Raw genomic sequence first — 118,082 nt, forward strand, 5'->3', positions numbered from 1 at the left:
TAAGCACTGACAGCAGATGGTTAGAGGAACTATCACATTTTCCCAATTCCGCTGGGATTTTACCATCCTCGTGGCTCCAAAATGACAGATTTTAATGAAGATGATGATCACCCAACTTTCCCTCTTGCTACACGGACCACAAGGCTGTCATTTTGTTTTGAGTTGTAAATCTCATACCTACCAAACAAAGCAGCACACAGATGTTGCAAGCACTGGCAGTTTGCCTAGTCCAGCTGCATTACAGCATGTTACCATGAAATCTGGTATATGGCAGGTCTGTTTTTACAAGTAAGCATGAAATACATGCTGCTGTTTATCTGGGTGTCTGTGTATTATGCAATATGTAGGAAATATTTTATCATGTGCAAGTCTGAAATGCTGACAGGCCTCCTTGGTCTGTTTTATCCTTTTATCTTCCAGCATGGTTAGACGGAACCTGGGTCAGTCCACTCGCTCCATCTATCTGGGACTGGCTTGTCTGTCCCTCAGTCTCCATGTCCTTCTGGCATTTTTTTGCCTTTCAGTCCTCCAGACTGCCTGTGTTTTTCCCACTTCTTCCTCTTCCTCCTCCATTCCCAGAACAGATACTCAACATCACGAGTCTGTCTCCCAGTCTCCTGCTTCTGATGCTGCCTCCTCAAACAAACTGCAGAGGCGCCCCCATGATGAAGTGCGTCACAAACCGACTGCAAACATGTTACACCATAAAGTCCGAGGCTCATTAAATGAGGTCGCTGAGAAGTCAAAGAAACTGATTGGAGTTGGAAAAATAATTCAGAAAGTCGATGGTCCTTCTAAGCTTGGGGCACTGTTCAAGCATCCGCTTTACAATCTGCCACAGCCAGAGCTGCAGCAAGATGATTGGCTAATGAGGCTGAAAACAGAAGAAGATGCAAAGGATACAGAAAGTCACGAAGAAGAGAACGAAGACATCTTCCCTGATGATAGTGAGTGGTGAGTAAAAAAGATGTCAAAAACACTTTAATAACATAGAAACATGAAGGGCTTTGAAAATAACCTGCCCTACGTTCTGCATCATTGTGAAGCTCCCCTAGAATAATTAACACTGGTTTCTAAAAGATTAGCTCTTCTTTAAGCTGCCCTAATTACAGTAGCCCGCTTTTCATTTGGTAACATTCAAAGGTTACTTTACTTTACTTTCTTTACTGATGTAGCTATGAAATATTAGTCCCATCCAGCAGACCTTTATGCTCACCAGCTAGCGACACCGTGCATGTCTTTAGTGTAAAATGACGATTTGATAGTAAATTAGGTTTTTGTAGATCTGTAAATTTTGTAAACTAAATTAAAAAACAATATTCTGTTTTTCTAGCTAGATAGTCAAAACTAAACTGCTAATACAAACTGATTAAAAGTAAACAATTAATGTTTTAAAATCATGTGAAATAGAAAGTACATTTTCTTTCAGTTCTAAGGTTTTACACACAGGACACCATAAAAATAATCTGGTTCTTAGTGAGCTTAAAATGCAGTAAATACAACCTCAAACACCATGCCACATATGACACCATGTCATTATTTTTTAACAAAAAAATTAATTTACACTTGCTGCTACTTTAAGAATTAAGAGGGTAAATAGCAGCCCGGTGCTGCTACTTATCCTCTACCATCAAATGCATTTTATTAACTGGTCATCAGCAAGTTGAGGCGCCTCTATAAATGCAGAGGTTTGCAGGTCTGACGCAAAACATCAATGTAGGAAAGGTTGTAATGCTGGGTACTTCCAACCACGTTGCTGTCCATTATTCTACAGCGAGAAAGATTATTCACAAGTGGAAAACATTCAAAACAATCTTGTTAATTGACAAACGTCTTGACAATATAAGACTCTACAAGCATCAGTTAGCTATTAAATGTTAAAGGTCATGATGAGAAAAAGAGTGAACAAGAATATCTTCTTTGAAAGGATTACCATGCAGCACAGCTTAGGTTTGCAAAGTTATAGCTGAACTAACTGCAAGACTTCTGGAACAACATCCTTTGGACAGACACAAGAGGAGATGTTTGGCTATAATGCACAACGCCATGTTTGGAGAAAACCAAACACAACATATCAGCATGAACTCCTCATACCAACTGTCAAGCATGGTGATGGAGGGGTGATAATTCTGGGCTTGTTTTGCAGTCTGTTTTGATCATGAACCCTTCTGTATACCAAAGTATTCAAGAGTCAAACATCAGGTTATCTGTCCAACAGCTAAAGCTTGGCTAAAACTGGGTCATGCAACAGGACAATGATCCCAAGCACAAATTACTTAAAGTTATTACAGCTGAAGGTGATTCTCGAGGCTGTTAATGAATAATCACATGGTTTAATGCAGGGGTGTCAAACTCAAATACACAGTGGGCCAAAATTCAAAACTGGAACAAAGTCACGGGCTAACATTAATATTTATTGGAAAAAAGATCTTCCTCTAGATATAAGAATGAATCTTTTCTTATGGACTCAAACAAGTTTTGCTGAAAAACTGAATATGGAACAAGCAAAGCTTAATACTAAACAATATATATATTAGCTGTATAATACCAGTAGGCCAGCTCTAATAATAATTTGGTATGGCTTCGCGGGCCAAATGTAATTAGGCTGCGGGCCAAATTTGGCCCGCGGGCCAGAGTTTGACACCTATGGTGTGTCGCATGATGTTGTTGTTAATGTCAAGTTTAAATAGTTGTAGAACCTGGTAAGGAATTCATGTTTATTCAATAAATCCTGATATGTAAAACCTTAGAATTGAAAGAGGATGTACTTTTCTATTTCACATGATTTTGTTCTATAAGCATGTTAGCATACCGTGGGTATATAGTTTCACTCTGCCACAGAAACATGACTGTCTTTAAATTGGAATAGACTATACAACAAATTACTTTTGAAACACACTTTCATGCTTAGAAATAACTATTAAAGGAATGCAGCATCCCATTATTTCCTCGCCATGAGGCTTGTGTCACTTCATGCTGCCAAATGAATATTATGCAATGGAAGCTCTTTTTTTTTATATCACTGTGTTGCTCAACTTTCCACAGAATTGGTGTGTTTAGACTTTTAACTTATTTTAAAACTGCAGTTTGTTTCATATCTGAATTTCTGTTCATGACTAAACAGTTCTGCAGGTGTTATAGTATTATGTCTACATACTCTCCTGAAGGCAAAGCAACAGTCACGAGGAAGGCTATGACAAAGTCACATGGACAACTGATGTGGAGACCCACCCTCCCTGGCTGCGGTTCCACCTGGGCATCTCTCGCTGGGAGCTGTACAACAGGAAAGACCCCAACCTAGCTCAGCTGACTCACTATTTGGCAACACAGCGTATCCTTGGCTCAGGTGAGCACATAAGGGAGGTAGGCAGGATTAAAAGGCCAAAGAGACTGGAAGGAAAGAACAAGGCCTGGGAAATGTGCCAGAAAGATCAGAGGAAGGGGGGCAGGTACAATTTTCTTAATGAACCTCCTTTTTATCTTGCTACTCCCACAAACTACATCCTGAAATGAGACTTAGGTTGTTTTGCAATGCCACGATGAGGACAGTCAATTAGGAAACCTGCTCAGGCCATAGTCCTTCATAAATATTCTGCCAAAACATCCGTCTGTAATCTGTACTGCTTTTAGGGTGACCAAAAGAGGGACTTCTAAGGACTGCATAGTTTGATACAGCAAGTTTTCTTTACTTAAAAAATGAGCTTTTCATTACCTTGCGTTTTGAACTTGTGGTAAATTCTTCTTTATGTTCATTTGGATTCCTCTTAGCAGCTACAAAGTCACAACCCTGCTGCTTTCTCATTTTAACTGATCCGTTATTACAAACAAGCTAATCTGTAAGAGAGCCGTAGGCAAGACTGAGTATTCACTGAGTGAATAGAATAAAGTGTGCCAAAGCTCATATTTACAGCAGTGAGCATTGTCTTTGGGGAAACAAGACACATATATGGGATGATAAAGGCACAAACTGATGTATGCAAATAAAACGACAAAACACATTTAGAGAGAATGAAAGCGCAAACCCAGGAGGATTAGGTATACTGTTATATAACTCACAACACAAAGTGAGAGGATGAGGAAGGTGGATGTGTGAAGGTATATAGATTTCTTACAGCCCCCAGAAGAACTGCATACATGCTCTGGAACAAACAAACTATGGAATAACATGCAAGTAGAATTAAAAACAGAAGGCCAGTGTATAGAAGCTATTCAGATATTCAGACATCTCAACCTGTCAGTATAGGTTTCCTATACACCACAGATTATGGTCAAAAGTTTATACCCAATCAACATGACCATAAACGTCATGGTAATTTGGGGTTTTTAACGACTTCTTTCAACTATTCTTTTTCCAGGGTCTAATATTTGTACAGCATACATCTTTAATAACTTTAAAAAACAAGAATTTGAATTTAATTAGGATTTCAAATATAAAATTATACATGCAGTACAGGCTCGGAGTTGTGTATACACCCTCACTGTTTGGTTAAATGTCCCTTCCTGACTTGCACCTCAACCAGAAGCTTTTGTCAGTGATCAACAAACTTCTGGCATAAATCTGGCTGGATATTTGACCACTTTCTCAGCAGGATTGGTGGAGGTGGTTTCATTTAAATTGGTTGGTTTCCTGGCATGGACCAGGCTTTTAAACATAGTCCACAAATTTTCAATAGAGTTGAGATCAGGGCTTTAAGAAAGCCATTCCATGTGTGTTTGGGATCACTGTCATGTTGGAACACCCAGTTGTGTCCAAGTTTCAACCATCAGACGTTGATTTAAGTTGAAGCTGAAGATTTTGGAGGTAGTCCTTCATGATTCTGTCCACTAAAATGCCCCAAAGCTTGATGCTACCACCACCATGCTTGATAATTGCTACAGTGGCCTTATGTTTGAAAGCCTCAAATTTACTCCTCCAAACACACCTCTTTTACAGCCAAGTAATCGACTATTTCTTGAGATGATAAAACTGGACAATTTCCAAACAGCTTTGCCATTGTCTTAGTAAGGACTCATACATGACTACAAAAACTAATTTAGGGAAATCTTTTTTCTGTTTTGTGTGTCTGAAAGTAAAATAAATCACTGAATATATCAGATTTATAAGCCACCACATATTGGTCTTAGTATCAGTCTTGAAAATCCTTTATCGATATAACTGTGGTTTCCCTGTTGATGCTTCGTGTATTTTCTTTTCAATTTCACTTGCTGTTTATTGGCTTTAGACATCAAACCCAAAACAGATAATGGATTAAAACCTTTTTCATATCATTAGCGGGGTATACACTGCATGCTGAAAAATGATGCTAAAAAGGGACTAGCATGTTCAAATATGAAACCAAGCATCATTAAACTTGGGAGGGACCAACAGGATCTTTGTGTGTGTGTGGCTGTATGATGCACCGCCTCACATATAGCAAAATGCACTGTGGATTGCTGTCTTAATTTTATTACAAACGAGAAGCAGAATTGAGATACAGTATGTAGATATTCAGACATTCATAAAAACAAAACAGCAAACTGTGCAGCTCACATGTACATGAGAGACATAGACTGTTATATTCTCTCGCATGCTTCTCCATAAATGTAACTGCAGGCATTCAGACTTGTGCCACTTTAAAAGAGATGTTTTTAGATCCTACCTACTATTAATATCTGTTGAGAAACTCTTAGACAAATGGAAAGGGTGCATAACCGAACAAGGCTATAAAATCACATGCAAGCTGGCCCACCACTATGCACAAGTGCCTACATAAAGACTGGATGTACTATCCATAAGCAAAAAATATAAGCATAAAATATTCATGCACCTTCCTTTGCATCAACATATGCTTATGTCTACATGTTCATTTTGTGGTTGGTTCTCTTAGACAGGCAAACCCATGCTCAGCATGCTGCAGAATGAATAATGCATTGAGATTTGTGTTATATGGTGCAGATTAAGCACTAATCTCGGCTACAGGCTAATTTTCTCACTGTGTCATCCCTTTTCCCCCACATTTAGCTCTCATTCCTGCATGTACCTATATCTTGTGTAAATTTGGGTACATATTCAGAATCAGAAATACGAATTATGGATCAAAATGTGGCACAGCTTGGTTTATATTAACAATTTCTTTCTATTCATTTACAGGATTTGCTCACAGAGCCGTGGTCTGCAGCAAATAAAAGCTGTTTCTTTTTCTGAAACCTTGATTTGAACTAGTTCACTTGAAAGAGAATAAACACATGCTTCACATTGCCCAGTTGACTGAAGTGTGGATAAAGTGGGTCAGGTTTGATGGGATGAAAGAATAGGGGAGAAAAAAAAATCTAAACCGTCCGATGCAGACCTCTGTGAAGGTAAAACGGGGTGACGTTACTGGCAAAGCATGTAAATGATACTCTAATCTGCTTGTTTAGAAGCAGCAGGGAATATTTTAAGGTATCATAAATATGCAAAGGCTTTACAAGAATAACATAAGCATTAGTATTAAAAATAATGATGCATAATATTGGGCCTCAGCACTAAGATAAATCGATTTTATACATGTTTTGTTGGAGTAATGCTCAAAATGGAGGTGGCAGTTGGTGCTCTGACTATAAAACAGGCCACCATGTGGAGGAACTGATGTAATGCACTGCAGTGAATCTAAATTGTATGCATCTCTGTGATGCGTTTCTTATCAGTGGCTGATCAATATGATAAAGAGTGCTTGTGTAAGCAATGATGTGCCTTTGTATTATTGCTGTGCTCCCGATATCTACCCTCTTTGTATCTTTTAGTTCAAAAGAAAGGAGGCACCCAACTGAAACTGCTCATATCGTTCCCAAATTATGGACAAGCTCTGCTCAAACCCATGAAGTAAGACACCGGTGCAATGCAGCGATCTGAGAAACATTCATCCTGTTGCGTTTTGTGATGCTGACTAGTAAATGACAAGATGCGCTTACAGCAGCATGTTTATGTGCTCGCTTTTGTTTGTTGCACAGGCAAACCAGACATGCAGAGACTGATGTAAACCTCTTTTACTTCTCTGACTTTGAAAGACACAACGCCGAGATCGCTGCCTTTCACCTTGACAGGTACGCGTCATTACACATCCGATCGGCAGGTAGCAGGCGTCCTTGAGGGCAGGCGCACAACAGGTGACACTTCAGGCACTTGAGTATTTTGTTCATGAAGATGTCGCAGAGTGTAGAAGTGTGAAAAGGTTTTAATAGCAGTCAGTGGTAGCTGAAGAATAAAACCTGACCAAGTGTTTCATTCTTGCACTTTGCTGGATAAGTAAAGAGAAAAAGCAGCACTTCTTCTGTGGTTACTAACCCCGCTGTCGTGCCCTTGAGCAAGGTCTTGATCCTGGTGTACATGTGGAGTTTCCAGGAGGTCAGAGGATCGTAGCACTGGGCAGCTTTCTGGTGTGACAGTGCAATGCGTGAATATGATGATGGTGTTCCAGTAAACAGGACGTTAATGCTGCACACAAATAAAGATTAAAAAAAGAAAACACTTCCTGTGCTCTTGTTGACACATTGTGTTCCCTTTTTAAATGTATTTTCTTTGTACTCGCTCCATCTCTTCATCTCGCTCTGTATCTTCCTCCTTCTCAGATTGCTGGGCTTTAACAGAATCCCTCCAGTGGTTGGACGGCTCATCAATGTTACCACAGAGATCAAAGAGATTACCACCGACCGCAGGCTGTCTAAGACCTTCTTCACTTCCCCTGGTATGTGTGCAGGTGCATGTGGGTAAGTGTTGGCTCATGCCAGCACTCAGTTTATTTAACAAAAACGAACTATTGGACTGAATTCTGCTAAAATCTTTATTTTTAATATATGGCTGTCTCTCTAGCTGGGAACGTGTGTTTCTATGGGCAGTGTGAATACTACTGCTCAGTGGAGCACCCGGTGTGCGGTCAGCCACATATGCTGGAGGTTTCCCTGGCTACCATGCTGCCTGACCTCACCATTGCCCCTCGCAGGTCCTGGAGGTCCCCATGGAGGCGATCTTACAGCCGCACCAAGCTTGCACAGTGGGTTCACTGATCATACCTCAGTCTGACTAACATACAGAATGTAGTTTAATACAACTGAACAGAGTACATGTTTAGAAACGTCCTAACTGTGAGTGGGAAACTGCCTGAATGGAATTATATATTTAGTGATATTAGGTTAATTGGTGATTGTAAATTGTCCATAGCTGTGAATGTGAGAAAGGCTGTCTGTCTCTCTGTGGGTGTACACCACCTCTCACCTTATTGCAGCTGGGCTAGCATCCAGTCCCCCCATGACCCTGAATTGTTTAAATGGGGATGGATGGATGGACTGATGACATTATATTGAGTGGCCTGTTTTGAAACAAGACTTTTAGGAGTCTAGGAGTTTCGTTGGATGTCGTCTGTTAATGGTTTTTCTTTTTAAAGGTAAAAATATTGGAATGCTTTGTTAATGAGTCACTTCTAATGATCACAGTGTCTTTCTTTTAAACAATCTGAACCCCAGCTCAATAGAAGGATGATTACTAACCCTGTAGTAATATTGCCTACAATCTAATACAGCCAGTACAAGATAATAGAAACAGTTCCTGCGTGTATTTTAGGTATTAGTAAAATACTGTCTATTAAGCAGCTCTGATGGAACTTTTGATAAATGTGTGCATAGAGTGTAAATAAAGATCTAGATTTAGACCAGGGGTGTGAAACATAAGGCCCTTGGGCCAGAACTGGCCCTGCAAACATTTTGGACTTTTAATGGTATTTTCATAAATTTTATAGCTTGTCCTGCTGATAAACATCTCATACTACAAAAATAATGTAACAGATAAAAAAGTTAAGAAACATGAGAAGAAAGTTACTGTTTTTTCACTATTGCTATAGAATTTTTTTTTTCCAATGTAACCACATTAAAAAACAAAAATAAAAGTAAAAAAAAAAATTGACATTTTCTGTTAATTAACAAATCTGTCCACTTTATAATTACAGGACAGTCTGGCCGATTAGTTACCAGAATGTTGTTGAATTTTACACTTTTTTTTTTTTTACAATTTCGGCCCAAAGAGTTGTGCTGACTTGTTTCTTTCATTAACGGCAGCAGCAGCATTTCTTTATCACGTAGAAATACTGAGACATTGCACTTCTTTTTCTTATATTGAGATGTCTCAGGGATTAAATGTGCAGTTAAGCTACTTTGCACTGGGGAGTTTCACTGGTCCAGCTTACTTAAGATCAAAGTGGGCTGTATGTGGCCCATGATGTTAAACGAGTTTGACGTTCCTGGTCTAAAGCGTTTAGAGAATCGTGGGTGTTTGCCGCCCTCTAGTGGTATCTGTAAAGACTTGCAAGATGTAAACAATCTTAAAACAAATAGGCACTATATCCAGAATCTGCATTCTTTTTAATGATAAAGTTTTGAATTCAAACATCTGAGTTAACCTAAACTACAAAATGAGGTGACAGCAAAGGTGAACTGCACTAACTCGAACCCCAAAAGCAGAAAAATGTGAAGGGAAGCAATAAAAACTGTTAACAGGGAGGCCATGATCTGTTTTCCTTTGTCTGTCTGAGTGTCTCTGTTCTTTTGTTCCCAGGTGGGAAAAAGACCCAGCTTACTGTGATACAGTGAAGCAGACACCTCCTTACAATCAAGGAACCAGACTGGTGGATCTCATAGATATGGCTGTCCTGGACTTCCTCATGAGTCAGTTAGGCCCATTTGTTTGTTGGTTGATAGGAGTCACTCATCTGTATAACGCTCCTTATTTTCTTTTTTTCCTAAGGAATTTTAACAAACTGAATCAGTAAAGTAGCAGTGTGATGCTCCCTACAGTTGCATTAAGAGCTTTTTAAAGAATATTTTTAACAGTGTCATGAACCTTAAATGATATTTGATTGTTTTCCATCTGAAGGCAACATGGACAGACATCACTATGAGACGTTTGAGCAATTTGGCAACAACACTTTTCTTCTGCACCTTGATAATGGACGGGCGTGAGTACCAAAACTTTGATCCTTCTTATCTCGTGTTACACTTGATTTCTCCCTCAGGTGTCAGGTTAGTTTTTCGTCATTAAATGTTTTTGATCCTGTTTTTTGTTTTTTTAGGTTTGGGCGTCACTCTCAAGATGAGCCATCCATTCTAGCTCCATTGCAGCAGTGTTGCAGGTAAAACAAGAAAAAAGATGTGTGCTTACTGATCTGTGCGCTGAAAAATGATGGACGGGGGGACAGGTGTAAGAAAAGAGTCAGTGTCAAGTTTTCAAATGTGTATAAACCCACAAGGTGTGATAGAAATTCTCAACTCTAGCGAAGAAGTGCATCAAATTAGTAACATTTCTGCATTAAGATATCTAAAAACAACTAAGCTAATGCCACTTGTTGCCTGATGGATTTATATTATCCTCACATCACACCATTCTCATGATCTCGATACCTCAGAAACAGCTTGAGCGACTATTTTCAAATTTAAGATGACATGATTGGATTTTGGTCCCCAAAGGTAAAGTTATTATGAGTCAACCTCTCATACGTCAAATTCTCATCAATCTAATATGTCCTTTATGCCTCAGCTTAAGGAAATTCTTCAAGCCTGTAACGTCACAAAATGTGCCTCATGAATGTTTAATAGAAGAAGATGACAATGCAGAGGTCAAAGGTCACTTTGGCATGATGAGATTATGCTAAAACGTATTTTCTGGCCACAAGATATCATGCAGTGGAAGAGTATTGTGTAATGAAACTACGGGCTGCTAATGTTGGAGACCCACCTTGAAATGAAAGCAGGTGTACAGCACTCAGAGGCTGCGAGCTTAAAGCAGCAGCTTCTGTTTCTGAGGCTTTGTCTGCTGTTATGGCTGTGACTTTAGTTGCCAAACATACGTACACCCTATATTTGTATTAAATTCCTACAAGGCCTTTAAGATGTGATATTCATGGTAAAATCTCATAGTTGTTTATGGCATTTCCCAAGCTGTTTTATACAGAAATACTACAACAACATTCAAAAAACTCATAAAGGAATTTTAATGTGATTGCTTTGACCACAGTAATAATGTTAGCTGCTGTAGCTCTATGGGTAATCAAGCTATTAAATGGTAAGTGGGCAATTAACATTACATTAGCAAGTGTTCATTTTATCTAGTTTGTTAGAATACATTTACATAATCTCAGTGTAACACGGCTAAAAGGTTAAAACAACATATTGTTTGGGAACAGGATTTGTACCTGAGTCAGCAGAGGTGTAAATAATATTACATGATCCCACAACATAGCATCAAACTACTTCTTTTATTAATAAATTATCAAAAGACGACCAAAGGTGGAAACGATATGGTGCATATGGTTAAAAGATTTTAAAATTACATGCTTTAGTTTAAATATATTTCTTTCCCAGTTTCTTTTTTCCTTTTCCAAAATCTTCTCGATCCCCTTACACGACTTATCTCCACAGGATCCGTCGCTCCACCTTCCTCCGCTTGCGTCTGCTGTCTCTTCCTGATTTCCGACTGAGCGACATCATGCGGGAATCGCTGACTCGGGATCCTTTGTCACGAGTGGCCCCTCTCCTCTCAGAACCACATCTGTCCGCGTTGGACCGGCGCCTTGCAAAAGTTCTGCAAGTAGTGCAGACGTGTCAGGAAAAGCATGATGACGTCATTTACAATGACATAGAGGGACACGATCAAGGACCACGATCAGCTGTTACAGCCTGACTGAATATAGAAAAACATTCAATTACACCTGACATATAGATTATTGTCCCACTGTTACCTTACCAATACTCTTTTTCATATTTTTGACAAACTACAACAAAACATCAAACCAACAAACATATGCAAAAATACAAATACACAAATCAAAATGTTCAAATTTACATGAAAAAAACAAAACATGCAGCAAACTACACACTTGATGTTTACTTAAAGTTTTTTTTTTTTTAATATCTATGTCTTTTACAAAGTTTTAAATAAAGGAGTCCTCAAACCATCTCATTGTAGACATTATTCATTCTTTAAGGTCTGACACCATTTTTCTTCTCCAGCGTACAACTTTCTATCCAATGGGGTGTTTTCCCCTCCCAAAACAATGCTTAAGTAATGAGGAATAATAATGTTTGCTTATTTTTATTACACGCAATTAAGTTTTTCTGGATATAAGAACCAATAACTTTGGAGTTCTATGGAATTTCTTTTGAAATCATTTTCTAGCATCGCTGTGATCTCTTCATTGCTCTGCACTCTCAAACATAATGAAACTGCTCCTTTAGCCTCTGTGCATTTAGTGCACATGTCAGTTATATTTTTATTTTAACCGTTTGGTGTTAAAAGTGTTTGCATAGCCGAATATTAATATTAGGCCTGTATTCTATGGTTGAGTGTACGTTACAGCTGATCTCTAAATCTCTGTTTAGATTATTAATGTCATATTTTTCATCAAATTATTTATTTCAACTTTGCAAATGAGTTAGATTGAATATTACAGACACATGTGCAATGTCGCTCAAGAGGAACACACTATAGACTATAGCATAATTAGTATCTCATCTATTTTCTTGTTATGACATCAACATAAAAAGTAAATGACCTGCACATACGGATATTTGTATGTTTGCTTTGGGCGACACAATAAGTGAGTCTGGGAAGGTATGCAGTGGTTCGCATGTAGGTGTTTATGAAGACAATGACAAAAGGTGACAACATGGAGAGGTGTGACAGAGAGTTTATCATGAGGTACAAGAGCAGATGGTCGACACTCTAGGGAACAAACACCAGACATATAAATTAAAACCCCTAAAAAGCATCAGTATGAAAGAGGACATGTATTCTTAATCAAAACGCCAACCACACCGTGAAAAAATCCATCCATCCATTCGCTTCCGCTTCCCATTTTCAGGGTCGCGGGAGCCTATCCCAGCTGTCATAGGGCAAGAGGCAGGGTACACCCTGGACAGGTCACCAGTCTGTCGCAGGGCCAACACACAGGGACAGACAACCATTCGCACTCACATTCACTCGCACATTCACACCTAGTGACAAGGTCCTGTCACATCAACACCCTGGTTAAGAAAGCCCGTCAGCGTCTCTTCTTCCTCAGAAGACTTAGAGACTTCCATTTGCCACTGAAGGTGCTCAAGAACTTCTACTCCTGCACCATCGAGAGCGTCCTGACGGCAAACATCTGCACCTGGTTTGGGAACAGCACCAAGCAGGACAGACGAGATCTGCAAAGGGTGGTGAGCTCGGCCGAACGCATCATTCAATCAGAGCTCCCTGACCTGCTGTCCATCTACACCAAGCGGTGCAAGTCCAAAGCTAGGAAGATTATGATGGACCTCTCCCATCGCAACAATGGACTCTTCTCACTGTTGGCCAAAACAGAGAGAATGAGGAGGAGCTTCTTCCCCCAGGCTATTCGGGGCCTGAACCAGGTGTAGGACTGGACTCTACCAACACGTCACTATAAGACTGGACTCTCACACACGTCACCACACGCACCACCACACATTTCCTATAATCCTATAATTCCTATAATTTATAATCCTTATCTTTATAATCTCTTCTGCTATTTGCACATTCTTTACTGTAAATTCCTAAGTTAATTTGTAAATTTTTTTAGTAAACTGTAAATTGTAAATATTGTAAAACTTTTCTTCTGTCATTTAATGGTCGGGCATTGTACAGCTACAAGCATTTCACCCCCATGTCATACTGTGTATGGTTGTGTGTGACAAATAAAATTTGAATTTGGATTATCCAATTAACCTATCCCCACAAGTTGCATGTCTTTGGACAGTGGGAGGAAGCCGGAGTACCCGGAGGGAACCCACGCAAACACGGGGAGAACATGCAAACTCCACACAGAAAGACCCCGGCCTGATGGTGGAATTGAACTCAGGACCTTCTTGTTCTTGCTGTGCGGCAACAGTGCTAACCACCGTGCCACCAGGCTGTGAAAAAATAAAAACATTAATTCAATCAGTGCCTGCTATTGATAAGCTGGCGTTTATCTCATTAGGCAGAAATATTTACAAAACTAAAAGACTTGAATTACTTCATAAACAAATAGAGCTGAGTGCTGTGGTCATGCTGTGGTTAGCTTTGTCCAAGCACTGTGAAAACCTGTTCCTATATCTCCAAAGGGATTATCAACCAGCTTGTACTCGTTTTCTCGTGTTGACTCACTTGACAAAAAAACAAAACAAAACAAAACAAAAAACGTTATTCTTTGAAGTGCTTGTGTATCAATAATCACAAAAACTAAAGTTATACATGCAGGAATTATTTTCATATACAAATACAAACCAACTATGAAATTATTGATTTATTTTATGTTGTTGTTACTGGAAAAGAAAAAATGTGACATATCTCTATGACGTTATACTCATTTCTGTCTCCCTGCTGAAATAATGCCCCAAGCGGGAGCGCGCATAGCGCAGAAAGCACTGAAAATATTTGGGCCGAGCTGTTTCCAACCACGACATGAATGCTCATTGTTTTATCAAAGAGGCTGTTGAATTTCGCACTGTTACTCACTGTGGGCGACCTTAATGAATCCCCCTTTTGTCTCTTCGTGTCAGACGCTCAGGAATGAGTTTGATTTGTTTCGCCCACAGACTGTTAGTCTCGGGTCTACTTTAAAAATAAGCATGGCTATAATTTAAAGGGGGGATAATAAATCTCAGAAATGCGCACGGTCTGCAGTTTTTGGTGAGCCGACAGAAGAGCGCTAGAAAAAGGTTTCACTTTCCAAACGTCACTGAGAGGAGGAACCGAGAAACCAGTATTTCCCAGATCAGACACTTTGACCCGTAGAGGGAAAACTTCCGCTTATGTCTGCATCTACTCAACATTGTGATTTTTTGTTTTACATAAACTTGGATTGAGTTTCACTGTGCGCGCATGTAAACGGTGGAGCAGGGTGACGAGACCTGTGAGGAGTTTATTGTTACCTGTTAAACGGCACAAGGTCCACGAATGCAGCGCTTTATTTCTGTGCTGCAGCTCTAATATCACATCGGGGTGATAAGTGAGTGCGATCTCTTGGGAACTGGCACAGTTTTGTAGAAGAGTAGGGAGAACAGACCATCGATGGATCCGCTGGATTTCCTGGAGTTGGAGGAAATGCTGCGCTTTTTACACTGCAATAAAACAGAAATTTCTTGCATGGAAAGCCCGGTCATCTTCCTCTGCAAGCTCAAGGATTACAACCTGATCTCGGAAGACCGTTTCAAGGTGAGGAGCTCAAGTGGAAAGGTTACGCATTTGTTATCAACCTCGTTACAGTCATTTCAGGCGAGTGCTATTTGAATAGGACGTTAATGAGAGAGCGGGAAGTGAACAGCGGAAGTGATACATGATTACGTCAGAGTTGTTGGTACACATGAAGCGTCGATTTCAAACAAGGGAAATACGGCGAACTGACCCCAAAAAGCTGATTCTGTTTATCTGAACTTCTTCAGTCTCAGCTGACTGCAGGTTTTCTCAGCCTTAGCCTACCTTTGCCTGACTGAGACTAGCAACACGGAATGAACAGAATCAACTTTTTGGGATTTACTTACCGGATCATCAAGACACTGCGAATTGACATTCGCCTGTAACTCACACTGCTATTTACTAAAAAAGAAGGCATTTTCACAACCAGAGCCAGTTATTAAAAACAGATTAAAATGAAATAAAATCTGTAGTCTGGAAAAGTCTTAAGTCACGCGTCGTTTTTCCAAATTTTGCGGAGAAAATGGGAAATAAGTTTGTAGATTTATTTGAATGTGCAAACATAAAAGGAAATACACCGAGTATAACGGTCAAGATGATCAATAATATTGACGTCCAGGGTCTGGGGAGGCCAATCCACGACTAACAGTGTTCCACTGTGTGTTTTTCTATCCAGGTACGCTTTTACTGCACTGACAGTGTGTTCGGGATCATTATCATCCTGAAAAATGAAGCCATAGTAACTCCATCAATTTTGGCAAGATTGCAAACACCACTAACTGAAATGTTTTTTCCAAACTACAGTTTTTCAGGTTCATCTGCTGTAGATAGTTCTTTAGACCTACTGCTTCCTTAATTTTCTTCCACTTGGTCAGTTTTGTCAAATCTTTTAAGGACATATTGCACAGCACAATTTAAAATGAGTTCTTTGCTAAGTTTTCTGTTGTGTACAGACATAACTCTGCTTCATCCCTTGAGTTAGGTGGATTTTTTTATGCTTGAATGATTCATGGGTCAGTGTTAAGTGGCTTAACAAATAATAAAAGCATTCCTCTGAAAAAGGTCAGATGCAAGGACTGGAATGAAAATTGGCAAGAAAGGAGGCAATGTCCAAAGTAAAACTTTATAATTTTTGAAACTATTGATCAAGGCCGGTTAAAAAAAAAACAAAAAAGACTGTCTCCTTGGAAATAAAATATAAAGTAATGAAAGGTGGGTCACGATTTTTGCACAGTACTCCACCTTACGTAAATATAGGTCCCCATTGTGACGCAAAAAACAGCAGCTTATTCAGAGAAGGAAACGCCCTCTCCTAAATAATCACATATAATCAATCCAATCACCATTATTGGAGTGGCAAACATAAACATCATACTTTTTTCATAGGGGCAGTTTTTTCTAAATCTACTATCATAGACACTTTGTGAAAACGACAGTATGTTGGTATTTACTTACTGAATCCTAGGCTAAACAGCTCAATAATAATTTTCTCGATACTGTGTGTGCAGAAGGTGAGTCGAATGAAGAAAAAAGAGAAGGGCCTTTATGATATCCTGGACTGGTTCGAGGAAAAAAAGTCAGAGCACATCAAACTGTTCTGGAAGTGTGCCTTCAAGGAAACTGTCCTGAGCCACAACCCCAAACTGCAAATGCTGCGCAAAAGCCTCATGGACGGTAAGATATTTCTATTTCATGATGCTCTTAATGACTTTATAATAAGTATGTTTGTGTCTCTGACAAGTTAATTGATAAAGCAAAGAATTGGCCAAAGAAATCTGAAAGGAATAATATGTCATCTACTTTAAGATGAGAGTTTTGTGGTGGCATTAATGCCTTTGCAGGACTAAAAATAATTTGATAGGCTTGTAACCAGTCAAAGAGAACCTCTGTCTATGTGAAGACTCATCTTGTAACAGCTAATATGTTGTAATTTAGACTATATAAAACCTTGTTAGCAAGTGGGCATGCTATGTACTGAGACTTTGAAATTGACCTGTAGAAGTTGTTTGGCCTCTATTAGATATTTATTATGTTCTTGGACTTCAATGTAATTTCAGGGTCTTACCATTTTGACACACAATTGCCTGAGAAAGTTGAAACGGAAGACAACGGTGAAAAGGAAAAAACTGAACATTCAGAAGAAGAGGTGAGGAAAGAAAACTCAGTGAAAAAGAAGAGGAAGTATAGCAAGAGCATATGTGATGAGGAGGATGAGCAGCCTGGCCCATCAGGCCTGTCTACCTCGGCTCAGAAGAAGTCCAAGAAAATATGTTTCAGTAAGTTACTCCTCACTTATGCTTTACTGTTCTCAGCGTGACTATATGCCAACAGGAGTTATACAGTTAAAAAGACATCTCTCATCCTCTAACCTTTAGCAGCTCTCACTGGGGTAAAGTACCCTGGTTCTACCCCAGGCTAGACCCAACCAAAAACAAAGCCTCTTCTCTTGAAAAAGAACATGGCAACATGACTTAGGTTCGAAAGGTTACAAATACATGACTTCTGGAACAATGTCATTTGGACAAATCAGACCAAATGGAGATGTTTGACCATAATGCACATTTAGAGAAAACCAAAATTCACCTCAGCTGTCAATCACAGTTGGTATGTGGTGAAGGGATGATCATTTGGTGGACCTGGGCCTGGACTTTGCCATTATTGAGTCGACCATGAACTCCTTCGTATACCAAAGTGTCCTCGAGTCAAATGTGAGACCATCTGTCTGACAGTTAAAGCTTGGCTGAAACTGGGTCATGCAATATGACAATGATCCCAACCACAGCAGCAAATATACAACAGAATGGCTAAACTAGCAGAGCATGAAGGTGTTGCGACGGACTGGTCAAAGTCCAGACCTCAACGTGATTGAAATGTTGGTGTGGTGGGAAATTAAGACAGCTGTGCATAAACAAATGTCCGCAAACCTCAATGAACTGTGGGCTCGAGTTATTCACAGGACTGCATAGAGTTGTCATATGTTCATTACTTTCTCTTTATGTTGGAAGTGGAATTGTCTCTTCTCTGATGTTTTGTACAAAGTTACACCATTACAGCTCCTCTACTCCATCTGAGTAAATAGTGTTATAGCAGGTGGAGAATACCACAATAATCAAGCTCTACATTAACCTTCAGTTGACCAACTTCAAAAAAGGAACTCTGGTTCTTCCAATCATTCTCCTGAATCCGTGGAAAGGTACCTCCCAAGTGGTCAGTATGAACCGGAACATGTTTGACTCCCTGCCAAGATGGATACAGGCCTCACTCAGTTCTATAAAACTGGAGCATAGCCACAGCCCTTCTTGCTTCTACACCTGCAGCGTTCACTGCAAGATGTCTGAGGGAATGTGGTCATGTCTTTTCCAAAGCCACAACATGTATATTGACTACACTGCAGCATGTTTGAATCGGCATTTATAACATTTTGTATTTCTCAGCTCCTCCCATGAAGAAGGGAGAGAAGGGTGAAATTTGGACCTGGCCCCTCTACAAGTCCCAGCTGCCTGTGACGTGCGGACAGATGTCGGGAACGCTACAACGTGACAAACTGGCTAAAGGTCAGATAAGCAAAGTCTTTTCATTGTTGCATTGCAGTCTACTGCAGCTGCATGTTCTTTGTTCAACAGCTGTGAAATAATAGAAAAATGTACAAGCTAGAAAAAGCGGCAGTTGGGAGATAACAAGAGATCATTTATGACTGAGATTTAAACTCTGCGTGTGTAAAACATTTCTTTGAATTCCTCCTCCTCTGCATCTCTTAGGAGAGAAGTGCATTCTGGCTAATAAGCAGTGGTTTGCTCCAGGTGAGTTTGAGAGGTTTGCAGGAAAGCAGAGCTGCAAGAACTGGAAGCTGAGCATTCGATGTGGGGGGACGCCGCTGGGAAAGCTTATAAAGGTTTGTCAAAAAGAAAATCTGAACTTATTTGATCAATGTTCCAGCAGTTTCCAGTGTGAATTTCACTTATTTTGTTTTTGTCATTTTTCACAGGAGGGTCACCTGAAAACAGTGGCCTACAAAGGAGGAAATAAAAAAGTAAAAACAGATGTATATACTACCACTCAAAAGTTTGAACACACGTTCTCATTTAATGTTTTTCTTTATTTTCATGACTATTTACATTGCAGATTCTCACTGAAGGCATGAAAACTATGAATGAACACGTGAAATTATGTAGTAAACAAAAAAGTGTGAAATTACTCAAAGCTTGTTTTATAATTTATTTTAATCTTTGTGCTTTGCACACTCTTGGCATTCTCTCTATGAGCTTCATGAGGTCGTCACCTGAAATGGTCTTCCAACAGTCTTGAAGGAGTTCCCAGAGATGCTGAGTGCTTGTTGGCCCTTTTGCCTTCACTCTGCGCTCCATCTCATCCCAAACCATCTGGATTGGGTTTAGGTCAGGTGACTGTGGAGACCAGGCCATCTGGTGCAGCACTCCATCATTCTTGTCAAATTGCCCTTACACATCCTGGAGGTGTGTTTGGGGTCATTGTCCAGTTAAAGAAAAAGTTATGGTCCAACTAAACGCAAACCAGATGGGATGGCATGTCGCTGTATGATGCTGTAGCAGCTATGCGGGTTCAGTGTGTCTTAAATTTTGAATAAATCCTCAACAGCGTCACCAGCAAAGCCCCCCCACACCATCACACCTCCTCCATGTTTCAAGGTGGGAACCATGCATGTAGAGACCATCCGTTCACCTTTTCTGCATCGCACAAAGACATGGCGGGTGGAATCAAAGATCCCAAAATTGGACTCATCGGACCAAAGCACAGATTTCCACTGGTTAATGTCCACTCCTTGTGTTTCTTGGCCCAAACAATCTCTTCTGCTTGTTGATTTTCCTCAGTAGTGGTTTCTTAGCAGCTATTTGACCATAAAGGCCTGATTAATGCAGTCTCTGAACAGCTGATGTAGAGATGTCTCTGCTACTGGAACTCTGTGTGGCATTAATCTGCGCTCTAATTTGTGATGCTGGTGACTCGGATGAATTTATCCTCAGCAGCAGAGGTGACTCTTGGGCATCCTTTCCTGCGGCGGTCCTCATGTGAGCAACTTTCATCGTAGCACTTGATGGTTTTTGTGACTGCTTTTGGGGACACTGCCATAATATCAATTCTAACAGTTGTCAAAGAGGGCTGTCAGCTGTGTACCAACCTGACTTCTGCACAACACAACTGATCCACAAATGAACCCTGACAAGTCACACCTGTGAAATGAAAACCATTTCAGGTGATTCGATCATGAAGCTCATTGAGAGAAGGCCAAAGGTTTGCAATCCTGTCAACAAAGCAAAGGGTGGCTACTTTGAGGAATCTAAAATAGAAATCATATTTAGAGTTATATATCTTTTTTTTCTTTGCTACATAATCCCATTGATCTTGGTTCATATATTTGATGTCTTCAGTTTGTATCTATGATGTAGAAAGTAGTAAAAGTAAAGAAAAACCATTACATGAAAATTGTGTGTCCAGATTTTGACTGGTAGGGTATTTCTTACTCAGAAGTAAATTAGTTTGTTTTATTTTTTTCTAATCTAAGCCACGTGCTTCTTTTTTTGCTGCTAGGCCAAGAAAATATTGTTCTCACTCGAAGAAGCAACCACAGGTTTGTTCTATTACTGCAAAAACACCGATTTTTATCAAACGTGAGTGTTCTTAACAGCATATAAGCCCACTTTCCCACTGGCTGCTACAAGAGCTTCTGTTATCTCACATTAAATATTAAAGCATTTAAAACTAATGGCATCAATTGAGGCAGGCAGGCACTGCAGACATTTATAACCCCCCCCCCCCCCCCCCCCTTTATGCTCCAGTATAATAGAAACAGAGCAGAACTGGAAAAGCCCAACGAACTGAAGTCAAAACAATTTTATTTTTGTATCCTTATATCAGAAAACTGAAATTTGCCTCAAGGAGCTTCCAATCTGTACAGAAAACAACATTGTTTCTCCTTAGACCCTCAACTTGGATGAGGAACAGCTACCATTAAGATCCAAAATGAAAAACAAGAATATTAATGGGTGAAGGCATACAGCCGCGAGGCAGTGATTCTAGTTTCTCTCTGAGCATAATGATTGTCACTAAAATCTTTTCTGGCATTCTATTAATATCGTGCACATATTTATATTCATAAAACTCTGAATTTAAAATATACATGTGTAAGACAAACATGCACAGGCAAGGCAAGCTTCTTTCCCGCTTGTTTTCATGGATAAAATCCTCTTTTTTAGAGTCGGAGAAAGAAGAAGATGACGAGGAAGACCAGGATTCATCAAGTGATGAACCCACCACAGGTGCTGGTTTCTACAGTGTAATATTTATGATGGAAGCTCTTTTAGATACGCATGGTTGTGTTACATATTATCTTCATAACGTGTCTGTTTTAGATGAAGAAGAGGCAGAAGAGCAGACGGTGCAGCAGCCAGAGGCTGGTCTTTCCAACACCAAAGTGTTCAAAGTTACATGTGGTGGTTTAGCTGGGACGTTACACAAAAAACGTTTTGCATCAGGTATCTTAAAAAAAGAATGTACTGTGATACAGATACAGTCATTTGAAAAAGTTTAAACAGTTCTTTAAAAAAACAAAGTACACTCTGATTACATCCATTGGAATTAAGAGGATAAGTAGCATCCAGGTGCTGCTAAATGCTACTTTGAATTGAATTAAATGGAAAGATTTAGTATTTGGTATTTATTTATTTATTGTCATTGTCAGAGAACAATGAAATTGCATTTGGGGCTTCCGTACAAGATTTTAGTTAAGCTGTAGGAACTTTCTTCTCAAAATGTTTTTCTCCCTCTAGGGACACTTGGCAAGAGTATTCGTACTGAGACAAGCTGGATGACCCCAGTGGACTTTTGTAAGGAATCTGGTCCGACAAATGTTTCCTGGAAGAAAGACATCAGATGGGATGGAAAACCTCTGAGTGCTCTCATGGAGGTGTGTTTACACTGCAGGTTCCTAGTTCACCGCAATTTATCTCTACGCCTTTGGGTACTTTTGTGAGGTACTCTGTGAGAATGAGGGAGGAAAATTACACTTCAAGATTACAATCTTTACATTTTGACTCATATTTATTTGCGGTCATCAATCTTCAAGCAGCTAATATGGTAAAAATATATATCCAAATGTAGGGATGGGTACCGGTGTCCGGTGCCATGATGGCACCGGTTCTGACATAAACGGTAGTAACCAGACCGAAAAGCAGCGCACATTTCGGTGCTTTATTTCGGTGCTTTTTTTTCCTGAGCTGTGATACACTTTAGATTCTAGCCAATCATTTTACGTTTCCGAGGATAGTAGGCGGGGCCAGGTACGTACGTTCTGTTAGAGCAGAGCTACAGATTAAAAATGTCCAAGGCGAAGCGGTCAAAAGTCTGGCTGTACTTCATAGCAAAATATGCAAACTCAGCAGCCTGCAACAAGTGCTTTAAGCTGATACTGTGATACTGTCAAAGGAGGTAACACCTCAAATCCGATGAAACACCTGGCGACGCATAGCGTTTTTTTTAAAAGCCCAGAAATGCGCCGTATTTGATAGCTTGCTGCGAGACCTCACACCGAGCACATCTACTGCGGGTGGGTTGCCTGTTATGCAACATCCCCCAAAAACACGAAGAGGAGAGTCCTGGCCCCTAGCCCTGCCAGTGTAGCAGAAATGATGACGGATGATGAAGGCAGCAGCAGCCGTTCTTCTCTGCGTGAGTAGCTAATTTACGTTGAGTAGGCTCACCACGTTATTACATTAATGCATGTAAGGTGAACTAGCAAACATCATCATAGCTACATGCGGCTGTCTTCTTGTTTAATGGCAGATAGTCCCTTCACCCTGGCTAAAAAGGCTAAAATGACCAAAGAAAAAGTGGAAAACAGTTAAACATGAGAGGTTTTTGGACAAAGTTTGTGTTTTTTCCATTGTTTAAGCACTGCTTCCAGCCAAGAGTGATACCATATATGCCCCATAGCTGCAGAAAAGGCTAACATTGTTATATTTTTACAAAAAACAGCTGAACATGAGAGGTTTTTGGACCAATTTTGTGTTCTCCATTCTTTAAGCACCGGTTTGAGCACCGGCACCGTTTCAAAAGTACCGATTTGGCACCGGTATCGGATAAAACCTAAACGATACCCATCCCTATCCAAATGCAGAAAGCTAACATGTGGTGGCATTTTGATGAACAACCACAGTTAGCCCTAAGCACACACCAAATGCACATCAATGTTTCAGCACCGTACAGCAGAACCAAAGACTCTTCTGTTACTATTAACACCAGCTATAGAGAATGAACAAATAATAAAGAATATAAAGACAATTAGGGGCTAATTCAGGAAAAATGAATTGGGTCAGTGCCAGTTTGGTTTTGTAGGATCTTTTTGAATTATAATTTTGAAGTTGCCACTCGTGCCCAAAAAATTACAGGACTTAACAATTTTTTTTGCATGAAACTGTGTCTCACCTGTAAACCCAAGAGCAACTTTAGTCAATATGAGCGTTACAAGCTTTGTTAAACCAAAAGTGAGAACTTATGATTGAAAAATGAATACATTGTTACTTTGTCTCTTTCAGGCAGAGATCTTGAAGATTCATTCCCTTCTGTGTGCTTGCCCTCTGTGTAAACCAGATCCTGAAGACCTGGTAAGTTTCAGACAAGTGGCATTTCCTCATGCTACACTGGTTTGAAAAATACTTTCTTGCACAATGCTGTTTTTTCTAAATAGTACAAAATCTGTCTCTAAATCTGTAGTATAATTCGACAAACAAGAAACTTTTTTCCTCTCTCAGTTATCTTGTTCTGGTGCAGAAATATGCGATTCCAACCCCAATTTAGAGTTTAGTTGTATTTGTAGCCTAACATCACATACAGGAGTGGGACTCCTTCTCTTTCTGACAGCAACTTAATGGATATTCTCTGCCCTCGGTCACTTTACTGTACATTCAGTGGGTCAGACCAGACATTTACTTGTTGCTTTTAACAGAGCACAACTTTGTAAAAAAATGCTTGCAAATGGATTAAAGTCTAAAAATTAAGACCTTTCTACATTTCCGCACCAACGCTGACCAGAGGAGCACGCGGACATCTCCAAAATACCTTTGGATTTTTCATTATTCACTCTGCTGTGCAATTTCACATCCATCAGACACTGAAGGGCCTTAAAAATGGACTTTACGTGGCAAAGCCTTTACCGCATTAAACGAAAAATCTGTGACAGGTCAGATTAATGAGTCTGACCAATAGAGCTGGGCGATAGAACGATAACGATATGTATCGCGATATAACTTTTACTCGATAGAGAAATTAAGCTATCGCGATAGACCTCGCCGCTCTTGTCCTCTTAAAAAAAAGAAAAAAAAAAAAAAAGGTCAGCCGATCCAAATTCAGTAGCGCAGAGCCGAACCAATCACAGCCGCAGCGTCACGTCGCGTGACTTGTTACGTACAGCACAAGTGCCAAGCCGCACGTGTGTTTGTTTGGGAAGCAGCCAGCGGGTAATGGAGCCAGCGCATAATGGAGGAAATGAGTGTGCCGACTAGAAAAATCAACCGAGCGTGACCGAAGAGAAAACAGATGATGGTTCCAATGCCGGAGAGATTGTCGAACGGAAGAGCCATAGAAGTTCCGTAGTGTGAAGGTATTTCGGCTATTTCAAGTCTGACAAAAAACAGAGTAGCGTGCACTGTAAATTGTGCCGAAAGCAAGTCTGGAAATACAATAAACTGGTGCATGCGTCACACTGTGCGCCACGTTATTGTTTCGGTGAAATGAATTTCTACAATACTGTTACTGTTAATTCTACTCTCTGCAGTGTTTAAATGCTTACATATACACACAGTTACTGTCCCTCCACACATACGACTCGGTTCTGCTTCTATGCCCCAGCTTTGTTTACTTTTTCCCACCGAGGCTTCTAGACTTCTGATTGGCCAACATTTCTGCACGGTTAGGAATCTAGCGCCACCTGCTGCTTTGGCATGTTCATAGCAGCGTTTTCCTTCATTTCTGCCTTTATGTGTGGACGGGATTATTTTTCAAAACGAAAACGGAAAATCTCCGTTTTCAAAAACACCCGTGTACGTGTGGACGTAGCCTCAGTCTCTGACTGGAAGCGCTAATTCGTCATTCGGCTTTTGTCAGACTAAAGTAACTGTTAAAGCTGTTTGAAAAGCTCAGCTATACAACAAGGAGAGATTGAGAATTTCCTTTTAGTTCTCAGTTTATTTGATATTGACAAAAGTTAGTCAGTTTTGTCTGTTCTTCTGTAAAACAAACTAAGATTTATTTTTAGAATTAATATTTTGTTTCTAAGTGGAATTGACAGTTTAGTCTGTTTCATTTGTTCTATTTTGAAACTTAAACGCTTTAGCGGCTGCCTTTTGTGTAGTTTGCAATATTTGCCTTTATTTAGCTGAAAAAGTCTCATGTTCCTTAAGTACATCTACCCTGTTGAACTTATTATGGGAAATAAATATTTAAAAACAAGCTGCTGATTATTTCACATTTTACTTGTGAGCAACGGCACATTTAAATCTTACAAATATAGTTATTTGGCTTATATCGTGATAGATATCGTTATCGCCTGAAATGAAAAAAACATATCGTGATATGAAAAAATCTCATATCGCCCAGCTCTACTGACCAATAATGGATTCAGCCTAATCCTGGTTTTGACAAAACTTTAATAGGAGCTGAAGCTTGATGCAGCCGATTGCAGTAGTCCCTTCCTCTGAGTTTTTATATACCTACAGATCAATCCATGAGTGCTTCCAAAGAAAGAGAGCTCATTTACCAACAAGGCACAGCAGAGGTGGATTAAATTCTACAGGATTAATAAAAAAGTAAAAGACAGTGAGTCTCATCTTCACTTCAGATAGATCTGCAGTTACACTGTCACTACGCAGATGAAAAATAATTTGTTATGAAGCCATCACTCTCCATTACAGTACTTAAGCTATTTCATTTAGCTATAAGTAAAAGTCTGGTCTCACCTACTGGCTGAAATCTACTAAAGTGTTTATGATTATGCATTACTGTAACCACACGTGAGATGTGGCCTCTCAAAAGTAACAGTAATAACATGGCCTCATGCATGGCCGATTACCTATTGTGAATGTGTGCTGTGGCGGTGCTGTGTTCTTAATTTATAGATGGCAGTTATAAGTTACCGTTTGATGAAGTCAGCAATTTTACATCTCCTGGGTCTGAAAGGCGCTTTGGAGCAGTTTTGTGTACAAACAGATTTTCTGTGATTTATTGTCTGTGTTGCCAGGAGAATGAGAAAAACGATGACGACTGTTGCATCTGTAAAAACGAAGAAGAAGACCAAGAGCTGGTAGTGTGCGAGGAATGCCCACGATCCTTCCACCAGAAATGCCACCTGCCACATGTGGACGACATCATTCTGAAGTGAGCCTTACTGGGAGAGCAGCCATTTAAAAAATATTTTTCAAATCAGCTGTTTCTCTTTTGTCCTTTTGTATGTTTTGTTTGAGTCTCTTATATTTTAAACCTGCATGAATTTGTCGTATCAACACAGAATGCATTGGCAGGAAAGAAACCTAATCAGCTTTAACAGGGTGAAAGAAATGCTCCCATTATACAGTCCTGCAACTGAACTGAACTCAGCATTTTAAAGCAGCACTAATGAATATCCCTACAGCTCTGTGCAAAAGTCTCGAGCCACTTCTCATTTCTGTATGATTTTCTTTCAATGAACCAGACTTTCTTGTAATGTTTTAAATTGGCCTGGAGCAACAGTTTTCCAGGTTTACTGAAGAATCCACACTAAACAAAGGGAAAATGGGGGGAAAGGCTGAGGTATGCCAGTTTACACAAGAACTGGATTGAAATTTAGTGGCAAAAGGTCTTATATAATAATGTCATTGATATTTTTGGTCCAAATCGTTGTCTTATTTATGGAGGAGAATGAGAGGGTCCAACACTGAACATCTACAGCTAAATGTAAAACATGGTGGAGGCTCTGGGGATGCAGTTCATCCAGTGGTGCTGGGAGTCTTGTGAAAATGAGGAATTATAAACACAAAAAAGTACGGTCAGATGGAATCTGGAAAGCATCTCATCAGGAGCAGCATCATTTTTCAGCATGACAGTGATCACAAACACACTGCCAATGCAGTAAAAGCATACCTGAATAAAAAACATAAAACAAAACCACCACACACAGTCTTGGCCTCCCCAGAGCTCGGACTTCAACATTAGTGAAGCAGTGTGTGATCAGCTTGACAGAAAACCGAATTAAAGACAGTCAAAAATTATTCTCCAAATCTCTGCATCTGTTTCCCTTTATCCATCCATCCATCCATCCATTCGCTTCCGCTTATCCTTTTCAGGGTCGCAGAGGGTGCTGGAGACTATCCCAGCTGTCATAGGGCAAGAGGTGGGGTACACCCTGGACAGGTCGCCAGTCTGTCGCAGGGCCAACACACAGGGACAGACAACCATTCACACTCACATTCACACCTAGTGGCAATTTGGATTATCCAATTAACCTATCCCCACAAGCTGCATGTCTTTGGACGGTGGGAGGAAGCCGGAGTACCCGAAGTGATCCCACGCAAACACGGGGAGAACATGCAAACTCCACACAGAAAGACTCCGGCCTGATGGTGGAATTGAACTCAGGACCTTCTTGCTGTGCGGCAACAGTGCTAACCACCGTGCCCTATTTCCCTTTATTTCCCAGAAAAATATTTTTTTTAAATGAGGGGTGGCTGAAGACTTTTGCACAGTGCTGTCTGTGAACTTCTTAACAATTAAGCAAGTGTAAAATAGCACACTTGCTTAATTGTTTTTCCGTCGTTTAAGTAGAAGTACTTTTTCCCAAACAAACTGACAGTCTTATGATGAAAAGACAAAGTTAGGTGCCAGCTGGCAAAGAGAGTGAAGGAGCTAAGGATATTTCCTTCTGGACCTGGTAGATAACAAAACAGGACATTTGCAAATTGACCTGTACCATGAGTCCAAATAAGTGGAGTGTTACTCCAGATCTTCTAGTTCTGTAAACTAAATTCTTGCTCAGCGTTAAATTTTAACATCATTTCCTTTGATTTTTGTTTTAATGTTTTTCACCTTCACATTAAAACTGGTACTAGCTGAAGTCAGGTGGACAGTTTCTACTAAAACAACATTTGTGCTGCTATTATCCATGTATATTGTATTGAATTACACACTACTGTATATGATCCTGGCATACGTTCTGCTTTTTTAAAATGTACCTGTTTTATGTGATAACATGAAGCTAAGACATTCAGCTGATAAAAATAAAAAGGATATAGCTGATTGAAACAACAATCAAAAGGGTTTATATTTTTAAGACTGATATATATCTGTGTGTGTATGTGTGTGCAGCGACGACAGCCCCTGGTTGTGCACATTCTGCGTTTTTAGAGCCAATCACGTTTGCCTTGACCAGCTGGACGTGAACGCAGTGATGTCTCAGCAAATATCTCAACACATGATGGTGAGAATTTTCTCTGTCTACAACTTTGTCCATGTAACCATCTAACTACCCGTCTCCCTGTGACATTGCTGTGACCTGCCCCTCTGTTGTTTCATCTACAGCAATGCCAGTATCTCCTCCTGAGTCTGCGCAGTGCTGACGAGGAGCAAATGTTTTCTCCAGACCCAATGGGCTATGTAAGTATTTTTTAAGCAAGCAATTTTTATTCATTAGAATCAAGTTTTAAAACATTCATAGAAAATAAAGTGCAGTGCACTGAAAACGTGAGCTATCTTAGCCTTTGCATATTGGTCACACTTCAGATCATCAGTTAGAGTTTCATATTAGACAACAATAAGCTCAGTAAACGCAAAATGCAGATTTTAAATGATGATTTCATTTATTAAGGCAAACAAGCAATCCAAACCTACCTGGCCCTGTGTGAAAAGTAACCGCTCTCCCTTGTTAAATCGGTAACTAGCCAGTTCAGCTTCACTGGCAGCACCAAGGACTAATTGCTGGTAGACCTGTTGAATCAAGAAATCACTTACATGGAACTTGTCTGAAAGAGAAAAGTAGGAAAAATGATCTCAAAAAGCAAAACATCCTACGATCTAAAGAAACGGATGAGAAACAAAGTCATCGACATTGATCAGTCTGTGTTACAAAGCAATTTTAAAGCTTTGGGACTCAAGCAAACCATTGTGAGAATCATTATCCACAAATTGAAAATTTGGAACAGTAGTGAACCTGAATTCTGTGTTTAAAAACAACATTTTGTATTTTCTTTTCCTAAAATTAAAATTAGCTTTGATGTAAAGCATGTAAGTGTACCAAGTTTGCAAAAAGCTAAGAAGTCAGGAAGGGGGCGAATACTTTTTCACAGCACTATATGTGTAAAACTCTGACTAGAATACTCTGGTTTTCTGGATGTCTGCTTTCACCCACAGCTGGCAAACTACAGCACTTCTATCAAGAGTCCGATGTGGCTGGGCAAAGTAACAGAGAAACTCCAGCAGAAACAGTATCAAACTGTCGGCGAGTTTGTTTCTGATGTCCAGCTTATTTTTGCCAACTGTGCGACATTCAACCGGGTAAGAAACTCTTAGTGAAAGTGTGATAATGGCATTCAGTGCTCTCAATAGTCTATTAAGTGCTTGTTTTTATTTTTTATATGGTTTTAAAAGGTTTGCATCTGCATGTAAAAAAGAAGAATTAGATTACATTCACTGCAAGTTTTGGAAACTTCAATTACACCTTATAGTGACAAAAAATGTGATTCTGTATCTCTTTTGGGACTCTGTGTGTTGTGTTGTTAAATGTTTTCAGGACTTTAAGCTTTCACTTTCTTCTGACTGCCATTCAAAGTTTTGTCAAATTGCCTTGTTCAGCTTTTACAAGGCATAATCAAAACAACTACCATCTATTTCACCTTTGCTTCCATGCAGTGCTTCTTCTGCATTTGGGTCCCTGGGGGTCCTGGTCTGACCAATTTCATGGGTACCTGCAATTTCACAGTGGATCTCAAATAGAAAACTTTTGTCTTACTGTCTTTTATTCTCAGTTCTGCTGGAAGTCTCTTCCTGTTAAAAGGGAGTTCTTCCTTCCCACCACCGCCAAGTGTTTGCTCATTGTTTTTTTTCCCCTCAATTACTGTAGGTCCTTAAAGGTGCATTGACACATCTTTAGGATTACAAACACAACTTTTTTAAACAGAACAGAAGTTTTGAAAATAACATAATGACAATCGCTGTTTTTCTTTTTCAGGGAAATCCAGAAATCCTTGCCATCGGCAACCAACTGAGGGAGTTATTTGACAGCGAGTTTAAGAAGGCTTTCAACATCCAAGATCAGTGACTTCGAACCAGTGTGACAGTTTTTAACACTTCAAAGCTGAGAAAACAATCAAAAACGGGTGTTACAGCGATGGCACTGTAGCAAAATGTAACTAGATATCAGTGTTTGCACACAGTATGAATGTCAAATACAGTATACTCTATGTTCATGTGCTGGCAACTAATGGAAAAGCTATTATTGGATAATCCTCATCATAGTACAACCCATTACAGTATAATATTAAATAAAGTAGTTCCGTAGTGTATGTTGTTTACATACAAAATGCACACTGAAAACAAAGACAAATGTCTAAAGGGGAATTGTAATAATGTTTTCTCCAGTTTTGTGCACTGAAACCAAAAACAGCTCCAGTCCTATTTAAAAGTCAAGTTAAAATGATCATTATATATATGTATATATTGCTCCCAGTTTCATTTGTTTGCCCTAACTTTGTTTCACATATAACTGATGTTATATACCATTAAAATCTGAATGTGTTGGTCCAAAGAGGACTATTGTCACTACAGTTCAATTTATTTTTACTGTTATCTGTAACATGTGGGGTTTTTTTAAAATAAAATGTTTGTTTGTGTACGCCACAAATAACACATAAAAGAATAAAATGCATTTTTTCTTTTACCTCGTTTAGTATTATTTATTTTAATTTATTAATATTTATTATTATTAATGCAATAAAACGTGCAGAATTTGCCCCTACGTTGGCACGTTGACAGCTAAATCCGGATTCTTTTTTCTTATTTTGAAAATTATTTTTTGGTTTTTTGTTACTAAACATGTGCCAAACGTGCGGTCAGCTGACGTCACCATCACGGTTGCCAGCAGCAAATCCTTGCTGAGAGCTGCGCAGCCGCTCTGCGCATCCGTCGGCTGAGCTGAGGTGGTCAGCGCAGCCATTTCCGTGCCCCTCACGGAAAAACATGCAGGGGGTGGCATTTGTCCATCACGCTCACAGCTAAATCAGTCATGACTTTGGCTGCACGACTTCACGCTGAAGTCTGCATCATCGATTAACAGCCGAGATCTCCAAACTTTCTCCTCAATTCAACGCCTGCGCAGACAATACAAGCTCTCTCCCTTCAGCTCCTGCTCCTTTTCCCTTTTTTTCTGTTTCTGTGTCAGCCATGGAGGGAGATCTGCAAGGAGGCAGCAACCACGTCGCAGCGCTGCATGTGAAAACTGAAGCGGTGGATGAAAATGCATCTGCGCTGCTTTTGGGCAGGCAGGAGTCGCCTGCGCCCTGCGGAGATACCGCATGCAGAGGAGGAGGAGGGGAACAGACTGCAGAGGAGCTGGCTGACACAGAGCTGCAAGCTGCCACGACAACTACTCCTGTACTACTGTGTGAGTGCTCACCTGAGATGATTTATGGCCATTCGGCCTCGTTTATTTGCTTCCTTTTTTGTTTTGTTTTCTTAATGGCCACTCAGAATCTGTTGCTTTTCAGTAGATTATGTAGCTTTTATCTGCTCTGTCATCAGACCCTGTTAGCACAGAGCGTTTCTTCACCACATCTGGGGATGGAAAAACATACCTGAAGATAGCTCCAGGTAAGTAAGATTCAAAGTGAGAGGAGAGCACCAGCAAGAATGTAACAAAACACATAACCTGACTGACCGAAGTCTTTCTGGCAGAAGTAATAACTGGCAACACTTGCGTACATTAACCTCTTTTAATAATTCATATAAAATGATGATATGATGTATCCGCACATATACACATTAAATCTCATGACTGTTAAAAGGAATTTGAATAACCTAAAAATTCAAACATGTCATTTTTTAATCATTTGCATAGAAATGCTATTACACAGGGTGCATCGAAAAGAAAAGGCTATACTTTTATGCAAGTAATGGCTGAATATAAACTTACAGTGTGCACAAGTGCTCAATAAGTCCCCCCGTGGATACACAGCATATGTCAAACTCATCCCATGAGCATGTCTGGAGTCACTGCAGCCACTACGTGTTTCTTTAGGTGAATGATTGTGGAATTAAAGCATTTTGAAATTGGCTGCTGGTCTGGAGGTGGGCATATTAAGCACTTGTCAACATTGTAAATTTTGTGTATATAACTTTACATTTGCATTTTAAAATTTACTGGAAGCTTCTATGTCTAATAGTTTAAAAAAAACATATAGCCTTCTGAAATCAGATGATTCTTTTTGATACACCATGTATTTTGTGCCTATTTCATGCACCTGAAAAAGTCCACAAAAACTAGGGTTCAAGTCTTAGCCATTCAGTTCTTATCCTTCACAATTAATAAAGTTTCTGCATCACTGGGATTGTGTGTGTTTTGATCAGATTTGATGGGCATCTGTTGGGGTGTTTGATAGCTCATCAAATGTTGCTAAATTCTGACTCTGGCTGTTGAAACTAACCCCCGCACACGTCAAACCAACGACAAGAGGGAAAACAGAAATGTTGAAAATCTCTCACTAGGAATTACAGATGCAGAAAATGCAGTTTTTCTGTATCTGCAAATACAGTTGTGGTCATAGGTTTACATCCACTCATCAACCTACACAGGATCAAACATTACATATGGGCTCAAATATTTACACACACCCCCACTAATGTCTCTTTGCAACTTGCACCTCGACCAGCCATCAACAAGCTTCTGACATATTCCTGGCTGGATATTTGACCAGTCTTCTTTGCAGAATTGGTAGAATTCATTTAAATCTGTTGGTTTCGTGGCACAGACTCAGCTTCTAAGTGTTGTCCACAGAAGTTCAGCAGGGTTGAGGTCGGGGCTTTGGGAAGGTCATCCCAGAAGCTTAATGTTTGTCTACTGTATCTATTCCAAAACCAGTTTATCTGTGTGCCTGGGATCATTGTCCAGTTGGAACATTCAACTGGGTCCAAGTTTCAACTGTATGTTCAAACTTGGACAGAACTGGAGATTCTATTTTCAGGTTTTACCTCAAATCCTGATTTACCCCTGGTAGCAAAACAGCCCCAGAGTCAGAATCTACCAGCACTATGCTTGGCAGCTAGCACAGGGCTCTTAGATTTCAAAGCCTCACCTTTACTCCTCCAAACATACCTGATTGTGGCTCAATCTTTGTCTCGTCTGGCAACGAAGCTTTTCTCCAGAAGACATTTGGATTGTCCATGTGGGCAGCTGCAAATTTCAGATAAGCTTGAAGGTGCGGATTTTTGACCAGATGCTTTTATCTTGGTCGGCACCCTCTCAGTCCATGGCAATGTGAAACTCGTTTCACTGTGGACAGTGATGCTGGTGTGTGAGCACTGGTTGTTCCTGGATTGTTCCTAAACATCCTGACCACTTTTCTCTCATTTGAGGTTGACAGTTTGGGTCTTTTTCCAGACCTTAGCAAAGTGCTGACACATCCAAATAACTCACACTTATGTACAGTATTTGGTATCTGTACATAAGTGTCTTGTATTGTTCAAACCTGTGAGTGCTATCAAACAAATCCTTTTCATGACGGCAAAGGGAAACTACCAGTTATAGTCAGTCACTAATAGCTTTCTCAAGCTTTATAGAATTTTCACTTATTAAAAGAATTAATTGAGTATATTTATATATTTGCACATGTATGTTTACTACTGACTGTGTGTTTTAGATGTTTTAGATAAAATCCAAAATAAATTCAAACTTGTGCAGTAAGTCTACCCTGGAAAAGCAGTTCAAAGAAATCATTAAAATTCCAGAATTACCAGGATATTCACGCCCATGATGAGTGGATCTAAACATTTGATAACAACTGTATGCATATACGATTTTCCCCAGTTTAACCCATTTATCTTACATATGAAGTGACACCACAAGTGGCTTTCTTTCTCCCCCAGCTTCAGTAATGCCCCCTGCTCCTTCCGAGAAGACGCTTTGCTCTGGCTCGGATTTCTCTTCCAAAGCCGTTCTGTGTCTGATTGAGGCCGTCGGGCGTCGCTGGGGTCTCTATGAGACTCGGGAACGCTCGCAGCTCTTCCAGAGTGTCCAAGAGGAGATGGCCTCCAAGGGGCACATACTGCCTGTTGAGAAAATCCGTCGCAAGTGGAACAACCTCATTGTGACATACAAGAGGGTTAAAGACCGCAGCCGGGAGACGGGACATGCTAAGACGTCTTGGGAGTTCTTTGATGTGAGTCTAACGGGAAGACAAACCTGGGGATAAAAAATAGTTGCTGACATTAAGTACTGATTTAAGTAAACCTCACAGCTGGACATACTATAGAGTGAGACGCTTGAAATTTCCAGTTGTAGAAATGTGAATTTCCCCTCAGGACAAATGTAACTGACCTCAAACGCAGCCACCAATAATCATCATCCACTCAGAGTTTAACAGCTGCACTCTGCATCTGTGGATAATGTGTGTGTGTGTGTGTGTCTATATATATATATAAAAATTGTGCAGAAAGAAGAAACGGCTGCTTTATATATTTTGGAAGGTGTGGTCGATGTAGAGTACAGGCCTAGTCTATCTTACAAAATTCAAAACTCAGGGTTACTGGCTAGAAATCAGAAGCATTCTTCTGCTGTTGGCGATATACCACCAGCTATAACATTATAACCACTTGCCTAATATTGTTTTTTTCCCCTTTTGCTGCCAAAACATCCCTGACCATGGGCTCCACTAGACCTCTCAGACCAGGGCACCTTCTGGTCTGTGGCCACGCAGCCCCATATGCAACAAACTGTGATGCACTGTGTATTCTGACACCTTTCTATCAGAATTAGTATTAACTTTTTTTTGCAATTGGAGCTACAGTAGCTCATCTGTTGGATCAGACCACATGGGCCCAGCTTTCGTTCCCGGCCTGATCAGTCCCCCTTGGCTGCCCATGACCCTGTCACCCCCAAATCCTTACTCTTCTTGTACAGGGATGTTTAATCTGAACAACTGTGAGGAAGTACAGCAGAAATAACTAGGATTATAACATAAAGTAACAAGGTTTAAGACAGCATACGGTTACATTGTTAACTGGTATTTGTAAGTCATGGATTACAATGCTGTTTGATGTATTCATTGGTGTACTTTCTCCATATCTCTGTGTGTGTCTTGTTCCACTCTAGTTGATGGACGCCACCCTCTGCGACACCATTGGCACTCAGATCGTCAACAACAAACGAAACAAAGGCGGCAGCACGGTTTCTACACTGCCTGCTCCTTTGGCTAAGATCGCTGCAAAGCCCCTGCAGCTTGCACAGCCGACGTCCACCATCATCCGTCCTAGCAGTGACTTTGCTGCTGTTGCTGGTGCTGGTGCTGGTGGTGTGGACTCAGTAAGTCTGGGCTCCAGTGCTGGCAGCGCTGCCAGTACGTCGGTGACTGCAGCGACCATTAGCTCAGCTAATGCTCCAGACCACAAGCCCCTGATCGTCCTCAATGGTGACATTGTTACTACCAGTATTCACCCAGCCACCATTGTGCCGGCTCCTTCTTTTATCACCTCGCCTTGTTTTACAGAAACAGCCACCACATCCCCTTCCCTCATCTCCGCCAGTAACACAGACCTCAACACACTGGGCTACACGAGCCGCAAAGCTCCATCCATCTCATCAGGTGTCATCCCTTTTCGCCTGAGTACAACATCGCTCACCCAAAGCCAGAATCTCCTCGGCCTCTCCTCTTCATTCCCCCTCACGTCCTCCTGCCTCACTTCCTCTGCTGCCACCTCTTTGTCTACAACAACTGTGTCTGGAACTGAAGGACAGAACCAGAAGGCGAAAGCGGAGCAAGGCGGCTGCACTATGTTCCAGGAGATTCTGAAGCGACAGGAGGAGCAGGCCTACCTCGATCGAGTGGCTCGCCGCAGGGTTGAAGCCAGAGAGAAGAGGCACGAGAGGAGGGAGGTGCGAATGTCCGAGTCCCTAGGAAGGATAGCCACGGCCCTGGAGCTGCTCTCCTCCAAACAGGACACAGTCATCGCCCTCCTACAGAGGCTGGCTGATCGGAAATAATCTACAGTGAAAGCCTGGAAAGTAGAATCTCCTGACGTTGTTTTTCCCCCACCTGAGATCCTCCTTATGAAGCTCTCATGCACTATAACGCTACTTTAATGAGCATAATTTAATATAAATTTGAATTTGACGAACTCTTAACTAAATAACAGACAAGCGCAAAGGTGAGTCATTGTTCTGTGCTTTTAAATTGTTGTGCTTTGTAAATATGTTAGTTTGCTTCACTGACATCAAATAAAAAGATTCTTTGGATATGCACCTTAAAGCTGTGGTCATTTGAACACTTTGTCCCCAGATTGCAAGAATAAAACACAGATTAACTACTAAAAAGTTGCAATAAACTTTCAACCATTAAAATATTATCAAGGCTAAGAAAATCCCCCAAAATTTATTTAATAAAGAATCTTTAATCACAAAAAGGTTTTACCTTCATGAATGAATAAATGACTGAGAGCCAGGCTTTGGATTATTTTGGATAACGAGTATAATGTTCAGATAAGTATTACTGTTAAAACTACAATATTTCATTGAAACGTAGCTGAAAAATGAACCATTTACTTGATGTACTCTCAAAATACTACATAGGTCCAGTGTTTGAGTAAGTGTAGCTGATTAATTTTCATTGCTGAAAGTAAATACGCACATTTTAAAATACTTTCATTTTACATTTTGTTAAAGGGGGACGTTTTATGAAGCATTAAAGTATACTGACCACTAGATGGCGCGCTGAGACCGTTCATTGTATTGCTTCTCAAACTTTTAAAGCGCAATTGTCTTAACACACTTTAGGCGGTTCGTGTGTTAACACACGTGTGTTTTAGTGATATAAAAATCGCAGTATCCTTAAATGTAATAGTTTAATTGCTTCCTCGTTGCATTGCTTCTCAGCCTCACCATAAAATACCAACGAATCAAAGTCTACTTCTCAGTCAAAATGAAAGTAATGATATTCTATTTGAAATCATAACTTTATTCCACATTAAGCTCTTATGCAAGAAATCATCAACCCCTTACACCATAAAGGTGTGTCCCATCCAGTGACTCTCTATAAGATGCAGGTAGAGTGCCAAGTTCAGAGGTTTATTTAAAACATTTGAAATAGTCTTGGCTCGAAACAGGTAGAAAAAATAATAATGTCCTGCAGAGCGGCCGATTGTCGCTGCTGACCTAATTATTCAGCGTATGTGGACTTGACTGTAACTTGGTGGATGCGGTATTCTCGTAGTGCAGCCAGTATGTGACTTGGCTGTAGAGCCCCACCCTCAGTTTAAAACAGAAAGCACCGAGGAAGTTGTGATGAAAGAAGCTTCACCTAACAGACTTTGAGTTTTGAATTTTGGTGATACTTCTGTCTTCGTCCACCATGAGCACTCAGGCCGCTGACAGCATACCTGGTCCAGCAGAAAGTGAGCAGGAGCAGGGTCAGTATGAAATATGGAAATGCTGCTGAGTTAAAAGTTTTTAGTTTAATGTTTTTCTGTTTAGTTTTTTGTATGTTTTTTTGCCCCTGTGGGTGTCGTTGGACGGCGTTTCCTTCTTACTGTCACAGCGTGCTCTTAATCACGTGTCTTCCTTTGTTCAACTGACACATGTAGAAAGAAAAAGAGAGCAGTGTGAGTCATAGTGGTGCCTTAGCTGAGCTGTTGGCTACTGCAGTTTATCGGGCTTATTTCAGATGTTTGAAGATTGAAGCCATTCTCTAAAATATAAGCTTCCAATGTGGGGAAACAAAACCACAGAACTTTTATAATGTTTTTTACAGTACTTTCATAAAAAAACAAAAACAAACAAGATTGCAGTGACTATTTTTATCTGCCTTCTTCCTGTAAGTGTGTGTGTGTGTGTGTGTGTGTGTGTGTGTGTGTGTGTGTGTGTGTTTAACTAACACACAAACACTGAGTTAGCAAACAGTGATTTTGAGAAGTGCACTTTTAGCCTCTAATGTTGATGCAATGTTCATTTAATGTCTGCATCTCGTTTCTCGTGCTCCTTATTCCCACCTATCTGCTCGTTAGAGTCTTTGTATCTTTATAATAAAGGCTTCTCTTTACTTTTGTCTGTGTTGTCTGCCGCTGTGTTCTGCTCATCTCACTCTACATCACAGCTAAACCAATCACTGATTGCAAATCTAACTGTACATCACAAAACCAAGAGACTCTTCATTTCCAAGGGTGGAATGATTGTACATCTTTAATGACCTAAAAACAAACAAAGAGTTAGGTGTACAAGTCTGATTTTCTTTGGGATTTTCTCCAATCCACACAGGGTGAAAAGTGTACATATCTTTGGAACAAAGGCGTCGTTTTACTTTTGTCTGCTTTGCCTGCATCTGCATCCTGCTTATATACCTAAATATTTGACCCTGTGTGAAAAGGATACATAGAAACTGAAATATATACATACACTCAGTGATATTTGGTTAAATGACTCTGAGCAAGTTGCACTTCAATCAGAGACTTTCAGTCGCCAACAACAAGACTGTGCTTAAAACCCGGTTCTTTGCCAACAAACCAAATAAATTTAATAACCAGCTCTGAAAAGAAGAGCGGTCAAACATTCAGCCGGAATACTTATTGATACTTGTTGATGACTACCAAAAGTTTCTGGTTGAGGTGCAACTTGTTAAGAAAAGATTAGCAGGCATGTACCTTTATATTTGACCCTGTATGTAAACTTTTGACCCTGTGCAGATTCAAGAAAATCCAAACGAAATTCAACTTTAAATATGTATGCTGTACAATCATTTCACCTTGGAGAAAGAACAATTAAAAAAACAGTTAAATGCCCCCAAATTACCATGATATTCATGCCCACGATGAGTGAATATAAACTTCTAATCACAGCTGTAAATAAGAGTTCTCTTTATGCCTTTTATATGAGAGGATAGGGCATGAACGTACAGCTGGTTGTTATATATAACTAAAAATTTTCAAGCTCTCACATTTTGTAACATATTTACCTTGATAGTTTTAGGTCACTTTTTGAGTCTCTTTTCTATTCTCTAAATGAACTTTGACTTTCGCCGTACACGTCTCGGCTTGGCCACCTGGAGCCTGTTGTCTCTTGGATCTCTGCTCAGTAGCGAATCTGTTGCCAAAAAGCTACCAAGTTATGGAAAATAACCAGAAAAATATCAGTATAACATGACTGAAATTAGTAGTTAAATTTCGTAATAGCAATTTCTGCAGTAAAAGAATCATTAATGCCTGGATCATTTTGGTTAATCATACAAAATTCTATTTTTTGAAAACGTAAGATAAGAAAAAATATTTCAACAGGCATATAAAAACACAACAAACCACAAATGGTAACATGAGACAACATACCGTGTATTACTTTACTTTTCTTTTTTCTTTTCTTTTTGTTATATTCATCAACAAATGCTATCCAAAATGCTTTGCATTTGCCACAATGTAAGAACATAATAAAAAAGTTCATACTGTTTGTGCCCTGGGATGCAACAGTCTGGGCTAATATGTGAAAGCCACGAATTTCTACAAATAAACAATAATAATATCAGAAGTCAGAATGAAGGGCACAACGACTTTCATGAACTCTGAATAGTGTTTAAAAATGCTTTTTGTTGGGTTGACAGAGCCGTTGAGGATCATGCTTCTTGGAAAATGTGGTGTAGGCAAGAGCTCGAGTGGGAACACCATCCTCAATAAAATGGTGTTCTGTTCAGAGATGAAGCTGGCCAGCATCACTGTTCACTGTGAAAAAGAGTCCGCGGTGGTTGGAGATGTACCTGTTGATGTGATTGACACACCTGGGCTTTTCGAGAAGGGAAGCAACAAGGAGGACATCATCCGAGAGATTCTTCAACGCCTGAAACTCCAGGAACCAGGACCCCACGTCTTTGCATATGTTATTCCTTTAGGAAGGCTGACTCAGGAAGACCAAGACACCCACACGCTGATTGAAGCAAAGTTTGGCCCAAGAGTGTGGGACTACACCATCGTGCTGTTCACCCACGGGGATCGCCTGGAAGACAAAACAATAAACAACATCATTACTGAGAGTGACGAGAACCTCCGCAACTTCATACGCAAGTGTAGCGGTGGCTTCCACGTCTTCAACAACAAAACCCCGGAGGACCAGAAGCAGGTCACAACTTTTATGGAGAAGATCGAGACCCTGGTGGCCCTGAATGGAGGTAGTTACTACAAGACAGAGCTGTATCCTGAGAAGGAGAGGAAAATCAGAAAAAGACAGGAAAGCATCCTTGCAGAGAGAGATGAAGAAATCAGCAAAAAGGAGGGAAATCTGAGGGAGCATTACAAGGATGAAGAGCTAAAGAAGATGAAGACAAAGCTGTGGAGAAAAGAGGAGGAAAGGGCAAGAAAAGATGCAGAGGGGGAGTTGTGCAGCAAGTCCTACCTCATGAAGAGCATCCTGTTACTGGCTGTATTGTGTCTACTGTTATGTTGCAATCTTGGGGTAGCAGCTAAATGGCTTTGTGTTATAGGAATCATTTTGATTGTGGTGTCTTTTAAGATTTTTCCAATTATTCCAGGAAAAATACCAGGTCTTTCTAAGAAAAAGAAATAGATGAGCTTTTACTGTGTTAGTGATTTATCATTCAAATGTGTGACAGATGATATATCGAAGTGATTTAATTAACAAAAATAATTTTCATACATATTTGTCTGTCCATAGTTAGAAAATATAGTCATCTGATATCATCTCATTGATCTCATATTTAATCAGATAACAGAACTGTAAAAATGCTAATGAAAACAATATTTAAAGTACTACACAAAAGTCTCGGCCGACCACTTTTTCTTTATATTTTACTAGGAAAAAAAGTAAATGCAAGGATATGCGGACATATACATGGAAATACAATACAGAGTTTTAAAATCAATATTTGGTACGACCACCTTTTTTCTTCGACACAGTCTGAACTCTCTTATGCAGCTTTGTTCTCATTTCTTTAAGTAGTCTTCAGGAATAGTTCTGCAGGCTTCTTGAAGAATGTTTAAAGCTGTCTTTGGATGCTGACCGCTTTTTGTTCTGCTCTTTGTGAAGATGATCTCACACTGCTTCAACAATGTTGAGGTCCAGACTCTAGGGAGGTGAGTCCATGACTGATAGTGTTTTATTGGGCTTTTCTATCCGGGTATGCTTTTTCTGGCTATACTTTTATTCAAGTAATGGCTGAATATAAACTTACAGTGTGCACAAGTGCTCAATAAGTCCCCCCGTGGATACACAGCATATGCCAAACTCATCCCATGAGCATGTCTGGAGTCACTGCAGCCACTACGTGTTTCTTTAGGTGAATGATTGTGGAATTAAAGCATTTTGAAATTGGATGCTGGTCTGGAGGTGGGCATATTAAGCACTTGTCAACATTGTAAATTTTGTGTATATAACTTTACATTTGCATTTTAAAATTTACTGGAAGCTTCTATTCAATTCAATTCAATTTTATTTATATAGCGCCAAATCACAACATAAGGCGCTTCATAGATACAGAGAAAAACCCAACAATCATATGACCCCCTATGACCAAGCACTTTGGCGACAGTGGGAAGGAAAAACTCCCTTTTAACAGGAAGAAACCTCCGGCAGAACCAGGCTCAGGGAGGGGCGGGGCCATCTGCTGCGACCGGTTGGGGTGAGAGAAGGAAGACAGGATAAAAGACATGCTGTGGAAGAGAGACAGAGATTAATAACAGATATGATTCAATGCAGAGAGGTCTGTTAATACATAGTGAGCGAGAAAGGTGACTGGAAAGGAAAAACTCAATGCATCATGGGAATCCCCCGGCAGCCTATGTGTTTTGCAGCATAACTAAGGGAGGATTCAGGGTCACCTGGTCCAGCCCTAACTATATGCTTTAGCAAAAAGGAAAGTTTTAAGCCTAATCTTGAAAGTAGAGATAGTGTCTGTCTCCCGAATCCAAACTGGAAGCTGGTTCCACAGAAGAGGGGCCTGAAAACTGAAGGCTCTGCCTCCCATTCTACTTTTAAATACTCTAGGAACAACAAGTAGGCCTGCAGAGCAAGAGCGAAGTGCTCTAATAGGGTGATATGGTACTACAAGGTCATTGAGATAAGATGGGGCCTGATTATTTAAGACCTTGTATGTGAGGAGCAGGATTTTGAATTCAATTCTGGATTTAACAGGAAGCCAATGAAGGGAAGCCAAAACAGGAGAAATCTGCTCTCTCTTTCTAGTCCCTGTCAGGACTCTTGCTGCAGCATTTTGGATTAGCTGAAGGCTTTTCAGTGAGTTTTTTGGACATCCTGATAATAATGAATTACAGTAGTTCAGCCTGGAAGTAATAAATGCATGAATAGTTAGCTTCTATGTCTAATAGTTAAAAAAACATATAGCCTTCTGAAATCAGATGATTCTTTTTGATACACCATGTATTTTGTGCCTATTTCATGCACCTGAAAAAGTCCACAAAAACTAGGGTTCAAGTCTTAGCCATTCAGTTCTTATCCTTCACAATTAATAAAGTTTCTGCATCACTGGGATTGTGTGTGTTTTGATCAGATTTGATGGGCATCTGTTGGGGTGTTCGATAGCTCATCAAATGTTGCTAAATTCTGACTCTGGCTGTTGAAACTAACTACCGCACACGTCAAACCAACGACAAGAGGGAAAACAGAAGTGTTGAAAATCTCTCACTAGGAATTACAGATGCAGAAAATGCAGTTTTTCTGTATCTGCAAATACAGTTGTGGTCATAGGTTTACATCCACTCATCAACCTACACAGGATCAAACATTACATATGGGCTCAAATATTTACACACACCCCCACTAATGTCTCTTTGCAACTTGCACCTTGACCAGCCATCAACAAGCTTCTGACATATTCCTGGCTGGATATTTGACCAGTCTTCTTTGCAGAATTGGTAGAATTCATTTAAATCTGTTGGTTTCGTGGCACAGACTCAGCTTCTAAGTGTTGTCCACAGAAGTTCAGCAGGGTTGAGGTCGGGGCTTTGGGAAGGTCATCCCAGAAGCTTAATGTTTGTCTACTGTATCTATTCCAAAACCAGTTTATCTGTGTGCCTGGGATCATTGTCCAGTTGGAACATTCAACTGGGTCCAAGTTTCAACTGTATGTTCAAACTTGGACAGAACTGGAGATTCTATTTTCAGGTTTTACCTCAAATCCTGATTTACCCCTGGTAGCAAAACAGCCCCAGAGTCAGAATCTACCAGCACTATGCTTGACAGCTAGCACAGGGCTCTTAGATTTCAAAGCCTCACCTTTACTCCTCCAAACATACCTGATTGTGGCTCAATCTTTGTCTCGTCTGGCAACGAAGCTTTTCTCCAGAAGACATTTGGATTGTCCATGTGGGCAGCTGCAAATTTCAGATAAGCTTGAAGGTGCGGATTTTTGACCAGATGCTTTTATCTTGGTCGGCACCCTCTCAGTCCATGGCAATGTGAAACTCATTTCACTGTGGACAGTGATGCTGGTGTGTGAGCACTGGTTGTTCCTGGATTGTTCCTAAACATCCTGACCACTTTTCTCTCATTTGAGGTTGACAGTTTGGGTCTTTTTCCAGACCTTAGCAAAGTGCTGACACATCCAAATAACTCACACTTATGCACAGTATTTGGTATCTGTACATAAGTGTCTTGTATTGTTCAAACCTGTGAGTGCTATCAAACAAATCCTTTTCATGACGGCAAAGGGAAACTACCAGTTATAGTCAGTCACTAATAGCTTTCTCAAGCTTTATAGAATTTTCACTTATTAAAAGAATTAATTGAGTATATTTATATATTTGCACCTGTATGTTTACTACTGACTGTGTGTTTTAGATGTTTTAGATAAAATCCAAAATAAATTCAAACTTGTGCAGTAAGTCTACCCTGGAAAAGCAGTTCAAAGAAATCATTAAAATTCCAGAATTACCAGGATATTCCCGCCCATGATGAGTGGATCTAAACATTTGATAACAACTGTATGCATATAAGATTTTCCCCAGTTTAACCCATTTATCTTACATATGAAGTGACACCACAAGTGGCTTTCTTTCTCCCCCAGCTTCAGTAATGCCCCCTGCTCCTTCCGAGAAGACGCTTTGCTCTGGCTCGGATTTCTCTTCCAAAGCCGTTCTGTGTCTGATTGAGGCCGTCGGGCGTCGCTGGGGTCTCTATGAGACTCGGGAACGCTCGCAGCTCTTCCAGAGTGTCCAAGAGGAGATGGCCTCCAAGGGGCACATACTGCCTGTTGAGAAAATCCGTCGCAAGTGGAACAACCTCATTGTGACATACAAGAGGGTTAAAGACCGCAGCCGGGAGACGGGACATGCTAAGACGTCTTGGGAGTATTTCTAAGACATGGATTACAATGCTGTTTGATGTATTCATTGGTGTACTTTCTCCATATCTTTGTGTGTGTCTTGTTCCACTCTAGTTGATGGACGCCACCCTCTGCGACACCATTGGCACTCAGATCGTCAACAACAAACGAAACAAAGGCGGCAGCACGGTTTCTACACTGCCTGCTCCTTTGGCTAAGATCGCTGCAAAGCCCCTGCAGCTCCCACAGCCGACGTCCACCATCATCCGTCCTAGCAGTGACTTTGCTGCTGGTGCTGGTGCTGGTGGTGTGGACTCAGTAAGTCTGGGCTCCAGTGCTGGCACCGCTGCCAGTACGTCGGTGACTGCAGCGACCATTAGCTCAGCTAATGCCCCAGACCTCATTCCACCTCACGTCCTCCTGCCTCACTTCCTCTGCTGCCACCTCTTTGTCTACAACAACTGTGTCTGGAACTGAAGGACAGAACCAGAAGGCGAAAGCGGAGCAAGGCGGCTGCACTATGTTCCAGGAGATTCTGAAGCGACAGGAGGAGCAGGCCTACCTCGATCGAGTGGCTCGCCGCAGGGTTGAAGCCAGAGAGAAGAGGCGCGAGAGGAGGGAGGTGCGAATGTCCGAGTCCCTAGGAAGGATAGCCACGGCCCTGGAGCTGCTCTCCTCCAAACAGGACACAGTCATCGCCCTCCTACAGAGGCTGGCTGATCGGAAATAATCTACAGTGAAAGCCTGGAAAGTAGAATCTCCTGACCTTGTTTTTCCCCCACCTGAGATCCTCCTTATGAAGCTCTCATGCACTATAACGCTACTTTAATGAGCATAATTTAATATAAGTTTGAATTTGACGAACTCTTAACTAAATAACAGACAAGCGCAAAGGTGAGTCATTGTTCCGTGCTTTTAAATTGTTGTGCTTTGTAAATATGTTAGTTTGCTTCACTAACATCAAATAAAAAGATTCTTTGGATATGCACCATAAAGCTGTGGTCATTTGAACACTTTGTCCCCAGATTACAAGAATAAAACACAGATTAACTACTAAAAAGTTGCAATAAACTTTCATGCAATCAAATCAACCATTAAAATATTATCAAGGCTAAGAAAATCCCCCCAAATTTATTTAATAAAGAATCTTAAATGACAACAAGGTTTTATCTTCATAAGCAGGGCTCTGAATCATCCCTGTTACTTTTCATTTTTAGGTTTTAACAGGAAATCCTCATGAGTGACCTAACAGATAATCTCAGGTTCCATGTAGGCTTGTAGGATATTAACTGTATGTGTCTTAAAAGCAAATGTTATGATCACAGAGTCAACCCTAAAATAAAGTACAAGCCAATAAGATTAGTTGCATCCTGTTAATGTTTGTTGAGGATTTGGAGACAAAATTCATTTATTCAATTCAATTTTATTTTATTTATATAATGCCAAATCACAACAACAGTCGCCTCAAGGTGCTTTATTTATTCATTAATGAATGAAAAAATGACTGCCACCAAGGCATCATTTGATCTTTGGATAATGATTATACCTTTCAGACAAATGTTGCAGTTAAAAATACAATATCTCATTGAAATGTAGCTGAAAAATGAACCATTTACTTGATGTTCTCTCAAAATACTACATAGGTCCGGTGTAAGTGTAGTTGATTACTTTTCATTGCTGAAAGTAAATACGCACATTTTAAAATACTTTCATTTTACATTTTGTTAAAGGGGTGAATTTATCGAAGCTTTATCCCTGATCAGGACGTTTTATGAAGCATTAAAGTATACTGACCACTAGATGGCGCGCTGAGACCTTTCATTGTATTGCTTCTCAAACTTTTAAAGCGCAATTGTCTTAACACACTTTAGGCGGTTCGTGTGTTAACACACGTGTGTTTTAGTGATATAAAAATCGCAGTATCCTTAAATGTAATAGTTTAATTGCTTCCTCGTTGCATTGCTTCTCAGCCTCACCATAAAATACCAACGAATCAAAGTCTACTTCTCAGTCAAAATGAAAGTAATGATATTCTATTTGAAATCATAACTTTATTCCACACTAAGCTCTTATGCAAGAAGTCATCAGATCTTTGATCCCTTGCACAATAAAAGTGTGTCCCATCCAGTGACTCTCTATAAGACGCGGGTAGAGTGCCAAGTTCAGAGGTTTATTTAAAACAGGCTGGGTGGAAATACTCTTGGCTCGAAACAGGTAGAAAAATAACATCTATGGACATAGGACTGCGGCCGATTGTCGCTGCTGACCTAATTATTCAGCGTATGTGGACTGGACTTTAACTTGGTGGATGCGGGGCACCCAGCAGGTCACGTGACTGTAGAGCCCCACCCTCAGTTTGAAACAGAAAGCACCGAGGAAGCTGTGTAAAAAAAAAGTTTCACCTAACAGACTTGCTTTGAGATTCAATCAGGACTGTCAGGCCAGCGAGGACAAGTTAACCGACGTCTACAGTTTTGGTGATACTTCTGTCTTCGTCCACCATGAGCACTCAGGCCGCTGACAGCATACCTTGTCCAGCAGAAAGTGAGCAGGAGCAGGGTCAGTATGAAATATGGAAATGCTGCTGAGTTAAAAGTTTTTAGTTTAATGTTTTTATTCTATTTTTTGTATGTCTGTATGTATTTTTCCCCTGTGGGTGTAGTTGGTGTAGTTACAGCATGTTCTTAAGCACGTGTCTACCCTTGTTCAGCTGACACATGTAGAAAGAAAAAGAGAGCAGTGTGAGTCATACTGGTGCTTTAGCTGAGCTGTTGGCTACTGCAGTTTATAGGGCTTGTTTCAGATGTTTGAAGATGGAAGCCAATATATACAATATGACATTACAATGGGGAGAAAACAAAACCAGATAATATAATTAATATGTTAATTTTTTTTTTTACAGTACTTTAATAAAAATAAAATTCCAAAATGGCAGTGACTCTTTTTATCTGCTTTCTTCCTGTAAGTGTGTGTGTGTTTAATTAACACACCTACACCAAGTTAGCCAACAGTGATTTTGAGATGTGTAATTAAGCTACAGTACTGTTAGCCTCTAATGTTCATTTAATGTCTCCATCTCACTCTCGTGCTCCTTATTCCCACTTTTGTAGAGGTCACCTAAGGTCATTCAGCCCCTTTCTTTACTGGTGGTCTAACCTGTGAAAAGGTTGTGAAACATAATATCACTATTGGATATTGTTTATCATTATCACACTCTTAAAAGTAAAAAACTAGGTTAACACATATTAGTTAAAATAAAGTATGCATTCTGTCAGAGAAAAAAATTATTTGCTGGAGTAATATAATGTTATGAAACATTGATAGTTAGTGATCCGCAGCCTTTTCATTTGAGCTAAAAACACTTCATTTAATTATAGGCTATTTATAAACAGAATACCTTTAACCCACACAAGATGATGCAACAGACCTTAAGACCTTCATTAAGGGCCTGCATAGAAACATTTCCAATGTTTTGGAAATTTTCATCACATGAATGGTTGACCTCTGATGACCTCTAGAAGCCTTTATTAATATATTTAAAATGATAGTGGCACAAAAGAAAATTTTTGCAGCGCAAACGTTTGACACCATTCTTGTGGCATTTGAAGAAGGTGGGATGGGCGTTTTTGAGCAAGTTGCATCTCAATCATAGACTTTCAGTCTCCAACAACAGGACTAAGCTTAAAACCCGGTTCTTTGCCAACAAAGCAAATAATTTTGATAAACTGTACCAGTTCTGCAAAGAAGAACGGTTAAACATTATGCCACACACTTGTTGATGACTACCAGAAGTTTCTGGTTGAGGTGCAACTTGTTAACAAAAGATTAGTAGGCATCTATTTTCTGAAAAAGTAAGATAAGAAAAAAATATTTCAAAAGGCATATAAAAACAAAACAAGCCACAAATGCTAACATGAGACAACATACCGTGTATTACTTTACTTTTCTTTTTTCTTTTCTTTATATTCATCAACAAATGCTATCCAAAATGCTTTGCATTTGCCACAATGTAAAAACATAATAAAAAAGTTCATACTGTTTGTGCCCTGGGATGCAACAGTCTGGGCTAATATGTGAAAGCCACGAATTTCTACAAATAAACAATAATAATATCAGAAGTCAGAATGAAGGGCACAACAACTTTCATGAACTCTGAATAGTGTTTAAAAATGCTTTTTGTTGGGTTGACAGAGCCGTTGAGGATCATGCTTCTTGGAAAATGTGGTGCAGGCAAGAGCTCGAGTGGGAACACCATCCTCAATAAAATGGTGTTCTGTTCAGAGATGAAGCTGGTCGGCATCACTGTTCACTGTGAAAAAGAGTCCGCGGTGGTTGGAGATGTACCTGTTGATGTGATTGACACACCTGGGCTTTTCGAGAAGGGAAGCAACAAGGAGGACATCATCCGAGAGATTCTTCAACGCCTGAAACTCCAGGAACCAGGACCCCACGTCTTTGCATATGTTATTCCTTTAGGAAGGCTGACTCAGGAAGACCAAGACACCCACACGCTGATTGAAGCAAAGTTTGGCCCAAGAGTGTGGGACTACACCATCGTGCTGTTCACCCACGGGGATCGCCTGGAAGACAAAACAATAAACAACATCATTACTGAGAGTGACGAGAACCTCCGCAACTTCATACGCAAGTGTAGCGGTGGCTTCCACGTCTTCAACAACAAAACTCCGGAGGACCAGAAGCAGGTCACAACTTTTATGGAGAAGATCGAGACCCTGGTGGCCCTGAATGGAGGTAGTTACTACAAGACAGAGCTGTATCCTGAGAAGGAGAGGAAAATCAGAAAAAGACAGGAAAGCATCCTTGCAGAGAGAGATGAAGAAATCAGCAAAAAGGAGGGAAATCTGAGGGAGCATTACAAGGATGAAGAGCTAAAGAAGATGAAGACAAAGCTGTGGAGAAAAGAGGAGGAAAGGGCAAGAAAAGATGCAGAGGGGGAGTTGTGCAGCAAGTCCTACCTCATGAAGAGCATCCTGTTACTGGCTGTATTGTGTCTACTGTTATGTTGCAATCTTGGGGTAGCAGCTAAATGGCTTTGTGTTATAGGAATCATTTTGATTGTGGTGTCTTTTAAGATTTTTCCAATTATTCCAGGAAAAATACCAGGTCTTTCTAAGAAAAAGAAATAGATGAGCTTTTACTGTGTTAGTGATTTATCATTCAAATGTGTGACAGATGATATATCGAAGTGATTTAATTAACAAAAATATTTTCATACATATTTGTCTGTCCATAATTAGAAAATATAGTCATCTGATATCATCTCATTGATCTCATATTTAATCAGATAACAGAACTGTAAAAATGCTAATGAAAACAATATTTAAAGTACTACACAAAAGTCTCGGCCGACCACTTTTTCTTTATATTTTACTAGGAAAAAAAGTAAATGCAAGGATATGCGGACATATACATGGAAATACAATACAGAGTTTTAAAATCAATATTTGGTACGACCACCTTTTTTCTTCGACACAGTCTGAACTCTCTTATGCAGCTTTGTTCTCATTTCTTTAAGTAGTCTTCAGGAATAGTTCTGCAGGCTTCTTGAAGAATGTTTAAAGCTGTCTTTGGATGCTGACCGCTTTTTGTTCTGCTCTTTGTGAAGATGATCTCACACTGCTTCAATGAAGTTGAGGTCCAGACTCTGGGGAGCTCGGTCCATGACTGATAATGTTTTATTGTGTTTTTCTATCCGGGTATGCTTTTTCTGGAATAACAGTGTGTTTGGAATCATTGTCATGTCATAAAATGAAGCACTGATTGACACATTGACACATGATGGATCAAATCTGATGGTACTTTTCTGTGTTCAAATTTCAAATGATTTAACTCAGGAGTTTCACTTTTGGATTCATTCATATGACCAGTTGCCACTGATTTTCCATTTGTCCAGTTCTTGTGTAATTTGGCATACCTCAGTCTTTTTTAGATTTTTTTCCTTCTTTAAAAATGACATCTTGACAGCCATCTTTTCCACCGTGACCATTCCTGATGTGGTTTCAGTGAACAGTAGATCTCTCAGGTCGTGTGTCCAGCTTGGAGCTGAAAAAATATATATATATTGCTTGTAGCATAGCTGAGCCACTGTGTGAGAGCTGAGCAGCGAAAGGAAATTAAGTGAGGAGCCGGCTCTCACTCAATAGGAGTCGACTCTTCTGATTCACTACAAAGCACTCTGTAAGCACGGCTCTTAGAGGTGATGCTTTTGTGCATGACACATTATCGAACGTTATGTTGTGTGTCATGGATACTGTTGACTCCAATTCTCCCAACCACTATGTCGAGCTGAGACAGCAAGACCGAGACAGCGAGACCAAGACAAGACCGAGGGATCCTAGCCCAAGACAAGACCAAGACCAAAGTCCGTCGAGACAAGACAAGAACAAGACCAGGTGGTCTAGAGACCAAGACCGGTCTCGAGACATCCAACTCTAGTACCGAGCATCCTCTAGTGTTAACGTGATAGCGTTCCATAATGTAAAAGTGAAAACGTACAGGCTCTGAAATGTACTCAAAGTATGAAAGTAAAAATAATCTCCTTAAAGCACAATTCAACTAATCATATTTGTACAAAGGTAACTGAACCATGGTATATTATATTAATCTAAGAATAAAATACGGTTAGTACATGATAATAAAACATTTTCGGATTTAATTCTAATGGATGTGCTTTAAATGCAGTGAAAAAGAATTTTAAAAAATAACTATTTTCTGTTCTGATTGTGGGTGAAAGTAAAATGAGTACAGTCAGGGTTTAAAGTGAAACTCAGTAGGTGAGTCTGTGTAGTGGCTCAGCATAGGTGAAAGAACCACACAATCATTTCTAATCAGCACACTGTACTGCCACAGTTTTTTAATAGTTTTTCTACTATAAAACTTGTAAAACTCAGCTTCTGTTTGTTTTCTTAGAAGAGGCAATGATGCATATAAATAGTTTTTAAGTGTTTTTGTGGATATTTTGTTAATTCCATTTACATATAGGAGAATTTCACCTACTTCACTGAAGAGGTGTGCCATCCTGCCTAGACATCTTGCCCCTCCTTTACTATTACTATTAAATAAATTAACTCCTAAATAACTAAAAGGCAAGATTTATGAAGTTATCATGAGCTAATTCCGACCGGTCACAACAGTTCATTTTACATAACTGCTATCACTTCTAGACGTTTCTTTTCTAAATAAACAGAATAGCTCTTGGCCACTTTACTAGAAAACATAGATTTACCAATTACAGACACTCACCTGTTACACACTCAAATGTCCTTAGTTATTTATTATGCTAACATTAATGTTAGCCTGCTTTAAGTAGAGAAAGGTCAATTAACATCAGTGTTATTCCACGTTACCTGGATTATATTTATATTCAGAAATATAAAGAGATTAGTTAGCATATGTTTGCTCCAGAGGATGATCCACAGTGATGTGCATCCATTGTGTTCTGCAACCGCGCATTGACTGACTTTTCCCAGCGGAAGATCGTCCAGCATGCAGCAGCAGATTATTATATAGGCAACTGTGTACTGTCTGTAATTGGTAAATTATATTTTCTGCTGTATTTAGAAAAAGGGACGACCACTTTATTTGAATAAATAAATAAACAAAATGCAGGTATACGGAGGAACCTCAAATGTCCCAGTTTTACACTAGGACATGAACACAGCTCAAGTTTGCGGATCTCGGCGAAGCTGGCAGTGTGAAGTTTGTCTCAAAATTATACATATTATACACATTTGTAAATCATACCGTACGTGCACTTGCCCTTTTTTAGGTTTCTCTCCATATATAAATAGCGACTGTAAATGTCAGTTTAAATCGTCTTACCTGTAAAACTTGCCGTCTTTACCGGAAGTCAATGTACACACCTTAACGACTGGGCGTGTTTATTTTTTCCAGTGTAACTGAAAAGTTAAGTTTCATTTTCCTGTTCTGGAACATCATCTGCTATCTAGTCGGCGACACAGGTAAGTCCCTATTCTGGTGTTTCGCCTCTCTGTTCTTTTTTTTTTTTTTAAGTAATATATAGTGTTTTTATACATGGATAACGGATGTATGATTGCTAGAACTTGTGCAAAGATGTGCTGTCTATTTGCTCTCCTGTGGTTTCTGATGTTATAGACCTTAGTGTTACTGTAATTACAGAATGTAACTTTGTTTATACATATACATGCACACACACATATCTATATAAGGGGCATTTGTGTATACAGTAGATTTGTTGATTTGGATAGTGATAGCAGTTAAGTCTAAACGGCTAAGCTATATGGATAATATGGGTAAAAGTACGTGGTAAGAGTCTTCATCTTTGTATTCAGATGTTTTCAGTCTCATTGCTTTTCCTTCCTTCCTGTCACCCACAGAGGAACAACAGAATTACTTACAATTAGATTAAAATGTTAAAAGCTAATAGAAAATGCAAGATTTATCTCATATAAAAAGTGCCACATATAGTGTGGTGCATATATTTGAAAAAAAAAAAACTTTTTTATTTATCTGTGTTGATAGATTAAAATTACAAAATGGAAGAAGGAAGAACTAGCCTGAAGAAAAGAAAGAGAGTCACGGATGAGAAAGATGACAAGAGTAAGTCCTTCGGGTCATTTTACCCTGAAGATCTATTTATTTAAAATATATTTCTGTGTACGCAGTAGAATTTTTCTGAAGCTGTTGATGTTGCAGGCTATAATGAGACATGGCAGTTTTGAGGGTACTTCCTATTCTCTATTGTCCTCCTAGTTGTTAAATGCATATATATGATATATATGCCTAAATGAAACTGCCTTTCTTTTGTTCCTTCAGATAAAGACATGCATAATTACATTAAAATTATCTTCCGTGATTGCATGATTTTGGCAGATATGGCAGAATGGCTGACCCTCTCTGTGCCTGGTTCTGCCCGGGTCTTCTTGTTTTTCTTTGCCACTGTCACCAAAGTGCTTGCTCATAAGGGGTTATCTGATTTTTGGGGTTTTCTCTGTATTATTGCAGGGTCTGTACCTGTTGTTGTGATTTGGTGCTATATAAATAAAACTGAATTGAATTATAAATATTTGCATTATCACAACTATTACAATGAAAGTAGGAAATACTCCCACAACTGGCATCTCTCTTTATACAACCTCTACAATTGCAAATTATTAGTACATTGTAAATTGACCATGAAAATACATTTACATTATTTTTTTAAATGAGAAATTACTTCTTCCTTTTTTTTTGGTGTTGCAAAAAATAGACCTCTGGCGTGTAAAATGTGGAGACAAAAAGGGTTGGATGGATGTAGAGAAGTTGAGAAAAGGTAAGTACAGTCTTACCTTTCTTACCAGTCTTTCCTTTTCTATTTTTGTACATACAGTGAAATATATAAATAAATAAATAAATAAATAAATAAATAAATAAATAAATAATTTTTCATGAAAACGATTACGTTTTTCTTTATAACTATAGGTAAGGATTGTATTGAGTTTGAAGGCTCCTTTTACAGTCCACCTGAGTTTGAGAAGCTTGCAGGAAAAGATTCATGTAGAAAATGGAAGTCATCTATTTCCCACAAGAAAGCTCCTCTGCACTATTGGTTCAAGGTACTTTTTTTTTTTTTTGCATTTCTGTGAATCTACAAAAATCTGATTTCACTAAATAAACTGTTGAATTAACTTATCACAGAGAGGTTACCTAACCACTACAGGATATAGACAAAAAAAAAGAAAACGACAATCATCAGACCTTGAGTCCCAGGACCTCTTAACAGGTTTGTCTGCTCTTTCTTCTATCTGTGCCTCAAAACCAGAGAATGTTTGAGAATATGAACCAAAAGCATGCAAACATTATTGTAATATTTTTAATAAGCTCTTTCAAAACTTCAGTAATTTTGACAAATACCCTACAGAAGTTGAGAAAAAAAGAGTTGCAATTCTCTTTATCTCGGCCTCCAACTTTCCCTCATCCAACGCCTGCAACTTGTCCAAAATGCTGCAGCACGTTTTTTAAGCGGCACCAGAAAACCTGATCATATTACACCTGTCTAAGCCAACCTTCACTGGCAAATACCGTATTGTTTTTGAAATCCTTTTGTACACTTTTAAATTTTAAATAACTTGGCGCCCAGCTACTTAATCGACCTCCTTGACCTATATACCCCCAAGAGAGCACTTAGATCCTCTAATCAGTGGCTCTTAGTGCAACCAATGTCCAGATGAAAGACTAGGGAGCATTGTGCTTTTGCTATTGCTCCACCTAAACTTTGGAATAGCCTGGCGATTGATGTCCGTCCATCGGAATTCATTCAATATTTCAAGACACGTTTAAAAATCCACCTGTTTAAGCTAGCCTTCGAAACAAATTAGATTTTAACTTCTACCCGTATCAAGTTTGTGCCACGCCACTTACCTTTAACTATTCCGTAATGATAACTGTATTTTTTTTGTTCTTCTATTGTTGTAATCCCGCAATACGGCACTTGTGTGAAAATTGAATTGAAACTGAGAAAAAGTTACAAAAATCTCAGTTTACGTTGTTATATTTTAAACATTTCTATTTCTTGAAAGAATATTACAAGGAAGTTCATAATGAAGATGTCATGGTCCGGAGTCTGTGACTCCGTGTTTATGTTTTAGTTCATTATTATTCTGTGGTTTTGGGTACCTTGGGTGGTACTCTTCTGTTTCATGGTTCATGTTCCTATGTTCTGTGTCCCCCAGTCTGTGTTAAGTTGGTGTGTTATGTCATTACATGTATGTGTTTCCTGTTTTACTTTGAAGGTCCGTGTCTGATCTCAGTGTGTTCAGGTTACTTTTCCCCTGTCTTGTCAGGTCAGATTACTCCCAGCTGTGCCCTCCTTTTGTGTCTCATTCCCTCGTTATCCTTCTGTATATTTAAACCTCGTGTCTGCCTCTGTTAGTTGCTGGTTTGTCTGTGTTGTTCCCCTCGGTCTTCCTGCGTCTCGCCGTCCGTCTCTCTGTGTATTTCCCCATACCTCCCTGCATCTTCGTTCTGGTTTGTTTTGTTAGTTTTGCCCAGTTTAGGTTTTCCAGTTTAATGTTCACCTGCCACTTCTGTATCTAGTCCTGTTCAATAAATACTCACCTGCATCAGAGCTGCTGCATTTTGGGTCCCATCTTCAACTCCACACGTCCGCCACCCCGGACACGACAGAAAATGAGGATGGAGAAGAGGATGATGAGGATATGGATGAAGATGATGTATGGGCAGATAAATGGGAAGATAAAGAAGCTACACAGATTTCTATCTCTTCTTCTGAAGAAGAGAGTGAGGAAGATCATGTTAAAGATATAGATGACGATGGAGAAGAGGAAGATGAGGATATGGATGCAGTTGATGTCGGTAACGATGAGCCTAGCACTGAGGAAGATGAGGATGAAGAAGATGATAATGATAAAGATGAGACTGTGCCTGCTGTTGCCTCTAACCATACTGGCAGCAGTGGTATCAAAGGTGACATTTCCAATATATTTCCTATTGGTATGTTTGGATAACAAAGACCTTGTTTGTGTATGAAAATAACTCTTCCTCTTTTTTCAGCGAGTGTAACACCTATGATGAAAGAAGTAAAGGGTATTGTTAACATCCCTCCTGAGGCAAGACAGATTATTTTATTTAAATGATTCACTGTGCTTTACATTGCTGGAAGTTTTGAATATGTCACTGATCTGAGATTACTCTACACCAGCACCGTCATTAAGCTAGAAATGTGGCAAATACTATGGTTCAGCATGACATACAAAATTACAAATGTATGGTTTACCCCATCCAGTCCAATTATTCATAATAAATACTAAAATATTCTTCATTGTTTTTAAAACAGAAGAGTACACATCATCCTGACATGCCAAGATCTCAAGTCATTGGAAATAACAGAGATGTGGCACAAAACACAGCAATCAAACAGCTGAATGTTAAGAAACAACCTGAAGAGAAACTGAGTGAGTTATTCAAACACTAAAAGCACTTGATTTACATTTTTACATTTACAAATGTTTTAGCACATGTGTCCACACAGATAACTACTATAGTAGTTTTGTTTGCAGTTTGAATAAGTATTATTTACTTTCCAAAAGACACTAAACAGCCATTTTATTTGGTACACCTGTCCCATCCATCCATCCATCCATCTTCTTCCACTTATCCGGGGCCAGGTCACGGGGGAAGCAGCCCAAGCAGAGAAACCCAGACCTTCCTCTCCCCTGTCACCTCCTCCAGCTTGTCTGAGAGAACACCAAGGCTTTCCCAGGCCAGCCAAGAGATATAATCTCTCCAATGTGTCCTGGGTCTGCCCTGGGGCCTCCTCCTGGTGGAACATGGCCGGAACACCTCACCCGTCTAGGAGGCATCTTTGTCAGACGCATGAACCACCTCAGCTGGCTCCTTTCCTGCTCTACTCTTAGACCCTCTTTCGTAGCCTTCTGCTACTTGGCTGTGCCTAGAAATTCTGTCCATAAAAATTACAAACAGAATCAGTGACATCACCCACAGGAACGAGTCCAACTTATTACCGGCTATGCGGACAAACCTCTTGCAACTGTTGTATCAGGATTGAATGGCGGGTAGCAATGGGCCAGACACCCCATATTCCCGGAGTACCCCCACAGGTTACACAGAGGAATATGGCCGAATGCCTTCTCCAAGTCCATAAAACACATGTAGACTGGTTGGGCAAACTCCCATGCACCCTCAAGTATCCTTGAGAGGATAAAGAGCGGATCCAGTGTTCCACAACCAGAACAAAAATAGCATTGTTCCTCCTGTATCCAAGGTTAGACTAAAGGACAGACTCTCCTTCCAGCACCATGGCAGAGAGCTTCCCAGGTAGGCTGAGGACTGTGATCCCCCTATAGTTGGAGCACACTTTCCAGTTCCCTTTCTTAAAGATGGGAACCAACCCGGTCTGCCAGTCCAGGGGTACTGCCCCTGATCTTCACGCAAAATTGTAGAGGCGTGTCATCTACAACATCCAGAGCCTTCAGGAACGCATGGCAGACCTCGACCACCCTAGGGGCTCTGCCACCAAGGAGCTTTTTAACGTCCTCAGTGACCTCGCCCCCGGACATTGGCAACTTCGAGGAGGTCCTCGAAGTATTCCTTCCACCGCCCGACAATTTTCACAGTCGAAGTCAGCAGTGCTCCACCTGCACTATACACAGTGTGGGTAGAGCACCACTTTCCCCCCCTAAGTGACCTGACAGTTTGCCAGAATCTGTTCGAGGCGGTCTGAAAGTCTTTTTCCATGGCCTCTCCGAACTCCTCCCAGACTCAAGTTTTTGCTTCAGCTACTGCCTGCACCGCATTCCACTTGGCCTGTCGGTACCTGTCAGCTGCTCGGGTTCAGATCCAGGAGGCCGTTCCTCAGTCACGCCCCTCCAGGTCTCTCTGTCGATGCCCACGTGAGCATTGAAGTCTCCCAGTAGGACAACAGCTGTCCAGTTGCTCATTGATGAAAAAATCTAACCAGCCAATCACATGAGAGCAACTCAATGAAGACATGGAGACATGGACAAGATGATCTGCTGAAGATCAGACTGAACATCAAACTAATTCTAATAATCCCAAAGTGCACATGCTCATATTTTAATTACTTTTCTTTTTTTCAGAGAAGACAACAACAAGCACAATTTCAATACCTGGGAAACTTGCCCTGAAGATTAAAGAAGCTTATGGTATCGTTAATAGCCTTCCTGAGGTAAGATGGAGGAAGTTTCTTCAAAATATTTTACAGCACTTTACAGTGCTGGTAGTTTCCACCCTCATGAAAATACAGCTGATTCAAAATTACTTTTATCTTTTAATCCAGCATTGTCTTTTTTTTTTCTTTTTTTTTTGCCTGTCCCGTTTGGTTCTTCTGCCATCAGAATTATTGTCTAAAGGCGAAGAAAGATGCCCAATGGATTTAGTTTACCAAATGGACCATCCCAGCCTTGCCGTATTGGTCTATTTGATTCACCTTTGCTTTTATTGTTTATTTTATTGTATTTTCACTTGCTAAATATGGGACAGACTTGACTGGGGAAAAGAAAGGGGAGAAAGAAAGAGGGAAAGAAAAACAGCGGGGAAGAGGGAAGGAGATAAAGAGCAAAAAACAAAAACCAACAAAATAAGCAGACAAAAAATACATATCAATCACCTGGATCACCTGTTGAGAAAGAAAAAAGAGAAAACAAGCAAAAAAAAGTGCAATATAATAAACAACATCATCGCGATGATCTATGTGAATATAACAGTAAATACTAAATATTGTTATTGTGCAGCATGTAGGATCGACAGCACACAGTGTGCTTTGGGGTAGGAGCCAAAAAGGGTGTAGTTTGTGTGTGTGTGTGTGTGAGCACCCGTGTGTACACCTGTGAGCATGAGCACGCTTGTATGTAACAGGTTCCTTCATGTAATGATCTGCTAGAGGGTGTGGGGGAGCCACAGCCCCGTCCTCCTGGGCATGAAGCAGGTATGGAGGAGATAAAGGCTCCAGACATTCAGAGGCCCTCAGAGCACAAGAGACCAAAGAAGACCAACAGAGGGGCAGCTGCGCCACTATCCCAGAAAGAGCTGAGGAGAGCCCCAGATGAGGGGTCACTCAGCAGCTGTGGAGCAGAAACCGGGGGGGTTGCAGTGACGTGCCCGTGAGCTCCGCCGGCAGCCAGCTGTGCCAGATCGACTGAGCCCCAGGCTGAGAGGCCGAGGGCACCTCACCCCTGAAGAGGCCCGAGTGAGCCCCAGGCTCCAGGCCTCGACAAGCAGCCACCAGGAGTGAGCCGGTGCATACCTGGACGCCCATCCCCGGACTCAATGAAGCACCAATGCACCGATGTCTGAGGGCATCTGCCACTGGCCTGAGATGTCCCTAGAGAGGTGGCGTCTGATACCCAACCTGACATATAGACACAAACAAACAGGCACACACAGATACAAACATCCATTCCCACCCTCATGCTCTCATATGCAATTACTCAGCACTCACCCAACGTGGAGACAGACATAAATAGACACTGTACACACAATCACACTCCCCAAGCGTACTCTAAGCCCCAGATCTAGGTACCCTTGCCCCTGGAGGGGGAAACTGCGCCCACACCCAGGTAGTGTTACCTTTTTCCCTGGGGTGGAGAGAAGCAGGAATAGTTCTCCAGGCTTTTTGAAGGACATTCAAAGCTCTTCTTTGGATGTTGGCTGCCTTCTGTTCTGTTCTCTGACAAGATGATCCCACACTGCTTCACTAATGTTGAGGTCAAAGCTGTGGGGCGGCCAATCCATGACTGACAGTGTTCCATTGTGTGTTAAAGACATTTCTAATTTATTTTCAACCAATGCCTCACACTTGAACATGTGTTTCAAACGGATCTTGTTTAAAATTGCTTTCAAAATAAAACTGTCCAACTTGAGGTGAATGTTTTTATGGTTTGTTGCTATATGAATAGAAATTGATTAAATTGAATTTTGCTCAAAATGATTTTCATAATAAAACTGCATATTATTTTCCTGATCTACTTTTACTCCATCCAAACTTACCATTCAAAAGAAATTATAAATAAGGGTACTAATATATAATTGACTATCTTTGCACCAGAAGACTAGACATCATCCTGACACGACAAGATCTGAAGTCAGTGGAAATAACAGAGATGTGGCAACAAACACAGCAATCAAACAGCTGAATGTTAAGAAAGAACCCCAAGAGGAACTGAGTGAGTTGTTCAAACACTAAAAGCACTTGAATGTTGAACTTCTATTTTGTGCATTTTTTGTAGAAGTAGTAGAAATCCGGTTGCAATCTATTTTCTTTGCTCTTCTATTGTCTGCTGTTCCTTCTATCATACCCCAAAACCAGAGAACTTTGAAAAATATTAATCAAAAGCATGCAAACATTGTAGTATTATTTTTAATCAGTTGTTTTAAAACCTTTAAAAATATACCAAGGAAGTTCAGAAAAAGGAGTATGCATTAGCTCAGAACTAGTTATGAAAATCTCAGTGTACATGGTAATATTTTAAACATTTATATCCCTTTTGTATAAGAACACAAGGAAGATCGTGTTAAAGATCAAGATGAAGATGAAGAACAAGAAGATGAGCATATGGATGAAGATGTTGTTTGTGATTATGAGCCTAGCACTGAGGAAGATGAGGATGAAGAAAGTGATAATGATGAGGAAGAGACTGTGCCTGCTGTTGCCTCTAACCATACTGGCAGCAATGGTATCATAGGTGACATTTCCAATATATTTCCTATTGGTATGTTTGGATAACAAAGACCTTGTTTGTGTATGAAAATAACTCTTCCTCTTTTTTCAGACAGAGTAACAAGTGCAATTCCAACACCTGGAAAACATGCATTACAGATGAAAGAAGTAAAGGGTATTGTTAACATCCCTTCTGAGGCAAGATAAATTATTTTATTTAAATGATTCACTGTGCTTTACATTGCTGGATGTTTTGAATATGTCACTGATCTGAGATTACTCTACACCAGCACCGTCATCAAGCTAGAAATGTGGCAAATACTATGGTTCAGCATGACATACAAAGCAAATTACAAATGTAAGCTTTTACCCAATACAGTCCAATTATTCACAATAAATACTAAAATATTCTTCTTTGTTTTTAAAACAGAAGACTACACATCATCCTGACATGCCAAGATCTGAAGTCAGTGGAAATAACAGAGATGTGGCACAAAACACAGCAATCAAACAGCTGAATGTTAAGAAAGAACCTGAAGAGAAACTGAGTGAGTTGTTCAAACACTAAAAGCACTTGAATATTGTGTTGAGCTTCTATTTTGTGTATTTTTTGTTGACGTAGAACAAAAACAGTTTCAGTCTATTTTCTACCAAGTTTCAAGGTTGTCCTTTAAGAGCTTTTCTTACTTTATGTCAGCATTTACAAATATTTTAGTACATTTGGGGCATTCGTGGCTCAAGAGTTGGCAGTTCGTCTTGTAATCAGACAGTCTTGGTCGTTGTGTCCTTGGGCAAGACACTTCACCTACCGCCTACTGGTGATGACTAGAGGGGCTGATAGTGCGATATGGCAGCCTCACTTCTGTCAGTCTGCCCCAAGGCAGCTGTGGCTACAACTGTAGCTTGCCTCCACCAGTGTGTGAATGTGAGAGTGACTGATTAGTGGAATTGTAAAGCGCTTTGAGGGCCCCTAAAAGTGGTATATAAATGCAATCTATTATTATTATTATTATTATTATTATTATTATTATTATTATGTACGCCCAGCTAACTATTATAGTAGTTTTGTTTGCTTTTTGAATAAATATTATTTCCCCATGTCTTTGTATTCAAAACAGATCAGGTGTGTTCTGTAATGAATAGTTGTACTTTTCAAAAGATATTATCCAGCCATGTTTTTTAAAAAACTTTTTTGGTATACCCGTCCAACTGCTCATTAATTAAAATATCTAATCAGCCAATTCAATACAGCAACTCAATACAGACATGGAGACATGGACAAGATGACCTGCTGAAGATCAGACTGAACATCAACATGAATCTAATTCTAATAATCCCAAAGTGCACATGCTCATGTTTTAATCACTTTTCTTCTTTCAGAGAAGACAACAACCAGCACAATTTCAACACCTGGGAAACCTGCAGTGAATATCAAAGAAGTAAAGGGTGTCGTTAATAGCCTTCCTGAGGTAAGACTGTATTTTATTAAAAACTTACCATTCAAAATAAAGATAATTAAAACACTCCTGTCATTAAATCACTTGCTCATATGGGATTGTCTAATTGTTGGTGTTTTCTGTGTATTATTGTAGGGTCTGTACAATATAAAGCACATTGAGCCGACTGTTTTCATAGTTTGGTGCTATATATGTAAAATTGGATTAAACTGAATCTTGCTCAAAATGATTTTCATAATAAAACTGCATATTATTTTCCTGTTTTGTTTTTCTCTGTCCAAACTTACCTTTCAAAAGAAATAATAAAAAAGGATACTAATATATTCTTGGTTGTCTTTGAAACAGAAGACTACACATCATCCTGACATGCCAACATCTGAAGTCAGTGGGAATTCCAAAAATGTGGCAAAAAACACAGCAATCAAACAGCTGAATGTTAAGCAAGAACCTGAAGAGAAACTCAGTGAGTTCTTCAAACACTAAAAATTCTGCATTTGTGTTTTGTTGTTGTTGTTGTTTTGTGCCTATGAATTTATCAATTTTTTGTAGTGGAGAAAGTAAAAATCCCATTTGAAAATTGGAAATCTGTAAATCTGAAATTTACTATGCTGGTGGGGACTAAAATCCTGGTCCCCACAGGGTTGAAGGCCTCACACTCAAAATGTGGTTTTAGTGTCAGGGTTACAATTGGGTTGTGGTTAGGTTTAGGGTTAGGCATTCATTTTTGATTGTTAGAGTAAGCAGCTAGGGAAAGCCTTATGGCAATGGGATGTCCCCATGACGATAGCAAACCAGACGTGCGTGTGTGCGTGCGTGTGTGTGTGTGTGTGTGTGTGTGTGTGTGTGTGTGTGTGTGTGTGTGTACACAAATGATGATGGAAATGAAGAGATGGCAGGGCCTGAAAATGAAAGAGAAATTGTAAATTCAGGATCTGATGTCAGTGGTGGCCTCAAACACAGTAATCAAAAAGCAAGAGAAGCAAAAAAACCTGTGTGTGTGTTTCTTTTTTTTTCTTTTTTTTTCCAATATGTTTTCTGAACCCCGGGCTGTGTCAGATGACCATCAACATACAGAGGTGCACTTCTCTGGCCACAGTGTAACTGAAGTACAATCCATGAGACCACAGATGAGGTAAGATGTAGCTGTCATATCATTTAGGCAACGATTTATCATTTATTCACAGTATTAAAAGTTTTTTTTAACCGCATTTATTTCTGCAAAAACAGCTCTTCTTGAAATAAGCCCAATATTCCTAAATGTGACAAAACTGTCTTGTTTTGAGAAAAAAATCTGCCAATAGGGTCAGTAAAAGTTGCTTGGCTAGAATCCTTAATCACGTGTCTTCCTTTGTTCAACTGATAGATGTAGAAAGAAAAAGAGAGCAGTGTGCGTCATACTGGTGCTTTAGCCAAGCTGTTGGCTATTGCAGTTTATAGGGCTTGTTTCAGATGTTTGAAGATTGAAGACATTTTCTATCTATCATGCATCTAACTGATTTATACATTTTAATTAGACAAAACTGTCTAAAATTTAGGATTAATTTAAGAAAATGTGACTTATTTCAAGGAAAGACACCCTGACACCCTTATTAAGACATCCTTATTAAAAAAAACTTTACCTATAATGAGTATTATGCTTTCTTCAACAAGCTGTTTTCAGAAATTATTTCCTTACTTTAGTGTTTAATTGTGTTTAATTTATTACAGGCCATTACAGGCCTTTCCATACTCTTGAAATAAGAAAGATAATGTTATTCTTCCAGAATAAGAACGATTATTTTTCTTATTTCAAGAATCAGAACCACGATCAGAATTGGGTAAGGTTAGATTAATTTTCTAGTTTTAATGACCTTAGCCAAACAACTTTAACTTACGCCATTGGCAGATTTTTTTTCTCAAAACAAGACAATTTTGTCAGATTTAAGAAAATCTGGCTTATTTTAAGTAGAGCTGTTTTTGCAGTGTAGCCTGTAACTGGTAAATAAAGCTCAAGATGAGCTGAAATATTTTATTAAGAAAAAGACATATTTTCCTAGAATTAGCTTAATTTTCTTGTGCAAAACTTGCTTGTTAAGAATATGTTTTCTTTCAAGACAAAAAATATGAAAAAAAAATTCCATAAACAAGCATTTTTTTACTCGCAGTGCGGACATGTCAGAGGCCCCATCACCTGGGCCCTCAGCCAGCTCTGGTTTGGATCTTGATCAACTGAAGAGGGAAAAAGTAAAAATGGAACTAAAGGTTTTAAAATTAAAAGAATACTATTATGCTTTGAAAATAAAAGAACTTAAAAAATGAGGATTAATGCTTCTGTAAAGCTGACATTGCAGAGAATAAATTAAACGATCGCTGTGTTTACATCCACAAACTGACACACATTATCTGGAGGTTTCTTGGGTGGAATGTTGCTTTTGAGAAAAGCTGCAAAGTCAAGTGTGCTGCATTTAAGATAAGATAAGATAGAACTTTATTAATCCCTCGGGTGGGTTCCTCTGGGAAATTCGATTTCCAAAAAGCACAGCACCGACAGAAGTTACAGTTACAGAATATTATATATATATATATACACACACACACACACATACACACACATATATAAATACAGAGACAAATATAAATAAAATATACGAAGGGGATAAATAGAATAAATAGGAATAAAAAATAAAAATACAAGTGAATTGCACATTTCACGTATTAAAAATACAAGTGAATTTATAATTTATAATTTATACACCGTACTTTTTCTTTGCTATACTCAGGTTTCCTTTAGTATTGTTGATTACAGTGTTTTACTTTGTTTCTGTGATGGAATAGATAGATGGTATTTTCTTCTGTAAAATGTGAATAAACAATATTGATGCTTTTTATCTGTAAATTGCGCTAAATGTTATGAAACTGTGTTTCCTTTAGACTTTGCCCAAGCTGCAGTAATCATTGTAAGACATAGCCTGTAAACAGCATCATGCAATGTCTTGAACCACTGCTCATTTCTTTATATTTTGCATAAGGAGCAAGAGATTTTAGAAATTTGTAAGACAAAAGCAATAGATTAGACAAAAATATTTTCATGGAAATTTGTTCAACCATAATGAGAAAATACAAAATGAAAAAAGGAGAGTTTCAGTGCTGTGTGTGTTATCTTTGGCATTTTTCTTTTCTTTTTTTATTCAAAACCTAAATATAGTTAGGTATATATAGACTAGATTCAATTGATTTATGTGAAATAACTCAAGAAGAAAAAGTTATCAGGCTATATTTAATTATCCTATAGGCTCTAATTCTTAATTGACATTCAGGTCCACACTCCATGCCAGTTGGTGGCATTAATGAACCAACTAGCTTTTTGACAACCACGGACAAACACCAAGAAGGTTTTTTTTTTTTCTTGGGGGAAAAAGGTCAACTTAAAAAAATCTCATGTCTTTTGAAGAGTAAACTTTAAAAGTAAGTACTGAGTTTTATCTCATTTATTTATGTAGCGATACAAATGTTCCAATATCTTTTTTTTTTTTCTTTTTTTGTTGCCTGACCCGTCTGGTTCTTTAGCCATCAGAATTATTGTTTGAAGGCCAAGAAAGATGCCCAACGGATTTACTTTACCAAGTGGATCATCACAGCCTTGCTATATTGGTCCATTCAAGGGGCAATCCTCAAGAGTTGGCAGTTCGTCCTGTAATCGGAAGGTTGCCGGTTCGAGCCCCGGCTCCGACAGTCTCGGTTGTTGTGTCCTTGGGCAAGACACTTCACCCGTTGCCTACTGGTGGTGGTCAGAGGACCCAGTGGCGCCAGTGTCCGGCAGCCTCGCCTCTGTCGCCCCAGGGCAGCTGTGGCTACAATGTAGCTTGCCATCACCAGTGTGTGAATGGGTGGAAGACTGAATTTAGTGTAAAGCGCTTTGGGGTCCTTAGGGACTAGTAAAAGCACTATACAAATACAGGCCACTGACCTTTGTTATTATTATTTATTTATTCTATTTTCAGTTTTTACAGACAGGACAGACATGACTGGGGGGCAGGAAAGGGAGAAGGAAAGAAAGAGAGGGAGGGAAAGAAAAACAGGGGAAGAGGGACAGTGAGAAAGTGCACTTAAAAAAATCACCTGGATCACCTGTCAGGTTCCTCCGCCCGCTGATATGTAGTGTTGCTGCATGCTGTTCTAAAGTGCATTTAAAACACGGGAGGGCATGGTGCTTCCTGCCAGAGAGCAGCAGGTGTCAGCACAGCCCTTCCCAAGAAACCTCAATGTTTACATGTATTTAAAATTGAGAGGTGGGCACCAGCGCCAGAGGTGAGGTTGAATACACAGACTGTCCTCTGGATGGCGTATAATATGCCCACCCCCAAGGCCCTACATGTATGTGTTATGAGAGTGTGAGTAATGTGGATGTCTAGGTTGTGGAATAAAATTGAGGCACAGGTGGCCAGAAGGAGACAGAAGGGAATCCAACACTGGCATGATGTGTTTTTTTTTCTTTCTTTTGCTTGAATGATTCATAGTCAGTTATAAGTGTTATAATAATCTAAAAAAATTAAAAGTCTTAGAAAGACCTTAAGGAATCCCAGAGAAAAAAAGACATGCAACTTTTGCACAGTACTTGGTGGTCAGCTACAGAAGGACTGGACTGATAAGAGTGAAATCACAGAGAACAGGCTCAAGGCTAAGATTTAAAAGAAAAAAAAAGAAAAGAAAATCTGCCTCCTTAGAACCAAAACATGAAAAATGACACGTGACTCAAGATTTTTGCACAGTACTGCAATTGTGCACATTGTACACATGTGCAATTTTAAAATTAACTGTAATTTTATTAGGTTCTTAGTACTATGACTTCACAATAACATGTATAAATGTCAGTGGCTGTAATGTGATATAGAGAAATAAAAGAAACAAAATAAATTTTGAGAATAATTTATTTTAACTTAATCAGAACGCAGCTGTTATTGATTGTGAGGCTTTATCTGTCTTTCTAATGCGCATGTGAGATAAACAGACCTTGACAATGAAGCTAAGGCTGACACTACAGAACCCCCCCCTGGTGGTTGTTTGAACATAAGCTCTGGCTTGTGGGTGTAGAAAAACAGAAGCTCTTCGGGTGTCTCAGTAAGGTAGTGGGAGTTACTAGTTTCATTTTTACTGCTTTGGGAATCATCAGCTGCCTGTGGACATAACTGAGGTAATTATTCTTTTTGTTTGTTTTGCTTGGATTGATGATAAACACTATGTACTTAAGCAATCCGTGAATAGCTAAAGTCATAGCTAAAACTGTACAGGTGTTGCACAGCCTACATTACATGAGCCAGACTGTATTTTGGTATTTTATCATGTGGCATATGACACTCCAGATCACTACCTTTTAAAAACAAAGAATGAAAAAAATATGTCAGGTCTCAGGAAACCAGCATCAGACGTCAGATGAAATGTCATATTAGGTGTGTCCCAGTTCAGGGCCTGCATTCTTTAAAGCTCCCAGCCTTCAGTCTACATAGGCTGGGAGCTTTGAAGGCTGGAAGTGCAAGGCTGTTAAATGGGACAGTCTAGTCTTCGTTGCTTCCTCTTCTGAGGCTGAGCCCACGGGACTGTAAAATATATATGCAACAAATACAGTAGTGCTATTAATCCAAGATACACCATGTTTTATATAAGTCAAGAAAAAAATACTGACATTTATTGTCAGGTATATTCTGGTGTTGATTAAGTTTCTGAATATAGAACCTTTTACTGTCACTCACAGTTTTTACCTGTAACTACCTGAGCACTTTCTCCTAAAGTGAAAATATTTAATGATAAAATTATTTTAACATTACCTAATAAGATTGATTCAGAACAGACAGATAGTTATTTTCAACTTTTCAAGCAGTCTTTCACAAAGAAAGAACAGTCTGTCTCCTCTCTCCATCTCTCAGCTGGCGCTGGCTCTTCTGCCTCCTCCTCTTTCTCACACACTGCTGAGTTTGTGCTGCTGTATCATCAGGGTGGAAATCCTCTTTCTCATCAGCTCTCCCTCAAAAACACCACAGAGGGATTTTTTCAGTCTGTCCTTACTCTGGACGCTTGTCAGACATGGAAATCGAATAAGTTGCAGGGTTAAAACACAAGTTTAACTTACAAATACATCCACATATTTTATATTTTACAATCAGAGAGAATGTCAGAAGTCTGGCCATTTGAGATGATGTCTGATATATTATCAGACATACTGGACAAACGTTACACAAACGCTTGACAACACTCTTGTTGCATTTGAAGAAGGTGGGATGGGGTATTGGGGCAGGGGGGCTCTTTGAAGTCTTTGTATCTTTGGAATAAAGGCGTCTTTTTACTTTTGCCTGCCTCTGTTTCCTGCTTATATACCTAAATATTTGGCCCTGTGTGAAAAGTATACACAGATACACTCCCAGTGATATTTGGTTAAATGCCTTTGAGCACATTTCACCACATTTAGAGACTTTTAGTCACCAACAACAAGACTGTGCTTAAAACCCAGTTCTTTGCCAACAAACCAAATAATTGTAATAAACTGTACGAGCTTTGCAAAGAAGAACGGTCAAATATTCAGCCGGAATTATGTCACACGCTTGTTGATGACAACCAAAAGTTTCTGGTTGAGGTGCAACTTGCTAACAAAATATTAGTAGTGTCATTAAAAACATTTCTTAAATTAAGCAGCTGTTTAAGTGGTCTTACTCTTGAAATGAGAAAAATAATCTTATTTGTATTCTGGAATTTCAACCAAAATATTGTCAATACTTTGTAACTTGCTTGTTTATATTTTCTTTTTTAGACAAAGAATAAGACAAAATGTCCATAAACAAGGGTTGTTTTTTACTTTTTTAAAAATCGTTTTTTGCAGCGTACTTTTATATATCTATATATTTGACCATGTGTGGATTTGAGAAAAGCAAGTGAAAATTTTTCAATCTCTCACATTTTGTAACATATTTACCTTGATAGTTTTAGGTCACTTTTTGAGTCTCTTTTCTATTCTCTAAATGAACTTTGACTTTCGCCCTCACGTCTCAGCTTGGCCACCTGGAGCCTGTTGTCTCTTGGATCTCTGCTCAGTAGCGAATCTGTTGCCGCAAAGCAACTAAGTTATGGATAATAAGAAGACTAATATCAGTATAACATAAATACAATCAGTGGTTAAATTTCGTAATAGCAATTTCTGCAGTAAAAGAATCATTAATGCCTGGATCATTTTGGTTAATCATACAAAATTTTATTTTCTGAAAAAGTAAGCTAAGAAAAAATATTTCAACATGCATATAAAAACACAACAAACCATATATTGTATCCTAACACCACATACAACGTATTAATCTTCACTTTTTTATCATATTCATGTATAAATTCATGTACACTACTAGGAAAAAGTAGATGTAAAGATTTGTGGAAATATACATGGAAATACAATACAGAGTTTTAAAATGGCAACGAGTTTGAAAGACAATCAATATTTGGTACGACCACCTTTATTCTTCGACACAGTCTGAACTCTCTTGTGCAGTTTTGTTCTCATTTCTTTAAGTAGTCTTCAGGAATAGATTCTACTCTGGCTGACTTTCACCAGTTTGTGAATTGTCCCACATGGAGCAACAGGACAACTGACCTACTGTATGTTAATTTGAGAGATGCATACAGTGCCACCCCACCCTCACCTTTACTACAGAGCCCTCTCGCCCCAGGAAGGCAGCAGGCCCAGACAAGGTGTGTCCTAGGATGCTAAAGGCGTGTGCTGCTGAACTTGGGGAGCCGCTACAACGAGTCTACAACCTCAGCCTGTGACTGGGGAGCGTGCCCGTCTTCTGGAAGACATCCTGCATCGTCCCAGTCCCCAAAAAGAACCGGCCCAATGAGCTGAATGACTTCCGACCGGTGGCACTGACGTCACATCTTATGAAGACTCTACAGTGGCTCTTCCTCAGCCTCCTCCAACCACAGGTACAACATGCCCAGGACCCAATACAGTTCACCTACAAGGTGGATGTTGGAGTGGAGGATGCCATCCTGTACCTCCTACATGAAGCCCACTCACACCTGGAAAGGGGAAAAGGCGCGGTCAGGATCCTGTTTCTTGACTTTTCCAGCGCCTTCAATACAACCCAGCCCTGTCTGCTCCAGGAGACACTAAACAGGATTGTTTAGGTTGTTTGGATCTCTGACTACCTCACAGACAGACCGCAGTACGTCAGGCTGTGTGTGCAATCCTGGTGCTTTTCTTCAAAGATCACCCTGTGTGTATTCGTCTGTGGTACTAGCTCCTGTATTCTGTGTGTGTGGATATCCCCCTCCTGGTCCAGATTACGGACCTTTCCTGGAGGAGCTGTGGTGGAAGCGTGTGTGTGGATTACCCCTTCTCCCTGGAGCCATGGACCCCCTCTTATCTCACTGTACATATATAGCCCTGAGGTGTTTCATATTGTAAATAAACTGTGTTTTGTGTGCAAAGACCTCTGTCTGCACTTGAGTCTGTGCAGTAGCCATGACAGACATACTTCACCACAAAACACACATACACCTTATTGACCTTATATGAAGTGAGAATGCAGGTGGTATGACTTTGATGAGAACCTTTTCTGTTCCCAAGGACAACAACGCCACCCATTGCAGCTGCATATGATATACTCACCTGTTTTACAAAATGAGCAGCAGAAGTAAACAGTTGACACGCCTGGAGGCTTAATTTTGATCACAGAGGAGGAGGATGAAGATGAGGTCAATTCAGAATCTTATGATTCTGATTATGAAGCAAACTGGTATTCATATCCCTGCAAGCAAGACACTCACATCAAAGAATAGTGAAATATAGTGGTCTTCAGTCTCAAATGTACATCAGGCAAAACTATCAGCCCAAAATATAATAAATGGAAATAATATTTTTTCAGCTTTTTCAGTAATAGATCATTTATCACTCAGATCTATGATAATGAAGGTTACCGGTTATTTCAGAATAAATTGCAGTAAAAATGTGATTCAAATGTATCAGTCAATAATTAGAAAATGTTTCCATAGCATTGAAGGTTCTCTTTAGGTAATCAGGTAAAGCAACTGTAAAAATGCTAAGAAAAAATAGTGGCAGGATTAATAAAAGGCTATTACAAGTTTTGAAATGATATGGTCCATTGTTAAATCACTTTACAGCAATATGTAGTCATGTCTCGCTTATCAGTAACTGCAGAGTACCGAGCATCCTCTGGTATTAACGTCAACATAAAAATTGTGTTCATGACATGGTTTTCTGTGTAAAGCAGGTATACGAATGAATTCAACATTTACTCGTGTCACTCCTTTTTTAAATTATTGTGACTATAATTGACCAAGAACGTTATTTTAGTTTAAAAAAAACAGTATGTCAACTCTCAACGGCTGAGAGTGTTTATTTTTCCAGTGTAACTGAAAAGTTAAGTTTCATTCTCCTGTTTTGGGACATCATTCTTCTTTTATTAACATCTTCGTGAAAACTGTTGAGGTGGGTTTCTATGTCATAAGCAGTTCCCGTGGGAATAATGTTTAGGTGGACCAGAACGTTTGTCCCTATATATTTCACTTTTCAGTTTTATCCCTGGAACTTTGCATACAGGAATGCAAAGTCCATTCCTGTATGCAAAGTCCAGGAAAAGCAAAGTCCATTCCAGGATGGACTTTGCATTTCTTCGCTTGTGCTGACCAAGTGAACAAAGAATTCAATATTCACTCTTGTCACTCCTTTTTTTTAATGATTTTGACTGTAATTGACCAAGAACATTATTTTAGTTAAAAAATAATAATAACAATATGGTAAATGTAAAACATATAAATTGTATTAATTTACTGTATAAAAAATAGTGTTTTGCAAAAGTCTTGAACCACAGCTCACTTCTTTATAGGAATATTTACTGAAATATGTTCAGACAGACAGTATACTTATTATTAATAGAAATAGAATAGAACGTGCCTTGAGGCAACTGTTGTTGTGACAATTCACTTTATAAATAAAAATGAACTGAACTGAAATATGTAACTAAACCATGTTTGATAGCGTTCCATACTGTAAAAGTAAAAGAATACAGGCTCTGAACTGTACTCAAAGTATGAAAGTAAAAATAATCTCCTTAAAGCACAAGTCAACTAATCATATTTGTACAAAGGTAACTGAACCTTCGTATGTTATTTTAATATAAGAATAAAATACTATTAGTACATGATGATAAAAATATTCACATTTAATTCTAATGGATGTGCTTCAATTGAATACATTACATAGTGAAAAAGGATTTTACAAAAAAAAACAACAACTATTTTCTGGTGCCTAGATTGTAGAGGGTGAAAGTAAAATGAGTACAGTCTGGGTTTAATGTGAAATTCAGTAGGTGAGGGATCTTATAGTCTATCTCAGCATAGGTAAAAGAACCACAACACAATCATTTCTAATGTGAGCTCCAGTAGCTTTTCTTAGTGCATGCTGTGATCAGCATACCATACGGCCACAGTTTTTTAAATGCAGTTTTTATACTGTAAGACTTGTAAAAATCAGCTTCTCTTTGTTTTCTTAGAAGAGACAATGATGCATATAAATAGTTTTTAAGTGTTTTTGTGGATATTTTTTTGACTCCATTAGGGGAATAGGAGAATTTCACCTGCTTCACTGAAGAGGTGTGCCAACCTGCCTAGACATCTTGCCCCTCCTTTACTATTACTATTAAACAAGTTAATAAATTAACTTATAAATAACTAAAGGGCAATATTTATGAAGTTATCATAGGCCAGTTAGGTTGAGGTGGGTTTCTGTGTCACAAGCAGTCCCTGTAGGAATAATGTTTAGGTGGACCAGAATGTTTGTCCCTCTAGTTTATTTCACTTTTCAGCTTTATTCCTGGAATTTTGCATCCAGGAATGCAATGTGCATTCCTGGACTTTAATGAAAATAAAGCAAAGGGAAAAATGTATACACAAAGTGAATTGCCTGGAAAAGAAAAAGCGCCACTTCCAAGAGGAATTGTACCAGTGCGTTTTGTCCTTTGAAAAGGCATTTCCACATGCAGGTCACTTCAGAGAAAAAGAAAAGGTGGAATTTAGGGATATATTCCTCAACTTGAAAAAGAAATACGTAGACGGTGTGGAAGGCATCCCCTTTGTTGGAACAACGAAGGAGTTTCTTGAAAAACAGCTGAACTGTCTACGTATCAGATGCAAGGATCTAGATGCAGCTTTACTAGATAAAACACGGGAGCTGGAATCATTTAAAAAGCAGTACAGTGATATGGTAAAGTCTTTCTAAGACGCTTTATTCAGACAAAAACAGGAGCTCATTGGACCAGTGAACCAGATGATCAGAAAGGCTGGCAATGAAGAAAAAGAGATAGGTCATCTAAAATCTAATTGAGTGAAAGACGTTCAACTCCAGCTTAAATTAGAAAGACAGAAAGGACAAAAGCTCGCACCGGTGGTCCATAGAGGCGTGATGGGGAGATGTTATGGGGAGACTCCGACTCCGTCTCAGATCTCTCCACAGATTAAACCTCATCCACCTCCAGTGCAAACTAAATTTATTCAAGTGGCTCCAAAACACCCTGGCAGACGTGTATAGGAAGGCTTTTCCCAGAGTCTCCATCAACACCACCTTTCCTCATTTCTGATGATGGATTACCACCAATTGATTGTTAAAAATTAACTGCTAAAAATTCAAAAGGGTTTTGAAGCATTTGATAATTTAATCTAACAGGCCAAGAGTGGCCAACTCCAGGCCTCGAGATGTGGTGTCCCACATGCTTTAGATAACACTCTGGATCAACACCCCTGAATCAAATGATCAGTTCATTACCAGGCCTCTGGAGAACTTCAAGAAATGTTGAGGTAATTTAGTCATTTAAATCAGCTGTGTTGGATCAAGGACGCATCTAAAACCTGCAGGACAGCGGCTCTCGAGGCCTGGAGTTGCCTACCCCTGTAATCGTTTATAATACTATATCCACATCAGCCACGCCGCTTTGCTAGCTAAAACACCGGTGTCGGCACATGAGGACGCTGTCATAGCCTGTCAACGATGTTGATTAGCTGCGCATCATTGGCTGGAGCAGCCAGTCACCGGTCACTACTGACTCACACTGCAAAACAGAATTAATTGTCTGTTGTCTGTGGTGACGTTTAATGACATTCCTTTGATGTCCAAAAAGCCTTAAATAGACCACACCCTAAAAAATTATTCAGGGAATTAGTAAATATCATTATAATTCTAAGTTAGATGACCTTGATTAAATCTTTGAAAATCACAAAAGTGTTATCTTGAGTTGAAAATACTGAAAAGAATGCTTAAATTTTCAACACCAGTTTTTGAGTTGAACTGAGCTCTTTTGTTCAAGTTTATTTAAAAGAAAAAATTCTGTATTTGAAACACAGGGTGCATTATTTAAATCTACTCAATATATCTCATAGAAAGTACTCATAATAACTGAGACTTTGCTTTTTCTGCAAAACACACAAACCAACCTCTCTGAGGTAATTACTTTAATAAACTGGTTTTCAAGAGTTTCAGATTATTCAATTAACTGGCCAAAATCTACAGTTCTCCCCATTAACTGCTCCTTCCATAATTCTTCCTCTGCCCCACTGCAATCCGGAAATATTAAATATTTAGGTATTAATATCTCTCCTAAGCTTTCAGACTTAACTAAACTAAACCACATCCCACTTCTAAAGAAAGTAGAAGGCGATCTGACTAGATGGAAATCTTTACCCATATCACTCATGGGAAGGGTCGCCACTATAAAAATGATGATCTTGCCAAAAATAAATTACTTATTTTTGATGATCCCTAACAAACCATCACAAGATTGGTTCAGATCTCTGGATTCATATATTTCCAAATTCCTTTGGAAAGATAAACCCCCGCGTATTAGCTTAAAAACGCTACAAAGAACTAAGGATAGAGGAGGATTAGATCTGCCTAATTTTCACCAATACTTCTTAGCCAACAGGCTTCAGTTCATCTCAGAATGGTTAAAACATACCTTCTTAGTTGAGCCCTGGCTAGATGTTGAACAGGCACTATGCAAGGATCTAGAGATTTCAGACCTACCATTTATTAGCTCAAACATCAAAAGACATGAATGCTTTAAAAGTATCAACATCAGCTTTTCTCTAACAGCATGGTGGGAGTTTCTAAAAATAACGGAGTCTTCATTAATCCCATGCAAACGTACACCTATCTGGAATAACCCTGACATATTACAAAACAATAATATGATTAATTTCCCAGAATGGAGTTGTAAAGGAATTAAATACTTAGAACATATATTAGAGGGAACAGAATTTATTCCATTTGACAGACTAGTTGAACAATATGGGATCAACAAGACAAGGTTTTTAGAATATCAACAAATTAAATCCATAGTAAAAAAGAAATTTAACCTCAGTCAAGTTGAATTACAAACACCACTAAGTGCGGCACATTTTCTTACTCTTAAATCCCCCAAATTATTATCTAAAATATACAGAACACTTTCTAAATTAGATGAATCAATATCCCTTCCTACTGCAAAGTGGGAAGCAGATTTATCAGTCAACCTAGACCAAAACTTCTGGTCTCAGATTTGCTTAAAAACTTTTAAATTAATTAAAAATCCCAGTCTGCAATTAATACAATACAAAATACTTCATAGAGTGCACTATACAGGTCATCGGATGTTTAAGATGGGCTTTACATCTTCCAACAACTGCTCACACTGTCAAGGCAATACACCAGACAATTACATCCACGCTCTTTGGTTCTGTCCACCAGTGCAAAAGTTTTGGCGTGAGATATGTGAAGACTTATCAAAATGTCTGAAATGTAACATTCCAACCTCCCCCTTAGTGTGTTTGTTGGGCAGCTTAGATAATGTCACTTCAGAAAAGAATATAGCCCATATGATCTTCACTGCCCTATGCATAGCCAAGAAAACAGTCCTCATGAACTGGAAAAATAAAAATAATCTTAATTCTAACCAATATAGAAATTATCTATTAGATTACATTAGTCTTGACACAGCCTCTGCCACCACATCAGATCAATTGCTCTGGGCCCCTTTTATCAGCTCCATCACCTAGTGGGGGTGGGGGGTCATAGTTTGGTCCCGCCTTCACTGTTGTGATTGGTGAGGGGGTAGGGACAGGCTTAGGGCGTCGGGGGGTTCCCCGGAGGCATCTTCCTTGGGGGGCTCAACCCGGGGTAGCGGTCACGTCCGGTTGAGGGCTCTGTTGGCTCTCAGGTGACTGTTTCCTCGCGGCTGCGTGCAGCGGGGCTAGGGGAGGGTCTGTGCTGACGGACGTGGGTTACTGACCTGGCAACCTGGCTGCCCCTGGGTGGGTCCGGGATGGGCGTGAGGTTCTGGGGGTGCTCCGTCTCTGGGCGGGGGCCCGGGCCGGGCCTCGGGGGCTCGGGTCCTGGTTGGTGTGTTGCCGGGGTTGTGGGCGGGTGGGTGCATGGGGGCCCGGCCCTGGAGCAGGGTGCCGCCGGTGCATCGAGCTGCCTGGGGGGCTCTTCAACTGGTGGGGGGGATGGTCACATCTGGCAGGAGCTTTCTTCTCTCAGGAACTCTCTGCAGGAGGGGGAGATACAGGAGAGGTGGAGGAAGATCTCAGCCTGGGCGTTTACCGTCTTATGTAGTCTGGAAGATGTGTGGTTGGTGGGGTGGGTGCAGTTTTCTCTGTGGTGGGGTTGGGTGGACTGTCCAGGGCTCTGTGGAGCCGGGGGGCGCTACTGCACTGGGCCCCGGTCTGATGGGCCTGGGCCCCCCTTCCCTGGCGGATCGCGGAGGGTGGGAGTGCCTACTGGGGTCAGCGGGGGAGCTGGCCCCAGGGAGGGGTTACCTGCCCCTCCCTTCCTTCCCTCCCCATCTCCAGCTGCCTCCCTCTTCCCGCTCCTCCACAACCACCCACACATGCAGGGCCTTGGAGTGGGGGGATGTCACCAGGGTGCAGAGGAGGCTACCCCCCCCCCCCTGTCCCCTTCTGGCTGCCTCTGCCTCAATTTTATCCCACAACTTAGACATTCACATTATTCACACTCTCATTACACATACATATAGGATCTTGGGGGTGGGCACAATCACGGAGTCCAAATCACCATCTGGGTGTATACCTCACCCCTGACCTCGTTGCCCACCTCTCAATTTTAAATACACTTAGTCATTGAGGGCTAGCAGGAGGGACCATGCGCTTACCTGCTGCTCCTTGGCAGGTAGCTCCATGCCCTCCTGGGTTTTAATTGCACCTTAGAACACATATGCATCAACACTACAATGAGCGGGTGGAGGGAGGTTTGGAGTCGTCTCCCACCCCCATTCTCTGCGGCCTGCTGGAGCGGGGGGGCTAGTAGGAGGAGTTGGCCGTCCGGCTGCGGTCTGGGGTGTGGGGCCTCCCTGCTGCTGCGGAGTCGGGGTGGTCTGCCTCTCCCCACCGCAGGGAAAAGGGTAACACCACCTGGGTCTGGGTGCAATTCCCCCCTCCAGGGGCAAGGGTACCTAGACCCGGTTTGTAGAGTACGCTTGGGGAGTGTGATTGTGTGTACAGCGTCTCTTTATGTCTGTCTCCACGTTGGTTGAGTGTGGAGTGAGTGCATATGAGAGCATGAGGGTGGGAATGGATGTTTGTGTCTGTGTGTGCCTGTATGTCTGTGTCTATATGTCAGGTTGGGTATCAGACGCCACCTCTCTGGGGACACCTCAGGCCCTCCAAGGTTTGGAGGCCTATCTCCACCCACCACCACTTCCCCTGCCGGTGGCGGACTCCCTCAGGTGTCGGTGTGTTGGTGGTTCTTTGTGTCTGGGGGTGGGCGTCCGGGTACACACCGGCTCACTCCTTGGCGGCCGCTTGTCGGGGCCTGGGGCCTGGGGCTCGCTCGGGCCCCTTTGGAGGTGGGGTGCCCCCGGCCTCTCGGCCTAGGGCTCGGTCACTCAGGCGCAGCTGGGGGCCGGCGGAGCTCACGGGCGCGTCACTGCAACCCCCCCTGGCTTCTGCTCCGCGGCTGCTGAGTGAGCCCTCATCTGGGACTCTCCTCAGCTCTTACTGGAACAGTGGCGCGGCTGCCCCTCTGTTGGTCTTCCATGGTCTCTTGTGTTCTGGGGGCCTCTGGATGTCTGGAGTTTTGATCTCCTCCATACCCGTTTCACACCCTGGAGGACGGGGCTGTGGCCCCCCCACACTCCCTAGCAGATCATTACATGGAGAAACCTTTGGAATGCAAGCATGCTGATCCACACAGGTATGCACACATGGGTATTCACAGACGCGGACTAAAGCTTTCTTGGCTGCTGCCTCAAAGCACACTGTGCGCTGTCTATCTTGCGTGCTGCACAATATCGTTTATTACTTAGTAAATACTGATATCTATGACTAGCTAGTTTATTGTGATGGTGCTTTGTTTTCTCTATTATTATGTTGCTCTTTGTTGTTTGCTGTCTCCTCTGTTTGTTTGTTTGTTTGTTTGTTTGTTTTTTCTCCATACAGGTGACCCAGGAGTTGTTTTTTTTTTTTTTTGTCTCTCTTCCCCCCCCTTCTCACCGTCTCTTCTCCCCTTGGGTTTTCTTTCTTTCTCTCCCCCTCTCTCTCTCATTCATTCCCCCTGTCCTATTTATTAAAAAAAAAAAAAAAAAAAAAAAAATGACAAAGGATGAACTGAAGCTCTGCCATCACGTAATGTCGCATACTGCTGTTTCTGATGTCATTTATAAAGAAAAAAAAAAAAAAAAAAAATAATAACTGAGACACTGGTATTCATACTTATCATTGTCTTTAACTTTAATTATTAATGGTTCAAAAATCAATATAATTTTGTCCCCCAATACTAACTTAAAACTTTGAGTAAGACTAATGACCTTTGGCATGTACCGCACGCGAGGAGCATGGCCTCATGGGAGATTTTCTGCACGTTGAACGAGACAGACACACATCCACTGCAGACTTGGTAACGTTTTCAGGTAAGTGACCAATTCTTACATTAGCTGTCTTTATACACACCGTTCTTTTATAACATGTTCTGAAGAAAGCGTTTGTCATGGTGGCTCACTTTTCGCAGCGTGTTTGTGCATGTTAATTTAAGTTTTCAACCCGTCTTCCAGTCAAGGCGGCGGGAAACCGCGCCCTTTTATCCTTTTACGTTCTGAGTCGCTATCTGCGTTCCGGGTAATTTGACCGGAATGTCCCGGTACCAGCGACCTGACCGTTTAATCGGGGGCATTTTAGGAACCACGTGAAAGCAGGTGTGCTCAGACATTTCTAGAAAATGGCCCTGTTGAGTCGCGGTGCGGGAGCTGCGGTAGTCACGCGGCCTGACTCACTCTGTCAGGTTGTTCAGGAGGAGATGAACAGACGTCATCAATGGCTTTGGTAACTAAGAAGACCTGCCCGCGGAACAGTTCATAGCAGCAACCATGCTGCTTAGCTTTCTTGTTCTATGTGGGGTCTTTCAGAGCATATAAGACGCTGCTTTCAGCTTTGTCCCGAACAGGGCCAGTTTTTGAGAGAACGCTGACAGGACCGCCCGGGTCAGCAGATTACCTCATCCAGGGCCGGTCCAAAGTACTATGGGGCCTTAAGTAAATTTAGACTGGGGGCCCTACTTCCTTTCAGATCCCAGAAAATAATGAAAAAAAAAAGCTTTGGTCCTTTTGGTCAAGCCAAAAGTACCATCATTTCCAGTATAGTTAGTATATAGTTAGTATAGTATAGTTCCAGAAACACTCAGTTTATTTAAATCCAGGTTGAAGACTCACCTATTCTCTGCTGCATTTGAATAAAGCACCAAATCCACACTTTTAAGCTTAAATTTCAAAACTTACATTTAACTACTGATTTTATCTACTGTTGTGATTTTATGTTTTGATTTTATATACTGTTTTGTTTGTTAGTTTGTTTGTTTGCTTGCTTTAATCAATTTTAAATCATGCTTTTTATTTGTTTTTGTTTCTCTGTAAAGCACTTTGAATCACCTTGTTGTTGAATTGTGCTATACAAATAAATTTGCCTTGCCTTGCCTAGTTACTCCCAATTTACATAAATAAATGTTTATTTCAATCCAAGCTAAACTTTCTTATAAGAGATTGGTGTTATGGCAGATTACTCAGTGACATGTTTTGTAATGATAAAGTTTTGATTTGTATTTTTTCAGCACCATCTTCACCACCAGGAAAAAAATCTGCATCAACTACAAAGTAAAGCAGGTAATTTTACTCAGAGGACTTGATGTGTTAAATTTTGGAAGGATATGATATTGTTTTATACAAGCTGAGTAGTGGATGGTGATACCACCTAAATATTTATACTGGTTTTGTGGTGGGTTATTTTAGTCATACAAATGCCAAATCTAAATTTTGAGAATTTTTCAGTTCGGTAAATATATTGATGAGTTCATGGCCTGTCATCCAGTGTCACCATGAGTATAGGCGCAGCCCTTTAAGTGGGTATTCCCCTTGTGCGCGCAGCACTGAAGTATTTTAGTCCACGCCCACCTGCTGTGTGGGCCTCACCCTGGTCTAGTATAAGTTACGGTGAGACCAGGAAATCGGCTCTACCGTTTTTCTTCAGCCAGCCAGAAGATGTCCAGCGAGACCATCCGTCTGTGTCCATCCTGCCAGACCGGCTACATCATGTCGTATGACCGACATGCCGTCTGCGTGGGCTGCCTCGGTCCTCACTATGCGGACCTTGCCCTCACACCTTAATCCTATTGCTGCTCCTGTTAGCTCCTCCCGCCAGAGGAAAAGCAGCGGAGGTCAGCCTTTTTCAAGGCTGATGCTGAGGAGGCGTTCCCACTAAGAGAGGCACTCGCTGGAAGAAGCCATCGAGTTCTTCGATGGTGGGCCGGAATTGGATGATTCCACCCACCGTGAGGAAAACGGCAGTGGTGGCAGCTCCACTGCCTCCCAGCTGGGCAGCCTGGTGACAGAAGGGTGGATGAGCCGACGCTCATCCACCCCTGGCCTTCACATGTCGGCAAGGACGCCGCTCCCAGTTGTTGGTGCGCTGCTCCTGGATCTGCCTGGCATCATCCAGGAGGCAGCTGGTGAGAAGGAACTTCCCGTCCCTCAGCCTGCTCCACCCCCATCTGATGATCGTGGCTCAAGAGTTGGGAGTTCGCCTTGTAATCGGAAGGTTGCCGGTTCGAGCCCCGGCTTGGACAGTCTTGGTCGTTGTGTCCTTGGGCAAGACACTTCACCCGTTGCCTACTGGTGGTGGTCAGAGGGCCCGGTGGCGCCAGTGTCCGGCAGCCTCGCCTCTGTCAGTGCGCCCCAGGGTGGCTGTGGCTACAATGTAGCTGCCATCACCAGTGTGTGAATGTGTGTGTGAATGGGTGGATGACTGGATATGTAAAGCGCTTTGGGGTCCTTAGGGACTAGTAAAGCGCTATATAAATACAGGCCATGATCTGGCGGGAAGGTATGGCTCCACTCACTCTCGTTGCCCAGATCCCATCTGGCCTCAGTTCCCAGGGATGATGACCAACCTCTCTGAGGCAGCAGCAGAGCCAGCGAAGATTAGAGCGCCGGTCTCTACCTAGGGCTTCACAGAGGGCTTCACAGACCGGAGTTTTCCGCCTGTTCCCCCTCTGGAGCCGAGCCTCGCTTCAGTTTTCGGCACCAAAACGACCAAGGTCGTTGGACAGCGACCGGCCCATCCCGCCAAACTTGACCAGCTGATAGCAAGGTTCACTGATCGCGCACATCAATGCACTGTTCAGTCAGCTGCATTGCCTAACAACACTGATTTGCTAGCGTTTGTCATCTCCAGGAAGGTGGAGGAAGCAGAGCTGCCAGAGGAGCTGAAAGGCTTTCTCTGTAAAGCCGCTGACACGATTCTGAATATGTGCGCCACTTCAGCGGTGTGTTCCTCTCGCATCGCTGCCTGGCAGACGATGGTTCAGAGGGCAACCTGGCTCCGCCTCTTCCCTCTAAGATTATACAATCTCACAGGGAAATAGTGCAAGCAATTCATAACATAAAATTTAGAAGCTTAGTGGAAGATAATACTTTATGTTAAGGGTTTAGTCTGCATACTGAACAACTCCACTTATATGGATTTATGTCTGGATGTGTAAATTAATCTTTTGCATGTTAGAAAATAAGGTCCAGGTTGCAAAAAAATGGTAGATTTTTATTTTTTTATTTATTTTTTTTGATTGAATCAGAATTTTGGCCTTCAGATTTTTTGTCCTCTCCCATCCAGGTCAGTGCAGCGTTTCATAGGATCACGACCCTGAACCTTGAACCAAAGTTCATGTCATCGTTGGACTTGTATTCATCCAAACTCCTGTCCTTGTTTCAAGCCAAGAAAGGTGCTGCTGGACAACGCCACAGGGCACAGTTAAACCTTCTGCTTCAGGTAAGGAAGATTGCATTTTCTAACCACAAAAACGTTCCAACACAGCATTGAAGAGGCCCTTCCACTAAAAACGGCTTTTCTTAGGTTTCTGTTCAATATTTTAGCTCCACAGGTGTTCTTACCTTGATGGTGGGTGTGAAAACAGGTCAACAACAGAAAAAAAATAGTTATGTTTAAGCTAGAAATGGTAAGTCATGTTTTAAATCTGCAAATTTTGCCTCAGTTGAGACTTCCTGTTTTACAGAGTGGAAATTCCATCGAGAAAAAACGAGAAGTCATCATCAGATGTTTCATTGACCATCTGGGAGAGGATCCAAGTGCCTTAATCAAAACCTTTGAGGTTGGTGCAATAAATCTGTTTTAGGAATATTAGTACCGTATTTCCCGGACTACAAAGCGCACCTGAATATTAGCCGCACAAGCTAAAATCAGGGGAAAATCCTGGTTTGTACATACATTAGCCGCACCTGACCAAAAGCCGCAGGTGTTTCAATGTTGACTCATCATATGTAAGAGAATATGCACAAAGGGAATTGTCAGGAAAGAGATGGCTGTTTGGAGACACACCCCTTTTATTAATATCTTGAAAAACAAGTTATGGGTACATATTTGCATAACTTTTTAGGTATATGTACAAGTAGCGATAATTACAAGTAGGAAACATGTACTGTGCTTCATAAATGAGTAACAAATGTAGTACATAACAGTAACCTACAGCACACCAGAAAAATAGATTCAGACTACCTTTTAGGCTCAGGTGCAGCGACACGGCTTTAACAAGAAGAAAAGTCAGTCATTCACCATCTTTCTCTTCTTCCTGCGCACTGAAACCACCAAAGTCCTCTCCTCCAGTGTCGGAAACGAACAGGCTCAGGATGGCTTCGTCATCCACTCTCCGCTTCTTTCCTTCGTTGTCACTTTCAAAACCAAAGAAATCCTCGTTGTCAGTGTCAGAGTCGAACACCCTCAGAAGGGCCGTGGCGGTGTCCTCCTCTCCATCATGCAACAGTCCAGCCCTTCAAATCCGTTGGTGATCGTGGATGTTTTCACACTTTTCCACGCTGTCAGAATCCACCGGTGGAATTGAGCATAACTTGCTTTTCGCAAGTTTATCACCGCTCGTCATCCACGCCTCCCGCTGAACGCGTAGCGCTACTTTGAAGTTTGTTTTTCGCGCTACTTGTACGGCACTGTGTTGCCTGGCAGATGGACATGTGACCAACATACCACTCTTGAACCCCGATACTGTGTGTCTGATCACATGCCCTTCCGCCAGGCAACAGCGGAACAAACAAAACAAATCTTACGATATGACAAAAATCATGGACAATCCATAGAAAAGCCGCACCTGACTAAAAGCCGCAGGGTTCAAAGCTGGTGCAAAAAGTAGTGGCTTATAGCCCGACAATTACGGTAGTTTATTTTAGCTTGTGAGATCATAGAAAAGTTTTAAGATACTGTTCTAAAGAAAAAAAAAAACACCTCAAAGCATACAAAAGAATAGCATTTGCTATTGCTATAAGATTTTGGAGCACAGTGTCTACATATGAGTACTGGTGATGTCATACAAATCAAACTTTTTGTTTCAATGTTTGGAAATATGTGAGCTTAAAACAGTTGTTTCTCTTTTTAAAGGACGGTGCTGATGCTGTCTTTGTTGAAGAGGCTTTGGCTGAGGAGGTGATGAAGATTTACCTGCTGCAGAATCAAGACAGGTCAGGCGAACCTACTGATGTGGGTATTGTTATTGAAGGCGTTACTGTTCTGGGCAAACTTGGGAATCTGAGCAAAGCCTGTTGCTATCTTTTGGGACTGTGCTATGCTCTGGATCTGAAATACCCCAAGAATTTCAAATGCACATTTGAAGCATTTCGAAAAGTGTTCATGGAGCTGGATCCAGGAAACCTTTCTGTCAAGGTTCAAAGACTGAAAAATGACCTCTGTTCATTGTAGACAAAATTTCACAGGGCTGTTCTTAAAGTGTTAGACTTGTTAAGTGACATGTAATGCTCATCAAAAGGTTCAGTTGCGACATTACATTGTTTTGACATTCCTGTTCATAAATAATGTTTGTACCATAAACTGTGTTTTTGTATTAACTTTCCAGATTCACATTAAGGTGTAAATGGGAGAGTATCATTATGGATGTTTTTTGGTCACTCTTTAGTTATAATCTTCCCAATTTTTTGGAATCAAAATAAGATGTTCAAAAACTATGTCACAGTGCAAATGTTTTTTTTTTTTCAGGATTTATATCTTTTTGGGATCTTAATTTTATTTTTGTCATTTGACCTTTTCTGAAAAGGTAAAGCACTGCGTTCACTTGAGCCACTTTTATTCTTTGTATGGCAGGTACATTTTTCTTGTTGTTAGCATCAATATGCCAGTTTTACAGAGTTTTATCAAGCATGCCAATTTGGATGCAATTTTATTATATAAGGCTGTTGTGACTGAAATTTTATCCAAGTTTTATCCACTGAATGTAGAACAGATTTCAGCTCACTGTGTTCAGAGAAGGAATCTGCTAAATGTGTGATTCACAAAAAAGCTGTTTAAAATAAATCATTGTGAACAATGTTGAATTGACGTGGTTCTTTTTTCCTGTGTGTGTGTGTGTGTGTGTGTGTGTGTGTGTGTGTGTGTGTGTGTGTAAATAAAATAAACACTTAATTGTAATTAACGTTTTTGCTTAAATTAACTTAAAAATATTAAGTAAATTGCACCATTATTTAAAAACAAATAATTGTAATGGTGTAGGTTAAATGTGCCAAGCATTTCAGCATTTCCTAATTAATATTTTATGTAGTTTGAACTTTTGGTTACTGTTGTTTTAACTTAGATTTTCAATTGTATTTACTCAATTTTGTATGTTACTGTAACATCTTTAATTGTTCATAACAACTTATTCCATTTTAGTTGGATTTACTCAATTAATAAGGTGTATTTAAGAGATGTGATTGTTTTTGCATTTACTCATTATTTTTGAGTGTAAAAGTGTTGCACCAAAATATTTAAGTAATTATCAGTTTTAGTTCTTAGAGTGCATGAAACCTGTCAAAATGAATTGATTATTAAGCTATCGTTTTGTTGTGAAATTATACAGCATTAAAAAGCAGAAATTAGTTCAAAACCTAAGACAGAGATGTTAATATATTGAAAAAAAAAAAAGGTTAATGGCCTAAAAGCCAAAAAGAAAAAGAAACATATGCCAGCCAGTTTGACCAAAGACTCCGTCCAATGATTAACGAAGTTGAAAAGCTTAAAATAGAACTTGAATACTTGAAAACTGATCGAGGATCTAACTGAAGAAAACAATGAAGTTTGGCAGAATAATGAGATGCTGTCTTCTGTCGTGGAAGACAGGACAAATACCTCTGACAGGTGAAACTTGATAAAAGATGACCACGAAGCTCTCATAAAGTTCCGCGCAGAGACGGAGAAGACTCTGGCTGAACTTAAACAAAATCATGAGGAAGAAGTCGAAGTCCTGCAAGGACTGCTGGAAACAGAAAAAAAGGTGGCACGTCAGGAATTTCACAACAGCCAAATTGTTGACTTATTATTGAAACGCCACAAAGAGGAGAAAAATCAGATGCAGCAATTTTACGATGAAAATACAAAAAACCTCGAAAACAAAGCTAATGCTGCAGAAACAGAGTTTAAAACGGTCATGGGAATTTATGCTAATCATATAGAAAAGTTTGAGAATCGATTAAAAATTGGTAAAAGTGTGACCGTCAACGCAGTTAAAGAACGCGAGGAGGAACATAAATCCTTGCAGTATTGGATTGAGGGCCTTTTGACTCATAATACAAAGTTACAGGACCAAAACGAATTAATGGATAAAACTGTGAAAGAGTTAACAGATAAGAAATATGAAATGGGCAAAGTAATAGATGATCAAAAGGCCCAGAACATGGAGATGAAACAAAAATGTCAGAGAAATATTAGGGCTCTGGCAATTGAAAAGAAATTAAAGGCTATGGTCGAAGATGAACTTGTTTCTTTGAAAAAGAAAAATGAAGAATGAAATTGGACTCATTATAGGTTCACGCCCTTGGCCCACGCCCTCGGAGGAAGAAACACCTGTGCCTCATCAGTGTGGATGGTATTTAAGACAGGAAGCAACGGCTGTTCTTCGCTGGATTGTTGTGAGAATCGCGTCAGTGAAAGTCGAGCGTCCCAGCAAGTATTTTCCCGTGCAGTGTGTGTTTAGAATCTAACAAGCGTTTCTTTGTGTGCAGATTCCCTGGACTGTTTCCCTGGTGTGCGAGTGGATTCGTGTTTGGATTGTGTGGAGAGAGACGAGCGTGTTCCCCTGGATTTTCCCAGGAGCCCTGCCCCCCTCACCTTTTGTACATAGCACTGCCCCGCATCTGTGTTTATACACTCATTGGATATTGTTCTTTAATAAATTCTCTTGTGTGCATCATCCTCGGAGTCCAGCGCGTGAGTCCACCTTGTACTTCGTGACGCTTGTCACTTTTTTTTTAATGATTGTGACTGTAATTGATTTAAGTGATTCAAGAGCGTTATTTTAGCTGAAAATAACTTTTCTTCTCTAAAGTCTGTTTAGGAAGGAGATATCCAATATTGAAAAATAAAAAATGGATAAATCCCTTGAAAGCCCGCTTCCAGAATATGAGAAGCCCAAAAGGAAAAAAGGAAGCATTGGCTTGAAGAAAAGAAAGAGATTTGCGGATGATAAAAATGAGAACAGTAAGTCCTTTGTGTCATTTTACCTTAAAGATCTGTTTATTAAAATATATTTCTGCATGCGAAATATAATTCTCTGAAGCTGTTGAAGTTGCAGGGTATAATGAGACAAGATAGTTTTGAGGGTATTTCATATTCTTCATTGTCATACTTGTGTAAATGCAAATATATAAACGCATGTGTGAATTCATTCTTTACAAGTTGAGACTGCCTAAATGAAACTGCCTTTCTTTTGTTCCTTCAGATAAAGACATGCATAATTACATTAAAATTATTTTACGTGACTGCAAAGTTTTTGGCAGATATAGGTTTAGGAAACACTCTCCAGGGATCTTAGCATCACATTATACCTTAACTGGAGGACATTTTTGGCTTTATTTAAATGTAATATTTAAGGAAAGAAAACCCCCAAAAAAGTGTTGGATAATGGAGCAAACTGATGTATTTCAAGTTTTCATCCAAAGTGACAATAAGACAGGCAACATTTTCACTCCATTTAGGCAGCATCACCTACTGAAGAACCAACTCCACAGCATGTCTTTTGTCCTGTCTCCCTCCCTCACTCCAACTGGTCGTGACAGAATGGCTGACCCTCTCTGTGCCTGGTTCTGCTCGAGTCTTCTTGTTAAAAAGTTTTTCTTTGCCACTGTCACCAAAGTGCTTGCTCATAAGGGGTTATCTGATTGTTGGGGTTTTCTCTTTATTATTGCAGGGTCTGTACCTTCCAATAGAATGCATTGAAGTGACTGTTGTTGTGATTTGGTGCTATATAAATAAAACTGAACTGAATTGAATTATAAATATTTGCATTATCACAACTATTACAATGAAAGTAGGAAACACTGTCAAAACTGGCATCTCTCTTTATACAACTTCTACAATTGCAAATTATTAGTACATTGTACATTGACCATGAAAATACATTTAATATATATTTTTATGGAGAAAGTACTTCTTCTTTTTTTTGGTTATTCAAAAAACAGACCTCTGGCATGTAAAATGTGGAACCAAAATGGGCATCCTGGATAAAGAGAAGATGAGAAAAGGTAAGTGCATACAGTATTGTTTTCTTACCAGTCTTTCCTTTTCTCTTTTGTACATATATATAAATACATCAATCAATGAATAACTTTTTCATAAAAAGATTACTTTTTTCTTTATAAATATAGGTGAGGCATGTATTTACCGTAAAGGCTTCTTTTACACTCCATCTAAGTTTGAGAAGCTTGCAGGAAAAGAGCCATGCAGAAAATGGAAGTCATCTATTTACCACAAAGGAAAAACTCTACGCTTTTGGCTCAAGGTACTTTGTTTCATTTTTATGAATCTACAAAAATCAGATTTCACTAAATAAACTGTTGAATTAACTTATCACAGAAAGGTGATCTAACTGCTAAAGATTATAGACAAAAGAAAAGAAAACCACAATCATCAGACCTTGAGTCCCACAAACTCTCAACAGGTTTGTCTGCTTTTTTTTTTTTTTTTTTTTTAAATCTGTGCCTCAAAACCAGAGAATGTTTGAGAATATGAATCAAAAGCATGCAAACATTATTATATTGTTTTTAATCAGCTGTTTGAAGACTTCAGTAGTTTTGACAAATACACCACAGGATTTCAGAAAAAAAAGAGTATTTGCATAGAAAAAGTCACAAAAATCTCCATGTACGTTGTAATATTTTAAACATTTAAACATCTCTTGAAAGAACCCAAGGATCAAGATGAAGATGATGATGGAGAAGAGGATGATGATGATATGGATGAAGATAATGAGCCTGACACTAAGAAAAACGAAGAAGAAGATGCTACACCGATTTTTATCTCTTTTGAAGAAGAAGAAAGCGAGGAAGATCTTGTTGAAGATGAAGATGAGGATATGGATGAAGATGATGTTGGTGACGATCAGCGTAGCACTGAGGAAGATGAGGATGAAGAAGATGATAATGATGAGGAAGAGACTGTGCCTGCTGTTGCCTCTAACCATACTGGCAGCAATGGTATCATAGGTGACATTTCCAATATATTTCTTATTGGTATGTTTGGATAACAAAGACCTTGTTTGTGTATGAAAATAACTCTTCCTCTTTTTTTCAGAGAGAGTAACAAGTGCAATTCCAACACCTGGAAAACATGCATTACAGATGAAAGAAGTAAAGGGTATCATTAACATCCCTCCTGAGGCAAGACAGATTATTTTATTTAAATGTTTCACTGTGCTTTACATTGCTGGAACTTTTGAGTATGTTAATCATCTTAGAGTACTCTGCTCTACACCATCACCGTCATCAAGATAGAAATTTGGCAAATATTATGGTTCAGCATGACAAATTACAAATGTATGCTTTGACAACATCCAGTCCGACTATTTAAAATAAATACAAATATATTCTTTGTTGTCTTTAAAACAGAAGACTAGACATCGTCCTGACATGCCAAGGTCTGAAGTCAGTGGAAATAACAGATGTGGCAACAAACACAGCAATCAAACAGCTGAATGTTAAGCAAGAACCCAAAGAGGAACTGAGTGAGTTGTTCAAATACTAAAAGCACTTTAAGGTTGTATTCAACTTCTATTTAGGTTTTTGCTTTTTTTGTTGTTGAAGTAGAAGGAAAAACACTTTCAATCTATTTTCTAAGTTCACAGGTTCGTCCTTCTTTAACCTCTGATTATGTGAGATGAGTGTGGGTGTACAGTTAATTTGGCTCAGTTCTGAAATGATAATTGAAGTTCTCCAAACAATGAGTGAAATCCTTCTACAGGCTTGTGCTAAAATTAGGAGCTTTTTTTATTTTATGTAAGCATTTACAGATATGTTAGCACATATGTGCACACAGCTAACTAGTAGTTTTGTTTGCAGCTTGAATAAATATTATTTCCACATGTCTTTGTGATCAAAACAGATCGGGTGTGTTCTGTAATGAATAGTTGTACTTTCCAAAAGACATTAAACGGCCATTTTATTGCGTATACCTGTCCAACTGCTCATTAATGAAAATATCTAATCAGCCAATCACATGACAGCAACTCAATAAAGACATGGAGACATGGTCAAGATGATCTGCTGAAGTTCAGAATGAACATCAACATCAAACTAATTCTAATAATTCCAAAGTGCACATGCTCATATTTTAATCATCCTTCTTTTTTCAGAGAAGACAACAACCAGCACAATTTTGACACCTGTGAAACCTGCACTGAAGATCGAAGTAAAGGGTGTCGTTAATAGCCTTCCTGAGGTAAGACTGTTATATTTTATTAAACTTAGCATTCAAAATAAAGACAAATTAAAACACCACTATCACTAAAGCACGTGCACATAGGGGGTCATCTAATTGTTGGTATTTTCTCTGTATTATTGTAGGGTCTTTACAGTATAAAGCACCATGAGCTGACTCTTTATAGTTTCTGTGTTATATAAATAAAATGGGTGGCAGTAGCTCAGGTGGTAGAGCAGGTCATCTACTGATCGGAAGGTTGGTGGTTCGATTCCCGGCTTCCCCTAGTCTGCATGCCAAAATCCTTGGGCAAGATACTAACCCGAAATTGCTCTCCGATGCATCCATCGGAGTATGAATGTGTGTGAATGTCAGTTGTGCTTGTGTGAATGGGTGAATGCACAAGTTGTGTAAAGCGCTTTGAGTGCTCAGAAGAGTGGAAAAGCGCTATATAAGAACTAGTCCATTTACCAAAACTTGGATTAAACTAAATGTTGCTCAAAATAGTTTTATTATTTTCAAACGAAATTATAAATAAGGATACTCATATATAATTGGCTGTCTTTGAAACAGAAGACTGGACATCATCCTGAGATGCCAAGATCTAAAGTCAGTGGAAATAACAGATGTGGTAAAGAACACAGCAATCAAACAGCAAAATGTTAAGAAAGAACCTGAAGACAAACTGAGTGAGTTGTTCAAAAACCAGAATCACTAGCATGATTTTTTTTCTGCTTTTTTTTTTTTTTCTAGAAAAAAAAATCCAGTTTCATGTATTTGTTTTATTTTTTATTATTTCTTTTGATCTCTTCTGGTCTTTTCCCAACATGTTTTCTAAATGTACAGGTCCTTCCTGTGAACCTCGGGCTGCGTCAGATGAGTGTGAACATAAAGATGTCCACTGCTCTGGCCACAATGTAGCTGCATTACAATCCACGAGGCCAGAAAGGAAGATGTAGCTGTCCTATCATTTAGGTAAAGATTTTTAATTTAGTCAAACAATCTTAAAAGTTAACTTTTTTCCACAGCTCATCTCCAGCAAGTCAAACCTCTGTCGGCATTAATTTCTCTCACATGTCAGAGACTCTGTCGCCTGGGCCCTCAGTCAACTCTGGTTTGAATACAACGGATCTTGATCAACTGAAGAGGGAGAAACTAAAAATGCAACTGAAGGTCTTAAAATTACAAGAAGAGTGTTACACTTTGATAATAAAAGAACTTAAAAAATGAAGATTAATGCTTCTGTAAAGCTAAATTTGAAAAATGGCTGCAGTATGTCCACAAATGACATGCGTTATTTGGAGGTTTCTTTGGTTAATTGTTACTTTTGAGAAAAGCAACAAAATCATAAAACTGTACTTTGTCTCAGTTTTCCTTTCACACTGCTGATCACCGTGTTTTACTTTGTTTTAATAATTCCACATACAGCTGATATTTTCTTCTTGAAATTCTGAATAAACAACATTGATGCTTTTTATCGGTAAATTGTGCAGATGTTGTCAAACTGTTTTCTTTGGACTTTGCCCAACCTGTAATAATCATTGTAAGGAACAGCATTGTAATTAGAAGAATACATTCCTTGAATTTTTTGAAGTGGCCTTGAGCAAAAGTTCTCCAGCCATCATTGGCTGCTTTGTCACTCATTTTCAGTCCACACAATACAAAGCAATCTGACACGCGTACATCTAAACCTAAATAAATGCATGTTTCTGTTGAGTTTTGAACAAGAAAATCATATTTATACAAATTTTCAAAAGACCCCAAAAACATGTTTATTACATCTTTTGTTTGTGTTCAGATGTCAAACTAAAAAATAGAATGGAAACTCTTTTTGTACATTTATATTTACAGTTCATTCATTTATTAATAACACGGGTACTATTCTGTCATATTTTCTTCCTCCTCTTCCTCTTCTTCGTCATCAAAATATTTATCCTCTGCATCTCTGTTGACAATGTCCAAGTTGTCATAGTCTGGATTCTCATCCACCTCCCTGTAACACAAACACATAAACACCTTAAGTCACTTTCAAAGCCCACAGTGTGGGATTTTTGTCATTTTCCACTGAACTTCAGTTTGTAACTTTTCCCCTCCTCTGGAGTCTCTTTACTAACTTGTATTAACATGTGTGATTTCACAACAGCTTGTGCAGCACAGCGTCAATATGAAACAAAACAGTTGTGAAAAAGTTCAGTTGTTAGTAATGTATTTTCAGTATGGAGCATACTTTGAGCATGTGTCACGCAACATGCCCAGACAAGTGGCAAACATGTCACTATGGTAACCATAAAGCTACAGGTCAAAGGAGCTTGCAAAGAAAAGCGTCTGGACTTCTTTAAGTTGCTTGAAGACGTTTCACCTCTCATCCGAGAAGCTTCTTCAGTTCTAAGGTCAAATGGTGGAGAGTCCCAGATATAAACCTAGTGGGAGTATCCCCCCACAGAGGGACAAAAGGACCCCCTGATGATCCTCTAATCGCCTGAGCCAAGGTGTGAAACTGGGTGTGGGTCCCAATCAGCCAGAGTTTCGGGTGTGTTCATTGTGAAACCTGGCCCCACCTTATCATGCGAATTCCTGAGATCAGATGGCCCAGGATGTGAGTGGGCGTTAAGGCGTCTGGGAAGGGATCTCAAAACTGGATTATAGATGGCAGAGAGTTGGTGTCGTAAACCCCCGCCTCTGTTCAAAGATGGTCGCTCACAGTGGACATAGATGGCTTCTTTCACTCCTCTTTCAAACCATCTGTCCTCTCTGTCCAAAATGTGAACATTGGCATCCTCGAAAGAGTGACCTTTATCCTTAAGATGCAGATGGACTGCTGAGTCTTGTCCTGTGGAGGTGGCTCTTCTGTGTTGTGCCATGCGCTTGTGAAGTGGCTGTTTGGTCTCTCCAATGTAGAGGTCTGGGCATTCCTCGCTGCACTGTACAGCATACACCACATTGTTAAGTCTGTGTTTTGGCGTTTTGTCTTTCGGGTGAACCAGTTTTTGTCTGAGCGTGTTTCTGAGTCTGAAATGCACCGGGATGTCATGCTTGGAGAAAACTCTCCTGAGTTTTTCTGATACACCGGCTACATAGGGGATGACAATGTTGTTGCGTCTGTCCTTCTTATCCTCCCTCGCTGGTGTCTGGTCTTCTTTTCTGTGCCTCTTTGCTGACTTTAAGAACGCAAAGAGGCGTTCTTAATAAGGTGGGGCCAGGTTTCACAATGAACACACCCGAAACTCTGGCTGATTGGGACCCACACCCAGTTTTACACCTTGGCTCAGGCGATTAGAGGATCATCAGGGGGTCCTTTTGTCCCTCTGTGGGGGGATACTCCCACTAGGTTTATATCTGGGACTCTCCACCATTTGACCTTAGAACTGAAGAAGCTTCTCGGATGAGAGGTGAAACGTCTTCAAGCAACTTAAAGAAGTCCAGACGCTTTTCTTTGCAAGCTCCTTTGACTACAATGACCTGGATGACTGAGAACCTTCACAGACATAAAGCTACAGATTCAAAAGAATTAGTAAGCGTTGAATTTTAGGCCAAACCGTGATCGTTTTCTAAACTTAAACCTGCAGCTTTTAATTCCTAACACCAACCAAGTTGTTTTTAGTGCCTGCACATAACCATGTAATGCATTTGGTATTGATAAAATGATTTTACACGTGGAAAGTACTGTGGAAAGAAAAATCTGTGTATATGTGTCCAGACAGATGAAAAATCGTGATCCAGGACACAAATGAATAAAATACAGGTCGTCTGTACCTCATGAACTGCCTTTAAACTGCGCTGAGCTTTAACAAAAATAACTTTGGCAGATTACGGAGTTCTGTTATTCTGTGAACTGATTAATCTATGAGGAATGATCATCTCAAAGCTTTAATAACAAAACTAGTTATTTTTTCAGCAACATTCTCAAAAAGCCTGCTTACTAATTTGAAAATCTTACATTACAAACACCTACAAACATACACTTAGGCTACGCTCACACTGCAGGCGAAAGCGCATCAAATCCGATTTTTTTTGACCCTATGCGACCCATATCCGATCATGGTATGACAGTGTGAACGGCACAAATCCGATATTTTCAAATCCGATCTGGGTCACTTTCATATGTGGTCCTGAATCCGATACATATCCGATGTTTTAGAAAGCGACTGCTGTTTGAACGGTCACTGACACAAGACAGACGCCAATTATCAGCTCCGGAGTAGCGCCCGAGAACACATCGTGAACGCTTCCTGGACATCCAGTGTAGATGTCAGTGAAACTGTTGGGAAGACAACGTGAACATTTTATTTGTACTGTATAATCTGCAGATTCTGACAGAAATCTGCAACTATCCTTTGAAGCACCGCTCCTCTAAAACAGCAATAAGGATCATTATTAGGTTATTTACATTATTATGTAAATAACAAAATAACTTAAAGCAAAAATTGGGAAACGTGAAGCCCGAAGTCTTTATATTAAGGGCCAAACCATACTGTTTGGTCTGAGTCTAAACAGAGCGTGTTGTGTGTGACGTCCTCTTTTGCGCATGTGGGCCACTTTGAGGGTTTTCACTAGAGCGCGTTTGCTGTCGCATTTTATTTGTAGTGTGAACAAGCAGACAAAAAAATTGGCTTTGATCAAAAAATTGGAATTGAGCATTAAGACCTGCAGTGTGAACGTAGCCTAATAGTCTGAGGAACTCGAGCTGTCAAAGGCAGCTTTAGGTTGGCTACAACGCGATGAAGAAGTCTTTGAACTGCTCCTGTGTGCTGTGTGACTGACCTATAGTTGAAATCCTTGTCTTTGCCATCCAGAAAACGCTGGTGCATCTGACTGATGAACTCCTCTCTGAGAAGAGCCTTCTCCTCTGGCGTCGGCTCCCATTCCTTCTGCTGGTCTCTGTCATCTACAGCATGAAACACAGAGCAGAATAAGAAAAGATGGAGGGAAAAGAAGAAGAAAAGAAAAAAGCCTAAATTTTCTTCTTTGCTTAACTTCAGTGTGAAGTTTTTTCTTCAACCCGAACTCTGACTGACCGTAGTCGTCGTCCTCCTCTTCTTCCTCCAGTGCGCCGTCTTCCTTCTCCTGCTCCTCCTGCAGACGATTTTGGATGAGTCGTTCCTGGTAGGAGTTGAGGAGCAGATTGGCGAGTCCTCCTGTACCTTGCCCCGGCTCCCCGGGTCCTCCCTGTGCACCATCCAGCATGGCCTCCTGGGAGCGCTGTAGCACCTGAAGCATTCATGAAGGTAATTAGAAAAATACTCTGAAATATACAAAAACATAATCACATATAAAACGCAAGATAAACAGAACTCACCTCTTCATCTGTCAGGTACTGGCCGATATACTGTTCGTACAGCAGCGGCTCCCTCATTCGCATCTGTTCTTCACTGAAGTACTGGCCGTCTAGAAGAGGAGGAATGGCACTATCAAAGACTAAAGCTATCTGCACAAATGCTGCATGGGTCCACTGTATCATTAACTGCTGCTGCCCCTACCCTTCTGCAGAGCCCTGAGGGCAGCATAGCGCTGATTCCTGACTCTGGTCCTGTCGGTGCGTCCTGCAGCCCGTCTCTGTATCACCTTGCTGTAGTGCTGTGCTCGTGGGTCTGAGCTGACATGTGCAAATGCTGAGAGATGCTGAGGCTTCAGGCAAGCCTGGAAATTGTAAGATGAAAAACAAAATATAATAATGGAATTCTTCACTTCTTTACCAACACCACAATATTTAGTTAATGTATTTTGAAACTGGATTTTTTGCAGACCTGTAATGTAAATGTTCCTGTCTGTAAAGAACTTTTGGGTCAGCTTCTGTTATTTAATGTGCTATAGGTAGACGTAACAGTCAACACACAGTCTCAGTGCATGTTTGAAGTACATCTTTTCTTTCTAAACAATAATAACAGTTTATTCAACACAATTCAGTGCTCTGCAAACTAAACTCAGAGGACAGAAGTATCAGTTGTATCGCACTAGTACAAACCCAATACCAATGCCAGCACTGGTATCAAAATGATATTTAGATCAATAGGCCCACCTCTACAGAGGAAGATTTAGTACTTAAAAAAAAAATATATAGCTCAACAACCATCAGCCAATGCTGTACTCTGCAAAATATACAAGGAATTTGTTCCCACTGAAAGTGAAAACAAGACACACTTCTTTCACTCCTTAAGGCAAAAACAAAGCTAAGTACAGCCAGGCTAAGGAGGAGGAGATGCTAACAGCTGATGATGTGTGACCCAAATGTCAACAAACGACTCCACTGTGTCATTTGAGCACTCGCTGGTTGCACTCCATATGACAGGAACACTAAAAGGGATGTGGGAATTACTGACACTAGCACTAACTAGGCTACTTTTTTGCTTAAATTTGATTCATGCTCTGTCCCTACTATTGAACTACAATGCTGGCACCTTGTTCCAACAGAGTAACACATTAAGTGATAAAGAGTGCCATCAATGGCAGCACGTCACTGGGAAAGAAGTTTGCCTTGATTTACTTATGAATGTCATTGCCTCTAAGCATCTATATTGGGCGATGTTGCCCTTCACTAACACACACACACACACACACGTTGAACTGTGGGCACATACATGGTACCTCTCCAGGAACACCAGCGGCCTGCTGCGGTACTGATGCAGCAGCTCCTCTCTGCGCTCCTGCACGGTCAGCTCAGCCTCTCCGATCTGCTGGCTCTTCACCAAGACGCCGCTCACAGCTATGGCCTCCATCATGGCATTCACACAGCTGGACTCGCTCAGGTTTATAATCTGTATGATGAGCAGAAAGAGTAAATCAGCGAGGCGTCATAATGGCAGACCGCACCTGACACTGTGGTTGAAAAGAAAAAACAAACAAACGCTGTTGTCGCTGATTGCTTCACCTGGATGTCCTGCACCACCCGCTGTGTGTCTTCAGAGCTGCTGGAGTCACATCTCCGTGGCAGTATTATCTCTTCTATTTTCCTCTCGTCTTCAGTCTCACACAAGCTTGGCTGTGTTTTAACAGGAGGGTCGATCTCTCCCCACATCATTAACCGCGGTGTCACTTAGCCACCGTCTTCCCAGGAGCTAACGATGGTTCACTAAGAAAAGCTCAGCCTACTGCCAACTTCCCCTGTTTGTTTCTTTTAAACGACCAATTAGTTTTTACAATTTAATGTAAAACCTCTTGGATGAGAAAATCTCTTTCATGGAAACCTCGCGTGTTATTTTACCTTTCACTTATTTTGTATAACGTTTCATCGCAATAACGGTCCGTCACTTTTGTGTGTCCCCTTTTCTCTGTGCAACCGAAAGAATTGTTCCTCCCCCACAGCCTTTTCTTTGATATGTATATGTCGCCACCTTGTGACAGACTTTAATACTTATAATTTTTTCCAAGATAGAGAAATATTTTAGAAATAAATATTAAACATAAATTGCACATGGGTCACCTCAGGTTTCTTTTTTATTATTTTATCAATTATTGCTTACATATCATACTGTGGTGTTTAATCACTGTATAGTCTATTATTTTAAATCTATGAAATCTATGATTTCAAATAATATGTTAGGTGATATGACCAGTATTTTTCCAAATATTATCAAGGTCAGGTTGAAATGTTTTCACCTTGAGGCTCTGTGCATGGCTTTGTCTTGGTTGAAGTGCTCTTCAGCAAGACAATGAACCCTAAACTGCTTCTGTGTGCAAGGACTGTTCAGCTTTAGAGAGATAAGTGATAGGTCACAGCTGTCCTCTGTCTGAGAGCCACTCTGGAGAGTAAGAGCCTCTTCTTACTCTCCAGACTTTCAGGTGTGACTGTGAAGCATGAAAATCGAAGAAGGGAGAAAAAGAAGAGGAGGTACAGCAGGATTTGGCATTCAAGGCCAGTCTTTGAAAACAAACAAACAAACAAACAAAGCTGCTCTTGTAATGGAAATGATGCGTCTTGTGGTCAGGGTTGGAATTACTATGTTGTATTTTTGCAAAAGTGCATTTTACTATTAAGAGCTGTTGGATGGATTCGTGGTTTCACCTTTGCTGCAACTTCTGAGGGCTGGTAGATCTACATCTTGTTGTGGTAGAACTGAGGAACAAAATATGAATTTACTTTAACACTAAATGTGTATTATGCCATTTCTCCAACTAGTAATACTAAGTAAAATAAAATAAAATAAAATAAAGGTCGATTGCTGCTGCTATTTGGGTTAAGAGTGAACATTCTTTTTTTTTTTAAATTGGTGAATGCTATGAGATAATGCTTGCAGAGTTTTTCTCTGTGTTTGGCTAAAACTTCTTGTGGAATTCATTTAAAATAAACTGTTGTATGAAGTGCACCTCCAACTTTAACCCATTGGTGGTGCTGGAGTTTTTGAGCCATGGGCATAAAACTTAGTGGAAAGTATCAGAGGGTTATCATCAACCAGATTTCAAAATATTTTAGCATGCAGTTTTCAGATCAACCATATACTTCAATGGCAGGAGAACATGAGGGAGATGATTAAAGAAAAAGAATCAGCGTGGATAATGTTTAACCCATAGTATCATCTTCTTCTCTAGCCTTGTTTTGGTGTTTCAGAGGTGTTACAGTGAGCTCACAGTAATCTGACACAGCTGTTCAAATGACTGTACTATTTAGACAGGAGTATGCTGCGGGCCCCTTTTCAAAATGGCACGTCTCCACCCGCTGGACAGCAAAAGTACTACAACTCTCATTTCTGCAAGATAGAAACAAATACGAATCTATGGTGTCTGGTTAATGAACACACACTGTTCTCTCTAGACAAGTGTTACTCTCCATCAAGTCCCATTTTTAAAGCTCTACAGCACATGTATGTGTGTGTCTGTAATCCCAGCACCTGTGATAAAGAGGTCCTGCGTATATTGATGTGGCCAGCTGGTCCTGCTATTTAAACCCATGGCAGAGAGTAAGGGAGTTTAGAGGAAAGAGAGATGTAATATCAGAGGAGGCGTGGGGGAGATATGAGGGCTGAGTGTTGACAGAGGAAAAGGGTTAAACTTAGGGGCCAAGAAAAGAGCAAATCACTTTATGAGTATTTCATTATATCGATCTGTATTTACAGCACTATAGCTGCAGGCATTATACATTAGACTGGTATGTTAGAGAAAAGTGAAAGAAATGAGGTGAAATAGACCATCCACACAACCTTAAAAAACAAATCACAAAAAATTATGTGCTGACTAAAATATGGAAAGCAAACCGGTGAGCATAAAATGATCGGAACCCAAAGTGCAGTTTTCACTGTGACAGAACTTTGTGCATCTTTCTGAGCTGTCAAAGCAAGGTCCCATTATTGTGAATAGTTTGCAAAAAAACCCTGAGCCTCTAATTCATTCTGTTTGCTTTCCATGTACACTTCAGGTTGACTGACACGTGAATCAATAGTTAATAACTGTATTTTGGTTTTGCAGTCAATTATTTCTCAGGGGAACCCAAAGGGAGAGAAAAAAAGATACAGATAAACATGCCAAAAATGGATACCACTGAGTCAACAGCTAATTAAAATTGTAATTGCTCAGTTACTTTCTTACAGGAGACAATGGAGTCTTTATTAGGAAAGCAGAAATAAATAGAAGGCAGAAGTGGTTATGGCACAGTCATAATAACATAACAGTACCACCAGGGGGAAGAGCAGCAGTCTGGATGATGAAAATATAGAAGAGGTTGATTTATGTGCGTAGTATAGTTTAGGTTTCAAAGATAAAATAGACTAGACCTGGTTTTATTTTTTAATCCATTTAAAGAGTTTGTGTGACATGATGATGAAATATTAGACTTGAAATAAATAAACAGCATCCATCGACTAGCTACCTGGATACATATTCTTTTGTGTACTGCAGCCTTTAATTTCCTGTATTCATTCGAGGTCTGTCAGTAGTATTGAGTCAGCTTCTAAATGAACGCACAAGATGACTCATTAGATTACTGCGACCGCTTCTAGGCAATGACTTTTGACACCTGGTCTTATAATTTCCTCTTTGTGACACAGCAGAGAATCATTTTAGATATTGATGAACACATTGTGTTTGACAGTGACGGAGAGCAGAGGGGAGAAGGTGGCCCAGTAATTACAACTGCGTTGGTTGTAAGCAACGTTTGGTTTATTTATCACTTGTTTGGACTGCCGCTTTGTTATTTTATGATCTTTACCTTATAACATAAAGCGCCTTGGGGCTGCAATACTGCTCAGCATGCGGAAACAGTCATCTGAGACTATGGTAAACATAACAGAGCACTGAGCAGCTGAAGGGTTGGGTGAAAAAACAGGCCAGAAAGAAAGGAAATATCACCAGGCGACCAAAAACGTATCTAAAATGAACTAACTTCTGACTATGTCACAATGTTAAATTATACCTTTGAACCATCTAATGAAAAAGGTTATCATAGTTTGCTTCCATGTGTGCAGGGCCCAATAACAAGTTATTGCAGATTTTAAAGGTCAGTGGAGTTGTGACTGTTTCCTCAACTTTTTGTTAAGAGAAATGTATTTTTCATTGTACGTGCCAGCTAAAATCCTTTTATGTACGCCTTTACATTTGCCTTTAGAGGTGATGCACACAGTACTGTGTGCCAGTTATGAGCTACCCTCATTTCTTTATATTTTGCTTCCAAGGAGCCAGACTTTCTCGTGCTTTTTCAAAGTGCTCTGTATAGTTCTCCGGGCTTTTTAAAGATCTTCTGTTGGCTGCTTTTTTCATCCATTTTTAGGCCAGCCTTGGTGCCTGACCATTTTGAAGGAAGCATAAAATAGGCCTCTAACTCAAGAGATGATCCACGGTTGTGTTTAAATGTAGCAAAGCGCCAGTTTCAAATTGTATCCTTAGGTACTTTGTATTTAGCTTCCTGTTGAACAAGAAGATCATTTGTTGCAGTTTCTTTAGTTTAATCTATAAAAAATGCAAAAGTTAAGACAGTTTGACAGGCAATTACCTTGTTGCTATTTTTCCACCAACAAGATAATTCCCAAAGTGCTATAAGCATAAGCATCTCAACACGATGTGCAGTTTGTCCTTAAAAAATTTGAGGAAACTGGACAAGTGGAGGGAAAAAGAAGGAGGAGCAGCCCTAAAAGAAAACTATCTGTAGCTGATGAACAACATCTGAAAGTCACGAAGAGGAAAAAATCTGACAAAGGACCTGACAGATGCATCTGAATGCTCTACTGATACACCTATTGTTCACTAAAGCCTCACCAGAAATGGTCTCAGTAGAAGGTTGGTTGTCAAGAAGCCATTATTATGGAAGGAAGCAGAGAGGAAAGGCTGAGGCATGCCACATTAGAGAAGAACTGGAAATCAGTGGCAACAGGTCAGATGGAGTGATGAATCAACATTTCTAATATTTGTTTCAAATATTTGTCAGTATCTACAACAGAGCTCAGCAGAGAGGTAAAACAATAAGCATCGAAAGCCATCTTTAAAAGGCAGCGGAGGCTTTGTCATGGTTTGGGGCTGCATTTCAACCAAAAGTACCATCTGATTTAGATTCACCGTGCAATACTATCTTCAAAGCATCTGATGGCAACACCGTCATTCATGACAATGATCCCAAACACCCTCGGAATGGATACCTGGATAGAAAAACACACAATGGAACACTATTGTCTGTTCCTCGACACAAAGTTTGACCACCCATGGCAATAGTGAGGTCATCATCTGGCCTCCTAAGAGCCCGGACCTCAACATTTTTGAAGCAGTGTGGGATCATCTTCAAAGACAACAGAACAAAGGCAGCCAACATCTAAAGAAGAGCTTTGAATGTCCTTCACCAGGTCTGGAGAACTATTCCTGAACACTACTTTAAGAAATTATAAGAAAGCTGCCAAAGAGAGTTCAGGCAATGCTGAAGAATAAAGGTGGTCAAACCAATTGTTGAAGAGCTTATTAGAATTGTACAGCAATGTTTTTGCCTTGTGTACTGTATTTCCATATGTGTTTGCATAGTTTTCAATAATTCACCTTCACCTATTTCCCATTTTCCCAGCTAAATATAAAAAATCAGACATGACTCAAGAGTGATGCATAGAACTGTATTTCAGCATGGAGTTTCATTACTGTCCTTCACAGCAGTCCTTCAGACAGATATCTCCCATGTTATTATGCTGGCTGAGTTGGCACAAGGATGAAGGTAACAGCTCAAAGCTTTTTAGTTGAGTGAGCTAATGTTTTGTTCCTGTCAAATGCTGTAAAGCAGCACCGGAATGGAGACTTCCATAACAGTGCTTTGTTATACAGCACTTACCAAATATACTTTCAGATCCCCACAGCAATACATTTACGACATATTGAGAATCATCGCCAGCACAATATATCAATGTCTGATCAATTTTGAGATTTGGGAGATTTCTGGCACAACTTCAACTACAAAGTTCTTGGAGTATCGACTAAAATCTAAAGAGGTGCAATCGCCAGTGGCAATTTTAACATGTATTTAATACATTTCAGCTTGTGGGTTTCATAAAGCTCATTATAAGCTATTACAGAAAAAAAATAGGTTAAATGTAGAGTAGAAAAAACTAAATGATTAATAATAGCTGTCTGACATACTGATCACAAATGAGACATTATTGGATAATATGTTCATGTGGTTTAAAGACAGTCATGCTTCCCTGGCAATAGATGAATGAACTGGAGAAGTGCGACCTTTATGACAACCCCAATGAGGCCACAAGCTGAGGTCAGTCAAACAATAAACTTGTTCTATATACTTTTATACTTTTGCTGAAGCTTTATTCTCTTTAATTTAGCCAATTGTTGATACTTTTCACCAAACCTTATTCTTCAAATCACCCAGGCACCCTCAAATACCACTCTTACCTCTATGAGGCCCAATGGTGATTTGAAAATCTGTCACTAAAACATTCACCCTGGTTGTTCCTTTGTTTGAATGGTCAAGAACTATGACTTCTTCAAGAACTACTCTGAGATCTGTTATGTTTATTTATGTTTTTTAATCCACAGATTATCATCTGCAATTATCTGGAACAACAAGAGATAGCCCTCTGTGTGGGAGATTCACAATTCTCTTTGCTGGCTTTCATCTCAGTGCTTACAACTGATATCAGGACACGCACTTTAAAAAGTTTGACTCAGATATAAAGCAATGTAAACATATTTAGTCTTAATAATAAGTCTTAATCTTGCACTTACATTGCTTATACAGATACATTAGTGTCGAGCAGAGTTAAACAGTTTGTGCATGTAGATAGACTCTTTGTGACAGGAAACAATTGCACACACAAAACACACGAGCACATGCAGCAGAGCAGGATTAGCCCTGGCAGCATTTTGGTTGGAGCCTTATCTGAAGTAATGGTGGATGAGAGTCTTGATTCATTTTCCCCTCTCCTGTCACACTGAGGAGTTCTTTGCCTGGGGACAACACTTCTCGCATAATAACACCCTCAGTATCAAGAACACACTTGGGAGTCATCCTGCATGTTTAACACAAATATGCAGATTCTCACCATATGATCTTATCATTTACAAATCCACATGCTTTATCATGTGTTTTCATCTTCAGCTTGCTCTTTGTTTTTGAAGCACAGGCAATAATATATATATATATATATATATATATATATATATATTTTACATAATGCAAACATGACAAGTACCATCGGCTCCTTGTAATGCTAACTGACAGATGAGAATAGAGCGCTTAGTTTTTTTCACCTTGAAAAGGCTCTCTTTTAATGTCATGTCATATTAGTTGATGTCACCTGGGACAGGGCGTTAATAATGGAGATGAATGGAACTGTCAGTGGAAGGGAACAGGTGTTTTATACTGACATGCAGGCACAGAGAGGAGAAGACAGTCGCGCTGAAGGAAAGTGATAAAGGCAACATGAACGGCTGCAGGCAAGTATACTGTATACACTTTAATTAGGCACTGGGAGAAAACAGATCATCTTGGGAAAGAGATACACAGCTACGTATTTTCCAAGAGGAGTGTACCACTACACTCTCCTGCTGAATGTCAAAACCACAACTGAAGACCCTTCAGTTCACTAGATGGAAATACAAAATTGGTTAAAAAATCCACTAGAAACTAACATTTTTTGGCATATTTTGGCAGCAATATTGGAAACAATTACAATGTACTTTAACCTACTTTGATGCTCCATATTTTCTTTTTGCGGCAGTGGTCCAACAGGGCAAGCAGTGCTTGTCCAGTGAAATCCAAACCAGAAATTTCAATAAGGAGAAATTCACTGGAAAACATTGACTAGATTTGTTTAAGTACAAAGCTTTTATCATATTATATTAATATAATTATATCCTATTTGGCAACTGGACTCTATGCTGAGGTAGCAGAGCAGAGCAGAGGAGGAAGCGGGAGAAGACCTGTGCAGTCTAGATGCTTGTGGTAGTAGAAATGGAACAAGTGGAAGATTGATCTCTGATTAACGCAGTGGAGATGGGGAAGAGCTGAAGAATAAGAATTGATTTTGACAGCATGGGAAAGAAGTGATTAAAATAATAGACTAAAACCCAAATAGCTTTGGATACAGGCAGGCAAGTGCATACAGATCTTTGTTGTTGAAAGTACGCACAAGTTTATCAATTTGAAAGTTCAAACTTGTCGAGCTGAGAGGACAGCAGCTGTTTCTGGTTGTTGCACATGTGCATTGCAGATAAATCTCTCGTGTTTGACGGGAAATTTATAGAACACTAGTGAACTAGACAAGCTACTGTTTGCTTTGGTTTCAGTGCACTGAGATCAGTTGCTATTCTTTGCAATGTGTAGAAACAGAGCCAGTGTTTGCAAGTAAATGTGTTATCATCAAAGCCTGGATGATAGAGCTGGGACATCAAATGCAAATCCACTCTTCTGCATAAGTCATCACATGCCATGGCTCTGGCTGTAGCTTGAGCAAAAGCCACATAAACAGCTTGTCCTCACTAGATTTTAAAGCAGTTTATAGATGAAAAGCTGCCCTTTTCCTTCTCCTTCTCCTCCTTTTGTGATAGCTATTATAGTTTTGCATTTTTTAATTTCTATTTATTTTTATTTAATTTTACATTTTCAGTGCAGTTTAGTTTAAAGCCTAGGTTATACTCTGTTGTGGACACAGACACAGAAAGATAGACCTCTGATAGTGGAATAGTCATTCTTTTTATACTTCTTTGACATCCACTCGAGGTCTGCCGTCTGGGGACCAGGTCTAGTTGGTGCCCAAAAACAATCAGGTGCACGAACATCCGTAAGAACCATTATGCTAACCATCTGATAATGTAATTTTTATGTCACTGGGTCCTGAGTGGGCCCTAGCAGACTCATAGACATGGAAAGCATAATCCCTGCTTAGATCATTTTTATGATTCAAAAATGTATTACATGTAATAGTCATTAGACTTTAGTTTAGTTTTTTTCAAAGTAAACATTATCTTTTAAGTGAATTTATTCGCATCATCTAAGGTGAGGGTTTGGTATCTTTCCATGATTACTTTTCGATTTTTGGTTACTTTCCTAATCCAAACTCCAAATAAACTCTGTCAAACATTGTGAGCAGAAAAAGAGGAAATAAAAGTCAGACAGCTGGACAGAAAGACAAAAAAATAAATTAAAAAAAAGCTGACAAAAAATGATGACGGGCACATGGAGTGGCAGCAGCTGTTGAGATGTTGGATGTATCACTGACACCACACTGAGCTCAGAGCAGAAGTGCAAAGTGAGAGGAATTTGGTGAGGAGAACGCGTGTGCGTGTATTTGTGTTCAGATGCGCCTGCTTGTGTCTATCAACGGCTGAGTGACTGAGTACAGCAACAGCTGTGACAGACCTCTCGAGCACAGCTTCACTGATATACGACACACATGAAGGCATGCACACGCGACTTAGTCAGTCCTGTAGCAACAGCAAATCCAGGAGACGCTCTTCTAAAGCACAGCATTGGAGTTTGTATAGTTTGCATTCATCTACTCTCTTTTTTAAAAAAAAAAAACTCTATTAAGGATTTTCTTCTACACATTCTCGCTTTTGTTTTTGCTGAATCTAATCAAGGAGTTCTTCAAAAGAAGTGGTTGGAAATGGCTGTTTTGATGAGAACAAATCTCTTTTGATCATGACTGACACCAGAAATGTTGCAGATTTCTTCTTCTTTCACTTTTCTCTACTTTGAAGGATATTCCTTCATTTCAGTCACAACAATGGTCTCCCAGAGCTTGACTCTTTAAGCGGATTGCTTTGTTTTGGGGGGATTTCAAGGCTGCAGAAATCCAGCACCTGGACTAAACTGATGTCCACCATTGGCTGTCGTTCCTATTGTGGTGTTTTTGTGGATGACTCACTCAGGGGTAATTTTCCAGTTTGCTAACGCTCGCCATGCTGGAGCACCCTCCATGTGTCCGGATTGACCCTGCCCCTTTCAGGCCTCAGCCAATCAGATGCAACATGGATAAGCCAGATATGTGTTTTGAGTTAGAGCGCCAAGCCTGTCAGAGTCTCAGACAAGGTGGGATACCTGTTTCTAGTCACGTTTCCAGTTCACAGCACATGAACATTTTTAGAGCTGCACTCACACAACACATGAGGATTTGAAAATGTGTGTAGCTCAGTTTGATTGTATTAGTAGTTCTTTTTAAGTAAAGAAATTTTGTGAAAATGTACACTGAATATTTGTAGATATTACATCAACTGTTTTAAAAATTTAGGCTTTCCCATCAAAGAATAGAGGTTTATTTTCTGGGCCGAGGTGTTAATGGGATCAAATATCCTGCTAGTGCCTTGGTTACAGTTGGGGCACAGCCAGCCTGGGCACAGCACACGTCGCCTTGAGCAGATGAACCGAGCAACCTGTTGGCTGGAGGTCCCTGGGCCTTGAATCAAAGTATCTGAACAGAGAGGAGTGTGGACCAATTTAGACAAGGACAAACTCCAAGAGGCTTTAGTTTCTTTTCATTAAAAATTTAAAGGCATGTTATGGTGCATTGCCACAGTTTCAGTTATTGAAAAATATGCAATAACTAATAAATAGCAAAATAACAGCCGCAGCTATGCCTAGCAGAGACTGCCCATGCATCCTTTCACCACATCGCTTCTCACGTTTTCCCATCAGACCGTGTGTGCACAACCTTTTAAGCTGTCCTTACACTTTATGTACTTGTGTGCGAGTTGGCAGTTTACAGTAATGTTCCTCTTAATTCACAGGGCGGTCTAGAGGGATTGGGTTTCGAGTGGTTACAGCATGGTCGGAAATAGAAAACTTGTGGGGCGGAGGAGAGAGGGGGGACACAGAGGCAGACCACAGGTTGGGGGCAGACAAGAGAGTCTGAACTGCCCACTACATCGTGTTTACCATACAGAAGACTCCTTAGGAAACAAGAAAAGACTGATGGATAAATACACACTGTAACTGACTGTCTCTCCACAACTTTGAAATAGAGGTGGTCCACAAATCCATGCACATTCAATTTAATGTAGAAAGCACTCTGAGTGAACTGTTCACACAGAAGTGAACCAGATGTGATACATCGGCTAGTCATTATCACTGTCACACATGCAAAGCGGTCAAATATGTGAAAATAATTGTATTATTGTTATATATATTTGGAGGCCCCGGGGCAGACCCAGGACACGCTGGAGAGATTATATCTCTCAGCTGGCCTGGGAACGCCTTGGTATTCCCCCGGATAAGCTGGAGGAGGTGGCTGGGGAGAGGGAGGTCTGGGCCTCTCTGCTTAGGCTGCTGCCCCCGCGACCCGGCCTCGGATAAAGCGGATGAAGATGGATGGATGGATGGATATTTGACTACCTCCTGTACTTGTACCTCTGTGTCCTCAATGAGTGTTTTGGACACCTCATCATGCATCAATTAAGATGTGAATTGACATCATTAAACAGGTTCTGTCAGGGAGGCTGTGTGTCAGACAGGAGTTGGATCCAAGATGCAGGATTCAAAGGACAGAAAGTAAACTAAAAAGCAGCTTTAACGCTGAGCCTGAACAAAGCACACAACATCAAAGACTAGAAACGAGGAAACCGAAGCTACAAATCTTCTAAGAAACCACACTGGCAGGGAGGACACAGCCATGAGGAAGAATGTGACAAGGGTCAAGGAAATACTGAGACAATATATATAAACACAGAGGATAACGAGGGAACAGCCAACAGGTGGGAAAACAGCTGAAACTAATTACAGGTTACAAGACAGGGGAAATAGAGCTAAATACAAAGCAGAAGAGATGTGAGACCGCCAAAATAAAACAGGAAGAAACAGTGCACGGGAACTGAAACACAGATAAGACAGAAGGCTAAACAACCACAGAGACAGACTATCTTCACAAAAATGCATGGGGAGCACAGGAGGAGTATGATTACAGAAAAAACATAGAATACAAGCAAAGTACACTGAAAAAAATATGTTGTTGGATTTACTTAATTCAATGGTGGACATTTGTTGCACACAGATGCTTTGCTTTGGCAGCAAATGAAAAAATTGTGTTAAATTAACACAAGTTATTCACTTTCAATAAACCTATAAATTTTGTGTTGATAAAATGTGACTGAGACATGTTCTGTTGAAGTAATTTGAAGTCTTGGAATATTTTATTCTTTCATAATTTTCTCACTTTAATCCAACACTATTGAGTAACTTTTACCCAACACTAATTGGTCACTTAAATACTACACGTTATCTTCGTTTAACAATGTGTTATTATATTCTAGTATCAAGTACACATTTTTTAATGTAAGCTTTATAACATATCGCACTGTTCTCTTTCAAGATGGTAACCTGAGTGGGGAGAAAAAATAAATAAACTAAAAGGTCTAATATCTATGCCATGATTGACTTGACAAAACACAGAAAAACACAGGTTACCTTTTTGAAAGAGAACAGTAATACAAAAAATTCTGCTTAAGGTTTTAAGATTAAATGAACAATTACAATTGTAAATAATTTAACATAATGTTAGTTACCATTAACTCTAAAATTACTGGATTGGGAAACACCTACCTATTAACCTTATCATTAACATTATGCATTTTGCCCTAATTACTAAAAAAAGAAAAAAATACCACTTGCAAGTCAAAACCTTTATTAAAGAGCCACAGAAATAACAGTGATAGAGTGACTTAAAAAAAATTAACAAATACAAAAAAAGTTTCAAAAATTCCAGCAATGATCATACTGAAACATCTTGGTTTAAAACATAAAACCATCAAAGCAATCTTACACCAACTAAATTAAACCTAAAATGCTGTTTCACATAGCCATGATGGGACTATTTGGGGTGAACAATCCTACATTTCTTCACTTTTAAAAACAAATAAACCAAAATCTAAAAATGCTGCCAATTAGAAAACTTGAACAGAGAGCAAAAAGGAAACAACAAAACCAAGCCAGGCCCCATCTATATGGCATTTACAAAGTACACAATAGTGAACACTGATTTGTCGTTGATATCGAACCTCCAAAATGCAGGAGAACAAGTGAGAGAGCAAACCACCTCACATGCCGAGCAACAGTGAACTTTCTTTACATGAGCAGTTTTGTCTTTAAATTTTGGGCTTTTCTTGAGAGCAGAGTTGCATCCAATTCCATTACCACCTTCTGAATGACCTCAAAGGTGTAGCGGAGCTGTGATGGGTAACTCATGTTCAACGAGTAAAACAGTCCAAAAAGCATGGCAACTGCAAGGGCCACACTATCCAAATCCTGAAGAACCACCACACCCTCGATGATGATGCCAACATCAGGACAGTCATTGCCTGGCGTATCTCTGGAGACATAAATGCCCACCGTTGTTTTCTCTATAGCAGTCAGTGCAGTGGCCTCGGTCATGTCCTGGTTAAAGATAAAACATTTCTTTAAGATTCCTTTTTTAGACAAATCCTCTTTTTTACATTCAGTGCCCTGTCATGCTGCCATTCATGATCTGTTTCTAAACGAAAAAAACAACAACAACAAATAGAACACACACACACAAAGTTTTTTTTGTTTTTTTTTTATTTCAAATGAAGGGCATTCAAGGTCTACATTAGTCTTTTGTTAGAAAGTCATTGGCCCACCAGCAAGCCAGGCTATGTCACTCAGAAGAATTTAGATTTTCTTTCAGCCTCACAGTTGGGCAATTTTTTTTCCAAACAAAAGCGATGTAGCGAACAAGTTTAACCTTTTGTTTTAATCTCAGTGTTAGAATCTCTTTGCCATATTATTAAAGAGGACTACTAGGCCTGCCTAGTCCAAGGAGAATTAAATGGCTATCTGAATACATTTTGAAAAACGTTGCAAAGCCACAATCTACTCATAAAACACTCACCATGTACTCCTGCACCAAGATGTCAGGATTTTCATTCAGATAGAAGCACAGTCCTTTGATGAGGGACTCCCTTCGAGCATCAATGTCATCCTTAAGAATTATAACAAAGAAAAAAAATAGATAAATTTTCAGTAGCATAGAAGAAAGTGATCAAAGACAGTGTTTTTGAACCAGTCATCAACATGCAACACCAGCAAAACAATTTTCAAAAGTTTGACATGATTTTTAGGGAGTGGACTAAATAGTTTCCAGATCATATAAAAAAGATCAATTTTTCACAGTGGGACACTAAATGCATGACGAAAATGATAGGGTCCTTTCAGTAGAATTGGTACTCACAAGTAAAAGTTGAGCTTTGCAAAGGATGCAACGTATAAATCTTTTACTGACCTAATGCAATGCATATACACTTTGTAGTTAAATAATTTAAAAGTTCTTACTGTCATCATGGCAGTTACATCCTTTATCTTCCTGCCCTGCTCCCCTGATCGCGTTGCAAACACTTTCAGGAGACTTTCGGAGAGATAGTCAAGCTGCGACAGAAACCTTGACTGTAAAGTCATGGTTGTGATGCGTTTGAACTCTGCGTTTATCTGAAACAACATGAAATTATTTTCAAATAATGGCTGGTATAGAGCATAGTTCTTCATCTGGACTCTGCTATGCAATATATGGACACACATCCTAATAAAGTCAAGCACTCCCATATGAAAAAGAAATAGAAAAAACTTATTAAAGACTTGCATCAGATTTGGCTTGCTTGATATAGTAAATCACATAAGACTTATATGATTTACTCATGAAAGTGGCCACTTTCATATATTATTTTAGTAAGTATCCAAAAGTTTCATTTATATAATTTTTCAAGGGATCTTATATCTGTTTTCTCTCATGTATGCTTTTCATACAAGTTTCACACAAGACAGATACAAACTTTAGAATATTTATATATATCTTTTCCATATGGACTACCTTTACACATTAACACATCTATGACACAACTAGTTAATCCTCTTGAGGCAGGCGTTGCCGATTTGCAACAGTTAAAAACTAACAACCTGATTACCCCACATACATATTTTATGAGGTTTTTTTTTTACTCAGAAGTACCACTGCGGGACTTGGTTGTGCATTAGCAACAAAAACTTAATTTGAGCCTGAGAGGGTTAATGCATTTTTTTTTTTTGCTGTCCTCTTTTCCGTACTTAAATTACCTCTGCTGGGAAGAAAAGAGCCGGCCATCTCTCTTGTACATTTCTGATCATGGGAGCATCAAAAATGACTTCTTGTCTTCTCAATGCATATGTTCTGTTCATTTTATCCATGACTGTCTCTCTGTTGTTGCGCCTCTTCACATCGGAAAGGAGTTCAACCCTCATCTTCTCAAGGGACTGTTCACTTTCTCCAAGTGGAAAAGAGGGGCAGTAATCCACTTCACCCCTCTTTGGTCGCTTAACGGCAGAAGCAGGGGAACATTTCTCAGCTGGCTTATTTTTCAAAGAATTCACACATACTTCAGGACATCCTATTTTGCGGAGATGTGTGCGGTATTTTGATAACTTGTATTTGAGGCTCAACTTCCATCCCGCATAGCCACTGTGTGAGCCTTTTTCTTTTAAACATGGATGCTTCAGGATGAGTGCCTCTGCAACTTGGTCAAACTTACTGTCTGTGAGGTAGACTGTGTGCTTGACTACCTCCTGGATTAAACCCTCCAAAATGTCGGACTTCAGCTTTGGATCAGGGATCAGCAGCATCCCATTTTCTTTGAAAGCTACATGGGCCTGCGCAAGCTTAATTTCAGCATCATATGTGAAATTGGGAATGCAGAACAAATCTGGCCACGAAGACCGTGATGATGTAGACTCTGGAGATGAAAGAGTCACGGTGCTGTCACCAGAAGTAGATGTGTCATCAAGAGCACTGGTTGATGGAAAAGAAAATGTGTCTTCACCTTGGTCTTGAGGTTGGAAGGATGTGTATACAATTTTGATTGTCGCTTTGTCTTGGATTTCTTCCATTGAAGTTAAGTTCACAAACTCGTTGCCAAAAAGTGTGTCCATGAACTGCAATCGGAAGGGTTCCATTATTTTGCACTGAGTCTTTATTTCAGCTTCCAGTTCAGCAACAGTTGAAGGCAGACCAGCAGAAATCATGACCCTCTGACTACTGTCTGGTCCAAGGATAACTCTGAGAATAGCTGGAGCTGTCATGTTCATTCTTCACTGTCTGTTAGGAAAGAATAGGAAAATGTAATTACAATCAGTTTTATAACAAACCTCATATTTTATCATTATAACACTAATACAACTTAACTCTGAGAAAAAACAAAACAAAACAACACCAGTTAGTGTGCCCAAGGTATCCCATACACATTTATATGTGACAGCACCGTGCACCGTGCACACTTTTTCAACAGTCCTTCCTTTTCTTTAATCACATCCACCAGTGCATGATGTTACCAATTCCATCACGATTTCCCACGCAAACAAGGTTAAACATGGAGGTACAACATACTTATCACCCAGCACAATTGTTTTTAAATGATCTTACCCAAAGACACAGATTGATCTCTTCAAGGTCACCATCTGCATACCTCCAACTGCATAGGCAGCCAGTGGGTATTCATCAGCCAGTTCCGAGACTTCCACAAGAGCAAGTTCTCGTGCCGGAGATGGAGTCAGCTGAAAGGCTCCATAATGCTCACAATACCATCCACACAGCAGTTTTAACACAAAAAATAGTCCCTGCTGCAAAATGCATATTTGATGGATTTCCCCAAATTCAGGCAAGCCACCACAAGAACCATATGCCACTATCATACCAGGCCTGTATTGTATTCCCTTCCTACAAACATTTTTTGCAATGTGTATTTCAGATACAAAAGGATTTCTCTGTTTGAAAGCTTGAGCTAGCTCTTCCTTTAAAACATCTAATGGGACAGTGGATGCTTCTGACACATCCAGCAGTGGTTTATCAATACTTGGAGAGGACAGGTGATAACCAATCATAAACTGATGCTTCACAGCCAAAGACAGAGGGACGTTTTTAAAGCAACTGGTGTGTTTCATAATCTTTTTAAAGAAACTGTGCTTAGCCTCAAATCTAATGGTCCAAAGTCCCACGAGAGGCCCAAAAAGCTGAATTAGTTGTGGGTAATGCTCTATGTAGTGGTGTTTAGGCAGCAATTTGTTGTTAGGAAACACCTCTTGATACCTTTGTCGATGATCTGAAATTTTGCTCTCAAGGTAAGCAATAGACTCTTCACTGTGAACTGGAGAAACCACTAGCTCAACAATCTGTTTTAGATCCAACAAGACCTGCCATACTGGCTCATGTTCAGGGATTTTGGGGCCTATCAGAAATGGGAGTAGTCTTAACAAGCACCAGTTTTCATGGGCATTGCCCCCTATGGTTTTCCTGCTTGAAAGATTTTGTGGCAAAGTATGAGGCTTATTGGTTTTGTCTGTCCACTTGTATGGGAAATGCAATATGGAATTGTTTATATCATCCAAGGAGATATACTTCTTTGATATCAGTAACTTGAGGCAATGTGCTATTTCAACAGGCACAATGCCTTCAAAGAGATCATGGGCAATGTCAGGAGGGTAGCCACTGACAACATGAAAATGAGAAAGTGCTCCAGTAAAAGGACAGCCTCTTTTAACTCCAAAATAGCTAGTGCCACTATCTATGGCTGCTCTGACATGGGTTTCATGTGTTTCTTTTGTTCTGAGAATGAAAGTTCCTGACCTGACCTCATGTGATTGAATGTCTGAAGCAGTTGCTGTACAAAAACGACAAATGAAGGGGCCTGTAAAGTTCTCAACAAAGCCTGCTATTCCATGTGCTCCTAAATTGTCAGCAGCAATAATCTGCACTGTCCCCTTCAGAGATTTGTCCAGTTGAGGGACAAAAATTCCATCAACTTCCAAAGACCTTAGGTCGTGTAATAGGGGCTCTAATACCTTGTCATACCCAAATGATTTTACGTTGTCAGTTTTGCACAAAATGCACAGGAAAATTGAGGATAAATTAGAATGAGAATCTGGGGGTAGATTATTCAGTACCCAGTACACAGCACAAAGTTTGTGAGTTTTGCGGGAGGTGCCCAAAGGGTTACAGACCTCAAAGTCATCAGCATACAAAGTTATGGATAAACTTAGCTCTTCCCCTGAAAACAAAGTATTTTCCTTACAATGCAGACCATCCTTATAAGACCTGTACAATATTTCTTTTCCTATCAAAGTCTCCCTTCGTGTTTCATGAATTCTAACTATCTTGTCCACAATATCTTTCCTACTCAGCAGCACTCGCAGGGATTCTAGGATGGGAATATACTGCAATGTTTTGTTTTCTTTCACATCTAAAATATATTCAACTGGTTCAACAACATTAAAATTTTCCTTGTAATATTGATTACGTTGATATGAAGAACTCAATGGCCCACCCTTTTCTATGGCCTTATTTAGAGGATTTGCTAACCACAGAGAAGTAGTGATTTCCTCTATGACAGCTCTGTCAACTTGAAGGTTGTTCTTCTTAAAAATGTCCACTAGAACACCTTCAGCATGAGATTTTGAGAGACAGTCGCTTAAGTGATGAAGTTCTACCAAAAAATCATTAATTGCTCTGCTTGGTACATTAGAAAAATGTTCCAATTTTAATAAAGCTGCTGCCAAACTGTGCTCAATTACATTGGGGAGGTTATGTGAAGCATCAGCACTGCTACCAGGCTGAGCACCCTCACCAATGTGTTCATCAAAGGTACTGGAGGCAGATTCTGGATAAGCAACTGTGTCTGATACTACTATTCCTGGTTTAAGATTTTTTACTGAATAACACCTGTGTTTCCTACTCTTGTGGGATCTAAAAGATCCGAAGACGTTTGTTTTGAATTTGCAGTCCAAAAACATACAAGTTACAACCTCATTTTTCTTCAAGTGTGCATTAATGTGAGTCCAGTAATCTCTCTCAGACACAAGATCCTTACAAGAACACAAATGACAGCTAAATGTACATCCCTGTGACTGATGACTATTTTTAACAGCGTGGCATCTATTCAAATGAATTAATAGTGCATTCCATGTTTTAGAACTGCATGGACAGCTTGCATGAACACATGGAATACGATTATTATTTCCAAAGTGCCTATGTCTCACTCGATAATGTTTCAGAATATGTGACCTACTTGGAAAAACTGAAGGGCAGGTCTTACATTGCCACATTTACTATGTCACTGCAACACTTCTAGCACCATTCACTGTAAAAGAGAAAATAAAGAAGGAGTGAGGTGTAGTGAGGACAAAATGGTGTTTGATATTTCAAGGATGCATTATTGAATGAAGAGAACAACAATGGGAAGGTATACACAACAGTAAAAGGATGAACCCTTAAATCTAATGATGACTCTCTAAATTACGTATGACAAGCAATTCACAAAGTGTAATATTAATAACCCAATTTTTGGACAGAGTTAAACAAATTACTGATTGCAAAGAGATTGCATAAATGATAGCTGTACTTAGAATTCATATATTTAATAGTGCTTGAGTGTACTGTACTGCATATATTTGCATATTATCGGTATCATAATTAATTACGAAAACTTTGACAAAATACAATGTCACGTTCTTACCACAACAACTCAAACCCCCGATCCAGCAGCTTACTTCAAGTGAAATGCGAATAGACTTTGTCTCTCAATCTGCAGCAAAAAAAAAAAAAAAAAAAAAGGCGTTGAGGGGCGTAAGCTAACTTAATGCCGCCGATTACATTAGCAGAGGTGGTTTGATAGTCAAAGGCTACGTCACACTGTGCGCCACGTTATTGTTTCGGTGAAATGAATTTCTACAATACTGTTAATTCTACTCTCTGCAGTGCTTAAATGCTTACATATACACACAGTTACTGTCCCTCCACACATACGACTTGGTTCCGCTTCTATGCCCCAGCTTTGTTTACTTTTTCCCACCGAGGCTTCTAGACTTCTGATTGGCCAACATTTCTGCACGGTTAGGCATATATCGCCACCTGCTGCTTTGGGATGTTCATAATAGCGTTTTCCTTCATTTCTGCCTTTATGTGTGGACGGGATTATTTTTTAAAACGAAAACGGAAAATCTCCGTTTTCAAAAATACCCGTGTATGCGTGGACGTAGCCAAAATCTCACCACGGTGCAATACACACTGTTGAATAATGTAACTGAACAGTCATTTTGCAAACTAATTGAAATTCAAGACCAAACAATGTTAGAGTTAAGTTAATTGCAACTTAACGGCTCCTTGTCAAAAAAAAAATTCAAATGAAAACGCGCCAATTCTTTATTTAACGTTAACGTTACATGGTGACACACTATACATTAAACCACATTTGGGTGTAATTTTGAAAATATTCATTCAGAAAATCAACATATATACCAAAAAAAAAGTAGTGGCAGGCAGCAACTTACCAAAAAAGTAGTGGCGGGCAGCACGACGTTACTGAGATGGCGGCAGTCCTCACCCACGATCAAAAGAACGCAAGATGAAATTACGTGCGATATCGCGAGATTTGACATTGCTTCATTATTGTCTTACTTCACTTGAACGTGATATGAACAAATTAATGTACCTTCTCTGCATATCATGTAGTTTCTACACTAAATAGTTACACCTAACCTTAAAACATGAGGTACTTGTGTTAAATACACGCAAGATGCTAATATAAATCCAAGAGATGGCCAGTCCCTTTTTTTCAGTGTAGAACCAAGATAACAAAACTAAGACGACGTGAGGATACAAATAGTAAAAAACAAAGGAATTACAGCTATAATGAGAACCAAAACCTGGAATAACCATCTCAAACTCAGTATATCCAATAAATAAGAATTCAAAAGTCCAAACACAGAAGATACTGGGTCAAAGACCTAGGATCATGACCACTTCTGAGTTTTTCCAAGGATACCCTAGTAAGCTGTACAGGAGATCAGCCTCACTAATTTCTGATAAACACTCAGTCTTTTTGTTCTGGAAGAAGAGGTTTGTGACAGATGAAAATAAGTTGTCGCATATGAATGGTCTCGTTTTACCTACATTTTGACACTAGGCTCGTCTTCTAGCAGTGATGCCTTCTATGTAAAAACGTTTTTTTAACATGCCCACGTAACTGGCTTATGGAGTGGCTATGAAATAGAGAAATAACACTGGTGTCCATATTATGTTGCT

The 118,082-nt window shown here is 39.9% G+C and overlaps 10 protein-coding genes across 23 annotated transcripts; 8 read left to right on the forward strand and 2 right to left on the reverse strand.

The window, feature by feature from the left end:
- Positions 1-253: 253 nt before the first annotated feature.
- On the forward strand, positions 254-14,345 carry LOC309704571 (extracellular serine/threonine protein kinase FAM20C-like; the record flags this gene model as incomplete). Its single annotated transcript, XM_082529806.1, has 11 exons — positions 254-288; positions 421-954; positions 3,168-3,346; positions 6,763-6,841; positions 6,970-7,062; positions 7,588-7,703; positions 7,829-8,009; positions 9,563-9,672; positions 9,881-9,962; positions 10,077-10,136; positions 11,422-14,345. 11 exons carry the CDS (start codon positions 254-256, stop codon positions 11,681-11,683), a joined length of 1,731 nt encoding a protein of 576 aa, XP_082385932.1. The 3' UTR covers positions 11,684-14,345.
- A 410-nt stretch (positions 14,346-14,755) lies between these two features.
- sp100.1 (SP110 nuclear antigen, tandem duplicate 1) lies at positions 14,756-31,112 on the forward strand. Its single transcript, XM_082529805.1, has 16 exons — positions 14,756-15,202; positions 16,690-16,855; positions 17,239-17,457; positions 18,616-18,735; positions 18,940-19,073; positions 19,167-19,211; positions 20,747-20,786; positions 21,412-21,474; positions 21,568-21,690; positions 21,985-22,121; positions 23,749-23,817; positions 26,448-26,584; positions 28,547-28,658; positions 28,760-28,834; positions 29,588-29,731; positions 30,405-31,112. The coding sequence occupies exons 1-16, from the start codon at positions 15,059-15,061 to the stop codon at positions 30,492-30,494; spliced, it is 1,818 nt and encodes a 605-aa protein (XP_082385931.1). The 5' UTR covers positions 14,756-15,058; the 3' UTR covers positions 30,495-31,112.
- Positions 31,113-31,332: 220 nt separating this feature from the next.
- LOC309704485 (uncharacterized protein) lies at positions 31,333-36,677 on the forward strand. Its single transcript, XM_082529659.1, has 4 exons — positions 31,333-31,835; positions 31,973-32,041; positions 34,313-34,605; positions 35,538-36,677. The coding sequence occupies exons 1-4, from the start codon at positions 31,616-31,618 to the stop codon at positions 36,423-36,425; spliced, it is 1,470 nt and encodes a 489-aa protein (XP_082385785.1). The 5' UTR covers positions 31,333-31,615; the 3' UTR covers positions 36,426-36,677.
- A 943-nt stretch (positions 36,678-37,620) lies between these two features.
- On the forward strand, positions 37,621-45,085 carry LOC309704584 (GTPase IMAP family member 7-like). Of its 2 annotated transcripts, XR_014276290.1 has the most exons (3): positions 37,621-37,846; positions 40,021-41,503; positions 44,452-45,085. XR_014276290.1 is itself a non-coding variant. In XM_082529825.1 (2 exons), the coding sequence occupies exons 1-2, from the start codon at positions 37,789-37,791 to the stop codon at positions 40,974-40,976; spliced, it is 1,014 nt and encodes a 337-aa protein (XP_082385951.1). In that variant the 5' UTR covers positions 37,621-37,788; the 3' UTR covers positions 40,977-41,788. The 2 variants fall into 2 exon arrangements, 1 of the variants encoding a protein (XP_082385951.1); XM_082529825.1 differs by lacking the exon at positions 44,452-45,085 and having other exon boundaries at positions 40,021-41,788.
- Positions 45,086-46,860: 1,775 nt separating this feature from the next.
- Positions 46,861-50,563, forward strand: LOC309704583 (GTPase IMAP family member 7-like). The gene is made up of 2 exons (XM_082529824.1): positions 46,861-47,268; positions 48,901-50,563. The coding sequence occupies exons 1-2, from the start codon at positions 47,211-47,213 to the stop codon at positions 49,854-49,856; spliced, it is 1,014 nt and encodes a 337-aa protein (XP_082385950.1). The 5' UTR covers positions 46,861-47,210; the 3' UTR covers positions 49,857-50,563.
- A 2,060-nt stretch (positions 50,564-52,623) lies between these two features.
- Positions 52,624-65,479, forward strand: LOC309704569 (uncharacterized protein). 7 transcript variants are annotated; one of them, XM_082529798.1, is made up of 17 exons: positions 52,624-52,691; positions 53,233-53,310; positions 53,960-54,022; positions 54,172-54,305; positions 54,388-54,472; positions 55,786-56,175; positions 56,263-56,318; positions 56,546-56,663; positions 58,329-58,417; positions 60,296-60,413; positions 60,744-60,932; positions 61,020-61,105; positions 61,338-61,455; positions 62,288-62,376; positions 62,710-62,827; positions 63,421-63,496; positions 64,509-65,479. In XM_082529798.1, exons 2-17 carry the CDS (start codon positions 53,247-53,249, stop codon positions 64,660-64,662), a joined length of 1,947 nt encoding a protein of 648 aa, XP_082385924.1. In that variant the 5' UTR covers positions 52,624-52,691; positions 53,233-53,246; the 3' UTR covers positions 64,663-65,479. The 7 variants fall into 7 exon arrangements, with proteins under 7 accessions (XP_082385924.1, XP_082385928.1, XP_082385926.1 ...); XM_082529802.1 differs by having other exon boundaries at positions 61,020-61,075; XM_082529800.1 differs by having other exon boundaries at positions 60,744-60,923.
- Positions 65,480-79,263: 13,784 nt separating this feature from the next.
- LOC309704593 (uncharacterized protein) lies at positions 79,264-85,277 on the forward strand. Its single transcript, XM_082529838.1, has 5 exons — positions 79,264-79,295; positions 80,486-80,528; positions 82,540-82,695; positions 82,940-83,035; positions 84,331-85,277. The coding sequence occupies exons 3-5, from the start codon at positions 82,591-82,593 to the stop codon at positions 84,646-84,648; spliced, it is 519 nt and encodes a 172-aa protein (XP_082385964.1). The 5' UTR covers positions 79,264-79,295; positions 80,486-80,528; positions 82,540-82,590; the 3' UTR covers positions 84,649-85,277.
- A 1,503-nt stretch (positions 85,278-86,780) lies between these two features.
- On the forward strand, positions 86,781-92,104 carry LOC309704586 (uncharacterized protein). 2 transcript variants are annotated; one of them, XM_082529828.1, is made up of 11 exons: positions 86,781-86,857; positions 86,940-87,144; positions 87,263-87,414; positions 88,395-88,457; positions 88,581-88,714; positions 88,789-88,873; positions 89,118-89,417; positions 89,506-89,561; positions 89,820-89,874; positions 91,254-91,316; positions 91,474-92,104. In XM_082529828.1, the coding sequence occupies exons 3-11, from the start codon at positions 87,303-87,305 to the stop codon at positions 91,584-91,586; spliced, it is 981 nt and encodes a 326-aa protein (XP_082385954.1). In that variant the 5' UTR covers positions 86,781-86,857; positions 86,940-87,144; positions 87,263-87,302; the 3' UTR covers positions 91,587-92,104. The 2 variants fall into 2 exon arrangements, with proteins under 2 accessions (XP_082385954.1, XP_082385953.1); XM_082529827.1 differs by having other exon boundaries at positions 86,843-87,144.
- A 270-nt stretch (positions 92,105-92,374) lies between these two features.
- On the reverse strand, positions 92,375-97,911 carry ccdc97 (coiled-coil domain containing 97). The gene is made up of 7 exons (XM_082529826.1): positions 97,493-97,911; positions 97,203-97,379; positions 96,105-96,264; positions 95,924-96,012; positions 95,643-95,835; positions 95,389-95,512; positions 92,375-92,620 (listed from the first exon to the last, which is right to left on the reverse strand). Exons 1-7 carry the CDS (start codon positions 97,640-97,642, stop codon positions 92,506-92,508), a joined length of 1,008 nt encoding a protein of 335 aa, XP_082385952.1. The 5' UTR covers positions 97,643-97,911; the 3' UTR covers positions 92,375-92,505.
- An 11,237-nt stretch (positions 97,912-109,148) lies between these two features.
- LOC309705165 (uncharacterized protein) lies at positions 109,149-117,600 on the reverse strand. Of its 6 annotated transcripts, none has more exons than XR_014276508.1 (7): positions 117,329-117,600; positions 116,515-116,583; positions 113,430-116,139; positions 112,091-113,105; positions 111,317-111,469; positions 110,877-110,966; positions 109,149-110,401 (listed from the first exon to the last, which is right to left on the reverse strand). XR_014276508.1 is itself a non-coding variant. In XM_082530792.1 (6 exons), exons 3-6 carry the CDS (start codon positions 113,093-113,095, stop codon positions 110,093-110,095), a joined length of 1,557 nt encoding a protein of 518 aa, XP_082386918.1. In that variant the 5' UTR covers positions 113,096-113,105; positions 116,068-116,139; positions 116,515-117,304; the 3' UTR covers positions 109,149-110,092. The 6 variants fall into 6 exon arrangements, 4 of the variants coding, with proteins under 4 accessions (XP_082386918.1, XP_082386917.1, XP_082386916.1 ...); XR_014276509.1 differs by lacking the exon at positions 117,329-117,600 and adding an exon at positions 116,772-117,304; XM_082530792.1 differs by lacking the exon at positions 117,329-117,600 and having other exon boundaries at positions 116,068-116,139; positions 116,515-117,304.
- Between the last annotated feature and the right edge of the window lie 482 nt (positions 117,601-118,082).

This window comes from Aulonocara stuartgranti (genome assembly GCF_965226115.1).
Source record: "Aulonocara stuartgranti genome assembly, chromosome: 4".
NCBI classification, from domain to species: Eukaryota; Metazoa; Chordata; class Actinopteri; order Cichliformes; family Cichlidae; genus Aulonocara; species Aulonocara stuartgranti.

Bases quoted from the DNA above. Each gene is read 5' to 3' on its own strand.
- LOC309704586 (XM_082529828.1), top strand. From the start codon at position 87,303: ATGGATAAATCCCTTGAAAGCCCGCTTCCAGAATATGAGAAGCCCAAA. The intron at 88,715-88,788 runs GTACTTTGTTTC...AACTTATCACAG, and splicing joins CTCTACGCTTTTGGCTCAAG to AAAGGTGATCTAACTGCTAA. The intron at 88,874-89,117 runs GTTTGTCTGCTT...ATCTCTTGAAAG, and splicing joins GTCCCACAAACTCTCAACAG to AACCCAAGGATCAAGATGAA.
- LOC309704593 (XM_082529838.1), top strand. From the start codon at position 82,591: ATGTCATCGTTGGACTTGTATTCATCCAAACTCCTGTCCTTGTTTCAA. The intron at 82,696-82,939 runs GTAAGGAAGATT...CCTGTTTTACAG, and splicing joins AGTTAAACCTTCTGCTTCAG to AGTGGAAATTCCATCGAGAA. The intron at 83,036-84,330 runs GTTGGTGCAATA...CTCTTTTTAAAG, and splicing joins CCTTAATCAAAACCTTTGAG to GACGGTGCTGATGCTGTCTT.
- LOC309705165 (XM_082530793.1), bottom strand. From the start codon at position 113,095: ATGAACATGACAGCTCCAGCTATTCTCAGAGTTATCCTTGGACCAGAC. The intron at 110,967-111,316 runs GTAAGAACTTTT...ATAATTCTTAAG, and splicing joins ATGTAACTGCCATGATGACA to GATGACATTGATGCTCGAAG. The intron at 110,402-110,876 runs GTGAGTGTTTTA...ATCTTTAACCAG, and splicing joins TCTTGGTGCAGGAGTACATG to GACATGACCGAGGCCACTGC.
- LOC309704584 (XM_082529825.1), top strand. From the start codon at position 37,789: ATGAGCACTCAGGCCGCTGACAGCATACCTGGTCCAGCAGAAAGTGAG. The intron at 37,847-40,020 runs GTCAGTATGAAA...TTGGGTTGACAG, and splicing joins AGAAAGTGAGCAGGAGCAGG to AGCCGTTGAGGATCATGCTT.
- sp100.1 (XM_082529805.1), top strand. From the start codon at position 15,059: ATGGATCCGCTGGATTTCCTGGAGTTGGAGGAAATGCTGCGCTTTTTA. The intron at 16,856-17,238 runs GTAAGATATTTC...ATGTAATTTCAG, and splicing joins GCGCAAAAGCCTCATGGACG to GGTCTTACCATTTTGACACA. The intron at 28,659-28,759 runs GTGAGAATTTTC...TTTCATCTACAG, and splicing joins AAATATCTCAACACATGATG to CAATGCCAGTATCTCCTCCT.
- LOC309704569 (XM_082529798.1), top strand. From the start codon at position 53,247: ATGGAAGAAGGAAGAACTAGCCTGAAGAAAAGAAAGAGAGTCACGGAT. The intron at 53,311-53,959 runs GTAAGTCCTTCG...TGCAAAAAATAG, and splicing joins GGATGAGAAAGATGACAAGA to ACCTCTGGCGTGTAAAATGT. The intron at 58,418-60,295 runs GTAAGATGGAGG...TCTTTGCACCAG, and splicing joins TCGTTAATAGCCTTCCTGAG to AAGACTAGACATCATCCTGA.
- ccdc97 (XM_082529826.1), bottom strand. From the start codon at position 97,642: ATGATGTGGGGAGAGATCGACCCTCCTGTTAAAACACAGCCAAGCTTG. The intron at 96,265-97,202 runs GTATGTGCCCAC...TACAATTTCCAG, and splicing joins TGTTCCTGGAGAGGTACCAT to GCTTGCCTGAAGCCTCAGCA. The intron at 96,013-96,104 runs GTAGGGGCAGCA...CTCCTCTTCTAG, and splicing joins CCTCAGGGCTCTGCAGAAGG to ACGGCCAGTACTTCAGTGAA.
- LOC309704583 (XM_082529824.1), top strand. From the start codon at position 47,211: ATGAGCACTCAGGCCGCTGACAGCATACCTTGTCCAGCAGAAAGTGAG. The intron at 47,269-48,900 runs GTCAGTATGAAA...TTGGGTTGACAG, and splicing joins AGAAAGTGAGCAGGAGCAGG to AGCCGTTGAGGATCATGCTT.
- LOC309704485 (XM_082529659.1), top strand. From the start codon at position 31,616: ATGGAGGGAGATCTGCAAGGAGGCAGCAACCACGTCGCAGCGCTGCAT. The intron at 31,836-31,972 runs GTGAGTGCTCAC...CTCTGTCATCAG, and splicing joins AACTACTCCTGTACTACTGT to ACCCTGTTAGCACAGAGCGT. The intron at 34,606-35,537 runs GTGAGTCTAACG...GTTCCACTCTAG, and splicing joins CGTCTTGGGAGTTCTTTGAT to TTGATGGACGCCACCCTCTG.